This window comes from Oncorhynchus mykiss, chromosome 9 (genome assembly GCF_013265735.2).
Source record: "Oncorhynchus mykiss isolate Arlee chromosome 9, USDA_OmykA_1.1, whole genome shotgun sequence".
NCBI classification, from domain to species: domain Eukaryota; kingdom Metazoa; phylum Chordata; class Actinopteri; order Salmoniformes; family Salmonidae; genus Oncorhynchus; species Oncorhynchus mykiss.
Window position 1 is genome coordinate 8,307,564 of NC_048573.1, and position 144,179 is coordinate 8,451,742.

General features: G+C 42.8%; 8 protein-coding genes and 1 long non-coding RNA gene across 15 annotated transcripts in view; 1 reads left to right on the plus strand and 8 right to left on the minus strand.

The window, feature by feature from the left end:
* Positions 1-2,351, minus strand: part of LOC110531370 (zinc finger protein 37-like) — an 8,214-nt gene extending 5,863 nt beyond the window's left edge. The window contains exon 1 of the mRNA XM_021614560.2: positions 2,018-2,351. Coding sequence (XP_021470235.2) covers positions 2,018-2,057 — 40 coding nt within the window. The 5' untranslated portion in view covers positions 2,058-2,351. The remainder of the gene's footprint in view (positions 1-2,017) is intronic.
* Positions 2,352-11,435: 9,084 nt separating this feature from the next.
* LOC118965987 lies at positions 11,436-12,991 on the minus strand. The gene is made up of 2 exons (XR_005053161.1): positions 12,950-12,991; positions 11,436-12,840 (listed from the first exon to the last, which is right to left on the minus strand). It is a non-coding gene; the product is annotated as an uncharacterized LOC118965987 (long non-coding RNA).
* Positions 12,992-16,661: 3,670 nt separating this feature from the next.
* Positions 16,662-22,561, minus strand: LOC110531383 (zinc finger protein 287). The gene is made up of 2 exons (XM_021614573.2): positions 22,263-22,561; positions 16,662-17,897 (listed from the first exon to the last, which is right to left on the minus strand). The coding sequence occupies exons 1-2, from the start codon at positions 22,426-22,428 to the stop codon at positions 16,969-16,971; spliced, it is 1,095 nt and encodes a 364-aa protein (XP_021470248.2). The 5' UTR covers positions 22,429-22,561; the 3' UTR covers positions 16,662-16,968.
* Positions 22,562-33,215: 10,654 nt separating this feature from the next.
* LOC110531384 (zinc finger protein 37) lies at positions 33,216-35,500 on the minus strand. The gene is made up of 2 exons (XM_021614574.2): positions 35,197-35,500; positions 33,216-34,853 (listed from the first exon to the last, which is right to left on the minus strand). The coding sequence occupies exons 1-2, from the start codon at positions 35,360-35,362 to the stop codon at positions 33,754-33,756; spliced, it is 1,266 nt and encodes a 421-aa protein (XP_021470249.2). The 5' UTR covers positions 35,363-35,500; the 3' UTR covers positions 33,216-33,753.
* A 13,517-nt stretch (positions 35,501-49,017) lies between these two features.
* On the minus strand, positions 49,018-93,105 carry LOC110531390 (zinc finger protein 250). 4 transcript variants are annotated; one of them, XM_036987242.1, is made up of 3 exons: positions 92,815-93,099; positions 79,949-79,980; positions 60,119-61,637 (listed from the first exon to the last, which is right to left on the minus strand). In XM_036987242.1, the coding sequence occupies exons 1-3, from the start codon at positions 92,984-92,986 to the stop codon at positions 61,437-61,439; spliced, it is 405 nt and encodes a 134-aa protein (XP_036843137.1). In that variant the 5' UTR covers positions 92,987-93,099; the 3' UTR covers positions 60,119-61,436. The 4 variants fall into 4 exon arrangements, 2 of the variants coding, with proteins under 2 accessions (XP_036843137.1, XP_021470255.2); XR_005053159.1 differs by lacking the exons at positions 60,119-61,637; positions 79,949-79,980; positions 92,815-93,099 and adding exons at positions 49,018-49,126; positions 77,310-78,405; XR_005053160.1 differs by lacking the exons at positions 60,119-61,637; positions 79,949-79,980 and adding an exon at positions 49,085-49,126 and having other exon boundaries at positions 92,815-92,946.
* On the plus strand, positions 64,509-71,509 carry LOC110531386 (gastrula zinc finger protein XlCGF57.1-like). Its single transcript, XM_021614575.2, has 2 exons — positions 64,509-64,798; positions 69,045-71,509. Exons 1-2 carry the CDS (start codon positions 64,633-64,635, stop codon positions 70,496-70,498), a joined length of 1,620 nt encoding a protein of 539 aa, XP_021470250.2. The 5' UTR covers positions 64,509-64,632; the 3' UTR covers positions 70,499-71,509.
* Positions 93,106-110,601: 17,496 nt separating the features above from the next.
* On the minus strand, positions 110,602-114,688 carry LOC118936450 (zinc finger protein Gfi-1b-like). The gene is made up of 2 exons (XM_036987237.1): positions 114,419-114,688; positions 110,602-111,916 (listed from the first exon to the last, which is right to left on the minus strand). Exons 1-2 carry the CDS (start codon positions 114,582-114,584, stop codon positions 110,997-110,999), a joined length of 1,086 nt encoding a protein of 361 aa, XP_036843132.1. The 5' UTR covers positions 114,585-114,688; the 3' UTR covers positions 110,602-110,996.
* A 14,926-nt stretch (positions 114,689-129,614) lies between these two features.
* Positions 129,615-135,535, minus strand: LOC110531388 (zinc finger protein 358). The gene is made up of 2 exons (XM_036987228.1): positions 135,208-135,535; positions 129,615-132,897 (listed from the first exon to the last, which is right to left on the minus strand). Exons 1-2 carry the CDS (start codon positions 135,371-135,373, stop codon positions 131,174-131,176), a joined length of 1,890 nt encoding a protein of 629 aa, XP_036843123.1. The 5' UTR covers positions 135,374-135,535; the 3' UTR covers positions 129,615-131,173.
* Positions 135,536-142,523: 6,988 nt separating this feature from the next.
* Positions 142,524-144,179, minus strand: part of LOC110531389 (zinc finger protein 12) — a 7,495-nt gene continuing 5,839 nt past the window's right edge. For all 4 annotated transcript variants that reach the window (XM_036987239.1, XM_021614579.2, XM_036987240.1 and 1 more), the window contains one exon: positions 142,524-144,179. This exon is cut by the window's right edge and continues 301 nt beyond it. In XM_036987239.1, the coding sequence (XP_036843134.1) occupies positions 143,657-144,179 (523 nt within the window). In that variant the 3' untranslated portion in view covers positions 142,524-143,656.

Below are 144,179 nucleotides of genomic sequence, written 5' to 3' on the forward strand. Positions count from 1 at the left end.
TTTTTACATTCGTTTGTTGGTAAATATTTTCTTAACTCTTCTTGAACTGCACTGTTGGTTAAGGCCTTGTATGTAAGCCTTTCATGGTGAGGTCTACACTTGTATTTGGGGCATGTGACAAATAAAGTTTGATTTGACCTATATACAGCCTGAAACGTATGACATGTTGAATAAAATAAAATTAGAATTTACTTTACCGGTTGTCCATGGTTTTGAGCTTGTGCCAGGTGAAATTTCAACTTCAGTACCAGCGTTCTTATATAAAACATGTAATAATAATAAATTGGATGAACAATACTTTCCTATTGATATTTTGTCTCAAATTTCAACCATCTGAAAGACCAACAACATAGACAACCGGTAAAGTAAGTTCAAATGTAATTTATTCAACACTCTGGCTTGTAAGGAACCTTTACATGATTTTGCAGTCAATAGTTTCAGGCTGTATATGGAAATGAATAGTGTATTACAACGTGATTAATCAGACTAACCCCTAGGCTACCTGCCACCATAATGGTAATCACTGTTAGCCTAAACAGTTAGCCAGCAGATCCGACCGCTTGCTTACAGCTGCACTAGGGTCCGACAGCACTCATGTGTAGATTAAGACACCACGGAGCTGGCGCGAGATATGGATAGGAAACGTACAATCCAGGGATGAGAAATAATGTAATTAATTTAGTGTTAAATAACACTAATAGGTGAGAACAATATTTTTTGTGAACAAATGTTTAATTTTGACGTTATAATAAGTTGGTAGCAACATGGAAAATTGTGGTGGAAATCTGTTGCAGCTCAAGTCGACTACAAAATCCACAATGCAATGCTCTATGGGCTGGCTAGCTAGCAAACGTAGCTACACACAATAATACCAAAGACAATATCAGCATGTGAAGTAGCTAGTTAGCTGTAAAATCACCTAGAGTCTACAACCTCGCCGTTTTCAACCTGCAGATTGATGTGCCTCACTGAGTGAAGTCTAACATTCTCAACGGCAGAGATACTTTTTGACGAGATGGGAAACGTTGCCCATGCTACGTCAATCGACCGCGCTGTGCATTCTGGGTGATTCTGGGACAAGGAGCGCTCTCCTTCAAGGAGTGAATGGGAGTCTATAGGGCAGTGGTGGAAAAAGTACTTGATTGTCATACTAGTGTAAAAGTATAGATACCTTAATAGAAAGTTACTCAAGTAAAAGTGAAAGTCACCCAGTAAAATACTACTTGATTAAATGTAAAAGTATTTGGTTTTAAATATACTTAAGTATCAAAAGTAAATGTATTTGCTAAAATATACTTATAAAAGTATAAATTATTTCAAATTCCTCATATTAAGCAAATCAGACAGCACCATTTTCTTGTTTTTAAAATGTAGGTATGAATAGCCAGGGGCACACTCCAACACTCAGACATTATTTACAAAAGATGCATTGGTGTTTAGTGAGTCCGCCAGGCCAGAGGCAGTAGGGATGACCACATGTTCTGCTGGGTGGAGCGTTAATACTTTACTTAATTCATGGGATTCCTATCTCCTTTCTATAATATCTCTGGCAACGGCACCATGCAATGCACCCTGGACTAAAAAGGCAGACAAATAGTTAAAATGAGCTGTTCATTTACACAGTTCTATCTCAAAAAAATATGATCAATGGCTCATTCAAGAGAAGACATTGTCCTGAGTTATGACACCGGCCAGTATTGAAATATGACATGTATGAGAGACGTGTATTACTATTAACTTCCAGTGTAGTGAGCGCGACTTTAGCACGGTGCTACATAGTAACGGATGGATATCTGCCTGCTTGATAACTCAGATACACATGGAAACATTAAATGACCCAGGGAATCGATAGAACATCACCCAGAGATGTACAAAATCAATATAACTACCAAAATGGATGAACAGTTCCTTTAATATACACAGGAATGCGGTCTAACCCTAGTGCAGCTGAAAGCAAGCGGGGTCAGATCTGCTGGCTACCCAAAAAGTGTATAAAACAGTAGATATACATACTAACCTATTCTACATAGTTGTATCTCCGGTGTCCTCCGCAGCATTATTCGTAGCCGATCATTCTCCTCCTGGTACTCCACTACCGTTTTCCTCAACTGCCCCGAAAATCTCCAGAACAGCCGCCGTTAAACGCTCATTTAAAAACACACGAAACGCATCTAGTTTATACATTTTCAATCGACAGAGAGATAGCTGGACATTCAGTAGTGATGATACCGGAGCATGCGTTGGAATTGCTAAGTTTATTTCGAAGCACTGTGCGGACGCTTACATTTCTTATCGTGGTTTGGTAGAAGACAAAAAGGCTACACCACAGAGTCTATAAACCCAGAGGCGCAACATTGCTAGACTTCCGGAAATGCTTGCGAAGCAGACCAAGCAGGCCGGGTTAGATAAATCAATGAGAGTTGTTAATTAGTTGTTAATTATCTCGAAATCTAAAGGCACAACCTAGATTCGAGCCAATGTCTTAAGTAGTTGAACATGTTACTACTCATGAAAGTGACAAACTGACACGTTTTCATTTTTGTCAAAAAGTACTTTATACTTTATATATATTATAAATGATAATTATATCGAAGGAGTGCGTTTTACAGTGTGCACATGCGCAGTTCGGCACGAGAGCCCGTTAGACCCAATGACCTGTTTCTACGCATGACTTTAGCTAGCCAAGGTCGCCATGACATCGCCTACAAGCGTGAGCGGGGATTTCTATTAGAGAACAGTTTCTGCCTATCTTCATACTGTCCTGTCTTTGGCTTCACTACGTACGCGCTGTTCAATAATTTGGCTTTTCTAAATTATTTTGACCTGCAGGTGGCACTAGTGTACACTGTTGATCAAAGCCTTGAGTAATGCACCTATTTTCGACACAATTGGTTAGAAATGCTCAATATTTCAGGAAGCGCATGGCCTTCACAAAAAAAGTACGCTCAGTTTCAATCTGCATTGTCGTCTGCTTCTGTTCGTATCAGCGGGTGGTGAGTGCATAAACACTAATGGTGCGCGATTCAGCTGTTACTTCACCAGCATCCGCCCACAATTGCTAATAACCGATCCGCAACCACCGATTTATACGTGATAAAGTAATCTGAGGCCTGCACCCAACCCTAACCTAATATAGCGCTCCAAACCCAATTGGCTACAGTAAAAGTCAATAGAAAGATTTTTTGACAGGGGTGCAGGATTTTTTGTTGTTGCCTGATTTAGATATGTTTCTGCTTTATAATTTATTGTCTATAATTAGACACATATAGCCTCTTTTGTAATTATTATACGTTGCCCTAGAAGACTAAAATAAATTATTGCTCAACAAATAATGTACTAGATTCATAGAATGAATGCGTCAAGCTAAAGTTCTCTGTCATCTTTCGTCGAGCAAAGACTTTTAGGGACTGCGGAGAAATTACAATAACGCAACAATAAAAAAAAACAAACGGGAAAAGATTTTCTATGCAAAATGTCCAAATGACATCAGTTTTACCAGTTGTAAGGAAAAAGAAAGCTGTGAAAACGACCCAACGTGTTTCTGATAAGATTTCAGTTTAGTTTCGCTACATATTTGATGTGGTTGAAATACTGTCAGCTTTTATTATTATTTTATGAGGAAGACAGCACCCTTTTGCCTGCGGGGCTTGATATGAACTTTTTCTGTCCTTTCCCAAAAGCATTATTTGGTGATTGGCTGTGTAGGCTATTTGGCATGTGTACAGTTAAGCCCTAAAGTTTAGGTTTAAGCACTAAAATACTAGCACACAACTCAGACCCCACAAGACATGTCACCAGAGGTTTCTTCACAGTCCCCAAGTCCAGAACAGATGATGGAAGGTGCACAGTACTACATAGAGCCACGACTACATGGAACTCTATTCCACAGTACTACATAGAGCCGTGACTACATGGAACTCTATTCCACAGTACTACATAGAGCCGTGACTACATGGAACTCTATTCCACAGTACTACATAGAGCCACGACTACATGGAACTCTATTCCACAGTACTACATAGAGCCGTGACTACATGGAACTCTATTCCACAGTACTACATAGAGCCATGACTACATGGAACTCTATTCCACAGTACTACATAGAGCCATGACTACATGGAACTCTATTCCACAGTACTACATAGAGCCACGACTACATGGAACTCTATTCCACAGTACTACATAGAGCCACGACTACATGGAACTCTATTCCACAGTACTACATAGAGCCGTGACTACATGGAACTCTATTCCACAGTACTACATAGAGCCGTGACTACATGGAACTCTATTCCACAGTACTACATAGAGCCACGACTACATGGAACTCTATTCCACAGTACTACATAGAGCCGTGACTACATGGAACTCTATTCCACAGTACTACATAGAGCCAGGACTACATGGAACTCTATTCCACAGTACTACATAGAGCCACGACTACATGGAACTCTATTCCACAGTACTACATAGAGCCATGACTACATGGAACTCTATTCCACAGTACTACATAGAGCCACGACTACATGGAACTCTATTCCACAGTACTACATAGAGCCATGACTACATGGAACTCTATTCCACAGTACTACATAGAGCCACGACTACATGGAACTCTATTCCACAGTACTACATAGAGCCACGACTACATGGAACTCTATTCCACAGTACTACATAGAGCCATGACTACATGGAACTCTTCCACAGTACTACATAGAGCCATGACTACATGGAACTATATTCCACAGTACTACATAGAGCCATGACTACATGGAACTCTATTCCACAGTACTACATAGAGCCATGACTACATGGAACTCTATTCCACAGTACTACATAGAGCCATGACTACATGGAACTCTATTCCACAGTACTACATAGAGCCATGACTACATGGAACTCTATTCCACAGTACTACATAGAGCCATGACTACATGGAACTCTATTCCACAGTACTACATAGAGCCATGACTACATGGAACTCTATTCCACAGTACTACATAGAGCCATGACTACATGGAACTCTATTCCACAGTACTACATAGAGCCACGGCTACATGGAACTCTATTCCATAGTACTACATAGAGCCACGACTACATGGAACTCTATTCCACAGTACTACATAGAGCCACGACTACATGGAACTCTATTCCACAGTACTACATAGAGCCGTGACTACATGGAACTCTATTCCACAGTACTACATAGAGCCGTGACTACATGGAACTCTATTCCACAGTACTACATAGAGCCACGACTACATGGAACTCTATTCCACAGTACTACATAGAGCCGTGACTACATGGAACTCTATTCCACAGTACTACATAGAGCCAGGACTACATGGAACTCTATTCCACAGTACTACATAGAGCCATGACTACATGGAACTCTATTCCACAGTACTACATAGAGCCACGACTACATGGAACTCTATTCCACAGTACTACATAGAGCCATGACTACATGGAACTCTATTCCACAGTACTACATAGAGCCACGACTACATGGAACTCTATTCCACAGTACTACATAGAGCCATGACTACATGGAACTCTATTCCACAGTACTACATAGAGCCACGACTACATGGAACTCTATTCCACAGTACTACATAGAGCCACGACTACATGGAACTCTATTCCACAGTACTACATAGAGCCATGACTACATGGAACTCTTCCACAGTACTACATAGAGCCATGACTACATGGAACTATATTCCACAGTACTACATAGAGCCATGACTACATGGAACTCTATTCCACAGTACTACATAGAGCCATGACTACATGGAACTCTATTCCACAGTACTACATAGAGCCATGACTACATGGAACTCTATTCCACAGTACTACATAGAGCCATGACTACATGGAACTCTATTCCACAGTACTACATAGAGCCATGACTACATGGAACTCTATTCCACAGTACTACATAGAGCCATGACTACATGGAACTCTATTCCACAGTACTACATAGAGCCATGGCTACATGGAACTCTATTCCACAGTACTACATAGAGCCACGACTACATGGAACTCTATTCCACAGTACTACATAGAGCCACGACTACATGGAACTCTATTCCACAGTACTACATAGAGCCACGACTACATGGAACTCTATTCCACAGTACTACATAGAGCCACGACTACATGGAACTCTATTCCACAGTACTACATAGAGCCACGACTACATGGAACTCTATTCCACAGTACTACATAGAGCCACGACTACATGGAACTCTATTCCACAGTACTACATAGAGCCACGACTACATGGAACTCTATTCCACAGTACTACATAGAGCCACGACTACATGGAACTCTATTCCACAGTACTACATAGAGCCACGACTACATGGAACTCTATTCCACATCAAGTAACTGATGCAAGCAGTAGAATCAGATTTTTTTTTTTTTTTTAAAGATAAAAATACACCTTATGGAACAACAGGGACTGTGAAGAGACACACAAAGGTACAGACATATGCAGACACACACATTGTTGTATGGTGGTATTGAACATGTTGTGGAGATGTGGTGGTGTATGGACGTTATATGATGTACTGTTTTATCTTTAGCTCATTCAGTACAAACATAGTTCACTGTTTTATCTGTTGTTTTATATGTAATGTGGGTGCTTTGGTGTGTTTGGACCCCAGGAAGAGTAGCTGCTGCCTTGGCAGGAACTAATGGGGATCCCAAATAAATAAAAAATACCAGATAGCCTAAAAGAATGAAGGAAAAACCTCAATGTAGCCTATATAAATTTCACATGTAATATATTTATGGATTTAAAAAAAAACGTATTGTTTCTCTTCATTCAACCTTGAAGTGGCACTCCAGTCTCCTTTTCACCTCATTTAACATCTGATTTACTTAACAAAGGACACATCTCAATATGCTGTCCAGGTAAATCATGACATCACAAGTGGGGGGGGGGCTTTCCTCTTTTGTTCCTCAGGCAAGGGGGGAGGCCGATGACATTATGACTTCCCATCAACCCAACTCCTTGAATGCCTTACTCTTTAAAGTTTGCAGTTGTATCTAAAAAATACACTATTTTGCTCAAAACCTTTTTTTTTTTACCTTTTAGTATGTGTTCTTAATAAGAACCCGTGGATTATCGTGTCATAACTCCCGACCAATTGCTGTTCGCATCGGGCCGGGGACAGCCCTTAGGAAGGAATTATCACACTATTTATACCCGGGTTCGAGGGCCTTATTGCTTTAACAAAACGGTTGCGAACATAATTGTGAATATGAATTTTTTTACATGTTTTCATATTTTATTTTAATAAGTAAATTCGTTTTTATTTAATCCTTCCACCAATTGATATAGTCTGGGCAAAAGCCAGTGGCCACACTCCTACTACACTGTAAAACTATTCCCTGTGAATTTACAGCTTTATACTGGCACCACAGTTGCGAGCTTAGTAGTATAATTTTGCTTTACAGCAGATAGTACTGTAAACTACATTACAGCATATTTTCCTTACTGTAAAACATAGTAAAGCATTCCTGCTGTAATATGTAACACGGGTTCAAACCCTGGATGGGACAAATTACATTAAAAACATTTTACTAAACCAGTTTGTGATCAATTAGTATTTGGTAGCATTGCCTTTAAATTGTTTACCTTGGGTCAAATGTTTCGGGTAGCCTTCCATAAAAAGTTTTGGCTCATTTCATTTCTCCTGACAGAGCTGGTGTAACTGAGTCAGGTTTGTAAGCCTACTTGCTCGCACACGCTTTCTCTGTTCTGCCAGCAATTTTTCTATAGGATTGAGGTCAGGGCTTTGTGATGGCCACTCCAATACCTTGACTTTGTTGTCCTTAAGCCATTTTGCCACAACTTTGGAAGTATGCTTGGGGTCATTGTCCATTTGGAAGACCCATTTGCAACCAAGCTTTAACTTCCTTTTCCACCATAATTTGCAAATAAATTCATAAAAAATCCTACAATGTGATTTTCGGGATTTGTTTTTCTCATTTTGTCTGTCATAGTTGAAGTGTACCTATGATGAAAATTACAGGCCTCTCTCATCTTTTTAAGTGGGAGAACTTGCACAATTGGTGGCTGACTAAATACTTTTTTGCCCCACTGTAATTACTGTGACATTGGATTGAGCAGGATCAGGAGAACCAGTTAGAGTTGGTCCACAGGTGTATCTCAATACTCTCTTAGTCTCCTCTCTGTGTCTATGTGTCTAGGTGCACAGTGTTTCCTCCGACACATTGGTGCGGCTAGGTTGGGTTGTGTATCGGAGGACACATGACTTTCAACCTTCGTCTCTCCCGAGCCCGTACGGGAGTTGCAGCGATGAGACAAGATAGTAGCTACTACAACAATTGGACACCACGAAATTGGGGAGAAAAAGGGCTAAAAAAAAAAAAACGACAAAAAAACAACACATGGAATAAACAAAACATACAGTCAATAATACAGTAGAACAAAAGAAAACAAAAAGTCTATATATAGTGAGTGCAAATGAGGTAAGTTAAGGAAATAAATAGGCCATGGTGGCGAAGTAATTACAATATAGCAATTAAACACTGGAATGGTAGATCGGCAGAAGATAAATGTGCAGGTAGAGATACTGGGGTGCAAAGGTGTAAATTACATTTAAACAATATATGTTGACTTTCGGGCAAAGGTGTTTCTTAGGTTCGGTGGAACAGCATTTATCAGCTCTCTGTGCGCCGAAGTCTTATTTTCTGTGGATTTAGCGCTATCTGGAGGGCAAGGAGGACAAAATCAGTACTGCACCAGCGGACGTGAAAGGGGACCGGCTTTAAAAACAAATCCAAGATGGCTACTTGTGAGTGTTCAGCACAAATGTCCTTGTTTATTTTCCCCTCTCCTTGTTGGTAAGAGTTTCTGCTGCTTTACAAATGTGAAAGGGTTCAAAGCACACACTAAGCCTGAGTCCTCTCAGCTCTGAGTATATGTTTTTCCTAGATACAGAGTTCGGATCAGTTTAGTTTCTACTAGCCTAGCAAAGATTGTTGGGAGGTGGGGGAACGACACCAATCACAGCACCAGCACGGCCCTGCTACTCTACATAATCCCCAGCCTGCCCGGCGGCTCGGTAAAAGGCAATTGTTAAAGCTTTTAGATACTACCTCAGAGAGTGCTGTGTGTTTGAAGCACATTAGTCTTATCGGGGTACTTCCAGAGAATAACTCAATGAGACTGCTAACGAAGGTGCTTTATCTTTATGTTATGGCACTTTTTTTGTCTGCTTCTGTTGAGAAGAATATACATGTGAAATGACCGTTCCCCTAATCATATTCTGTTATTGTTGTTAGCATTAACAGGATACACTTTAAAGTGTTAAGGTAAGTGGTAAAATAGTTAAAACACCTTCTAGCTGGGCTTAGAAATCATTGTACAATTTCAAATTTTCATCCATTTTGCTTGCTGAGGAAAAAGCATTTTTTGTGAAATCATATGTATACTGTAGCTTGTCTTGTCTTGCAAACATTCCAACCTGTGTTTCAGTCTACATCACTTTGCTTGGCCTGTTTCTTGCTTGTAGATGTCTGCCCACTGTATATCTGTCGTTTGTAGATTTTTAAATGTAGATTGGCTAACCAAGATTCCTAACCTCTTCCAACACTGATCCAAACTCAAAGTGCATTCGCTGTCAACAGGATGATAACAGGTTTTGAAGCTTAAGATCTATTGTAATTTTTAATTATTTCATTTATTTCACTGAAAAATGTTGTGAGACTAACTCCTGTAACAATCTCTCCTCCCCCCCCCCCCCCCCCCCCCCCCCCCCCTGTTGTGCCAGCTCCGACTGCCCCTCAGACCCGGTCAACCTCCCAGACAACAGCTGGCCCAGTGCAGCATCTTGCTGGCGCTCAGGTAAATGTCTCATCTCACCTATGACTTGGCTATTTCATTTAGCTTTTGGTTGTGTGGTGATGGAAAATCAATGTATTGATTCTCTGGCCGTTCTGCCTCTGGATGCCCTACCGCCTGTGGTCCTCCCCTCCCCTGCCTCCTAACATCAGCCATCAGCCTCCAGCTTCTCCCTCCGCCTACTTCCTCTCTCTATACCATTTGTATTTCATACAGTGGGGAGAACAAGTATTTGATACACTGCCATTTTGCAGGTTTTCCTACTTACAAAGCATGTAGATGTCTGTCATTTTTATCATAGGTACACTTCAACTGTGAGAGACTGAGACAAAAATCCAGAAAATCTCATTGTATGATTTTTAAGTAATTAAAACCTTCCAGAGAGAGACAAGGCAGCAGTCTCCTACCCCGAGAGGTTCATACTGCACATTGTTCTCAACTCACTACAACGCATAAAGACATGAGTGTATTTCTCATTAACGTGATGTTTCCTTTTTTGTTAACTTAATCTGCCTTCAGCTCCCTGCTTGGCCAAGGCTCTGGACCTGCACAGTGGCCCAACACCAGCAGGACAGTAGAGGCCATTTTCGTTGAGCTGTGCCACAAATACCCTGCAGGCGAGACTGTGCTTGGGAACCGGGTCAACAGGTGGGCTGCTATCCTGGGGGATTACAAGAGAATCAGGACCATGGTGCTGGGCAGCCCAAACCTGATTACCCACACAAGGCTGCAACTGTTCCAGGTCAACAAGTTGACCATGACACAGTGGTAAGTTTTATATATTTTATGTGTAGTTCACTGGTTGACACAGTGTTAATGATAACAATTAACATATTTCACGTTTTTCACACAAGTACAACAAACCAATGGCCCCCATTGGAGAGAGTGACTCTGCACCAGACCCAGGACAGCATGACTGCAGAGAGGGAGGAGTCGGGCCTTCCACGCAGTCAGGAGCACCTATCAGCTTCCAAAGGACAGAGCGTGGCAGAGCAGCCACTAGTCAGTCACTACCACCTCTACCGCCACCTAGTCTGCCTACCACCTCCTTTCCTATTTCTCCAGTCTCCCAAGACCTGCACTCCTCTGCCCCCTCCTGCTGGTGGCCCCAAGGTATCCAGGACGACTGAATGGAGGAGGAGTCTGGGAATAAAGTCAGGGCTCACAAGCTGTATGAAGGACAGCTGCTCTAAATGTGGCAAGCCTAAAACTTGTGAATTTGGACACAGTATGTATGGAACTGTGAGATTCTGTGCCGCTACCTCTGGCAGCCAATCAGTGGAGGAGTGGCTGGCACTGATGAGGTCCCAGCATGGTGTTAGCCAGGGCCAGTAAACATCGACTAACTGACTGACTGACTGCTGTGTACATTTTTTTGTAAATATGTTCTCTTGTTCACTTTTTTTTTAACGTTCATTTTCAATCACTTTAACTTGTTAATCTCTTGTATATTTAGTTCATTTTTAATCACCTTAATTTGTACAGTAGGTGTAGGGGACATCATGCTGAGTTGGGCACACATGACATTCCCTGTGACAAATAATAATTGAATACATTTTTTTTTTTATAAAAGCACTTTCTCCTTTAATTTTATACACTCTTTATAAAAAGTTCAACAAATTTAAAAAAGTAAATCAGTCATTTTCTACTCAGTTAATAAAGACACTGTTTACAGAATTGTAACACACATAAGTCAGTTTCTACTCAGACTTGAGAGGACCAGCAGATACTTGAGGTGACAGCAGGGAGTCAACGCCCCCAGTGACGCCCACTAATCTCTGATTGGTTGCTGCACACCATTTGTTGGAAGTTTGGGACATCCTCAGGGAGCCTGTTTCCCAATATCTTATTACTCAAGATGGATAGAGCTTTCTACAGGGCAGGTTTTGGGACTGTGATCAATGTAGTCTATAACTCTACAGACTAAACAAAAACATATTTTTTTAAACTTATGAATCTGAATATTTGTTATCTACCTTTTTTTAGTGTATCGGCTAATTCTTTATTTTGGTTATCACCGCTACATAGGCTGGATAAGGCAGCTCAACACCTTGTCTGGGACAAGAATGCATGCTATAGGTGATTTCTCTCCCTGTTTCAGGTACTCCTGGCGTCAGAGGGAGAGGATGGTGCTGCAGCAGGGATTGGGGCTCGCTCCTGCCCCCCAGGGTCAACGCCCAGCCCCTCCCTGCAGCCAAGCCCCTTTACTACCAGCGGGAGGGGATACAGGCACCTTTCCCTACACCGCCACCCCCGGTCCCACGCCAGGCCACCCAGCAAGGACGGCCCGCCCATTCTGCCAGCTCACCTGGATCAACAACCCCCCCAGCACTTCCCGGCCCTATAGTGATGGCAAAACAATTTATTTTCAGGGTTGAACTGATGACACCTGCTCAACATCCTGGCTCATGGCAGACATTGAACAACTCCTTCAGATTGCTATCAAAGACTATGTATTTCGGATCTTGCACACACACTCTTCGATAGTATATCTTGGCTCGAACTGTGACGATTGTGATTCTGAGCTCTCAGGTTCTCACAGCGAGTTCTGGTCTTCACTGATCTCACTCTCCGTCAGCTCCATCTGTGGCGTATAGGGGCAGGACTCAGTAGTATACTGATGGTATTCGTCGTAATCTAGCTGGGCCCCGAGCTCTTTCGTGATGGTCCCGGTGGACCTCTTCACCACAGCACAGGAACACTCTGGCACCCAGGGGTCAGTTTGGCATGCTGTACTAACCGTTCTTTCCTGTTGGTAGAAAACAATTAAGGCATCTATTAGGCTATAGGTATATTCAAGAATCACTGTGTATTGTCCATTTTATGTCCAAAATGGCCTCAGGGATGACAGATTGTGTCTTGAAATAAACAATAGCCTTATAAATAACATGGATTTGCTTGTGCCTCCTCCTGCAGTCTCCTCCAGGATGAAAACCTTTTTCAGGGATGTAGATGTCACCCTGAAAACAAACACATGTTTTGTTAAGACAACTCAACCCAGATATAGATGTTGGCGTTAACAAGCTACCGGTCTTATGTCAACTTTTTTATTTAATTTTTTTATTTCACCTTTATTTAACCAGGTAGGCTAGTTGAGAACAAGTTCTCATTTGCAACTGCGACCTGGCCAAGATAAAGCATAGCAGTGTGAACAGACAACACAGAGTTACACATGGAGTAAACAATTAACAAGTCAATAACACAGTAAAAAGAAAAAAGTCTAGCTAAATAAAGTGGGGCTAACAAAACATTCAAAGAACAAATGTTACTGTAATACATTTAGTTGACGTTACTTGACTGAGGTGGCCAGCTACAGAGTAACTACCTAATACAGGGCTACACAGAGAAACTGTGTTGCAATTTTAGGTGCAGTCGAGTTACTTGATAACGCTGGCGGGGGGTTACACAAAACATTTCAGACGCAATAAACGTAAACTCACACACCATTCCGTAAAAATGTGCGCAACCGCAACATTGAAACGAGGCTGCAAAGAAAACTAATGGGACTGTAGCGACTGTGTTGACTTCAAAATCGGGGGCGTGAACTAGGTTTCTATTCAAGCGTTGATCGACATGGTAATAGCTCTGTAGTATTGGAGAAAAGTTGAAAAAAACGGACGCTCCGTTACATCGTGGCGTGTCATGTCGTAACGTACAGCACACATAAAGCTACTATTTCTGTCTTACAATCTCTCTCCACCAGGTTCAGCACTTCTATCACTTCTATGTCCCTTAAGGTCCTTGTGTAATGTGATATTGTACCCCCTAGCCCAATTTGTCCTTTGTAAACTATTCATATATACTCATGTTCCCACATGTACTTCCTGTATTGATTTGTTAAATAAAACATAAAATAAAAACCTCTCTCTTCGATTCACTCTCCACACGATAACAAAATACCAGACAACTTGCTGATTCCTGTCAGTCGTTACTATGGCAATTTAAAATGGCGCTGACCATAGCTCAAATAAACCAGGTCGACGATCAAAACACTAAATATAGAGACGTTTTTTTAATGTTAAATGCACATGTTTAGTATTAATGGATTGAATACATCTCTTTGCTTAGATGTACTTCCTAAAATGTTTCCCTTCCGTATTAAAGTTAAATTTAGCTTGAGACATGTCACTTTTGACATCTTGCCTTGAAATGCTGCCTTTTATCCTTGTCGATTGGGACACAGTATCTGACTTGATTTGCGTTTAGTTCAGCCGTCCTGTTGCACTTACCCAACACGACCTCTAGAGGTGCACTTACCCAACGTGACCACTAGAGGGGAGCGAACATCCACAGGAGTTTCGCAGTGCTTTCTCCACCACACAGTGAACACAGTAAACACAAGTTTTAGTTAAAAAAAAAAAAAACCTAGAACGATCCCCAGGGGATCCCCAGGGGAGCAAAATAAGGAACGCTTCACGAATTTGCGTGTCATCCTTGAGCTTTAGCAGGTGACTACATTTTTAACAGTTACCTTGTGATTGTAAACTGGATACAAATGTAACTCATTTTAAAAATCAAGAGTCTGTATACACAGCCCTAGCTTGAACCCCATGGCTGCTTGTTGCTTCATTGTTTAAATGTTTTTTCATTATGTCTCCTTGCAGCATGCCTAAGGCACGTTCACGCAGATGAGCAGGGATCCTGGGCATATTTCTTTTGCCGTTTTTCAGTCAGTAGAAAGGCCTCTTTAGTGTCCTAAGTTTTTATAACTGGGACCTTAATTGCCTACGGTCTGTAAGCTGTTAGTGTCTTAACGACCGTTCCACAGGTGCATGTTCATTAGTTGTTTATGGTTCATTGAACAATTATGGGAATCAGTGAAGTTATTTGGATTTTTACAAATTATCTTTGAAAGACAGGGTCCTGAAAAAGGGATGTTTCTTTTTTTTTGCTGTTTAGTGTATGAGGTCATACAATATATTTTGCAGTGATTCCTATGTTGTTGATGTAAAAAATATTTGTTGGTCTGCGGTGTGTAATGAGGAGCAACTAGATGCTGCACTTGACACATTTATGAAATTGCTTATTCCAGTTGCTAATAAGAATGCATCTATTAAGAAAATGACTGTAAAAAAAAGTTAAATCCCCTTCGATTGATGAGGAATTGAAAATTGAGAGGGATGAGGCAAAGGGAATGGCAAATAAGTTTGGCTTCACAACCGATTGGCAAACGTACTGCATATTGAGAAATCATGTGACCAAACTGAATAAAAATAATAAGAAACTACACTATGAAACAAAGATAAATTACATAAAGAATGATTTAAAGAATTATAGTAAAAAGCTTTGGAGCACCTTAAATTACATTTTGGGCAAAAAGGCAAACTCAGCTCCGTCCTTCATTGAATCAGATGGCTCATTCATCACAAAACCCAATGATATTGCCAACTACTTTAATTATATTTTAATTGGCAAGATAAGCAAATTTAGGCATGGCATGCCAGTGTGACAAAGTGAAAATGTAGAGTTTCCATCAACCTCACGCGCAATGTAGATATCAAAGAATGCCGCAGTTCGCGGGTAGAGTAGTGGGTGAAACCATTCACTTCAGGAAAAGCAGTGATATAAATAGTTTCCTTTCATTATGTGTTGTTGAATTCATACAAATATTTGCTGCCATTGTAGTAAGGTTGGCAATACGAAAGGTATTCAGACGATGTCCAGTGTCTGTGTTCTTTTGCCCATCTTAATCTTTTCTTTTTATTGGCCAGTCTGAGATATGACTTTTTCTTTGCAACTCTGCCTAGAAGGCCAGCATCCCGGAGTCGCCTCTTCACTGTTGACATTGAGACTGGTGTTTTGCGGGTACTATTTAATGAAGCTGCCAGTTGAGGTCTTGTGAGGCGTCTGTTTCTCAAACTAGACACTCTAATGTAACTGTCCTCTTGCTCAGTTGTGCACCGGGGCCTCCCACTCCTCTTTCTATTCTGGTTAGAGACAGTTTGCGCTGTTCTGTGGAGGGAGTAGTACATAGTGTTGTACGAGATCTTCAGTTCCTTGGCAATTTCTCGCATGAAATAGTCTATTCTTGTTCTGAGAAATGAAGGCTAACGAGTTTCAGAAGAAAGGTCTTTGTTTCTGGCCATTTTGAGCCTATAGTCGAGCCCGCAAATGCTGATGCTCCAGATACTCAACTAGTCTATAGAAGGCCAGTTTTATTGCTTCTTTAATTAGCACAAGTTTTCAGCTGTTCTAACATAATTGCAAAAGGGTTTTCTAATGATCAACTAGCCTTTTAAAATGATACACTTGGATTAGCTAACACAACGTGCCATTGGAACACAGGAATGATGGTTGCTGATAGTGGGCCTCTGTACGCCTATGTAGATACTCCATTAAAAATCTGCCGTTTCCATCTACAATAGTCATTTACAACATTAACAATGTCTACACTGTATTTCTGATCAATTTGATATTATTTTAACGGACAAAAAATGTGCCTTTCTTTCAAAAACAAGGACATTTCTAAGTGACCCCAAACTTTTGAACGGTAGTGTAGATGTTATTGAATTGGGACAGGAAAAACACTGCAGTGCACTTATGAGGAGTTGACTATCACTACTATCACTACTGTCACTACTTCCCAGAATGAGCAACATTGGGTCAGAATGGATGAGAAACACTCATCGACAGACGGAAGGAGATAACTTCTGGAATTAATGCATTTAAAAAAAAATAATCAATAACATCAGTCAGAACATTCTGTCATCACCAGATATCCCTGTCTCTAATTACGTGGAAACATCAACAGACTTTGAACAAAATACAGACACTACTGTTATTTAATTTCCTAAACTTTTAATTCAAATCAAACTTTATTTACACAAAACATTTTACTAAAGTAAATCCATCACGTATCTATTTATCTGAAACCCACAGAAGGAATGATCCAGAGTAGCTTTGCTTTCCTAAGAGTGTTGTTCACATCCTCCATTTTTATTCCCATCTCCTGACAGGAGATCTTTGTCCTAACTGTCTTTCTTTTTAGTGTTTTCATCCTATTTTCTTTCTTCGTGGATGTATCTCACATGCGTCAGCAGGTTTACCATCTGAATTAATCTTTTACCTCTGACTGAGCAGCCATATGATTACTCTCCAGTGTGAGTCCGTACATGTGCAGTTAGGTGCTCTTTGCGAATGAAGCCTTTCCCACAGTCACCACAGCTAAATGGTTTCTCTCCTGTGTGAGTCAGTATATGCCTCCTTAGGTCCCCCTTCTGAATAAAGCTCTTCCCACAGTCACCACAGGTAAATGGTTTCTCTCCTGTGTGAATATTCATGTGCCTGGACAGATGTCCTTTTTGTTTGAAGGCCTTGCCACAAAAGGGGCAGGTGCAGGGTTTACCACCATGACATAGTTGGACATGGGCCTTCAGTTTACAGGTGGAGTTATAGAGTTTTTTGCATAAGTGGCATTCGCTGACTCTCTTCTTGGCAAAAGTCACATGCCTCTGCAGGTCAGCTTTCAGAGGAAACGTTTCACCACAGTCACGGCAGTGGTGAGTTTTTATAGACGTGGTGCTGAGTTTGGAATAGTGTTCCCCCATTGGTGGGTTTGGATCCAATGATGGGCTAGGCTCAAATGGTGGGCTGCTGTCAAGTCCTCCTGTGTAGCTGCTTACAGCTGAACTGTGGCTGAAGGCATTGTTCTGATTATCTGGAGGGTCACAGGGAATGTTGAGACCCTTAATGCGGGTCACAGTGCCAAAACGTGTGAAATCCACTCGTTTACAGTCGCTCTCTCTGTTCTCCACAGTCTGGATTTGGGGAAGAGTCAAGGACCAAAGTGGGTCCTCCGGATCACATTCCCTTTTCACACAGGAAGGAGTGAATTTGAATTCTATGATATCAGGCTCCAGACCTCGAAGCTCCTCCTGACTGGTCCTGAGTTCCTCTTGCTTCTCTTTAATCTGTGTGGGCTCTGGGTCCTCCTGCCCCAGACTGGGGCTCCATTCCTGCTCACAGTGCTGCTGCTCAGGGGGAACCTCCTCTTCAGAGACACAGAGCTGCAGGGATTCTGGAGGGAAGGAGAGAGGAGGAGCAGAGGTCATCTATACAGACTTTAGACAAGCTGAGAAAACTCAATCCCACCATTTTTATATATATATATATATATATATATATATATATATATATATATATATATATATACACACTTCTCAATGGAGTTGTGATGAGTGCCGTTTCGGCGGAGTGTATCTCTGGTTGCATCGAGTCTATCTGTCCAACCTGTAAAAATGTCCATTCTTTAACCTCCTCTGGGATATGTGGGACGGTGGCGTCCCAATTGGCCAACATCCAGGGAAAATACAGAGCGCCAAATTCTAATAAATTACTATAAAAATTAAACTTGAAATCATGAAATCACACATGCAATACACCAAATTAAAGCTACACTTGTTGTGAATCCAGCCAGCGTGTCAGATTTCAAAAAGGCTTTACGGCGAAAGCAAATTATACTATTATCTGAGGACAGCACCCCAGCAAACAAACACAGACCATCATATTTCAACCCTCCAGGCGCGACACAAAACGCAGAAATAAAGATATAATTCATGCCTTACCTTTGACGAGCTTCTTCTGTTGGCACTCCAATATGTCCTATAAACATCACAAATTGTCCTTTTGTTTCGATTAATTCCCTTCGATATATATGCAAAATGTCAATTTATTTGGCGCGTTTGATCAAGAAAAACACTGCTTCCAACTCGCGCAACATGACTACAAAAGTTACCTGTAAGCGTTGTCCAAACATTTCAAACTACTTCCTAATACAACTTTAGGTATTTTTTAACGTAAATAATCAATCAAATTTAAGACGGGATATACTGTGTTCATTAACAGAGGAAAACAATGTGTAGCGAGCCTCAGTGTAACGCGCCACTAACAAAGATTACACTTCCCTCTAGCCTCATTCTGAACAGTGCTACTTCTTCATTTCTCAAAGGAAAAACCTCAACCAATTTCTAAAGACTGTTGACATCCAGTGGAAGCGATAGGAACTGCAAGAAAGTCGAATAGAAATCTGGAATCCCAATGAAATGCCATTGAAAAGAGAGTGACCTCAAATAACAAAAATTCTGAATGGTTGGTCCTCGGGGTTTCGCCTGCCAAATAAGTTCTGTTATACTCACAGACATGATTCAAACAGTTTTAGAAACTTCAGAGTGTTTTCTATCTAAATCTACTAATAATATGCATATCTTAGCTTCTGGGCCTAAGTAGCAGGCAGTTTAATTTGGGCACGCTTTTCATCCAAAATTCCAAATGCTGCCCTCAAAGAGAAGTTAATGCCTACCTTGTACCTGTGTTTTACCTGTGTAATTTTATTTGGGTGTTGCAATACGTCGTTTTTGATAAAATAAAATAAAACTTAATTCTATGTGAAGTCGGTCAAATTTGTCATTTAACAGACAATCTTATCCAGAGTGACTTACAGTAGTGAGTGCATACATTTTCTTACCGATCTACCAACATAACCACACGACTTTAAACATGCACTACACAACCAAATGTAGAAAAAGGGGTGTGAATACTTTATGAAGCTAGCTACAGTGTCTTCAGAAAAAGACAAGGGAGGTTTTCCAATGCCTCGCAAAGAAGTGCACCTATTGGTAGATGGGTAAAAATAAAAAAGCAGACATAGAATATCCCTTTGAGCATTGTGCAGTTATTAATTACACTCTGGATGGTGTATCAATACACCCAGTCACTACAAAGATACAGGCGTCCTTCTTAACTCAGTTGCCGGAGAGGAAGGAAACCACTCAGGGATTTCACCATGAGGCCAATAGTCCCACTTTAAAACAGCTACAGAGATTAATGACTGTGATAGGAGAAAACTGAGGATGGATCAACAACCTTGTAGTTACTCACAATACTAACCTAAATTACAGAGTGAAAAGAAAGAAGCCTGTACAGAATACAAATATTGCAAAAAAATGCATGCTCTTTACAATAAGGAACTAACTTAAAACTGCAACAAACAAAAAAATGTGTCAAAGAAATTAACTTCATGTCCTGAATACAAAGCGTTATGTTTGGGGCAAATCCAACACAGCACATCTCCGAGTACTACTCTTCATATGTTCAAGCATGGTTGTGGCTGCATCATGTTATGGGTATGCTTGTCATTGGCAAAGGACTAGGGAGTTTTTTTAGGATAAAAATAAATGCAATAGAGCTAAGCACAGGCAAAATCCTAGAGGAAAACCTGTTTCAGTCTGCTTTCCAACAGATATTGGGAGACAAATTCACCATTCAGTAGAACAATAACCTAAACCAGAAGGCCAAATATACACTGGAGTTGCTTACCAATAAGACATTGAATGTTCCTGAGTGGCCTAGTTACAGTTTTGACTTAAATCTAAGGATGCACGATATGTCGGTGAACATATCGGAATCGGCGAATATTAGCTAAAAATGCCAACATCGGTATCGGCCTGATGTCTAGTTTAACGCCGATGCATCGCAGTGCTAGCTGTGCCACCAGAGACTCTGGGTTCGCGCCCAGGCTCTGTCGCGACCAGGAGGTCCGTGGGGCGACGCACAATTAGCCTAGCATCGTCCGGGTTAGGGAGGGTTTGGCCGGTAGGGATATCCTTGTCTAATCACGCACTAGCAACTCCTGTGGCGGGCCGGGCGCAGTGCACGCTAACCAGGTCGCCAGGTGCACGGTGTTTCCTCCGACACATTGGTACGACTGGCTTCCAGGTTGGATGCGCGCTGTGTTAAGAAGCAGTGGGTTGTGTTTCGAAGGACGCATGGCTTTCGACCTTCGTCTCTCCCGAGCCCGCACGGGAGTTGTAGCGATGAGACAAGATAGTAACTAACAATTGGATACCACGAAATTGGGGAGAAAAGGGGGTAAAATAAAAAAAATAAAAACGATGTCAAGGCTTGCGTGCTAACGTAGGCACATGACATAATGACGGCTACACGTGCAACACAGCATTCCTAACCTAGCCCACAATGTGTGGATCGAGCAGTCATTTGAAAGAGTAAGAACATTTCAGCGACACAACTCAAAGGCGAAATCCATGAAAGCCAAAATAATGGAATTCATTGCCCTCGACAATCAACCAAACTCTGTCGTGGGTGATGTTGGCTTTCACCGTATGGTCGAGCACCAAGTGCGCAATTTTTCCGATGTTGCCCTACCAGAGTTACACAGTGATAGCATCACTGCTATTAGTTTCACGACATACATACTATGGAACGCCGTTTGGGTCTTTGCGTGTCAAAAAATATACAGTAGTACTGTCAAAACTGTACAACAAAGTCTGCTAACAAGCAAACACCGGCCACGAACGATGTGTTTACAATACCGCGTTGGTAATAAAGCATCATTTGTTGGACCACAACTTCTGGGCTAGCTAGCTGTAGCTTGGTACCTAGCTAACACCAATACAACCAGCCTGAAAACAATGACCAGTAGAAACTGCAGTCACTGTCATTATTCTTAGCAATGATTTGGGAATCCTAGTGAGTAAGTATTAGCTAGGTAGCCACTTGTTGTTCGCCTATTGAAATTGAACTTCAGTTCATTAAAATAAATAGCTAGGCAGCTACTTAAACCTGTTGCCCAAATTATAAGCAGCCAGCTAGCTTCATCTGGCCAGAAGAGGCTCGACCGCACCATGTGTTGTGAAGCTAGCTACAATAAAGATTAGACACAATAGTGGAATTTGAGGTTTGCCTTCAAAATAAAAGTATGTTATTGACAGTGATGCAAATGAATACAAATAGTAGAATTATGCCATACATTTATTTTGAAGGCTAACCGCAAAGTCCACTATTGTGGCTAATTCCTTATTGTAGCTAGTTACAGGAATAACCCGTCGTGCATGTCTAATGGTGTCTAATGACCCAGAGCACATATGTTGGCTAAAATGTTGGGCTAAAATGTTAAATATCGGGTATCGTTTTTTTTGGGCAAGGAAAATATTGGATATCGGTATCGGCCAAAAATGTAATCACTAATTAAATCGTCTTGGAAATCTATGGCAACACTTGAAAATGTCTGTTTAGTAATGATCAACAACCAACTTGACAGAGCTTGAAGAATTTTTAAAGGAATAATGTGCAAATATTGTACAATCCAGGTGTGCAAATCTCAGAGATTTATGCAGAAAGCCTTACAACTGTAATCGCTGCCAAAGGTGATTCTAACATTTATTGACTCAGGGGTGTGAATATTTACGAAAATGAGACTTGTATTTCGTTTTCAATAAATTTGGAAACACGTTTTCACTTTGTCATTATGGGGTATTGTGTGTTGATGGGAGCGACAAAAAATATATTTTGAATTCCGGCTGTAACAACAAAATGTAGAATTAGTCAAGGTGTATGAATACTTTCTGAAGGCACAGTAGCTAAGTACCTATTTTACGTTGTCGTATCTCCGGTGTGATCCCCAGCAGTCTCCGTAGCCGATCATTCTCCTCCTGGTACTCCACTACCGTTTTCTCAACTGCCCCGAAAATCTCCACAGCAGCCGCCGTTAAACGCTCATTTAAAAACACACTCAACAATTGTAGTTTAGACATTTTCAGTCGAATGTGAGTTGGGTAGTCTATTCAGTTTAGTCAGTATGTATTTCTTTACCCCACACAAGGAATGCAAAATCAAAACAGTCGTTTCCAATCCTACTTCCGTGTTCTAGTCAAGGAATTTTGGAAAACTCCTTGGTTTTAGTGGGTGGCAAACCCAGAAACGCACAGCAGCGCCGCCAGCTGGATGGGGGTTTAACTACTGTGCAAGAAAGTTTACAGACCAGTAGTAAAGGGAAACCATAAATACATGTAGACAAACAGTGGTTATCATAAGTATAGGATAATGTGGCATAATCAATTCTTCATCAGGAGTCGACTGTATATCAGTGTTAACTTTGGCAGCTATTTTAGATTTAGTTTTAGTCAGGGGTGAAAGCAAGGCGGTAGTGGGGGTAGTGGGGGTAGCCTGTACCGGTAAAACATCAGCCTATCACAATAATTAAAACAAAACGTCAAGAAAACTGTAGGCTATTACACACGTATTTATCATTACGCATGTCAGAGGAATTAACCATTTGCGAATGGACTTGTGGTATTGCCTACAGTTCAAAATGCGATGTGGTTTCTATGATAACGTTGACATTTTACCAAGGCAGAGATGAGTGGCCGACACCAAGATGCGCGCGGGGACAACTGTGAACGCATACATTCTGGCGTTAATGACAATCGGCCAATGTCATTACACTTTTTGGTGTTTTGTGTAAAATATGTCTCTTTCCATTCACTACTGTTTGGAGGCTGGAAATATGGTAAGGGAGAGCGAGGTATGTTGACACACTTTTCACACTGTGTAACATTTACTAGGCACAATACATCACAATGGTATACATGTCATACCAAATGAAATAAGGAAGTCTTGGGCACATATGTTGTATTCATTACATCTTCATATCTTATTTCAGCAGGGAGTTGTAGACCGTTAAATATAGAGTGTGCACTTGTGACAATTTGCCCCATCAGCGGGTAAATTGTCACACTGTCAGGTAAGTTATCACATTGGATTATCAACAAATATGAACAGCCTGTCTGAGCTCGTGCTAGGCAGGGCTGGAATGGTGCTGGAATGGTGCTGGGACCTGGCAGGGCTGGAATGGTGCTGGGGCCTGGCAGGGCTGGAATGGTGCTGGGACCTGGCAGGTTGGTGCTGGGGCCTGGCAGGGCTGGAATGGTGCTGGGGCCTGGCAGGTTGGTGCTGAGGCCTGGCAGGGCTGGAATGGTGCTGGGGCCTGGCAGGGCTGGAATGGTGCTGGGACCTGGCAGGGCTGGAATGGTGCTGGGGCTTGGCAGGGCTGGAATGGTGCTGGGACCTGGCAGGTTGGTGCTGGGGCCTGGCAGGGCTGGAATGGTGCTGGGGCCTGGCAGGTTGGTGCTGGGGCCTGGCAGGTTGGTGCTGGGGCCTGGCAGGTTGGTGCTGAGGCCTGGCAGGGCTGGAATGGTGCTGGGGCCTGGCAGGTTGGTGCTGGGCCCTGGCAGGGCTGGAATTGTGCTGGGGCCTGGCAGGTTGGTGCTGGGACCTGGCAGGGCTGGAATGGTGCTGGGGCCTGGCAGGTTGGTGCTGGGGCCTGGAAGGTTGGTGCTGGGGTCTGGCAAGTTGGTGCTGGGTCCTGGCAGGGCTGGAATGGTGCTGGGCCCTTTGATCAGGAAATGATCGCAGAAGTTGACACGGGGGGAATAAAAACCAGCCTCGTCGTGGACCCCGATGTCTTGCTCCCAGACAAACTAAACAACTTCTTCACTCGCTTTGAGGACAATACAGTGCCACCGACACGGCCCGCTACCAAAACCTGCGGACTCTCCTTCGCCCACAGCCAAGGTGAGTAAAACATTTATACGTGTTAACCCTCGCAAGGTTGCCGGCCCAGACGGCATCCCTAGCCGCGTCCTCAGAGCATGCACAGACCAGCTGGCTGGTGTGTTTATGGACATATTCAATCAATCCCTATCCCAGTCCGCTGTTCCCACATGCTTCAAGAGGGCCACCATTGTTCCTGTTCCCAAGAAAGCTAAGGTAACTGAGCTAAACGACTATCGCTCCGTAGGACTCACTTCCGTCATTATGAAGTGCTTTGAGAGACTAGTCAAGGATCATATCACCTCCACCCTACCTGACACCCTAGACCCACTCCAATTTGCTTACCTCCCCAATAGGTCCACAGACGACGCAATCACACTGCACACTGCCCTAACCCATCTGGACAAGTGGAATACCTATGTAAGAATGCTGTTCATCGACTACAGCTCTGCATTTAACATCATAGTGCCCTCCAAACTCGTCATTAAGCTCGAGACCCTGGGTCTCGACCCCGCCCTGTGCAACTGGCTCCTGGACATTCTGACGGGCCGCCCCCAGGTGGTGAGGGTAGGAAACAACATCTCCACCCCGCTGATCCTTAACACTGGGGCCCCACAAGGGTGCGTTCTCAGCCCTCTCCTGTACTCCCTGTTCACCCATGACTGCATGGCCATGCACGCCTCCAACTCAATCATCAAGTTTGCAGACAACACTACAGTGGTAGGCTTGATTACCAGCAACGACAAGACAGCCTACAGGGAGGAAGTGAGGGCCCTCGGAGTGTGGTGTCAGGAAAACAACCTCACACTCAACGTCAACAAAACAAAGGAGATGATCGTGGACTTCAGGAAACAGCAGAGGGAGCACCCCCCTTTCCACATCGACGCGACAGTAGTGGAGAAGGTGGAAAGTTTTAAGTTCCTCGGTGTACACATCACTTGACAAATTGAAATGGTCCACCCACACAGACAGCGTGGTGAAGAAGGCGCAAAAGCGCCTCTTCAACCTCAGGAGGTTGAAGAAATTTGGCTTGTCACCAAAAACACAAACTTTTACAGGTGCACAATCGAGAGCATCCTGTCGGGCTGTATCACCGCCTGGTACGGCAACTGCTCCGCCCACAACCGTAAGGCTCTCCAGAGGGTAGTGAGGTCTGCACAACGCATAACCGGGGGCTAACTACCTGCCCTCCAAGACACCTACACCACCCGATGTCACAGGAAGGCAAAAAAGATCAACAAGAACAACAACCACCCGAGCCACTGCCTGTTCACCCCGTTACTATCCAGAAGACGAGGTCAGTACAGGTGCATCAATGCTGGGACCGAGACACTGAAAAACAGTTTCTATCTCAAGGCCATCAGACTGTTAAACAGCCATCACTAGTCACACATTAAACAATGCCACTTTATATAATGTTTACATACCCTACATTACTCATCTCATATGTATGTACTGTACTCTATACCATCTACTGCATTCTGCCTATGCCGTTCGGTCATCGCTCATCCATATATTTATATGTACATATTCTTATTCATTCCTTTACACTTGTGTGTATAAGGTAGTTGTTGTGAAATTGGTAGATGACTTGTTAGATATTACCGCAGGGTCGGAACTAGAAGCACAAGCATTTCGCTACACTCGCATTAACATCTGCTAACCATGTGTATGTGACCAATAACATCTGCTAACCATGTGTATGTGACCAATAACATCTGCTAACCATGTGTATGTGACCAATAACATCTGCTAACCATGTGTATGTGACCAATAACATCTGCTAACCATGTGTATGTGACCAATAACATCTGCTAACCATGTGTATGTGACCAATAACATCTGCTAACCATGTGTATGTGACCAATAACATCTGCTAACCATGTGTATGTGACCAATAACATCTGCTAACCATGTGTATGTGACCAATAACATCTGCTAACCATGTGTATGTGACCAATAACATCTGCTAACCATGTGTATGTGACCAATAACATCTGCTAACCATGTGTATGTGACCAATAACATCTGCTAACCATGTGACCAATAACATCTGCTAACCATGTGTATGTGACCAATAACATCTGCTAACCATGTGTATGTGACCAATAACATCTGCTAACCATGTGTATGTGACCAATAACATCTGCTAACCATGTGTATGTGACCAATAACATCTGCTAACCATGTGTATGTGACCAATAACATCTGCTAACCATGTGTATGTGACCAATAACATCTGCTAACCATGTGTATGTGACCAATAACATCTGCTAACCATGTGTATGTGACCAATAACATCTGCTAACCATGTGTATGTGACCAATAACATCTGCTAACCATGTGTATGTGACCAATAACATCTGCTAACCATGTGTATGTGACCAATAACATCTGCTAACCATGTGTATGTGACCAATAACATCTGCTAACCATGTGTATGTGACCAATAACATCTGCTAACCATGTGTATGTGACCAATAACATCTGCTAACCATGTGTATGTGACCAATAACATCTGCTAACCATGTGTATGTGACCAATAACATCTGCTAACCATGTGTATGTGACCAATAAAATTGGATTTGAATATAAAATATGGAGGTATACTATTCCCTGTGGCTGAGACAGCACAGGCCAGTGTGACGACGGGTTCCCCTTTCAGCGGAGGTCAGTAAGGTCAGTGACCCTACTTGTTTGAATCCACATCTGCCCACCACTTTGTCAGGTGTATGTACATTCCATATGTCTCCTGGTCCAAATTGATATCTCTGTAGCACTTCTGCAACATTGTCGAAGAAAGCATTAACTCTTTGAGAACCCTGTAAACCCCTCCAAGCTGGCCTTTTTCTGCCCCCATTTGCACAAACTTCCGCTGGTGTGCCACAGAAAACTGGTAGGCAAGTCTTCTGACCTCACTTGGCAACAGACCAAAATAAATGTCAGCTGACCTAGTAATATACTGAACAAGCTGCATCTCCAAATCAGGTTGAAAAACCTGCCGTGGCTTTGTACAGCCAACCACTGTTGTTGGCGTGGCTGTCTGACTTTCAAACTTCTTCTCTGGTAACCTTATGACAATACCGAGTCAGAGTATGGTAATTTATGTCAACAAACATTGACTTGTTCTGCAACTTCACCTGCCTCACTGCCTTTAACATTATGCCAGGTGGTGTGGTCTGCCATTTTGTCTTTCTTTAATCATTTCTAACCATCGTTCTTTCTTTCTTTCCTTCCTTCCTTCCTTCCTTCCTTCCTTCCTTCCTTCCTTCCTTCCTTCCTTCCTTCCTTCCTTCCTTCCTTCCTTCCTTCCGTCCTTCCTTCCTTCCAAAACACATCTCCTCATTGCAATTACATATTCATTACAGGCTTATTATACCCACCTCCCTGTCTACTATCCTTGTTGCCACAATGCAATTAAGAACACCACATTAAATTCCACCTGGCTACCTCTACCCCGGGTTAACTGCCCTGCACCCTCTTCAAAGGGGGAGACACTCTAGACCCAAACTGCTACAGACCTATATCCATCCTGCCCTGCCTTTCTAAGGTCTTCGAAAGCCAAGTTAACAAACAGATCACCGACCATTTCGAATCTCACCATACCTTCTCTGCTATGCAATCTGGTTTCAGAGCTGGTCATGGGTGCACCTCAGCCACGCTCAAGGTCCTAAACAATATCATAACCGCCATCGATAAGAGACAATACTGTGCAGCCGTATTCATCAACCTGGCCAAGGCTTGACTCTGTCAATCACCACATTCTTATCGGCAGACTCAACAGCCTTGGTTTCTCAAATGACTGCCTTGCCTGGTTCACCAACGACTTCTCTGATAAAGTTCAGTGTGTCAAATCGGAGGGCCTGTTGTCCGGACCTCTGGCAGTCTCTATGGGGGTGCCGCAGGGTTCAATTCTCGGGCCGACTCTCTTCTCTCTATACATCAATTATGTTGCTCTTGTTGCTGGTGATTCTCTGATCCACCTCTATGCAGACGACACCATTCTGTGTACTTCTGGACCCTCCTTGGACACTGTGTTAACTAACCTCCAGACGAGCTTCAATACCATACAACACTCCTTCCGTGGCCTCCAACTGCTCTTAAATACAAGTAAAACTAAATGCATGCTCTTCAAACGATCACTGCCCACACCTGCCCGCCCGTCCAGCATCACTACTCTGGACGATTCTGAATATATGGACAAGCACAAATACCTACAGTGCCTTGCGAAAGTATTCGGCCCCCTTGAACTTTGCGACCTTTTGCCACATTTCAGGCTTCAAACATAAAGATATAAAATTGTATTTTTTTGTGAAGAATCAACAACAAGTGGGACACAATCATGAAGTGGATCGACATTTATTGGATATTTCAAACTTTTTTAACAAATCAAAAACTGAAAAATTGGGCGTGCAAAATTATTCAGCCCCTTTACTTTCAGTGCAGCAAACTCTCTCCAGAAGTTCAGTGAGGATCTCTGAATGATCCAATGTTGACCTAAATGACTAATGATGATAAATACAATCCACCTGTGTGTAATCAAGTCTCCGTATAAATGCACCTGCACTGTGATAGTCTCAGAGGTCCGTTAAAAGCGCAGAGAGCATCATGAAGAACAAGGAACACACCAGGCAGGCCCGAGATACTGTTGTGAAGAAGTTTAAAGCCGGATTTGGATACAAAAAGATTTCCCAAGCTTTAAACATCCCAAGGAGCACTGTGCAAGCGATAATATTGAAATGGAAGGAGTATCAGACCACTGCAAATCTACCAAGACCTGGCCGTCCCTCTAAACTTTCAGCTCATACAAGGAGAAGACTGATCAGAGATGCAGCCAAGAGGCCCATGATCACTCTGGATGAACTGCAGAGATCTACAGCTGAGGTGGGAGACTCTGTCCATAGGACAACAATCATTCGTATATTGCACAAATCTGGCCTTTATGGAAGAGTGGCAAGAAGAAAGCCATTTCTTAAAGATATCCATAAAAAGTGGCGTTTAAAGTTTGCCACAAGCCACCTGGGAGACACACTAAACATGTGGAAGAAGGTGCTCTGGTCAGATGAAACCAAAATTGAACTTTTTGGCAACAATGCAAAACGTTATGTTTGGCGTAAAAGCAACACAGCTCATCACACTGAACACACCATCCCCACTGTCAAACATGGTGGTGGCAGCATCATGGTTTGGGCCTGCTTTTCTTCAGCAGGGACAGGGAAGATGGTTAAAATTGATGGGAAGATGGATGGAGCCAAATACAGGACCATTCTGGAAGAAAACCTGATGGAGTCTGCAAAAGACCTGAGACTGGGACGGAGATTTGTCTTCCAACAAGACAATGATCCAAAACATAAAGCAAAATCTACAATGGAATGGTTCAATAATAAACATATCCAGGTGTTAGAATGGCCAAGTCAAAGTCCAGACCTGAATCCAATCGAGAATCTGTGGAAAGAACTGAAAACTGCTGTTCACAAATGCTCTCCATCCAACCTCACTGAGCTCGAGCTGTTTTGCAAGGAGGAATGGGAAAAAATGTCAGTCTCTCGATGTGCAAAACTGATAGAGACATACCCCAAGCGACTTACAGCTGTAATCGCAGCAAAAGGTGGCGCTAAGTATTAATTTAAGGGGGCTGAATAATTTTGCACGCCCAATTTTTCAGTTTTTGATTTGTTAAAAAAGTTTGAAATATCCAATAAATGTCGTTCCACTTCATGATTGTGTCCCACTTGTTGTTGATTCTTCACAAAAAAATACAGTTTTATATATTTATGTTTGAAGCCTGAAATGTGGCAAAAGGTCGCAAAGTTCAAGGGGGCCGAATACTTTCGCAAGGCACTGTAGGTGTCTGGTTAGACTGTAAACTCTCCTTCCAGACCCACATTAAGCATCTCCAATCCAAAATTAAATCTAGAATCGGCTTCCTATTTTGCAACAAAGCATCCTTCACTCATGCTGCCAAACATACCCTCGTAAAACTGACTATCCTACCGATCCTTGACTTTGGCAATGTCATTTACAAAATAGCCTACAACACTCTACTCAACCAATTGGATGCAGTCTATCACAGTGCCATCTGTTTTGTCACCTAAGCCCCATATACTACCCAACACTGCGACCTGTACGCTCTCGTTGGCTGGCCCTCGCTTCATACTCGTCGCCAAACCCACTGGCTCCAGGTCATCTACAAGTCTTTGCATCTACAAGTAAAGCCCTGCCTTATCTCAGTTCACTGGTCACCATAGCAACGCCCTCCCGCAGCACGCACTCCAGCAGGTATATTTCACTTGTCACCCCCAAAGCCAATTCCTCCTTTCCACCTTTCCTTCCAGTTCTCTGCTGCCAATGACTGGAACAAACTGCAAATATCACTGAAGCTGGAGACTCTCATCTCCATCACTAACTTCAAGCTCCAACTGTCAGAGCAGCTCACAGATCATTGCCGCTGTACATAGCCCATCTGTATATACCTCATCCCCATACTGTATTTATTTTGCTCTTTTGCACCCCAGTATCTCTACTTGCACGTTCATCTTCTGCACATCTATCACTCCAGTGTTTAATTGCTATGTCGTAATTACCTCGCCACCATGGCCTATTTTATTGCCTTATCTTACCTCATTTGCACACCCTGTATATAGACTTGTTTATACTGTATTATTGACTGTATGTTTGTTTATTCCATGTGCAACTCTGTGTTGTTGTATGTGTCGAACTGCTTTGCTTTATCTTGGCCAGGTCGCAGTTGCAAATGAGAACTTGTTCTCAACTAGCCTACCTGGTTAAATTATTTATTTATTTTTAAATTCATGACGCTGTATGAAGTAGTGTGTGTGGATATACTGTCTCATACAGTAGGCATGCAGTGTGTTAGTACACACACACACACACACACACACAGAGCCTGTCTTGTGTAGTCCAGGGATATGTCTGTTGCTCTAAACTATATGTATATATAATCAATTTACTGTAACCATGTAATACTATTATCAAAGCTGATTACACAATATCACAATGTTTTTTGAGCTATGTGTCTATGTATACTGGGGCAAGTTGTCACATGTGAAGACTTGCCCCAAGGTCACTGAGACAACTTGCCCCAAACTGACACGTGTGCTAATGTTGGCTAAATCTCAGGGTTAGCTCAACATAGAACTGCAGCTAAAGTATCAAAAAATACACGTTATTGTCTCCTCAGTGTAAAATTATATTTTTTGCTTTATACATTTATACCTTACATAGTATTGCATAACATTTATAGTGGTAAATCTTTTACTTTTGAAGGGGGGGGGGGAATTAACTTGTGCTCCCCTCAGATTAGAGTGACCTTTACCACGTGTGAACAGGAAGTTGACCATAGAACAGGAAGTTGACCATAGAACATGTAGTCACACAAAGTAGCTGTTTGAATTTTGGAGCTAGCGCCTCTAGTGTTGGAGGTATGAACAGTTTACCCGTGTGACAACTTACCTCGCTCTCCCCTACGTTGCGTGTGGATGAACTTGAAAGGGCAGCCTCGTAAAGCAGCTCTTTGATGTGTTTGACAATCAGATGAAAACATCATGACTGGTTGTGTTTATGCCGCAATAAAAAGGTAAAACATCAAAAAAGTTAAATGACAAATCTTTACGACTAGGCCCACAGAGATCCTATTGAATTAATAGGGGTTCTATACGGAATTCTATGACTAGGGTCATAAAAAATGAAATATATGAGCCTTTTTGTATGGGACCTCCTATGTGTGCAACCGTGTGCAACCGTGTAGGAGGTCCCATACCGGGAAGAAATTCAATCTGCTTTCATCCCTAGTTTTAGTCTTAAAATACATATAATATAATACATATTTTTTGGGGTTGCCTGTGCTGAAAACGTCTATATCAGTGCGCAAATACAGGACTAGTAAAGGCCCAGTGCACTACATTTGTGAGCAAAAAAATATACATAATTTTTTTTGTATATATATTTTTTTATTCAGATTTTTCAGGGGGTGCAACACCCTCAGCACAACTACTTCCCACAGCTATGCCTCCTTCTCAACACTCATTGGAGGAGAATGTCAGAGAGGCTGGATCTCTGGCTTGCTCCTGGCTTGCTCATCCAATAGGTTTTAAGAAGGAGGTGAAAAGAGACGTGAGAGGACGCAAGGAGTACGTAATTGAGATTCTCCCGGACAATGACATTTAAAAAAAATCATTTTTATACAATTAGATTTGCTAAACTCTTGTGTCCTCTCTCCTCAGTCTTCACTCGCCTCCTTTTGAAAAAGGTCCAAGTTAATCGAGGAGAGTCAGCGAGCAGAGTGAAAGTGGATGGAAATGCGCTCGTTTGAAATGAGACGGTCCTCCACTCTTGCATCATTAGGCAATTTACGTTTAGTAAATACTTTTCTAACACTTTTTTTTTCTTCTTAAAACTGCATTGTTGGTTAGTTAAAGGCTTGTATAAGTAAGCAGTTCACTTGTATGGTCGACACCCGCTGTATCCGTGCATGTGACAAATACATTTTGATTTGGGATCCCAACCTAAATGTGTAAAGTGCTCAAAACAAATGAAATTCGTTGTGGAAGCCATTCTATAGATAAAAACAATATGCTACTTATCGTTTTAGAAGTGTGTATGGTTTTCTACTCCGACAATACAACTGCTGATTTAAAAGGGGGGTGTGGAAGATAGGAAAACACTTCCGCGGTAGGCTTCACGTGTTCTTCCTCGCCAGAAAAATAGGCTACCTAGGAGTGGAGGACACTCGACTGTACATCAATACTCCATAAAGTATTAAATCAACATCATGAACGAGCAGCAGTAGGTCAACATTTCTGAGAAATACTCTTGGACGAATTGGGGGAGATATTTCCCAGAAAGTAAACATGTTTTAATGTATCAATGACATCAGTCAGACCATTCTCTCATCACCTGAGAGATGTAACAGTCGTACTCTCTTTGCGTTGTGTTTTGGGCCAAAATAAATCACCCCCCCAGCCAGTGGTCCCAGTTGAGCATTATTTATTATCTGTAGTTAAAAAGGAAACAGCAATGTTAGTTGTGCAGAGCTTAACGATGTTGATGGTTGATGATGGTAAAATCTGTAGTATGAAAACTGTGTCAGTAGTGAGCTTGTGTGACCATTACATCGGTGCGTGCTAGCGAACACACTTATATACAGTAATCATGTAGTAACCAAAAAAAAAGTGCTAAAACAAACCAAAATATATTTTAGATTCTTCAAAGTAGCCTCCCTTTGCCTTGATCACAGCTTTGCACACTCTTACAAGGTAGAAAATAAAGAAAAACCCTTGAATGAGTAGGTGTGTCCAAACTTGACTGATACTGTATATGTTGCCATCTTAGGGTCATGCACTACTCATGAAGCAAATGTAGAATTTTAACTATTCAAAAACATAAAATACCTTCAAATATCATCCATAAAATATATATATACCAGCCCTACTTAAAACGTGTTGTCCACATACTGCCCGTTTTTCTCATTCTTTTGACAGAACAGCTTTGTCCTCATTTTCTTTCTTTCAGTTTTTGTCCTGCTTTCCTCCTTTGTGGATGTTTTTCACATGCATCAGCAGGTTAGTCTTTTGAGTAAAACTTTTCCCACAGTCACCACAGCTAAATGGTTTCTCTCCTGTGTGGGTCAGTTTATGCCTGGTTAAGTTCATATTGAGACTGAAGCTTCTCCCACAGTCTCCACAGCTAAATGGTTTCTCTCCTGTGTGAGTCAGTTTATGCTTCCTTAGGTTTCCCTTCAAATTGAAGCTTTTCCCACAGTCACCACAGCTAAATGGTTTCTCTCCTGTGTGAGTCCGTTTATGATCTGTAAGGTGTCCCTTCTGATAGAAGCTTTTCCCACAGACAACACAGCTAAATGGTTTCTCTCCTGTGTGAATACCCATGTGCCTGGACAGATCTCCCTTGTGTTTGATGGTCATGCCACAAATAGGGCAAGTGCAGGATTTCTCCATGGGACAGAGTTGGACATGGGCTTCCGGTTTACAGGTGGAGTTGTACTGTTTATTGGATAAGTGACATTCGCTGAGTCTCTTCTTGGTAAGAGTCACGTGCCTCTGCAGGTCAGCTTTCAGAGGAAACATTTCACCATAGTCATGGCAGTGGTGAGTTTTTCTAGACGTGGTGCTGGGTTTGGAACCGCGTTCCCCCATTGACGTGTTTGGATCTAATGGTGGGGTGGGATCCAATGGTGGGCTGCTGTCAAGTCCTACTGGGTCGCTGCTTATGGCTGAGCTGTGGCTGGAGGCATTGTTCTGAGTATATGGCGATAAACAGGGAATGTAAAGACCATTAATGTGGGTCACAGTGCCAAAAGGTTTCAGATCCACTGGTTTAGAATCACTCTCTCTGTTCTCCACAGTCTTGGTTTGGGGAAGAGTCAAGGACTGAAGTGGTTGCTCCTGATCACATTCACTTTTCACACAGGAAGGAGTGAATATGAACTCTATGATATCAGGCTCCAGACCTTGAAGCTGTTCTTCCTCCTGTTTCCCTTTAATCAGTGTGGTATCTGGATCCTCCTGCCCCAAACTGGGGCTCCATTCCTGCTCACAGTGCTGCTGCTCAGGGGGAACCTCCTCAGCAGAGACAGAGAGCTGCAGGGAGTCTGGAGGGAAGGAGAGGAGGGGCAGAGTTTACCTAGACTTTAGACATCAGGGTTGGGGTCCATTTTAATTAGGTCAACTGTAATTCCAACTCAATAACTGGAAAACTAGAATCTATTTTAGACTATTTCTCAATAAATAAAGAGAATAATATTTATTTCTAAAGTTTTCAAATTTATTATACATCCAAATCACTTCCTGTTTTTTTCCCCACAATGTTTTTATCCATGCGCGGTAAATACATAAAAGTCTTAAAATTAATGTAATGATGAACACTGTTAGCCCAAACAGTTTATCAATATGGTAGAAAGAACTATAGCTAGCTATCAGTATCTACATACGAACCTATTTTACATAGTTGCATCTCTGGTGTCCTCCGCAGCAGTCTCCGTAGCCGATCATTCTCCTCCTGGTACTCCACTACCGTTTTCTCAACTGCCCCGAAAATCTCCACAGCAGCCGCCGTTAAACGATCATTTAAAAACACACGCAACAACTGTAGTTTAGACATTTTCAGTCGAATTAGATTCGGGTATCTTATTCAGTTCAGTTAGTGGATATTTTGTTACTCCACGCAATGAATGCAAAATCAAAACAGAATCGTTTCCAATCCTACTTCCGTGTTCTAGTCAAGGAAATTTCAGAAAAGACCTCGGTTCTAACTGTGGCGAACCCGGAAACTGTGGCGAACCCGGAAACCCACAACAGCGCCGCCAGCTGGATGGGAGTTTACTACTGTGCAAGGTAGCCTACATGCCAGTAGGAAAGTGAAACAATAACTACATGTAGACAAACAGTGGTTATCTTAAGTAAAGGATGATCTGGGATGAACAATTATTAAACAGGAGTCGACTGTATATCATTTCTTTATACAGGATTCATTCAATATCATGAATGAGGAGCATTAGGTCAACATTTGTATTTAACCTTTATTTTAACACAGAGTCATACTGAGACTAAACCCTGTAATTACAAAAAATATATACATTAATACAATATGAAAAGCAAAGCAGAGATACAAAACAGTCACAGAAAACAAACACACACTACAAAATGTCCTCAATCAGCGTCCGAAATGCCCTAGAGGTACCAAATCATCACCTTTGAGAGTTTGAGATTATTCCACAAGTAAGTTGTAAAAAAACCCTCAACAGCTGATTTACCTAACTGTAGAGAACCAAGGAATTTACAAAGTTAGCCATCCTTGGTAACTTGTACTTCTAAAAAGTTATTAATGACGTTAGGTATTGTGGGAGGTTTTGTAAAAAAAAAAGCAATGCATCGATCTACGAGACTGCAAGAAGGGCCAACCTACTTTCTGATACAGAATGCAGTGATGTGAACTGAACCTGTCGCCCGTAATAAAGTGTAGTGCTCTGTGATAAACTGCATCTCATGGTTTCAGTGTGTTTGGCAGCTGCATTAACGTAGATATTGTCTCCGTAGTCTATGACCGGTAGGAGCGGTGATGATAAATACTCATGGACAAATGCAAGGAGATGTTTTCTTGAAAGCATATTTGAAATGTATCAATAACTTGGTGTTTTATTACAGAACAGGGATAATGGAAATGGATAAATACATGTGGGGAAACAGTTACAATAAAAACAACTCTAAATTTAAGGACACAAAATTGTTGCGTTTCCCTGATTTGTTATCCTGACTCCCCCTGTGGCTAAATATGGAAGTCAGGTTCACAACAAAGTCCTCTCTTCCAGCTATGCTTTTCTCCAAAGCAGATTGCCCAAAAAATCATTCAGAATTCTAAACCAGATTAAACATGTTTATGAGGTGACCGATACCTCTGTATACACTCCAATATGTTTCAATCGTCCTTTTGTTCCACCTCGGTCTGATAAAGTGCTTGTTGAATGGAGTGAGAATGGGCTGGCCACAACTGAAAACCTAGACATAGAGAAGCAATTTGCATCTTTTAACCAGTAAAAGAACACATTTGAACTCTCTAATTCCAAATGGTTCTGCTATTTACAAGTCAGACACTATATCAAAGGGAAAACATTTAAAACTTTGAAATCCTCCCTGTGCAACATTCATTTAATGACCTGTTACAGCGCCCTCCCAACTCAACACACCTAGTCTCCCAGTTACTCAACACACCTAGTCTCCCAGTTACTCAACACACCTAGTCTCCCAGTTACGCAACACACCTAGTCTCCCAGTTACTCAACACACCTAGTCTCCCAGTTTGTATCCTTTAATGACCTGTTACAGCACCCTGCCAACTCAACACACCTAGTCTCCCAGTTACTCAACACACATAGTCTCCCAGTTACTCAACACACCTAGTCTCCCAGTTTGTATCCTTTAATGACCTGTTACAGCACCCTCCCAACTCAACACACCTAGTCTCCCAGTTACTCAACACACCTAGTCTCCCAGTTACGCAACACACCTAGTCTCCCAGTTACTCAACACACCTAGTCTCCCAGTTTGTATCCTTTAATGACCTGTTACAGCACCCTGCCAACTCAACACACCTAGTCTCCCAGTTACTCAACACACCTAGTCTCCCAGTTACTCAACACACCTAGTCTCCCAGTTTGTATCCTTTAATGACCTGTTACAGCACCCTCCCAACTCAACACACCTAGTCTCCCAGTTACTCAACACACCTAGTCTCCCAGTTACGCAACACACCTAGTCTCCCAGTTACTCAACACACCTAGTCTCCCAGTTTGTATCCTTTAATGACCTGTTACAGCACCCTCCCAACTCAACACACCTAGTCTCCCAGTTACTCAACACACCTAGTCTCCCAGTTACTCAACACACCTAGTCTCCCAGTTACTCAACACACCTAGTCTCCCAGTTTGTATCCTTTAATGACCTGTTACAGCACCCTCCCAACTCAACACACCTAGTCTCCCAGTTACTCAACACACCTAGTCTCCCAGTTACTCAACACACATAGTCTCCCAGTTACTCAACACACCTAGTCTCCCAGTTTGTATCCTTTAATGACCTGTTACAGCACCCTCCCAACTCAACACACCTAGTCTCCCAGTTACTCAACACACCTAGTCTCCCAGTTTGTATCCTTTAATGACCTGTTACAGCACCCTCCCAACTCAACACACCTAGTCTCCCAGTTACTCAACACACCTAGTCTCCCAGTTTGTATCCTTTAATGACCTGTTACAGCACCCTCCCAACTCAACACACCTAGTCTCCCAGTTACTCAACACACCTAGTCTCCCAGTTTGTATCCTTTAATGACCTGTTACAGCACCCTCCCAACTCAACACACCTAGTCTCCCAGTTACTCAACACACCTAGTCTCCCAGTTTGTATCCTTTAATGACCTGTTACAGCTCCCTCACAACAGCTCTATTCAATCAGATCCGACATCCGCATCGGTGTTGGAAGTGCAACTGCTTTTAGCTTAATGTGTTCATATACGAGGTTCGGTTTGCTCCTAGCAGAACTCGACTAGGAGAAAGCGAACATCTGTGCCCTTAACACCTTCTTCGGTTGAAAAACGAAAAGTCCAGCAGCATTATTACAATTTGCCCCCCTTGAGATGCCGTAGCAACAAAGAGCCAATAAACACTTCCTCAAAATAGATAAATCAAGAAATTTGTAATAAATTGACATTTTTGCCAAGGAGATCTTAGTCGCGCATTTTTAACGTCTTACTGAGATGTTTGGTGCAGTGTTTCTCAAGTGAAAGATTGGCACGAAAACAAGTATTTTCTTGTTGAATGACAAACACTTCGTTCAAGAATCCCTACTGTTGACCAATTACTGACAAAGGGGCATAGACTTCAGCTACCAAACTATCGACTAACCTCAAGAAAATAATGTTGTTTCCTCAAATAGCCGAACACTAAAATGTCACAAAAAACACAATATACTGTTTCGAATGGGAAGCATGACCTGTAAGCTTTAACGGATAGGGTTTCGTGACAATGATCAAGAGAAGAGGATCACTGCTTTGACAGCCCCAACACGGTCACACCTTCGACACCGCCAAAACTTCAGCGCTGCAGGTTTTGCCTATCGCTGGTTAAAGCTCGATCTGATTGAATCTAGGCCTTAGTCTTTCAGTGTGTATCCTTTTTCTTTGTCCATACTAGTCTTCTCAAGGAGACCTGGGGTGAAGAGTTGAATACTGCAATCTTGGATGATATCTGGGGAGAAGCCCTGTCTAGAATTCACTTTTGTTCCATACAGTGCCTTGCGAAAGTATTCGGGCCCCTTGAACTTTGCGACCTTTTGCCACATTTCAGGCTTCAAACATAAAGATATAAAACTGTATTTTTTTGTGAAGAATCAACAACAATTGGGACACAATCATGAAGTGGAACAACATTTATTGGATATTTCAAACTTTTTTAACAAATCAAAAACTGAAAAACTGCGGCCACAGAGTCCACCGCTTCTCATTCGCCAACTGGGTGGTCGAATACTCGTCGCAGTGAAGGCTAAAATGGAGCTGCAGGATGGTGGCTGCTGGTCCCACACCGCCGTTGCCCAAGCCAGGGCCTTGCCCGAGAGTTGAAAGATACTGTAGGTGATCATGGCCTGATCGGTGTGGAACGAGGAGCACTGAGTGAGGAACCCGTTGCATCCTCTCGGGTGGCAGTCATACCGCTCGGGGGCTGGGATCTTGGGTTCCTGGTGCAGGTTCCCTGGAGGAACTACGGCGAAGCCTATAGCACTGGGTGATGAGACTTGGGTATTGGCTCCTCCTGGGTTGAGGTTGGACTGTGATTGGACTGTGGTGGAGGGAGTCAGTAAGTGCCCGGAGTGTTACAACATTCTTGATCTGGGTGCATGCTTGAGGCAGAAGCTTGCTGTGACGTGGTGAGGTTGGACCCAGGTACAGAGAAAAGACCAGACGAGGAATCAGTGGTTAAGGATAAATATAATAGTTTGCTGAGAACGGTAGGATTACAGTAACACAGGAAAAACAACAAACACTAAGTCTCGAAAACTCACTCAGGAAACAATTACACCCGGTAAACAATTCAAGCTTCTGCAAAGGAAACCAGAAACACACCTCTTTTAACAGGGAAATCATAATGAATAGTAGGACATACCCGAGTGTCACTCATGTCTCTAGGATGGTCTCTGCCGCCCTCTGGTGACAGGTGTACCACCTGTCACCAGGCACTGTATCTGCGAGCTGTTGGCTAGAGCGCTTGTGCCAAGAACATGGCTTTCTGAAATGAAACGTAACGAACCCCAAGTTAAAAGTGATTTCTTTTGTATTGAAACCGCAGCCCGGGCGTTCTTTCACGTGGAAAAGTGCTTTAAAATAAAAAAAAAACGTATTCTGTGGGTTTTATGGCAGACTACAACCCAACAAGGTGTATTGCTGCCACCAACTGGGCAGGTTGAATTGTTTGTTGTTGTTAAATATCTAATCCATACATGATATGGAAACAAATTTATAATCCAACAAAATAAAAAGAGTACAAAAAACCTCCCACTTCATCCTTCTTTCAATTCTTCCTATCTCCCTTCTCTAGGGTCTGAGAGGGTGGTACAGCTTGTGACGACATCCACAATAATAATATCTATTTTCCTGGACCTTCTCTCCACCTTTGCAGTTCCATTAATTACCACAGCTATAAAGGCTACAAAGTCCACCTTCTCTCCAACTTGGCAGTTCCATTAATTACCGCAGCTATAAAAGGCTACAAAGTCCACCTTCTTAACCTTTCAAATATCAGGGTCCTGCTGGTGAAAGGCAACCTCTGCAGCCTGCGGTGATGGCCATATCCACCTCCATGGACTCTTCAGGAGCACCATTTAAACCCTCAACTCTTTTTAAAAAGTTGGACAACCATGACTTTGGGTCACCTCGTTATCTTTTTTTTTCAACACTTCAACGTTTTCATCACTTACACAACACGGGATAGGATCTTTTCCACACCTTGGACATCTCGGTTTCTCCCTTCTGCAAACACCACCAAAAGCTTTTAGAGTGATAACACTGCATTGATCTTGGGATATATGCTCCGACTCTGTAGTGTACAGTGCCTTCGGAAAGTATTCAGACTCGTTGACTTTATCCACATTTTGTTACGTTTCAGCCTTTGTTCTAAAATTGATTAAATTGCCCCCCCCCCCCGCATCAATCTACACATAATGACAAATAAATGACAAATATAAATATACTTTTTTATTAAAAATACAAAACTGAAATATCACACTTACATAAGTATTCAGACCCTTTATTCAGTACTTTGTTGAAGCACCTTTGGCAGCGATTACAGCCTCGGGTCTTCCTGGGTATGACGTTACAAGCTCGGCACACCTGTATTTGGGGAGTTTCTCCCATTCTTCTTTGCAGATCCTCTCAAGCTCTGTCCGGTTGGATGGGGAGTGTCGCTGCACAGCTATGTTCAGGCCTCTCCAGATATGTTAGATTGGGTTCAAGTCTGGGCCACACAAGGACAACTCCTGCATTGTCTTGACTGTGTGCTTATGATATTGTCCTGTTGGAAGGTGAAACTTCGCCCCGATTCCAGGCGTTTTTTATCAAAAACGTATTGCAATAAGGAAGCTGGTTGTAATCACAAACAGAGTGAACGGAGTGAGAGCCCCCTCGCAAAAAGAGTACAAGCACCTGCAAAACACGTGACCTTATGTATGTGTATGTGGAGAGACACGAAACTAGGTTACAGGGTACAGACTATAATAGAGAGGTTGTCTCAGTCCGTCACAACTGATTGAGGACAATAGGCGCCCAAAGTGACAGGAAGTCACTCCAGACATACTTCCTCTAACAGTAGCTCAACGGTTCCCCAAAGTTGGGCAAGCAAGCGCCTTTGACCGTGAACCCAGATGATGTATGGTCCTATTGGTGTCACACACACACACACACCTTTTGCCCGGAAACAGACTCCAAACAGAACAGAACAGAACAACAGCTTTATCACTAGTGAGTAAGATATAACCTTTACTCTGTCTCCAGTTAAGCTAAGAGGAACCAGTCAGTTTCCCCAGACATCATGAGGTCATTCTACACACCCACAGAACAGTTAGAACAGACCTCTACTTATGCACACACACTTTACTACCTTATATGAGTTTGTTAAAGGAACTATCTCAAGCACAATGCCTAGTCTTAAATAACGATATTTTAGTACACAAGCATTAGTAAGGTTAAACAGAAAATGCCCTCACAGCCTACGCAATAAATAACGTATAATATTGGTACTGGGAGCAATACTGGCATTTATCGCACGTCATGTTGTATTCTAACATCTATAAGTGACTTTTTGTTGAGCTTCAAAATCCATTTTAGATACTTTCAGATGATTTGGACATGATGTGCGAAAAATGCCAATATCGGTCCCATGAAATTAATTGGTATTTGTGCCAAAAATGCTAAAACATTAGCATGTGGAAACGGTCCCAGGGAAAATAAACCAAAGCATGGTTTGTTGTCATACCCTTGTCCATAGACAAGTTACAAGGAAACCAATTTGTTATTTGTAATTTGGGTGAACTATCCCTTTAACCACACTGCTAACCTTATGCCTAACCCTAACCGTAAATTAAGACCAAAAAACTCCTTTTGACTTTGTGGCTGTGGAATCTGACTTTATGCCTAGAGAAGCTAGTAGAGCCATCATCGACTCAGTGGGTTTTGTCCAACATGTCTCTGGACCCACTCACTGTCACAGTCATACGCTGGACCTAGTTTTGTCCCATGGAATAAATGTTGTGGATCTTAATGTTTTTCCTCATAATCCTGGACTATCGGACCACCATTTTATTATGTTTGCAATTGCAACAAATAATCTGCTCAGACCCCAACCAAGGAACATCAAAAGTCGTGCTATAAATTCACAGACAACACAAAGATTCCTTGATGTCCTTCCAGATTCCCTCTGTCTACCCAAGGACGCCAGAGGACAAAAATGAGTTAACCACCTAACTGAGGAACTCAATTTAACCTTGCGCAATACCCTAGATGCAGTTGCACCCCTAAAAACTAAAAACATTTCTCATAAGAAACTAGCTCCCTGGTACACAGAAAATAACCGAGCTCTGAAGCAAGCTTCCAGAAAATTGGAACGGAAATGGCGCCACACCAAACTGGAAGTCTTCCGACTAGCTTGGAAAGACAGTACTGTGCAGTACCGAAGAGCCCTTACTGCTGCTCGATCATCCTATTTTTCTAACTTAATTGAGGAAAATAAGAACAATCCGAAATTCCTTTTTGATACTGTCGCAAAGCTAACTAAAAAGCAGCATTCCCCAAGAGAGGATGACTTTCACTTTAGCAGTGATAAATTCATGAACTTCTTTGAGGAAAAGATTATGATTATTAGAAAGCAAATTACGGACTCCTCTTTAAATCTGCGTATTCCTTCAAAGCTCAGTTGTCCTGAGTCTGCACAACTCTGTCAGGACCTAGGATCAAGAGAGACGCTCAAGTGTTTTAGTACTATATCTCTTGACACAATGATGAAAATAATCATGGCCTCTAAACCTTCAAGCTGCATACTGGACCCTATTCCAACTAAACTACTGAAAGAGCTGCTTCCTGTGCTTGGCCCTCCTATGTTGAACATAATAAATGGCTCTCTATCCACCGGATGTGTACCAAACTCACTAAAAGTGGCAGTAATAAAGCCTCTCTTGAAAAAGTGAAACCTTGACCCAGAAAATATAAAAAAACTATCGGCCTATATCGAATCTTCCATTCCTCTCAAAAATGTTAGAAAAGGCTGTTGCGCAGCAACTCACTGCCTTCCTGAAGACAATGTATACGAAATGCTTCAGTCTGGTTTTAGACCCCATCATAGCACTGAGACAGCACTTGTGAAGGTGGTAAATGACATTTTAATGGCATCGGACCGAGGCTCTGCATCTGTCCTCGTGCTCCTAGACCTTAGTGCTGCTTTTGATACCATCGATCACCACATTCTTTTGGAGAGATTGGAAACCCAAATTGGTCTACACGGACAAGTTCTGGCCTGGTTTAGATCTTATCTGTCGGAAAGATATCAGTTTGTCTCTGTGAATGGTTTGTCCTCTGATAAATCAACTGTAAATTTCGGTGTTCCTCAAGGTTCCGTTTTAGGACCACTATTGTTTTCACTATATATTTTACCTCTTGGGGATGTTATTCGAAAACATAATGTTAACTTTCACTGCTATGCGGATGACACACAGCTGTACATTTCAATGAAACATGGTGAAGCCCCAAAATTGCCCTTGCTAGAAGCATATGTTTCAGACATAAGGAAGTGGATGGCTGCAAATGTCCTACTTTTAAACTCGGACAAAACAGAGATGCTTGTTCTAGGTCCCCAGAAACAAAGAGATCTTATGTTGAATCTGACAATTAATCTTAATGGTTGTACAGTCGTCTCAAATAAAACTGTGAAGGACCTCGGCGTTACTCTGGACCATGATCTCTCTTTTGAAGAACATATCAAGACCATTTCAAGGACAGCTTTTTTCCATCTACGTTAACATTGCAAAAATCAGAAACTTTCAGTCCAAAAATGATGCAGAAAAATTAATCCATGCTTTTGTCACTTCTAGGTTAGACTACTGCAATGCTCTACTTTCCGGCTACCCGGATAAAGCACTAAATAAACTTCAGTTAGTGCTAAATACGGCTGCTAGAATCCTGACTAGAACCCAAAAAAATTATCATATTACTCCAGTGCTAGCCTCTCTACACTGGCTTCCTGTCAAAGCTAGGGCTGATTTCAAGGTTTTACTGCTAACCTACAAAGCATTACATGGGCTTGCTCCTACCTATCTCTCTGATTTGGTCCTGCCGTATATACCTACACGTACGCTACGGTCACAAGACGCAGGCCTCCTAATTGTCCCTAGAATTTCTAAGCAAACAGCTGGAGGCAGGGCTTTCTCCTATAGAGCTCCATTTTTATGGAACGGTCTGCCTACCCATGTCAGAGACGCAGACTCGGTCTCAACCTTTAAGTCTTTACTGAAGACTCATCTCTTCAGTGGGTCATATGATTGAGTGTAGTCTGGCCCAGGAGTGGGAAGGTGAACGGAAAGGCTCTGGAGCAACGAACCGCCCTTGCTGTCTCTGCCTGGCCGGTTCCCCTCTTTCTCAGCCTTGTCTCAGGATGGTAAGTTGGTGGTTGAAGATATCCCTCTAGTGGTGTGGGGGCTGTGCTTTGGCAAAGTGGGTGGGGTTATATCCTTCCTGTTTGGCCCTGTCTGGGGCTGTCCTCGGATGGGGCCACAGTGTCTCCTGACCCCTCCTGTCTCAGCCTCCAGTATTTATGCTGCAGTAGTTTATGTGTCGGGGGGCTAGGGTCAGTTTGTTATATCTGGAGTACTTCTCCTGTCCTATTCGGTGTCCTGTGTGAATCTAAGTGTGCGTTCTCTAATTCTCTCCTTCTCTCTTTCTTTCTCTCTCTCGGAGGACCTGAGCCCTAGGACCATGCCCCAGGAATACCTGACATGATGACTCTTTGCTGTCCCCAGTCCACCTGACCGTGCTGCTGCTCCAGTTTCAACTGTTCTGCCTTATTATTATTCGACCATGCTGGTCATTTATGAACATCTTGGTCATGATCTGTTATAATCTCCACCCGGCACAGCCAGAAGAGGACTGGCCACCCCACATAGCCTGGTTCCTCTCTATGTTTCTTCCTAGGTTTTGGCCTTTCTAGGGAGTTTTTCCTAGCCACCGTGCTTCTACACCTGCATTGCTTGCTGTTTGGAGTTTTAGGCTGGGTTTCTGTACAGCACTTTGAGATATCAGCTGATGTACGAAGGGCTATATAAAATAAATTTGATTTGATTTAGAAAGAAAAACAAAGGTTGTCACTCATTAGTTACCACAGCCACACAGTTAACCACACCTGTTTCTACTTCTTAAACTCAAATTTTTAAACATAACCCTAACCCCACCGTTAACCTATTACCTAATCCTAATTTTAAATTAAGACCAAAAAAGCCATTTTGGTTCTCGTTTATTTTTACGATATAGCCAATTTTGACTTTGTTATTGTTGTAACTAGTGACAACGCAAAACAAAACTGCATTTTCTTCTTCCGTTTGTGTCATGTTAATCTATATTTAAAAAAACACAGTGCCCCCTGGTGGACGGAGTTCTACTACACGCTACAGACCAGTGGTAATATTTTTATTTTATTTAACTAGGCAAGTCATTTAAGAACAAATTCTTATGAAAGCCTAGGAACAGTGGGTTAACTGCCTTGTTCAGGGGCAGAACGGCAGATTTGTACCTTGTCAGCCCGGGGATTTGAACTAGCATTGAACTAGCAACCTTTCAGTTACTATGAAATGACTCATATGGAATCATGTCGTAACCTAAGAAGTGTTAAATACATCTAAATATGTTTTATATTTGAGATTCTTCAAAGTAGCCACCCTTTTCCTTTGATGACAGCATTGCACACTCACTCAGGCATTCGCCTGTCATCACCCTGGGAGACATTCCAAAACAAACGATCAAGAATTCCTCTTATACAGTGCCTTGCGAAAGTATTCGGCCCCCTTGAACTTTGCAACCTTTTGCCACATTTCAGGCTTCAAACATAAAGATATAAAACTGTATTTTTTTGTGAAGAATCAACAACAAGTGGGACACAATCATGAAGTGGAACGACATTTATTGGATATTTCAAACTTTTTTAACAAATCAAAAACTGAAAAATTGGGCGTGCAAAATTATTCAGCCCCCTTAAGTTAATACTTTGTAGCGCCACCTTTTGCTGCGATTACAGCCGTAAGTCGCTTGGGGTATGTCTCTATCAGTTTTGCACATCGAGAGACTGAAAATTTTTCCCATTCCTCCTTGCAAAACAGCTCGAGCTCAGTGAGGTTGGATGGAGAGCATTTGTGAACAGCAGTTTTCAGTTCTTTCCACAGATTCTCGATTGGATTCAGGTCTGGACTTTGACTTGGCCATTCTAACACCTGGATATGTTTATTTTTTAACCATTCCATTGTAGATTTTGCTTTATGTTTTGGATCATTGTCTTGTTGGAAGACAAATCTCCGTCCCAGTCTCAGGTCTTTTGCAGACTCCATCAGGTTTTCTTCCAGAATGGTCCTTTATTTGGCTCCATCCATCTTCCCATCAATTTTAACCATCTTCCCTGTCCCTGCTGAAGAAAAGCAGGCCCAAACAATGATGCTGCCACCACCATGTTTGACAGTGGGGATGGTGTGTTCAGCTGTGTTGCTTTTACGCCAAACATAACGTTTTGCATTGTTGCCAAAAAGTTCCATTTTGGTTTCATCTGACCAGAGCACCTTCTTCCACATGTTTGGTGTGTCTCCCAGGTGGCTTGTGGCAAACTTTAAACGCCACTTTTTATGGATATCTTTAAGAAATGGCTTTCTTCTTGCCACTCTTCCATAAAGGCCAGATTAGTGCAATATACAACTGATTGTTGTCCTATGGACAGAGTCTCCCACCTCAGCTGTAGATCTCTGCAGTTCATCCAGAGTGATCATGGGCCTCTTGGCTGCATCTCTGATCAGTCTTCTCCTTGTATGAGCTGAAAGTTTAGAGGGACGGCCAGGTCTTGGTAGATTTGCAGTGGTCTGATACTCCTTCCATTTCAATATTATTGCTTGCACAGTGCTCCTTGGGATGTTTAAAGCTTGGGAAATCTTTTTGTATCCAAATCCGGCTTTAAACTTCTTCACAACAGTATCTCGGACCTGCCTGGTGTGTTCCTTGTTCTTCATGATGCTCTCTGCGCTTTTAACGGACCTCTGAGACTATCACAGTGCAGGTGCATTTATACAGAGACTTGATTACACACAGGTGGATTGTATTTATCATCATTAGTCATTTAGGTCAACATTGGATCATTCAGAGATCCTCACTGAACTTCTGGAGAGAGTTTGCTGCACTGAAAGTAAAGGGGCTGAATAATTTTGCACTCCCAATTTTTCTGTTTTTGATTTGTTAAAAAAAGTTTGAAATATCCAATAAATGTCGTTCCACTTCATGATTGTGTCCCACTTGTTGTTGATTCTTCACAAAAAAATACAGTTTTATATCTTTATGTTTGAAGCCTGAAATGTGGCAAAAGTTTGCAAAGTTCAAGGGGGCCGAATACTTTCGCAAGGCACTGTAATGATGTGAAAATATCGACACTGAACCGCAGAGCTGCGATTTTCCTACAGTAGTGTTTGATCATTACCTCATCATTCAAATCAAACTTAATTTCAGAAAAATGTTTACATAACTTTCTCACATCCAATTATCTGAGAGCAACAGGAAGTTGCTCTGCTCACATCCTGCTTTTTTATTCCCATCTTCTGACAGAAGATCTTAGTTCAAATGTAATTTTCTTCCCTTTCAGTTTTCATCCTGTTTTCTTCCTTTGTGGATGTTTTTGACATGAGTCAGCAGGTTAATCTTCTGAGTGAAGCTCTTCCCACAGTCATCACAGATAAAAGGTTTATCTCGTGTGAGTCCGCTTATGCATGGTTAGATGTTCCTTGCGATTGAAGCTCTTCCCACAGTCACCACAGCTAAATGGTTTCTCTCCTGTGTGAGTCAGTTTATGCGCGGTTAGATGCTCCTTGCGATTGAAGCTCTTCCCACAGTGCCCACATGTAAAGGGTTTCTCTCCTGTGTGAGTACTCATGTGATTGGACAGATCTCCTTTGTATCTGAAGGTCTTTCCACAAACAGGGCAGGTGCAGGGTTTACCACCGTGACAGAGTCGGACATGGGCCTTCAGTTTACAGGTGGAGTTGTAGCGTTTCTTGCAGAAGCAGCTTTCACTTAGTCTCTTCTTGGGGAGAGTCACATGCCTCTGCAGGTCAGATTTCAGAGAAAAAGTTTCTCCACAGTCACGGCAGTGGTGAGTTCTTCTAGACGTGTTGCTGGGTTTGGAACAGTGTTTCACCAATGGTGAGTTGAGATCCATTGGTGGGCTGCTGTCAAGTTCTACTGGGTCACTGCTTATGGCTGAACCGTGGCTGGAGGCATTGTTTTGATTATCTGGAGGGTAACAGGGAATGTCCAGACCCTTTAGATGGGTCACAGTGCCAAAATGTTTCAGATCCCGAAGTGGGTCCTCCAGATCACGTTCACGTTTCACACAGGAAAGAGTGAATATAAACTTTATGATATCAGGCTCAACCCCTTGAAGCTGCTCTTCCCCCTGATTGGTCCTAAATTCCTCCTGTTCCTCTTCAATCTGTGTGGTCTCTGGGTCCTTCTGCCCCAGACTGGGGCTCCACTCCTGCTCACAGTGCTGCTGCTCAGGGGGAACCTCCTCTTCAGGGACAGAGAGCTGCAGGGAGTCTGGAGGGAAGGAGAGGAGGAGCAGAGGTTATCTATATAGAGACTTTAGATATCAGGGTTGTGGTCAACTTGAATTTATAAACCAGTAAATTCAAGACTAGGTAAACTATAATACCAAAAAGCTATAATCTATGTTCAATTACTTCTCAATAAATTGTAGAGAAGAAGCTATTTATTAGTAATGTTTTTCCATTTTCTTATTAAAACATAACATTAATTTAAAACATTTTATTAAACAAATATCAACAAACAAAAGAGGATTAGTCACATGCAAACAAACTATTTACATTGCCAGGAATCCTAAACAAACAAAAGAGGATTAGTCACATGCAAACAAACTATTTACATTGCCAGGAATCCTAAACAAACAAAAGAGGATTAGTCACATGCAAACATAAACTATTTACATTGCCAGGAATCCTAAACAAACAAATCGTATTCATTAATAATACAAGTTTTAATTGCCTTTTCGTTTTTCATTTTAGTTAAAGTAGTGCCATAATGTTTAAATTAATTTATAAAGTGAAAAAAAGTTAGGTTTTGAATTAGACCATTTGCAAACATGAAATTTACCTAGTATCATTAGCAGTTGAATTAAATATACTACATCTTTATCTATGTCAGAATTTCTGAAATAAATCATATCAAAACCATTAAATAGTACAACCGGCCCTATTTTTTTTGTAACAAAATTCTGTATGTCAATCCAAAAACATTCTACTATAAATACAGGCAAAAAATAAATGCAAAATGGTCTCCTCCATTTCACAGAAATCACATTTATAGTCAATATTCAGCTTGAATCATTCCAAAACATGTTTAACAGGATAAATTCTATGTAACATGTTAAATTAAACTTCCTTTACCTTGTTACTGATACAATATTTGTTAGCAATTTTCCATGCTTTCGCCCATTGTATATCACCATAGATATTTGACCAAAATAATCTTGCTGAGGGAATTGTAGTATCAAACATTATTCCTAATCTGTTAATTTCTACATTTATATTTGATGGTAATATTGCCAATGAATATATTTTCATGTAAATCTATGTTACTTACATCAACCACAGAGGAATTTAAAAGAGGTACAACCCCCCTTGGAATCGCATCAAAAACAATTGCATATTCTTTCAAAGCAGTTACGAAAAAAGGCTTATTTAAAAAAAATCGTATATATCTTTGTTGTTCCATATAAAGTATCTGTGAGGGGAAAAATTGTGTTTATATGCTAACATCCAAGCTAAAATGTCCTGTTTATGGAATTTGGCCAACTTTACTGGGATTTTATCAACATCAAAATTACATCGAAGCAACAAAAAAACAACAACAGTCAAATAAATACTTAGGGAAGACATTCCAAATACTGTTCTGGTTCTTAATATACTTTTAAAATAAATTGGATTCTGAAGTATTATTTAGAGTATTGAAATCTAAAACCTCAAGACCTCCTTGTTCTTGGGTATTAGTGAGGCTTGTTCCTCCAAATAAAATTATACAGAATCTTATCTAAGTCCTTTACAATTTTAGGGCATAATTCAAGTGATAACGAGACATAAACCGATCTTGTTATGGTGCGTGAATGAGGACCCAAAAGCGAATTAACAAACAGAGTACTTTAATGACGAACATACGTGGGCTCAGATGGACAGGTAGATTCCGACAGGACAGGACAAGGTTGCAGCACACACGATGATAGTCTGGTTCAGGCATGAGACACACAAACAAACAAACAAGAATCCGACAAGGACAGGAGCAGAAACAGAGACAGATATAGGGACCTAATCAGAGGGAAAAAGGGAACAGGTGGGGAACGGGGTGACGAGGTAGTTAGGAGGAGACAGGGCACAGCTGGGGAAAAGAGGGGGAGAAAAGGTAACATAACAACGACCAGCAGAGGGAGACAGGGTGAAGGGAAAGGACAGAGACAAGACAACATGACAGTACATGACAGTACCCCCCCACTCACCGAGCGCCTCCTGGCGCACTCGAGGAGGAAACCTGGCGGCAACGGAGGAAATCATCAATCAGCGCACGGTCCAGCACGTCCCGAGAGGGAACCCAACTCCTCTCCTCAGGACCGTACCCCTCCCAGTCAACTAGGTACTGATGACCACGGCCCCGAGGACGCATGTCCAAGATTTTACGGACCCTGTAGATAGGTGCGCCCTCGACAAGGATGGGGGGGGGGGGGGGGAAGACGAGCGGGGGCGCGAAGAGCGGGCTTAACACAGGAGACATGGAAGACCGGGTGGACGCGACGAAGATATCGCGGAAGAAGAAGTCGCACTGCGACAGGATTAATGACCTGAGAGATACGGAATGGACCAATGAACCGCGGGGTCAACTTGCGAGAAGCCGTCTTAAGGGGAAGGTTCTGAGTGGAGAGCCAAACTCTCTGACCGCGACAATATCTAGGGCTCTTCGTTCTACGCTTATTAGCAGCTCTCACAGTCTGCGCCCTATAACGGCAAAGTGCAGACCTGACCCTCTTCCAGGTGCGCTCGCAACGTTGGACAAAAGCCTGAGCGGAGGGGACGCTGGACTCGGCGAACTGAGATGAGAACAACGGAGGCTGGTACCCGAGGCTACTCTGAAAAGGAGATAGCCCGGTCGCAGACGAAGGAAGCGAGTTGTGGGCGTATTCTGCCCAGGGGAGCTGTTCTGACCAAGACGCAGGGTTGCGAAAAGAAAGACTGCGTAAGATGCGACCAATAGTCTGATTGGCCCGTTCTGCTTGACCGTTAGACTGGGGGTGAAAGCCGGAAGAGAGACTGACGGAAGCCCCAATCAAACGGCAAAACTCCCTCCAAAATTGAGACGTGAATTGCGGACCTCTGTCCGAAACGACGTCTGACGGAAGGCCATGAATTCTGAAAACATTCTAAATCAAATCAAATCAAATTTTATTTTATTTGTCACATACACATGGTTAGCAGATGTTAATGCGAGTGTAGCGAAATGCTTGTGCTTCTAGTTCCGACAATGCAGTAATAACAAGTAATCTAACTAACAATTCCAAAACTACTGTCTTGTACACAGTGTAAGGGGATAAAGAATATGTACATAAGGATATATGAATGAGTGATGGTACAGAGCAGCATAGGCAAGATACAGTAGATGGTATCGGGTACAGTATGTACAAATGAGATGAGTATGTAAACAAAGTGGCATAGTATAGTATAAAGTGGCTAGTGATACATGTATTACATAAGGATACCGTCGATGCTATAGAGTACAGTATATCCGTATGCGTATGAGATGAATAATGTAGGGTAAGTAACATTTATATAAGGTAGCATTGTTTAAAGTGGCTAGTGATATATTTACATCATTTCCCATCAATTCCCATTATTAAAGTGGCTGGAGTTGAGTCAGTGTCAGTGTGTTGGCAGCAGCCACTCAGTGTTAGTGGTGGCTGTTTAACAGTCTGATGGCCTTGAGATAGAAGCTGTTTTTCAGTCTCTCGGTCCCAGCTTTGATGCACCTGTACTGACCTCGCCTTCTGGATGATAGCGGGGTGAACAGGCAGTGGCTCGGGTGGTTGATGTCCTTGATGATCTTTATGGCCTTCCTGTGACATCGGGTGGTGTAGGTGTCCTGGAGGGCAGGTAGTTTGCCCCCGGTGATGCGTTGTGCAGACCTCACTACCCTCTGGAGAGCCTTACGGTTGAGGGCGGTGCAGTTGCCATACCAGGCGGTGATACAGCCCGCCAGGATGCTCTCGATTGTGCATCTGTAGAAGTTTGTGAGTGCTTTTGGTGACAAGCCGAATTTCTTCAGCCTCCTGAGGTTGAAGAGGCGCTGCTGCGCCTTCTTCACGATGCTGTCTGTGTGAGTGGACCAATTCAGTTTGTCTGTGATGTGTATGCCGAGGAACTTAAAACTTGCTACCCTCTCCACTACTGTTCCATCGATGTGGATAGGGGGGTGTTCCCTCTGCTGTTTCCTGAAGTCCACAATCATCTCCTTAGTTTTGTTGACGTTGAGTGTGAGGTTGTTTTCCTGACACCACACTCCGAGGGCCCTCACCTCCTCCCTGTAGGCCGTCTCATCGTTGTTGGTAATCAAGCCTACCACTGTTGTGTCGTCCGCAAACTTGATGATTGAGTTGGAGGCGTGCGTGGCCACGCAGTCGTGGGTGAACAGGGAGTACAGGAGAGGGCTCAGAACGCAACCTTGTGGGGCCCCAGTGTTGAGGATCAGCGGGGAGGAGATGTTGTTGCCTACCCTCACCACCTGGGGGCGGCCCGTCAGGAAGTCCAGTACCCAGTTGCACAGGGCGGGGTCGAGACCCAGGGTCTCGAGCTTGATGACGAGCTTGGAGGGTACTATGGTGTTGAATGCCGAGCTGTAGTCGATGAACAGCATTCTCACATAGGTATTCCTCTTGTCCAGATGGGTTAGGGCAGTGTGCAGTGTGGTTGAGATTGCATCGTCTGTGGACCTATTTGGGCGGTAAGCAAATTGGAGTGGGTCTAGGGTGTCAGGTAGGGTGGAGGTGATATGGTCCTTGACTAGTCTCTCAAAGCACTTCATGATGACGGATGTGAGTGCTACGGGGCGGTAGTCATTTAGCTCAGTTACCTTAGCTTTCTTGGGAACAGGAACAATGGTGGCCCTCTTGAAGCATGTGGGAACAGCAGACTGGTATAGGGATTGATTGAATATGTCCGTAAACACACCGGCCAGCTGGTCTGCGCATGCTCTGAGGGCGCGGCTGGGGATGCCATCTGGGCCTGCAGCCTTGCGAGGGTTAACACGTTTAAATGTCTTACTCACCTCGGCTGCAGTGAAGGAGAGACCGCATGTTTTCGTTGCAGGCCGTGTCAGTGGCACTGTCTTGTCCTCAAAGCGGGCAAAAAAGTTATTTAGTCTGCCTGGGAGCAAGACATCCTGGTCCGTGACTGGGCTGGGTTTCTTCCTGTAGTCCGTGATTGACTGTAGACCCTGCCACATGCCTCTTGTGTCTGAGCCGTTGAATTGAGATTCTACTTTGTCTCTGTACTGGCGCTTAGCTTGTTTGATAGCCTTGCGGAGGGAATAGCTGCACTGTTTGTATTCGGTCATGTTACCAGACACCTTGCCCTGATTAAAAGCAGTGGTTCGCGCTTTCAGTTTCACACGAATGCTGCCATCAATCCACGGTTTCTGGTTAGGGAATGTTTTAATCGTTGCTATGGGAACGACATCTTCAACGCACGTTCTAATGAACTCGCACACCGAATCAGCGTATTCGTCAATGTTGTTATCTGACGCAATACGAAACATCTCCCAGTCCACGTGATGGAAGCAGTCTTGGAGTGTGGAGTCAGCTTGGTCGGACCAGCGTTGGACAGACCTCAGCGTGGGAGCCTCTTGTTTTAGTTTCTGTCTGTAGGCAGGGATCAACAAAATGGAGTCGTGGTCAGCTTTTCCGAAAGGGGGGCGGGGCAGGGCCTTATATGCGTCGCGGAAGTTAGAGTAACAATGGTCCAAGGTCTTTCCTCCCCTGGTTGCGCAATCGATATGCTGATAAAATTTGGGGAGTCTTGTTTTCTCGATGATGATTTGTGCCGTCTCTTTAGCAGAAGGAAGCTTAGCAAGGGGAATGAAATGAGCCGCCTTAGAGAACCTATCGACAACCGTAAGAATAACAGTCTTCCCCGCTGACGAAGGCAGTCCGGTGACAAAATCTAAGGCGATGTGAGACCACGGTCGAGAGGGAATAGGAAGCGGCCTGAGACGGCCGGCAGGAGGAGAGTTACCGGACTTAGTCTGCGCGCAGACCGAACAAGCAGCCACGAAACGACGCGTGTCATGCTCCCGGGTGGGCCACCAGAAACGCTGGCGAATGGAAGCAAGCGTACCCCGAACGCCAGGGTGGCCGGCTAACTTGGCAGAGTGAGCCCACTGAAGAACGGCCAGACGAGTAGGAACGGGAACGAAAAGAAGGTTCCTAGGACAAGCGCGCGGCGACGGAGTTTGAGTGAGTGCTTGCTTTACCTGCCTCTCAATTCCCCAGACAGTCAACCCGACAACACGCCCCTCAGGGAGAATCCCCTCGGGATCAGTGGAGGCTACTGAAGAACTGAAGAGACGAGACAAAGCATCAGGCTTGGTGTTCTTAGAGCCCGGACGATAAGAAATCACGAACTCGAAACGAGCGAAAAACAGCGCCCAACGCGCCTGACGCGCATTAAGTCGTTTGGCAGAACGGATGTACTCAAGGTTCCTATGGTCAGTCCAAACGACAAAAGGAACGGTCGCCCCCTCCAACCACTGTCGCCATTCGCCTAGGGCTAACCGGATGGCGAGCAGTTCGCGGTTACCCACATCATAGTTACGTTCCGACGGCGACAGGCGATGAGAAAAATACGCGCATGGGTGGACCTTGTCGTCAGAGAGGGAGCGCTGAGAAAGGATGGCTCCCACTCCCACCTCTGACGCGTCAACCTCGACAACGAACTGTCTAGAGACGTCAGGTGTAACAAGGATAGGAGCGGATGTAAAACGATTCTTGAGGAGATCAAAAGCTCCCTGGGCGGAAACGGACCACTTAAAGCACGTCTTGACAGAAGTAAGGGCTGTGAGAGGAGCTGCCACCTGACCGAAATTACGGATGAAACGACGATAGAAGTTCGCGAAGCCGAGAAAGCGCTGCAGCTCGACGCGTGACTTAGGGACGGGCCAATCAATGACAGCTTGGACCTTAGCGGGATCCATCTTAATGCCTTCAGCGGAAATAACAGAACCGAGAAATGTGACGGAGGAGGCATGAAAAGTGCACTTCTCAGCCTTCACGAAAAGACAATTCTCTAAAAGGCGCTGGAGGACACGTCGAACGTGCTGAACATGAACCTGGAGTGACGGTGAAAAAATCAGGATATCGTCAAGGTAAACGAAAACAAAGATGTTCAGCATGTCTCTCAGGACATCATTGACTAATGCCTGAAAGACAGCTGGAGCGTTAGCGAGGCCGAAAGGAAGAACCCGGTATTCAAAGTGCCCTAACGGAGTGTTAAACGCCGTCTTCCACTCGTCCCCCTCCCTGATGCGCACGAGATGGTAAGCGTTACGAAGGTCCAACTTAGTGAAAAACCTGGCTCCCTGCAGGATCTCGAAGGCTGAAGACATAAGAGGAAGCGGATAACGATTCTTCACTGTTATGTCATTCAGCCCTCGATAATCTATGCAGGGGCGCAGAGACCCGTCCTTCTTCTTGACAAAAAAAAACCCCGCTCCGGCGGGAGAGGAGGAGGGGACTATGGTACCGGCGTCAAGAGCTACAGACAAAATAATCTTCGAGAGCCTTACGTTCGGGAGCCGACAGAGAGTATAGTCTACCCCGGGGGGGGGTGGTTCCCGGAAGGAGATCAATACTACAATCATACGACCGGTGTGGAGGAAGAGAGGTGGCCCTGGACCGACTGAACACCGTGCGCAGATCGTGATATTCCTCCGGCACCCCTGTCAAATCACCAGGCTCCTCCTGTGAAGAAGAGACAGAGGAAACAGGAGGGATAGCAGACATTAAACATTTCACATGACAAGAGACGTTCCAGGAGAGGATAGAATTACTAGACCAATTAATGGAAGGATTATGACAAACTAGCCAGGGATGGCCCAAAACAACAGGTGTAAAAGGTGAACGAAAAATTAAAAAAGAAATGGTTTCACTATGATTACCAGAAACAGTGAGGGTTAAAGGTAGCGTCTCACGCTGAATCCTGGGGAGAGGACTACCATCCAGGGCGAACAAGGCCGTGGGCTCCTTTAACTGTCTGAGAGGAATGTCATGTTCCCGAGCCCAGGTCTCGTCCATAAAACAGCCCTCCGCCCCAGAGTCTATTAAGGCACTGCAGGAAGCTGACGAACCGGTCCAGCGTAGATGGACCGACAAGGTAGTGCAGGATCTTGAAGGAGAGACAGGAGTAGTAGCGCTCACCAGTAGCCCTCCGCTTACTGACGAGCTCTGGCCTTTTACTGGACATGAAGTGGCAAAATGACCAGCGGAACCGCAATAGAGACAGAGGCGGTTGGTGATTCTCCGTTCCCTCTCCTTAGTCGAGATGCGGATACCTCCCAGCCGCATGGGCTCAGCACCCGAGCCGGCAGAGGAAGATGGTAGTGATGCGGAGAGGGAGGCGACGGAGAGCGCGAGCTCCTTTCCACGAGCTCGGTGACGAAGATCAACCCGTCGCTCAATGCGAATAGCGAGTTCAATCAAGGAATCCACGCTGGAAGGAACCTCCCGGGAGAGAATCTCATCCTTTACCTCTGCGCGGAAACCCTCCAGAAGACGAGCGAGCAAGGCCGGCTCGTTCCAGCCACTGGAGACAGCAAGAGTGCGAAACTCAATAGAGTAGTCTGTTATGGATCGATTGCCTTGACATAGGGAAGACAGGGCCCTGGAAGCCTCCTCCCCAAAAACAGATCGATCAAAAACCCGTATCATCTCCTCCTTAAAGTCTTGATACTGGTTAATACACTCAGCCCTTGCCTCCCAGATTGCCGTGCCCCACTCACGAGCCCGTCCAATAAGGAGAGATATGACGTAGGCGACACGAGCAGTGCTCCTGGAGTAAGTGTTGGGCTGGAGAGAAAACACAATATCACACTGGGTGAGGAACGAGCGGCATTCAGTGGGCTCCCCAGAGTAACACGGCGGGTTATTGATTCTGGGCTCCGGAGATTCGAAAGCCCTGGAAGTGGCCGGTGGATCGAGGCGGAGATGGTGAACCTGTTCTGTGAGGTTGGAGACTTGGGTGGCCAGGGTCTCAACGGCATGTCGAGCAGCAGACAATTCCTGCTTGTGTCTGCCTAGCATCGCTCCCTGGATCTCGACGGCTGAGTGGAGAGGATCCGAAGTCGCTGGGTCCATTCTTGGTCGGATTCTTCTGTTATGGTGCGTGAATGAGGACCCAAAAGCGAATTAACAAACAGAGTACTTTAATGACGAACATACGTGGGCTCAGATGGACAGGTAGATTCCGACAGGACAGGACAAGGTTGCAGCACACACGATGATAGTCTGGTTCAGGCATGAGACACACAAACAAACAAACAAGAATCCGACAAGGACAGGAGCAGAAACAGAGACAGATATAGGGACCTAATCAGAGGGAAAAAGGGAACAGGTGGGGAACGGGGTGACGAGGTAGTTAGGAGGAGACAGGGCACAGCTGGGGAAAAGAGGGGGAGAAAAGGTAACATAACAACGACCAGCAGAGGGAGACAGGGTGAAGGGAAAGGACAGAGACAAGACAACATGACAGTACATGACAGATCTGGATAACTCTTCAGCTTCGGACAATAAAACCCGACCGTATAACGAAATATCTCTCAGCAACTAGAGGTTGAATTTCTTCTTTGTTTTCTCAATAATGGGGTTAAAGTTTAATTCACTCCTTTGTTTTGAATCCTTGCATATAACTATTCCAAGATAAGTTACCTTTTCTTTAACTGGGATACCATATACTTCCTGTAAAACACAATCCTTGAGTGGAAATAAGACTTGACTTATTAATTTCATTCATTGATTCATTTTCAAACCCAAAACAAAGGAAAAGTCTTCAATACAGGAAACTGCTTTAGAAACCTCATTCCTGTCTCTTAAAAATATGGTGGTATCATCAGCCAGTTGACGTAGTTTAAATGCATTGCCAAGGGCTGAAACACATTGAAAATTCCCTTTCTTGATATGAAGAGACATAATTTGAGTAACCAATAAAAATGGACTAATTGGGCAGCCCTGCCTAATGCCACGGCCAATATTAAATCTTTGGGGTGTCCCGTGAGCTAACCAAACCCCCCAAAAACGTATTGCTTTGAACATAAAGCTTTTGACACTGTAGAACATGAGTTTATAAAAACCAACAAACATAAGAAAACTATCAAGGATAAGGTCATTATAGTCAATCATATCTAAGATCAACCTGATGTTACTACTAATGTGTTGAATGTGCATAAAACCAGATTGCTCTTCGTCAAAGATATGATGCAAGCCTCGTTTCAACCTCTTAGCAAACACAAGGGCAAATCATTTCCCATCATCATTCAACAGGCTAATGGGTCTCCAGTTGTCTACACAAAGAGTATCCTTATTAGGTTTGGGAATCAAAGTAATTACACCTTGTTTTAAGGAAGCCAGTAAATACAATTTTTCTATTGATTCTTGAAACATAGCAAGAATGAAAGGAATCAATTCATCGTTGAATGCTTTATTGTTATCAAACCATCATTTCCAGGGGACCCATTGCCCTTAAGGCTTTTAATACAGTCTTTTATCTCAATTTCAGTTAATTCATCACAAAAATTCTCATTTACAACTGCGACCTGACCAAGATAAAGCAAAGCAGTTTGACACATATAACAACACATGGAGTAAAACAAACATACAGTCAATAATACAGTAGAAAAATAAGTATATATACAATGTGAGCAAATGAGGTGAGATAAGGGAGTTAAGGCAATAAATAGGCCATGGTGATGAAGTAAATACAATATAGCAATTAAACACTGGAATGGTAGATTTGACAGTAGATGAGTGTGCAAAGTAGAAATACTGGGGTGCAAAGGAGCAAAATAAATAAATACAGTAGGGGAAGAGGGAGTTGTTTGGGCTATTTATAGATGGGCTATGTACAGGTGCAGTGATCTGTGAGCTGCTCTGACAGCTGGTGCTTAAAGCTAGTGAGGGAGATAATTGTTTCCAGGTTCAGAGATTTTTGTAGTTTGTTCCAGTCATTGGCAGCAGAGAACTGGAAGGAGAGGCGGCCAAAGGAGGAATTGGCTTGGGGGTTACAAGTGAGATATACCTGCTGGAACGCGTGCTACGGGTGGGTGCAGACATAGTGACCAGTGAGCAGAGATAAGGCGGGACTTTACCTAGAAGGGTCTTGTAGATGACCTGTAGATGGCCAGTGGGTTTGGCTCCAGGTATGAAGCGAGGGCCAGCCAACGAGAGCGTACAGGTCGCAGTGATGGTTAGGATATGGGGCTTTGGTGAGAAAACGGATGGCACTGTGATAGACTGCATCCAATTTGTTGAGTAGGGTGTTGGAGGCTATTCTGTAAATGTCATTGCCAAATTCGAGGATCGGCAAGATGGTCAGTTTTACAAGGGTATGTTTGTCAGCATGGGTGTTTTAGTTTTAGTTTTATTTGAGAGCTGCTGGAGGCCACGGAAGGAGAGTTGTATGGCATTGAAGCTCGTCTGGAGGGTTGTTAACACAGTGTCCAAAGAAGGGCCAGAAGTATACAGAATGGTGTCGTCTGCGTAGAGGTGGATCAGAGACTCACCAGCAGCAAAAGCGACATCATTGATATATACAGAGAAGAGAGTCGGTCGAATGAGCAGCATCAGGTCAGAATTGATGAGAAATACTCTTGAACAAATGCAAGGAGTCTTTTTCTGGAATTGTATTTAATATAATGTATTGTAATGACCTGACTAGATCATAAAGGAACAATTGTCCAGACGGAGGATTGAGTTTACGAATTGACGGTTTATTAAACCAACTTTACACAGGCTACTGTTTGGCCGTAGCCCACGCCAAATAAATGAAAGATAACCCACAAGCCAATCGTGACCTTCTCCTGTGAAGCCCAGACGTAAGAGAGAACAAAGACTAAACCTGGTCTTAACTTCCAATGCTCCATCCCCCTGCCCAACCCCCCTCCACGCCACTCCGCCAACCGCCAGGATACCCGGCATCAGAACATTCCAGACATTCCTGTGATTGGCAGATAGCAGGTTGATTGGCCTGTCGGACCCTGCGAATACTGGGTACTGGTAAGTACAACACAACCACCTACTAGCCTAACACATAACACACAGCTGTCTGTGCGGGTCGCTACACAGCCCCCCCACCACAAAGTCCCTCATCCCCGAGGGAACAAAGTCTCTGAAGCGACCCGGAGGTCTCCTTTGCCTGCGTGGCCGTGATGGTCGCAGAGTGCCCCTCTGGGACCCAGGGGTTGAAGGCAGGGATATGGGGGACAAGGAAGGGGGAACGGGGAATACAGTCCGTGGCTCTGGGGAACCACACGGTGACACAGGGGGGGAGACAGGGGGAGTGGGCTCTCTGGAGCCTTGTCTGCGGCACCTGGGGGTGGGTGCCTGGAGAATGTTATTGCCAGAGAGGGGAATTGTGGGGGTTCCTGGGGTTTGGGGAGAAGAGGCCCCTCTGCATGGGGCTAACCTGTCCTGGTGCAGTGTCACCTTTCTCCCCCTGGGAGGAAGCTGCACCCAGTAAACAACCTCCCCTACCCTCTCCAGGACACTGCAGGGTCCCACCCAGTGACTGTCCAACTTGGGGCATCTGCCTTATTTCCTTAGGGGGCTGTAGACCCAGACCAGCTTCCCAGCCACAAAGTGCCTTCCCCGAGGCTCCACCCCTTGAAGCTGCTCTTCCTCCTGACTGGTCTTGAGTTCCGCCTCTTCCTCTTTAATCAGTGTGGGCTCTGAGTCCTCCTGCCCCAGACTGGGGCTCCACTCCTGCTCACAGTGCTGCTGCTCAGGGGGAACCTCCTCTTCAGAGACGGCGAGGGGGAGCTGCAAGGAGAGTCTGGAGAGAAGGAGAGGAGTGTAGGGGTTATACAGCCTTTAGAGTCGCTGAGAAAACTCAACTCCACCGTCTATACAGTAGCAGTTAAAAGTTTGGACACACCAACTCATTCAAGGGTTTTTGTTTATTTTTACTATTTTCTACATTGTAGAATAATAGTGAAGACATCAAAACTATGAAATAACACATGGAATAACTACATGGAATCATGTAGTCACCAAAAAAGTGTTAAACAAATCAAGATTTCGATTCTTCAAAGTAGCCACCCTTTGCCTTGATGACAGCTTTGCACAGTCTTGGCATTCTCTAAACCAGCTTCAAGAGGGATGCTTTTCCAACAGTCTTGAAGGAATTCCCACATATGCTGAGCACTTGTTGGCTGCTTTTCCTTCACTCTGCGGTCCAACTTATCCCAAACCTTCTCAATTGGATTGAGGTCGGGTGATTGTGGAGGCCAGGTCATCTGAAGCAGCACTCCATCACTCTCCTTCTTGGTCAAATAGCCCTTACACAGCCTGGAGGTGTGTTGTGTCATTGTCCTGTTGAAAAAGATAAGATAATCCCACTAGGTGCAAACCAGATGAGATGGCGTAAGTTAATGGCTGGTTAAGTGTGCCTTGACATGCTGGTTAAGTGTGCCTTGAATTCTAAATAAATCACTGACAGTGTCACCACCTACACCATCACACCTCCTCATCCATGCTTCACGTTGGGAACCACACATGTGGAGATCATCCGTTCACCTACTCTGCATCTCACAAAGACACGGTGGTTGGAACCAAATCTCAAATTTGGACTCATCAGACCAAAGGACAGATTCTTACCAGTCTAATGCCCATTGCTCGTGTTTCTTGGCCCAAGCAAGTATCTTCTTCTTATTGGTGTCCTTTAGTAGTGGTTTCTTTGCAGCAATTCGACCATGAAGGCCTGATTCACGCAGTCTCCTCTGAACAGTTGATGTTGAGATGTGTCTGCTACTTGAACTCTGTGAAGCATTTATTTGGGCTAGACTTTCTGAGGCTGGTAACTCTAATTAATTTATACTCTGCAGCAGAGGTGACTCTGGGTCTTCCTTTCCTGTGGTGGTCCTCATGGGAGCCAGTTTCATCATAGCGCTGTTTTTACGACTGTACTTGAAGAAACGTTCACATTTCTTGACATTTTCTGGATTGCCTGACCTTGGGGTGGCAGGTTAGCCTAGTGGTTAGAGCGTTGGACTAGGAACTGCAAGGTTCCCAAGTATCACCACATAAAGGTTGGTTAATAGTTGTTGTACCATATTGTCAATAGATCCTTTGTCAATGGACCCTCTGCCTGACCGCAGGCACAAGCTTTATCTATGGTGCTGGAGATTCAAGCCAACTTGGCTCTGTAGATCATAGAGATCTATCATTTACATGTATAATTGAAGTGTTCTATTTAATTATGTGGTAAATAGGTAAGCTCTGCTCCTCCTCTCCCCTCCAGACTCCCTGCAGCTCTCTGTCCCTGAAGAGGAGGTTCCCCCTGAGCAGCAGCACTGTGAGCAGGAGTGGAGCCCCAGTCTGGGGCAGCAGGACCCAGAGCCCACACAGATTAAAGAGGAAGAGGAGGAAGTCAGGACCAGTCAGGAGGAAGAGCAGCTTCCAGGACTGGAGGCTGATATCAGAGAGCTTATATTCACTCCTTCCTGTGTGAAAAGTGAATGTGATCTGGAGGACCCACTTTAGTCCTTGACTATTCCCCCAAAACAAGACTGTGGAGAACAGAGAGAGATAGACTCTAAACCAGCAGATCTCAAACCTTTTGTCACTGTGACCCACAATAAGGGGTTTTGAAATTCCCTCTGACCCTCCAGACAATCAAAACAATGCCTACAGACACAGCTCAGCCATATAAGTAGTAACACAGTTGGACTTGACAGCTGCCCACCATTGGTATCAAACACACCAATGGGGAACCCTGCACTTGCCCCTCTTGTGACAAACAAAAAGGAAATCTGTCCATGCACATGAGGATTCACACAGGAGGGAACATATTTAAATGTGGTGAATGTGAGAAAAGCTTCAAGCTCAAGGAGCAACTAACCAGACATACTGCACATGCATTCACAGAGGACAGAAAACATTCAGCTGTAATTTTTGCTTTTAAAAGCTTCAATCAGAACGGGGACTTAAGGAGGTACATACTGACTCGTACATGAGAGAAACCATTTAGCTGTGGTGACTGCGCTAAAAACTTAATTTGCAAGGAGCACCTAATTGCACATTAAAAGACTGGCACAGGATAAGTTTCAGTCTCAAGCAGAATCTTACCATGCATAAACTGGTAAATAGATCCATGATGGATTTACTGTCGTAAAACATTGTATGTAAATAAAGTTTGATTTGATTTGAATGATGAGGTAATGATTAAGCAGCATATAGTATTGTGGGAAATTCAATGGTCTGCTGTACAAAGTCTGTAGAATTTTTCCCTTCATTAGAAACAGGAATATCTGGTTGTTGGATTTGGAATGTATTTAAGGTGATGACATAATGGTCAGGATGTAGTAATTTATACTTTATATTAAATACAATTCCAGAAAAGGACTCCTTTCATTTGTCAAAGAGTATTTCTCATCAATTCTGACCTAATGCTGCTCATTCATGATTATATATTGTATAGAGTAATGATATACTGTCGACTCCTGATTAATAATTTATGATAACCTCTGTCTACATGTAGTTATTGTTTCCCTTTCCTACTGGTCTGTAGGCTGCCTTGCACAGTAGTAAACTCCCATCCAGCTGGCGGCGCTGTTGTGAGTTTCTGGGCTCGTCACCAACTTGAACAAAGGACTTTATCAAATTCCTTGACTAGAACATGGAAGTTGGATTAGATATGAGTTTGTTTTGATTTTGCATTCCTTGTGTGGAGTTAACAAATACATACTGACTGATCTAAATAGGCTACCAAACTCTAATTCGACTGAAAATGTCTAAACTACAGTTGTTGCGTGTGTTTTTAAATGATCGTTTAACGGCGGCTGCTGTGGAGATTTTCGGGGCAGTTGAGAAAACGGTAGTGGAGTACCAGGAGGAGAATGATCGGCTACGGAGACTGCTGCGGAGGACACCGGAGATACAACTATGTGGAATAGGTTCGTATGTAGATCTACTGATAGCTAGCTATAGCTATGTTTTATCAGTTGTGGAAAAAGTAGCCAATTGTCATACTTGAGTAAAAGTAAAGATACCTTAATAGAAAATTACTCAAGTAAAAGTCACCCAGTAAAATACTACTTGAGTTAAAGTCTAAAAGTATTTGGTTTTAAATACACTTGTCTTAAGTATCACAAGGAAATGTAATTGCTAAAATATACTTAAGTATCAAAAGTTTACAAAGCATGTGTGTTTAGTGAGTCCGCCAGATCAGATGTTGTTGGGATGACCAGGGATTTTATCTTCATGAGCTTTGGACCATTTTCCTGTTCTGCTAAACATTCAAAATGTAACGAGTCATTTTGGGTGTCGGGGAAAATGTTTGCAGTAGAAATAACATTATTTTCTTTAGGGATGTAAAAAGTAAAAGTTGTCAAACATATAAATACTTACCCCCAAAAATTACTTCAGTAGTATTTTACAGAATTTTGCTTAAGTACTTTACACTAGAGGTCGACGACCGATTATGATTTTTCAATGCCGATACCGATTATTGGAGGACCAAAAAACGCCGATACCGATTAATTGGACGATTATTCATTTTTAAATGTATTTATTTATTTGTAATAATGACAATTAAAACAATACTGAATTAATATTTTTATTTTAACTTAATATAATACATCAATAAAATCAATTTAGCCTCAAATAAATAATGAAACATGTTCAATTTGGTTTAAATAATGAAAAAAACAAAGTGTTGGAGAAGAAAGAACAAGTGCAATATGTGCCATGTAAGAAAGCTAACGTTTCAGTTCCTTGCTCAGAACATGAGAACATATGAAAGCTGGTGGTTCCTTTTAACATGAGTCTTCAATATTCCCAGGTAAGAGGTTTTAGGTTGAGGTTATTATAGGAATTATAGGACTATTTCTCTCTATAGCATTTGCATTTCATATACATTTGACTATTGGATGTTCTTATAGGCACTTTAGTATTGCCAGGGTAACAGTATAGCTTCCGTCCCTCTCCTCGCCCCTACCTGGGCTCGAACCAGGAACACATCGACAACAGCCACACTCGGGGGAACAACTACTCCAAACAACTACTCCAAATCTCAGACAAGAGGAATACCTATGTGAGAATACTGTTCATCGACTACAGCTCAGCATTTAACACCATAGTACCCTCCAAACTCGTCATCAAGCTCGAGACCCTGGGTCCCGACCCGTCCTGTGCAACTGGGTACTATACTTCCTGACGGGCCGCCCCCAGGTGGTGAGGGTAGGTAACAACATCTCCACCCTGCTGATCAACAACGCTGGGGCCCCACAACTCAATCATCAAGTTTGCGGACGACACTACAGTGGTAGGCTTGATTACCAACAACGAAGAGACGGCCTACAGGTGAGGGCCCTCGGAGTGTAGTGTCAGGAAAATAACCTCACACTCAACGTTAACAAAACTAAGGAGATGATTGTGGACTTCAGGAAACAGCAGAGGGAGCACCCCCCTATCCACATCAATGGGACAGTAGTGGAGAGGGTAGAAAGTTTTAAGTTCCTCGGCGTACACATCACAGACAAACTGAATTGGTCCACCCACACAGACAGCGTTGTGAAGAAGCGCAGCAGCGCCTCTTCAACCTCAGGAGGCTGAAGAAATTTGGCTTGTCACCAAAAGCACTCACAAACTTTTACAGATGCACAATCGAGAGCATCCTGTCGGGCTGTATCACCGCCTGGTACGGCAGCTGCTCCGCCCACAACCGTAAGGCTCTCCAGAGGGTCGTGAGGTCTGCACAACGCATCACCGGGGACAAACTACCTGCCCTCCAGGACACCTACACCACCCGATGTCACAGGAAGGCCATAAAGATCATCAAGGACAACAACCACCCGAGCCACTGCCTGTTCACCCCGCTATCATCCAGAAGGCGAGGTCAGTACAGGTGCATCAAAGCAGGGACCGAGAGACTGAAAAACAGCTTCTATCTCAAGGCCATCAGACTGTTACACAGCCACCACTAACATTGAGTGGATGCTGCCAACATAATGACTCAACTCCAGCCACTTTAATAATGGAAATTGATGTAAAAATGTATCACTAGCCACTTTAAACAATGGCACTTAATATAATGTTTACATACCCTACATTACTACTCTCATATGTATATACTGTACTCTATACCATCTACTGCATCTTGCCATCTTTATGTAAAACAATGTATCACTAGCCACTTTAAACTATGCCACTTAATATAATGTTTACATACCCTACATTACTCATCTCATATGTATATACTGTACTCTATACCATCTACTGCATCTTGCCTATGCCGTTCTGTACCATCACTCATTCATATATCTTTATGTACATATTCTTTATCCCTTTACACTTGTGTGTATAAGGTAGTAGTTGTGGAATTGTTAGGTTAGATTACTCATTGGTTATTACTGCATTGTCGGAACTAGAAGCACAAGCATTTCGCTACACTCGCATTAACATCTGCTAACCATGTGTATGTGACAAATACAATTTGATTTGATGGGAATGAATGCTTACAAGCCTGCTGCTGCCTACCATAGCTCAGTCAGACTACTCTATCAAATATCAAATCATAGACTTAATTATAGCGTAATAACACACAGATATACGACCCTTTGGTCATTGATATGGTCGAATCTGGAAACTATAATTTCGAAAACAAAACCTTTATTCTTTCAGTGAAATACTGAACCGTTCCGTATTTTATCAAACGGGTGGCATCCCTAAGTCTAAATATTGCTGTTACATTGTACAACCTTCAATATTATGTACAATTCTGGCAAATTAATTACGGCCTTTGTTAGGAATAAATGGACTTCACACAGTTTTCAACGAGCCAGGCGGCCCAAACTGCTGCATATACCCTGACTGCTTGCACGGAACGCAAGAGAAGTGACACAATTTCCCTATTTATAAGAAATTCATGTTAGCAGGCAATATTAACTAAATATGCAGGTTTAAAAATATATACTTGTGTATTGATTTTAAAGAAAGGCATTGATGTTTATGGTTAGGTACATTGGTGCAACGACAGTGTTTTTTTCCGCAAATGCGCTTGTTAAATCATCACCCCGTTTGTCGAAGTAGGCTGTGATTCAATGAGAAATTAACAGGCACCGCATCGATTATATGCAACGCAGGACACAATAGATAAACTAGTAATATCATCAACCATGTGTAGTTAACTAGTGATTTATGTTAAGATTGATTGTTTTTTTATAAGATAAGTTTAATGCTAGCTAGCAACTTACCCTGGCTTCTTGCTGCCGTCGCGTAACAGGTAATTAGCCTGCCATGCAGGCTCCTTGTGGAGTGCAATGAGAGGCAGGTGGTTAGAGCGTTGGACTAGTAACCGGAAGGTTGCAAAAACGAATCCCCGAGCTGACAAGGTAAAAATCTGTCGTTCTGCCCCTGAAAAGGCAGTTAACCCACCGTTCCAAGGCCGTCATTGAAAATAAGAATGTGTTTTTAACTGACTTGCCTAGTTAAATAAAGGTGTACTTTTTTAAAATAACAATACTTTTTTAATTCTGCAAATCGGTGTCCAAAAATACCGATTACCGATTGTCATGAAAACTTGAAATCGTCCCTAATTAATCAGCCATTCCGATTAATCGGTCGACCTCAACTTTACACCACTGTATTTTATTGATAAACTGTTAACTAACTGATCATCATTTCATTAATTAAGTTGTTTTTAATCTTTAGGAGAAAAACATTGTCATGAAAACCAAGAAGTGATTTGAATTTAATTCAAAAAAAGGATTATAAAAGAATAAGTAGCTTATTCTCTTCAATTTTATTGAGAAATTTAAAAATAGATTCTAGTTTTCAAATATTGATTTAGAATTATAGTTCACGTAGTCCTGATTTAACTGGCTTAAAGGTTCAAATTGACTCTAAAGTTTGTACAGGCAGAGATACTGAGAATGGTGCAATTTGGCGCATTGTTGCATGTGGGCATTATATTTTGGTAAATTTAAAATGTTTAAGCTAAGACCGGCGGGGCCGCTCCAGTACAGTAGGAGGCGATGATGCTGGAAAAGATCTGGAAAGATCTGGAAAAGATCCTGCAGCCACTCAGTAATAATTAATGATCTGCTTAACGTGGAAAGATTTTGTGCGGAGTAAACCCTCTCGCTTCTCTTCTTCCTCTCTGGTATAGGTAACCTCTGCTCCTTCTCTCCTTCCCTCCAGACTCCCTGCAGCTCTCTGTCTCTGAAGAGGAGGTTCCCCCTGAGCAGCAGCACTGTGAGCAGGAGTGGAGCCCCAGTCTGGAGCAGGAGGACCCAGAGACCAAACAGATTAAAGAGGAACAGGAGGAAGTCAGGACCAGTCAGGAGGAAGAGCAGCTTCAAGGGGTGGAGCCTGATATCATAGATTTAGATTTCACTCCTCCCTGTGTGAAAGGTGAATGTGATCTGGAGGACCCACTTTGGTCCTTGACTCTTCCTCAAACCAAGAATGAGGAAAACAGAGAGAGTGACTCTAAACCAGTGGATCTCAAACCTTTTGTCACTGTGACCCACATTAAGGGTCTCAACATTCCCTGTGACCCTCCAGATAATCAAAACAATGCCTTCAGACACAGTTCAGCTGTAAGCAGAGACACAGTAGGACTTGACAGCAGCTCACCATTGGGTCCCAGTCCACCATTGGGTCCCAGTCCACCATTGGGTCCCAGCCCACCATTGGATCCCAGTCCACCATTGGATCCCAGTCCACTATTGGATCTCAACTCACCATTGGAGGAAAACTGTTCCAAACTCAGCACCACATCTAGAAGAACTCACCACTGCCGTGAAAAAACGTTTGCTCTGAAAGCTGACCTGCAGAGGCATATGACTCTCACCAATAAGAGACTCAGTGAATGCCGCTTCTGCAAGAAACGCTACAACTCCACCTGTAAACTGAAGGCCCATGTCCGACTCTGTCATGGTGGTAAACCCTGCACCTGCCCTGTTTGTGGCAAGATCTTCAAATACAAAGGAGTTCTGCCCAAGCACATGAGGATTCACACAGGAGAGAAATCTTTAAGCCGTGGTGACTGTGAGAAAAGCTTCAGTCACAAGGGTGCCCTAAACTTATATGAACTGTCTCACACTGGGGTGAAACCATTTAGCTGTGGTGACTGTGAGAAAAGCTTCAATCTCAAGAATAATCTAACCAGGCATAAACTGATTCACACAGGAGAGAAACCATTTAGCTGTGGTGACTGTGGGAAAAGCTTTAGTCTCAAGAATAACCTAACCAGGCATAAACTGATTCACACAAGAGAGAAACCATTTAGCTGTGGTGTCTGTGGAAAAAGCTTTAGTCAGAAAGGGGACCTAGGGAGGCACAAACTGACTCACACAGATGATAAACCATTTAGCTGTGGTGACTGCGGGAAAAACTTCAGACAGAAAGGGGACCTAAGGAGACACATACTGACTCACACAGGAGAGAAACCATTTAGCTGTGGTGACTGTGGGAAAAGCTTCAATCAGAAGGGGGACCTAAGTAGGCACAGACAGACTCACACAGGAGAGAAACAACATGGCTGCTCAGTCTGTGGTAAAAGATTCATTCGTAAGGCTCATCTGCTGAAGCATGTGAATAATGTCCACAAAGAAAGAAAACGGGATGAAAACAAGAACAACGAAAATTAGGATTAAAATCTAGTTAGGACAAAGAGGATCTGCGCGTTAGCAGATGGGAATTTAAAAGGCAGGATGTGGACACTTAGAAAAACAAAGCAACTCTGGATTATTGACGCTGTGGTTTTTCAAATAAATGAATGTGTGATGGATTTACTTTTTGTGAAACGTTTTATACGAATAAAGTTTCATTTGAACGATGAGGTTCTAAGAGTAGCATCCCAGTATTATGGGAATCTCACAGATCTGAGGGATGTACTACAAAGCAGGAGTTCGCCAGCTAACATGCTTAAATATTCTATCATTTAAAAATAATTGTTTTTTTTAGACAGATCTTGAAATGGGCATGGTCTAATTGATTCAAAAAAAAAAAAAAAACACATTTAGATTTTTTCTAAAATGAACCAGAATTTCTGTGAACCATGAACCAGTTATTTCTGGTTGCTTATCAAAGATCAATAGCTAAATCCTTGATTCTGCTTTGTAGTAGACCCCTCTGCTATTACCTGTTAGTCATTTAGCAGACGCTCTTATGCAGAACGACTTACAGGAGCAATTAGGGTTAAGTGCCTTGCTCAAAGGGCATTTCAACAGATTTTTCACCTTGTTGGCTCCGGGATTTGAACCAGCGACCTTTCGGTTACTGGTCCAACCCCCTTAACAGCTAGGCTACCTGCCGATCTTGTCTAAAGTCTGTTGATGTTTTCATTAAAAAAATATATATATATTTTATCTGTTTGTTTTGGAATGTCTCTCAGGGTGGAGAGAATTATCTGACTGGTGTTATTGATACATTTAAAAAAATGTATGTCTGAAAAAAATCTTCGCCCATTTGTCCTAGTGTATTTATAATAAATGTTGACCTAATGCATCTTATTAATGGTATTGATTTGATCTTGTATTGAATAATGATATACAGTCGACTCCTGATGAAGAATTTATTATCCCAGATCATCCTGTATTTATGATAACCATTGTTCAGGGTTGGGTAGTAACGGATTACATGTAACGGGGAATAGTTAATCCAAATTACAACAATAAAGTGACTAATCAACCCGGATTACTTAAATTAAATTTAAAAAAAAGTGTAATCGGGTTTACAGTTACATTCTTAAAAACAGCTGATTATATTTTTGGATTGACTTGTCTTCATCTAATATCAATAGGCAGTGGTGACTCAATGTGCCTTTTTAAAGGAAATTCTGATGCTTTGTGCTACCTGTTCCAGAATGTCCCTATTCATCTGCCATGGCCTTCAACAGTCCAATCAACAGATCGGGCAGGCAAGGTTCTCCCTTACTGCTTTTGTCTCCCATTGTGAAACTCCACTATAAACACATTCACACTCAGACACACAAAATAACATTGTTTAATTAGGAACGTCTTCATTTCTTATAATTCAAAATATATATATTTTTTTTATAAAGAGAAAAGGGGAAAAAAATAACAAATATATTCTTAATTATTATATGTCATTTACCCACATGGTAGTTTCTCCTACAGTGCCTTGCGAAAGTATTCGGCCCCCTTGAACTTTGCGACCTTTTGCCACATTTCAGGCTTCAAACATAAAGATATAAAACTGTATTTTTTTGTGAAGAATCAACAACAAGTGGGACACAATCATGAAGTGGAACGACATTTATTGGATATTTCAAACTTTTTTAACAAATCAAAAACTGAAAAATTGGGCGTGCAAAATTATTCAGCCCCCTTAAGTTAATACTTTGTAGCGCCACCTTTTGCTGCGATTACAGCTGTAAGTCGCTTGGGGTATGTCTCTATCAGTTTTGCACATCGAGAGACTGACATTTTTTCCCATTCCTCCTTGCAAAACAGCTCGAGCTCAGTGAGGTTGGATAGAGAGCATTTGTGAACAGCAGTTTTCAGTTCTTTCCACAGATTCTCGATTGGATTCAGGTCTGGACTTTGACTTGGCCATTCTAACAACTGGATATGTTTATTTTTGAACCATTCCATTGTAGATTTTGCTTTATGTTTTGGATCATTGTCTTGTTGGAAGACAAATCTCCGTCCCAGTCTCAGGTCTTTTGCAGACTCCATCAGGTTTTCTTCCAGAATGGTCCTGTATTTGGCTCCATCCATCTTCCCATCAATTTTAACCATCTTCCCTGTCCCTGCTGAAGAAAAGCAGGCCCAAACCATGATGCTGCCACCACCATGTTTGACAGTGGGGATGGTGTGTTCAGGGTGATGAGCTGTGTTGCTTTTACGCCAAACATAACGTTTTGCATTGTTGCCAAAAAGTTCAATTTTGGTTTCATCTGACCAGAGCACCTTCTTCCACATGTTTGGTGTGTCTCCCAGGTGGCTTGTGGCAAACTTTAAACAACACTTTTTATGGATATCTTTATGAAATGGCTTTCTTCTTGCCACTCTTCCATAAAGGCCAGATTTGTGCAATATACGACTGATTGTTGTCCTATGGACAGAGTCTCCCACCTCAGCTGTAGATCTCTGCAGTTCATCCAGAGTGATCATGGGCCTCTTGGCTGCATCTCTGATCAGTCTTCTCCTTGTATGAGCTGAAAGTTTAGAGGGACGGCCAGGTCTTGGTAGATTTGCAGTGGTCTGATACTCCTTCCATTTCAATATTATCGCTTGCACAGTGCTCCTTGGGATGTTTAAAGCTTGGGAAATCTTTTTGTATCCAAATCCGGCTTTAAACTTCTTCACAACAGTATCTCGGACCTGCCTGGTGTGTTCCTTGTTCTTCATGATGCTCTCTGCGCTTTTAACGGACCTCTGAGACTATCACAGTGCAGGTGCATTTATACGGAGACTTGATTACACACAGGTGGATTGTATTTATCATCATTTGTCATTTAGGTCAACATTGGATCATTCAGAGATCCTCACTGAACTTCTGGAGAGAGTTTGCTGCACTGAAAATAAAGGGGCTGAATAATTTTGCACGCCCAATTTTTCAGTTTTTGATTTGTTAAAAAGTTTGAAATATCCAATAAATGTCGTTCCACTTCATGATTGTGTCCCACTTGTTGTTGATTCTTCACAAAAAAATACAGTTTTATATCTTTATGTTTGAAGCCTGAAATGTGTCAAAAGGTCGCAAAGTTCAAGGGGGCCGAATACTTTCGCAAGGCACTGTATGTAAATTTCCGTGTAGGGTTTACATTTATAGCTTAATAATAATAATAATAATTAATTAATAATTGATTAATTCGTTTTCTTTTACAATGTTTTTTTTTCCCCATCTCAGGATTGTGCCCTGGGATCACATAACTCGTAACCAACCGTATCATATCATCCAATGTCCGCTTCTCTGCTTCAACAGAGAAACACAACCGACCGGATACTTTAACAAAAATATTTTCTATGATGTTTATAAGAAAATCAGTCTCACCCTTAATTTATCTTGTCTGTTCGGAATAGCGTATCCACTCACTGGCATTCCCTGCCAGTTCCGAGGTGAGTCCCCTTCTGCTCCTTTTTAGTCAGAGTGTGGGGCTCCCTGCCACATCTAACACAGCCCGTGCGCGCAGTTAACCTCGGTCTCCCCGGGAACAATCAGCAAACGCAGTTAACCTCGGTCTCCCCGGGAACAATCAGCAAGCGCAGTTAACCTCGGTCTCCCCGGGAACAATCAGCAAGCGCAGTTAACCTCGGTCTCCCCGGGAACAATCAGCAAACGCAGTTAACCTCGGTCTCCCCGGGAACAATCAGCAAGCGCAGTTAACCTCGGTCTCCCCGGGAACAATCAGCAAGCGCAGTTAACCTCGGTGTCCCCGGGAACAATCAGCAAGCGCAGTTAACCTCGGTCTCCCCGGGAACAATCAGCAAGCGCAGTTAACCTCGGTGTCCCCGGGAACAATCAGCAAGCCGAGTTAGCGCGCCACCCCCCCCCCCCCCCCCCCCCCCCCCGCTGTCACCAAATTGTCCGAGAAATTCTATAGCAAGTGACGACAGATTTTTTTTTCAAACAACATAAGATTTGCACGAATGAAGCAACCAACCATCACTTAGAATAGTCAAGAGTTGAAAGCTCTCTGAACAGAGCTGTCTCTCTCCTTTTCATAGAAAGTACATCATTTTATCTTTGTGACAGATGTGCAGAAACATGCCCCAAGGGAACAGAGTTGTAAAAAGTATTTTAGATCATCTGTGCAGATCAAGATAGTTGATATCGCCACAACTCTGTTCCTCCCTGAACTTCCCATAAAGCTAAATTCCTGCCGATCGTAAATACAGGAGGTCACATACTGAGGTCGCATGCAAGCGGCTCATAAATCTGTACGCTCAGATTTATCACTAAGGAACACAAGATAAGTTTGTATCAGTAAAAATATTAACATATAACAATAGACAAGTAGCTGGCATAGGCTTCTGCCACCAACTGAAAACGTTAGGAAGTAGCCTGTGTATGCTATCACACGCAGAATATGGAACATGTAAACTATAGGATCTGTATGCTTTAACGCCAGTCCCTAAATAGGAAATAGTCATGTTACTAAATGAAATAATTAGTGTCTTTTAATGCCTCGGTGTTAGAAGTGAAAGTATTCCATAAGTAATTGGATTACGTTACTCATTTTGAGGAAGCCAAAGGATTGTTACTGATTACTTTATTTTTCATACAACTGTAATCAACAACAGATTCAATTGTTAAAGTATTCCGCTCAACCCTGCCACTGTTTTCTCTACACACAGTCATCGTTTCCCTTTACGACTGGTCTGTAGGCTGCCTTATTGCAATAGAAACCCTCAACACGCTGGTGGCGCTGTTGTGCGTTTCCAGGTTCATCACCCATTAGAACCAGTTTTGAAAAATGATTTGACCAGAACATGGAAGTAGGATTGGAGAGGATTTTGATAGATTTTTACAGAAGAGTTTTAGGGCCAAGAAAAAACTGCACGGGGTGGTGGTACTTGGATTATTATTTTTTGCATGCTAGTACTTTTAAAAAAAGTGGCAATATTTGGAGAATAAAGGGGCAATATTTGGAGAATAAAGGGGCAATATTTGGAGAATAAAGGGGCAATATTTCAAGAAAAGTTGCAGTTCAATTTTAAGAAGGGATTTGGTTAAATGCATGTCTGCCTGGCTCCCTATTGCTGGGCATGCCACCGTTGAAATGCCTGAGTACATGACTTGGTGAAACTATACTTTAGAATTGGCTTCAGTAACAAGGAAATCCTTGCTCTTTTAGCACCTAATAACCATAGTATTATAAGTATTAGGACCTGGAAAATGTGCCACCGATTATTTTGAGGAGGAACCGGGGTTACACACATAGGTAGAGACGGGCGCTTTGGGTTTGTATGCGTGCAGGTGTGTGTGTGTGTGTGTGTGCACTCGCGTGTATCAATCTAATGATCTGTTCAGTTGTAAATAAAGAGTAAAAACTCACAGACGATTATTTAAACTCAAACCAAGTTTATTCACCCACTGGGTCGCACAGCTGCATAAGACCCAAGACATATTCACACAAGTACTGGTATTTAACCCTTTCTCCTCCTTACACGTATGACGCTAGACAGAACTTTAGTGATATCTGTTCTTCCTCACTTCATCTGACCTGACCTCAGGCCCCAAATTCCTCACCCCTTCCCAACTCACGGCTGTCCTGCTGACTTGTACCAGACTGTGGCCCTTCTCATAGGATCCCTGATGTCTAACAATAACATTTTCTGACAGAATGTAACATGAATAAGGATATTTCATATTTTCAAGTTTCAGAAGTCAGAACCCATCAGATGTAATAACTTGTAATTTCACACTCTTCTAACGGCCATGGTGCGTTATGAGCAGAAAACAAAACAACATGTATTGGCACTGTCACTGAACACAAAGAGAAATGGGGTTGAGTCCCATATACCTATGGTATATGGTCTGATATACCAAGGCTGTCAGCCAATCAGCATTCAGGGCTCGAACCACCCGTTTTATGTTAGACCATATATTGACAAAAAAAATAACTTTTTACTGTTCTAATTACGTTGGTAACCAGTTTATAATAGCAATAAGGCACCCCGGGGTTTGTGGTATATGGACAATATACCACGGCTTAGTGGTGTATCCAGGCACTCCGTGTTACGTCATGCATAAGAACAGCCCTTAGCCGTGGTATATTGACCATATACCACACCTCCTAGGGCCTTATTGCTTCATCAGAACAGTCAGAACAAGTTAAGTCGACATCCATTGGTGGAAAATGATCTGACGAGTTTAATAAGGACGATTTATCCTTTCTCTTGCCACATTCAAATTCCTTTATTACGTCATGACATAGCTCCCAATAATTATTTTGAGGAAAACCGAATTTTGCATTTACTACGATATTCCTTCTTACTTGGCTCGACAATGTTATGTGAAAAAAATTGAGGCTAGTTTGCAGGCCTTTTGGGCGGGTTTTCAGTCGTCATTGGCCTATAAATGTTTACTTGACCTGGCAACCCTGTCCTGAACTATGTCACTTTCTGAGCTAATGGAAAAAAGAGAGGGAATTAAAACGTTGGCTCGAATCTTTTGTATTTATAAAGTTATTTTGGGATGATAATTAAGTCGAGTGTTGAGGTTTCCAAAACCGTACAGCCATCAAGGATAATTTGTTTTTAGATAGACCGTTTTATACTTAGACAAAATTTCCTCAACTAAACAAAAATAAGATTCAATGTCTCCAATGAAATGTATTGAAGTCAGAAAGACAAAGGTTTTTGTGACAGACAACTTTTTAAACATGTATGGTGAATTTACTCTTCTTTAAAAAATGGTGATCACTGTTTGCCTAAACAGTTTATTGAGTAGAACTGAAGCTAGCTATCAGTAGATCTACATACGTACCTATTCTACATAGTTGTATCTCCGGTGTGATCCCCAGCAGTCTCCGTAGCCGATCATTCTCCTCCTGGTACTCCACTACCGTTTTCTCAACTGCCCCGAAAATCTCCACAGCAGCCGCCGATAAACGCTAATTTAAAAACACACGCAACAATTGTAGGCTTAGCCATTTTTCGTCGAATGAGCGTTGGGTTGCCTACTAGTTGGTCAGTGGGTCTTTATTTACGCCACACAAGCCAATATTAGCTAAAAAGGCCAACATCGGCCCGATGTCTAGTTTATCGCCGATGTGTAAAACCGATGTCAACGCTGACGTGAATACCTAATATTACATAGGTAGCTGATATGACACCACGAAAAAATACAGCGCTACACAGAACAAACGCAGAACAATACTAAGCGCACACTTCCAACAACTAAACAAGTTCAAGTCCAGCAGTCATTTGAAAGAGTAAGAACATTTCAGCGAGACGACTCAAAAGGTGAAATCCGTTAACGCCAAGATAATGGTATTCATTGCCCTTGACAATGAATCGTTTTCTGTCGTGGATGATGTTGGCTTTTCCCCGACTGGTTGAGCCCCGGTACTCGCCATCTTTCAGATGTTGCCCTACCGGAGTTACACAGTTTTGTGAAACGTACATCTATGAGCTACTTGCTATGGGCGTCACTACTATTAGCTTCACGACTGACATTTGGACCAGCGATCTCAGTCCCATGAGCATGCCGAGTCTGACAGCACAGTGAGTCGATGAGGATTTCGTACTGAGGAAAGTCGTATTGCATGCTTAAAGAATGTGCTGGTTGTCATACCGCTGCTGCCATTTCAATGGCATTTGAGAACATGTTTGAAACAGGAACACACTTCTAGCTCCATTCGAAACAACTGACTGGAGAAATAAGCTCATCAACTGCCTCTGCAGCAGACGTGATACCCTCGGTCATGGTATTGAAATGCCCGCTCAACAAAACTGCCAACACAGACCGTGGGGTTAAAATTTGGAAAAATACTCTACTAGAGGCTGTGAACAATGGATTCGGTGGCATTCTCTCTGAGCCTCTTTACTGTGTTGCCACCATGCTGGATGTGTAGGTACAAGGACCGCTACCTCGGTGCAGACAAGAAACAGGGTTTATGTGAAATGTAACATACACAGCTGGACAAGATGGAAACAGACACAGTGACATTGCGCACCGAGGAAGAGAGGCCACGGACAGACAGCTGAAACTACACTTCAGTCGTTTCATTCTCATAATCATGTATACATGATAATACATAATACACATATGATGAAATTCTGGTTTAGAATGAAACTACTGAACAAATTAACAAATCAGCACAGCAAGTAAGTGAAAGAAATAGGTTTTGATGATGTTTTACTGGTAATGGGGACATACGTAAATGCCAAATAACTTTTTGGTCAGTGTCACCTTTATTTAACTAGGCAAGTCAGTTAAGAACAAATTGTTATTCACAATGACGGCCCGACCCCGGCCAAACCCGGACGACGCTGGGCCAACTGTGCACCTCTCTATGGGACTCCCAATCACGGCCGGATGTGATACAACCTGGATTCGAACCGGGGACTGTAGTGACGCCTCTTGCACAGAGATGCAGTGCCTTAGACCACTGAGTCCGTGTGTGTGTGTGTGTGTGAACTCTTTAACTGTACTAGAATGCTTAAAAGTCCGCAAAAAAATGGTAATATTGGTTATCGGTATCGGCCAAAAAATTTCATATCGGTGCACCCCTAGTGTGATCATTACCTCATCATTCAAATCAAACTTTATTTACATACAATGTTTTTACGACAGTAAATCCATCAGAGATCTATTTGCCAGTTTCTGCATGGTTAGGCTCTGCTTGACACCGACACTTCTCCTGTGTGAGTCCGTACATGTGCAATTAGATGCTCCTTGCGAATGAAGCCTTTCCCACAGTCACCACAGCTGAATGGTTTCTCTCCTGTGTGAGTCAGGATGTGTCTCCTTAGATCCCCCTTCTGATTGAAGCTTTTACAGCAAAAATGACAGCTGAATGGTTTCTCTCCTCTGTGAATGCGTATATGTCTGGTTAAGTGCTCCTTGCGATTGAAGCGTTTCCCGCAGTCACCACAGCTAAAAGGTTTCTCTCCTGTGTGAATCTTCATGTGCATGGACAGATTTCCTTTTTGTTTGAAGGTCTTGCCACAAAAGGGGCAGATGCAGGGTTCCCCCATTGGTGCGTTGGGATCAAATGGTGGGCTGATGTCAAGCCCTACTAGGTCGCTGCTTACGGCTGAGCTGTGGCTGGAGGCATTGTTACGATTATATGGAAGGTCACAGGGAATGTCAAGACCCTTTAAGTGGGTCACAGTGCCAAAAGGTTTGAGATCCACTGGTTTAGAATTACTCTCTCTGTTCTCTCCAGTCTGGGTTTGGGGAAGAGTCAAGGACCAAAGTGGGTCCTCCTGATCACATTCACTTTTCACACAGGAAGGAGTGAATATGAACTCTATATCAGGCTCCAGCCCTTGAAACTGCTCTTCCTCCTGACTGGTCCTGACTTCCTCCTCTTCGTCTATAATCAGTGTGGGCTCTGGGTCCTCCTGCCCCAGGCTGGGGCTCCACTCCTGCTCACAGTGCTGTTGCTCAGGGGGAACCTCCTCTTCAGAGACAGAGAGCTGCAGGGAGTCTGGAGGGAAGGAGAGAGGAGGGTCAGAGGTCATCTGAAGTGGCTTCAGAAAGTATTCACATCCCTTCTTTTCCCCCCAAATGTTGTTGTGTTACAGACGGAATTTAAAATTGATTTAATTGAGATTTTGTGTGGCCTACACACAATACCTACCCCATAATGTCAAAGTGGATATTTTTAATAAACAAATTAATTAGAATTGAAAAGCTGAAATATCTTGAGTCGATAAGTATTCAACCCCTTTGTTACGGCAAAACTAAATATGTTCAGGAGTAAAGATGTGCTTCACAAGTCACATAATAAGTTGCATGGACTCCCTTTGTTCAGTAATAATGGTGTTTAATATGATTCTTTAATGTCTACCACATCTCTGTACCCCACACATACATCTGTAAGATCCCTCAGTAGAGCAGTGAATTTCAAACACAGATTCAACCACAAAGACCAGGGAGGTTTTCCAAAGCTTAGCAAAGAAGGGCTCCTATTGGTAGATGAGTAAAACAGTTTAAAAAGCAGATGTTGGATATCCCTTTCCCTTTTTTGAAGTTATTAATTACACTTTGGATGGTGCATCAATACACCCAGTCACTACAAAGATACAGGCGTCCTTCCTAACTCAGTTGCCGGAGAGGAAGGAAACCACTTAGTTATTTAACCATGAGGCCAATGGTGACTTTAAAACAGCTACAGATTTTAATGGCTGTGATAAAAAAAAAAAACTGAGGATGGATCAACAGCACTGTAGCTTCTCCACAATACTAACCTAATTGACAGAGTGAAAAGAAGAATGCCCGTACAGAATACAAATGTTCAGAAACATGCATCCTGCTTGCAATAAGGCACTAAAGTAATACTGCAAAAAACGAGGCATAGAAATGAACTTTATGTCCTGAACACAAAGCGTTATGTTTGGAGCAAAACCAACGCAACACCTCACACTTCATATTTTCAAGCACGGTGGTGCATCATGCTATGGGTATGCTTGTCATCAGCAAGGAATGGGGAGTTTTTTAGGATAAAAATAAACGGAATAGAGTTAAGCACTGGCAAAATCCTAGTGGAAAACGTGGTTCAGTCTGCTTTCCACCAGACACAGGGAGACGAATGCACCTTTCAGCAGGACAATAACCTGAAACACTTGCAAATCTGTGGCAAGAATTGAAAATGGCTGTCTAGCAACTATCAACAATCACATTTATAGAGTTTGAATACTTAAAAAAAAGAAAGAATAATGTGCAAATATTGTACAATCCAGGTGTGCAAATCTCTTAGAGACTTACCCAGAAAGCCTCTCAGCTGTAATCGCCTCCAAAGGTGGTCCTAACATGTATTGACTCAGGGGTGTGAATACTTATGTAAATGAGATCTGTTTTCATTTTCTAAAAAATTACAAACATTTCAAACAACATGTTTTCATTGTGTGTAGATGGGTGAAGGCACTGTATATACCACATAATTAAATAGAACACTTGAATCATTCATTTGAACTATACATTTATAAGAGCTATACAGCCTAGCACATAGATAGGGCCACCTTCTAGACAGACTGTATTCTATACAGCCTAGCACATAGATAGGGCCACCTTCTAGACAGACTGTATTCTATACAGCCTAGCACATAGATAGGGCCACCTTCTAGACAGACTGTATTCTATACAGCCTAGCACATAGATAGGGCCACCTTCTAGACAGACTGTATTCTATACAGCCTAGCACATAGATAGGGCCACCTTCTAGACAGACTGTATTCTATACAGCCTAGCACATAGATAGGGCCACCTTCTAGACAGACTGTATTCTATACAGCCTAGCACATAGATAGGGCCACCTTCTAGACAGACTGTATTCTATACAGCCTAGCACATAGATAGGGCCACCTTCTAGACAGACTGTATTCTATACAGCCTAGCACATAGATAGGGCCACCTTCTAGACAGACTGTATTCTATACAGCCTAGCACATAGATAGGGCCACCTTCTAGACAGACTGTATTCTATACAGCCTAGCACATAGATAGGGCCACCTTCTAGACAGACTGTATTCTATACAGCCTAGCACATAGATAGGGCCACCTTCTAGACAGACTGTATTCTATACAGCCTAGCACATAGATAGGGCCACCTTCTAGACAGACTGTATTCTATACAGCCTAGCACATAGATAGGGCCACCTTCTAGACAGACTGTATTCTATACAGCCTAGCACATAGATAGGGCCACCTTCTAGACAGACTGTATTCTATACAGCCTAGCACATAGATAGGGCCACCTTCTAGACAGACTGTATTCTATACAGCCTAGCACATAGATAGGGCCACCTTCTAGACAGACTGTATTCTATACAGCCTAGCACATAGATAGGGCCACCTTCTAGACAGACTGTATTCTATACAGCCTAGCACATAGATAGGGCCACCTTCTAGACAGACTGTATTCTATACAGCCTAGCACATAGATAGGGCCACCTTCTAGACAGACTGTATTCTATACAGCCTAGCAGATAGATAGGGCCACCTTCTAGACAGACTGTATTCTATACAGCCTAGCACATAGATAGGGCCACCTTCTAGACAGACTGTATTCTATACAGCCTAGCACATAGATAGGGCCACCTTCTAGACAGACTGTATTCTATACAGCCTAGCAGATAGATAGGGCCACCTTCTAGACAGACTGTATTCTATACAGCCTAGCAGATAGATAGGGCCACCTTCTAGACAGACTGTATTCTATACAGCCTAGCACATAGATAGGGCCACCTTCTAGACAGACTGTATTCTATACAGCCTAGCACATAGATAGGGCCACCTTCTAGACAGACTGTATTCTATACAGCCTAGCAGATAGATAGGGCCACCTTCTAGACAGACTGTATTCTATACAGCCTAACAGATAGCTAGGGCCACCTTCTAGACAGACTGTATTCTATACAGCCTAGCAGATAGATAGGGCCACCTTCTAGACAGACTGTATTCTATACAGCCTAGCACATAGATAGGGCCACATTCTAGACAGACTGTATTCTATACAGCCTAGCAGATAGATAGGGCCACCTTCTAGACAGACTGTATTCTATACAGCCTAGCAGATAGATAGGGCCACATTCTAGACAGACTGTATTCTATACAGCCTAGCAGATAGCTAGGGCCACCTTCTAGACAGACTGTATTCTATACAGCCTAGCAGATAGCCAGGGACAGCTTCTAGACAGACTGTATTCTATACAGCCTAGCAGATAGCTAGGGCCAGCTTCTAGACAGACTGTATTCTATACAGCCTAGCAGATAGATAGGGCCACATTCTAGACAGACTGTATTCTATACAGCCTAGCAGATAGATAGGGCCACATTCTAGACAGACTGTATTCTATACAGCCTAGCAGATAGATAGGGCCACATTCTAGACAGACTGTATTCTATACAGCCTAGCAGATAGATAGGGCCACATTCTAGACAGACTGTATTCTATACAGCCTAGCAGATAGCTAGGGCCACCTTCTAGACAGACTGTATTCTATACAGCCTAGCAGATAGCTAGGGCCACCTTCTAGACAGACTGTATTCTATACAGCCTAGCAGATAGATAGGGCCACATTCTAGACATACTGTATTCTATACAGCCTAGCAGATAGCCAGGGACAGCTTCTAGACAGACTGTATTCTATACAGCCTAACAGATAGATAGGGCCACCTTCTAGACAGAGACTGTATTCTATACAGCCTACCATTTAGCTAGGGCCACCTTCTAGACAGACTGTACTCTATACAGCCTAGCAGATAGCTAGGGCCAGCTTCTAGACAGACTGTATTCTATACAGCCTAGCAGATAGATAGGGCCACATTCTAGACAGACTGTATTCTATACAGCCTAGCAGATAGCTAGGGCCACCTTCTAGACAGACTGTATTCTATACAGCCTAGCAGATAGATAGGGCCACCTTCTAGACAGACTGTATTCTATACAGCCTAGCAGATAGATAGGGCCACCTTCTAGACAGACTGTATTCTATACAGCCTAGCAGATAGCTAGGGCCACCTTCTAGACAGACTGTATTCTATACAGCCTAGCAGATAGATAGGGCCACCTTCTAGACAGACTGTATTCTATACAGCCTAGCAGATAGATAGGACCATCTTCTAGACAGACTGTATTCTATACAGCCTAGCAGATAGCTAGGGCCACCTTCTAGACAGACTGCATTCTATACAGCCTAGCAGATAGCTAGGGCCACCTTCTAGACAGACTCTATTCTATACAGCCTAGCAGATAGCTAGGGCCAGCTTCTAGACAGACTGTATTCTATACAGCCTGGCAGATAGCTAGGGCCATCTTCTAGACAGACTGTATTCTATACAGCCTAGCAGATAGCTAGGGCCAGCTTCTAGACATACTGTATTCTATACAGCCTAGCAGATAGCTAGGGCCACCTTCTAGACAGACTGTATTCTATATAGCCTAACAGATAGCTAGGGCCATCTTCTAGACTGAGACTGTATCTCTTGAGAAATGCCTGAGTGCAGATAGCTAGGGCCACCTTCTAGACAGACTGTATTCTATACAGCCTAGCAGGTAGCTAGGGCCAGGTTCTAGACAGACTGTATCTCAGTCTAGCAGGTAGCAAGGGCCACCTTCTAGACAGACTGTATTCTATACAGCCTAGCAGATAGCTAGGGCCACCTTCTAGACTGACTGTATTCTATACAGCCTAGCAGGTAGCTAGGGCCAGGTTCTAGACAGACTGTATCTCAGTCTAGCAGGTAGCAAGGGCCACCTTCTAGACAGACTGTATTCTATACAGCCTAGCAGATAGCTAGGGCCAGGTTCTAGACAGACTGTATTCTATACAGCCTAGCAGATAGATAGGGCCACCTTCTAGACAGACTGTATTCTATACAGCCTAGCAGATAGATAGGGCCACCTTCTAGACAGACTGTATTCTATACAGCCTAGCAGATAGCTAGGGCCACCTTCTAGACAGACTGTATTCTATACAGCCTAGCAGATAGATAGGGCCACCTTCTAGACAGACTGTATTCTATACAGCCTAGCAGATAGATAGGACCATCTTCTAGACAGACTGTATTCTATACAGCCTAGCAGATAGCTAGGGCCACCTTCTAGACAGACTGCATTCTATACAGCCTAGCAGATAGCTAGGGCCACCTTCTAGACAGACTCTATTCTATACAGCCTAGCAGATAGCTAGGGCCAGCTTCTAGACAGACTGTATTCTATACAGCCTGGCAGATAGCTAGGGCCATCTTCTAGACAGACTGTATTCTATACAGCCTAGCAGATAGCTAGGGCCAGCTTCTAGACAGACTGTATTCTATACAGCCTAGCAGATAGCTAGGGCCACCTTCTAGACAGACTGTATTCTATATAGCCTAACAGATAGCTAGGGCCATCTTCTAGACTGAGACTGTATCTCTTGAGAAATGCCTGAGTGCAGATAGCTAGGGCCACCTTCTAGACAGACTGTATTCTATACAGCCTAACAGATAGCTAGGGCCATCTTCTAGACATACTGTATTCTATACAGCCTAGCAGATAGATAGGGCCACCTTCTAGACAGACTGTATTCTATACAGCCTAGCAGATAGCTAGGGCCACCTTCTAGACTGACTGTATTCTATACAGCCTAGCAGGTAGCTAGGGCCAGGTTCTAGACAGACTGTATCTCAGTCTAGCAGGTAGCAAGGGCCACCTTCTAGACAGACTGTATTCTATACAGCCTAGCAGATAGCTAGGGCCAGGTTCTAGACAGACTGTATCTCAGTCTAGCAGGTAGCTAGGGCCACCTTCTAGACAGACTGTATCTCGGTCTAGCACTATAACACTAGCCCACTGTGGGACGTATTTACCATCTGTTTGGCCCTTTTCCCCCGTCGGAGGGTATATCTGTGGTTGATGGACGTTTTTGATAAGGAAAGTGTAGTTTTAATTGCAGAGTGGTGCCCAGGAAATAATAAATTATTAGATGCTAACACACCCCTCTCCCCCTCCTCCAAACCAAAACCAAACATGGATGTTAACGTTTACACTAGGGTTGCAAAGGGTCGGAAACTTCCCGGAAATTTTCCATGGGGAGTTAAGTCCTGGGAATTCTGGGAATTTTGCTTAAATTCCTTTAAAAAAGTTAGCTTATAACAGTGAACCTTTTTTTGTGGAATACACAAGGCAATTCTAGATCTTGTGGCATATTTTGGTTAAACTATCCCCAATTCAATGGAATTGCAACCCTCTGCATGCACAGTGCACTCTTCCATCACATGTACAGCTGATTCTCAAGATCTTGCACACTAATGAGATGCTATTGAACCCACACTACTACACTGTCTGAGCCAAGAACCACGTGCTTTCTGGTAAGTTTTGATCACAATACTGGGTGGGGTGAATATATTTTATATGACATGGCATACATTATTTTTTGTTAACTAGTAAATAGTAGCCTACAGCAAAGTGTGTGTAAGTCATTTCTAACTTGTTAACAATGTGGGTTTTAGCTTGCTTGAGCCTGCTAACTGATGAGTGTTAATTCACCTGTTTCCATACATGTTTCATTTTAAAACATTTATCTGTATTTATCTATACATGGATAAAAATGTACTCCTTTTTTCCTAATCTTTACAGGAAAATGGGACCGGCACTATCTAATGTGTGGAGACATTTCACTGCAGCTAATGTAGAAGGAAAAGCTGTGTATAATTGCAAATACTGTGCCAAATCATATGTGAAGAATGCAACAAAGATGCAGAATCATCTGGCCAAGTGCATAAAGTTCTCTCAGCGCTCACATCAAGCAACCTCTGACAAAAGTCCCTATACTTCTATTCGAGGTGAAAATGATGAATCAGACACCTTATCGATAGCAACAGCTCATGGTCCTCCTGGAATCAGAAGTTTTTTTGACTCAATGGAGGAATGTAGTCAGAGAAATGCTGATGAATGTCCTGCTTGAGCTGTGTATGCAACTGGTTCACCTCTGATGCTCACAGGCAATGTGTATTGAAAGAGATTTCTGAATGTTCTTCACCCAGCATACACCCCTCCAACCAGACATGCTTTATCTACTCATTTGCTGGATGCAAAGTTCAGAGTTCAAGTGAAGGTCAAGCAAATCATAGGGAAAGCAGACTGTATTGCAATCATCTCTGATGGGTGGTCGAATGTTCGTGGGCAAGGAATAATTAACTACATCATCTCCACCCCTCAACCAGTATTCTACAAGAGCACAGACACAAGGGACATAAGACACACCCGTCTCTACATTGCAGATGAGCTGAAGGCAGTCATCAATTACCTTGGACCACCGAAGGTATTTGCGCTGGTGACAGACAATGCTGCGAAGATGAAGGCTGCTTGGTCTAAAGTGGAGGAGTCCTACCCTCACATCCAATCGTTGGCTGTGCTACTCAAGCATTGAAGAGAGCCAAGGAAATGGTTTGGTATGTGACGGGTCATGAGGTTATAGCAGCAATCTACCTCACCAAGCAAAGTGAGAAGAATAAGAGCACCACATTGATGCTGCCCAGCAACACCCGTTGGGATGGTGTTGTCATCATGCTTGACAGTCTCCTGGAGGGGAAGGAGTCTCTCCAAGAAATGGCCATATCACAGTCTGCCGATATGGACAGCCCTATCAAGAGGATCCTCATGGATTATGTATTTTGGGAGAGAGTGGTAAGCAGCCTGAAACTCCTGCAACCTATAGCAGTAGCCATTGCATGGATTGAGGGCGACAATGCCATCCTGTCTGTTCAGACTCTGCTTGCAGATGTAAGAGAAGAAACTGCCCTGCCCATTTCACTGTTGCTCCAAACAGAGGAAACTGCAGTTCTGAAATATATCAAAAAGTGTCCAGACTTCTGCCTGAAGCCCATCCACGTCGCAGCGTACATGTTGGACCCCAAATATGCTGGCAAGAGCATCCTGTCTGGTGCAGAGATCAACAAGTCCTATGGTGTCATCACTACCGTGTCTCGCCACCTTGGCCTGGATGAGGGCAAGGTTCTTGACAGTCTGGTGAAGTACACTTTCAAGCAAGGGCTTTGGGATGGAGATGCAATATGGCAGTCTTGCCAACATATCTCATCAGCCACCTGGTGGAAGGGACTTTGTGGATCTGAGGCTCTTCCCCCTGTTGCCAACATCATCCTCCAAATCCCACCAACATCAGAGCGCAATTGGTCCTTGTGTAGACACACACACACACACACACACACCAAAGCATGCAACAGGCTGACCAATACAAGGGTTGAAATTGGTGGCCATTCAGGCAAATTTGAGGCTTTTTGAGCCTGACAACGAGCCTTCCTCAACAAGGTTGGAAAGTGACAGTGAAGATGGGGCCTCATAGTCTGATGTTCAAGAGGTGGACATTGAGGAGGTCCAGGGAGAAGACATAGAAGACTGGGAGGAAGACAACCAAAGCTTTAGTTTCTAGACTATCATTTTACAACAAATGTATGTTGAAAATGTTTTTGGGAGACGTGATGTATCATTGGGGATCATTCAATATTCCCTTTCTTTTGTTGTTCTGTGAAATCGTCCCATGTGAAGAGTCAACTCATTTAATTGAAGTTCAAATAGTATTTTTTAAATTTCTACTGGAAGGATTTAATCATTTGTAATTATGTCTATTTATGACAAGATAAAAGGTTTATTTTTCTGTCTCCATATGATATGATAAATATATCGAATGCAAAAAACATCTACATTTAAGTGGTAATAATATTAATTCCCATATATTCCCATTAATTCACATGGAAAGTTTTCTGTATATTCCCCAAAATGTGCAATCCTAGTTTGCGCCCACTCTCTTCGTTCTACTTCCTGTCTGAAGCAAATACAATGTCTGTCGAGAAGCTGGACTAAGTTATGCCCCTGCCTATATCCCATTTCAATCAGCTTTTTGTGACAAAGACAACTATTTAATGCAGTTAAAGTGGTAGTAGTGGCTATTTTTTTTTTACCTTGAGGAATATTTTTTATCATAGTCCAAAGGTTTATTTAATTCTTCAAATGTTTCATGACTTTGTCAATCAACTTGTTCTTAATGAATCTTAATCATTGTTTAATGTTTCTGTATCAATATGGACTTTGTAAAAATAGGTCCGTTGGGGTCATTTTGACCCCAGGCAAAACATCTAATTCCGCCTATAGTAATTTGATAAATAGGACCTTCATTTGACTCCAGGTTTCTTTGGAGACATCATTACAAGGTTATCCATACCACCAGAGGGAGGAGGGGACCTGTATTAGTGATTTTTTTACCAGATAGACAAATCATCAGCAGATAAATAAACAGAGTATTCAAAACATTAGGAACACCTTCCTAATATTGAGGAGAGGAGCCAGGTTAAATTAGGATTTTTAAGCCTTGAGGCAATTGAGACATGGATTGTGTATGTGTGCCATTCAGAGGGTGAATGGGCAAGACAAAATATTGAAGTGCCTTTGAACAGGGTATGGTAGTAGGGTGCCAAGACCACTGGTTTGAGTCAAGAACTGCAATACTGCTATTTTTTTCACACTCAACAGTTTCCCGTGTGTATCAAGAATAGTCCACCATCCAAAGGACATCCAGCCAGTTTGACACAACTGTGGGAAGCATTGGAGTCAACATGGGCCAGCATCCCTGTGGAACAATTTAGACACTTTGTAGAGCCCATGTCCCGACAAATTGAGGCTGTTCTGAAGGCAACTCAATATTGCAAGGTGTTCCTAATGTTTTGTGCACTCAGTGTAACTATATACAGTATGCATATGGTGGTGTGTAGAGACAGTATGGACATTCTTTTGAAGAGATTTGAAACCCAAATTGGTCTACACGGACAAGTTCTGGCCTGATTTAGATCTTATCTGTCGGAAAGATATCAGTTTGTCTCTGTGAATGGTTTGTCCTCTGACAAATCAACTGTAAATTTCGGTGTTCCTCAAGATTCCGTTTTTAGGACCACTATTGTTTTCACTATATATTTTACCTCTTGGTGATGTCATTCAGAAACATAATGTTAACTTTCATTGCTATGCGGATGACACACAGCTGTACATTTCGATGAAACATGGTGAAGCCCCAAAATTGCCCTCCCTGGAAAACTGTGTTTCAGACATAAGGAAGTGGATGGCTGCAAATGTTCAACTTTTAAACTCTGACAAAACAGAGATGCTTGTTCTAGGTCCCAAGAAACAAAGAGATCTTCTGTTGAATCTGACAATTAATCTTGATGGTTGTACAGTTGTCTCAAATAAAATTGTGAAAGACCTCTGCGTTACTCTGGACCATGATCTCTCTTTTGAAAAACATATCAAGACTGGTTCAAGGACAGCTTTTTTCCATCTACGTAACATTGCAAAAATCAGAAACTTTCTGTCCAAAAATTATGCAGAAAAATTAATCCATGCTTGTGTCACTTCTAGGTTAGACTACTGCAATGCTCTACTTTCCGGCTACCCGGATAAAGCACTAAATAAACTTCAGTTAGTGCTAAATACGGCTGCTAGAATCCTGACTAGAACCAAAAAATGTGATCATATTACTCCAGTGTTTGCCTCTTTACACTGGCTTCCTGTTAAGGCAAGGGCTGATTTAAAGGTTTTACTGCTAACCTACAAAGCATTACATGGGCTTGCTCCTACCTATCTTTCCGATTTGGACCTGCCGTACATACCCACACGTACGCTACGGTCACAAGACCCAGGCCTCCTAATTGTCCCTAGAACTTTTAAGCAAACAGCTGGAGGCAGGGCTTTCTCCTATAGAGCTCCATTTTCATGGAATGGTCTGCCAACCCATGTGAGAGACGCAGACTCGGTCTCAACCTTTAAGGATTGAAGACTCTTCTCTTCTTCAGTAGGTCCTATGATTGTGTGTAGTCTGGCCCATGAGTGTGAAGGTGAACGGAAAGGCACTGGAGCAACGAACCGCCCTTGAAAAGCAGACTGAACCAGATTGTAAATAAAACGAGGCTGCATTACACACGGCAATGGATATTCCCACCCTGAGTCCCGGCCTGCTCTGCTCTTGCTGATAAAAACAGTTTTATCGTGTGCTGCTTAACCAATGGCTGTGCTGTGTAAGCCTACAGTGGAAGGTCGAGAATAGAGTCTAAGGCTTCTTCCACGTTTTTGTTGTTGATTGATTAGGCCTAGTTCCAAAAAAAATCCTCTGTGTAATCACAGCATTTGGAGATGTTTTAACAAAACAATTGTGTGGTAAATTGACCTAGTTTTTTGACATTTTGAAAAAGTTGTAGACATATTCCTATGAAGTTTGATCTATAATTTTGTAGGAAACCCTTAAGATAAATAATCCACTTGTTTATTTGTGTGTAAAGTAGTAATATGTTGGACGAGCAACTTCACAAGCAGTAAATGCTAGCCAGATAGTTAGCTAGCAACCTTACTACCAGATCATCTGAGGTAAAAATACATTAAAAAGATAATGTAACTTAATTGCAGTTGCAAATGTTTCCACTAGCTAGCTATGTTTTTAAGAGAGAGCTTTTAAATTGGCATCGCTCCCTGTTTTCAGTCACAGGTGGGGACTGGAGTGTGGGTAGTGCAGGAGATGGGCTCATGATTTGCTCCAATTTGACTGGGAATTGCTTTATTTGTGACCATGTAAATGTGATATTTCAGTCTCTTATTTTTGAAGGGGGGGCAACTAAAAAGTGTAAACTGTAACTATCTCCATTAATAGTTTATTCACCCTTTTTTTCACCTTTATTTAACAGTTAAGAACAAATTCTTATTTTCAATGACGTTAACTGCCTGTTCAGGGGCAGAACGACAGATTTGTACTTTGTCAGCTCAGGGATTTGAACTTGCAACCTTTCGGTTATTAGTCCAACACTCTGACCACTAGACTACCCTGCCCCCCCACACCTAAGTGTGAGCTTCCTCCACATACTATCCCCCCCAAACATTGCTTTTTTTGTGTCAGCAATTAGACATTGTTCTTATGGGGTCTAGTTACACCTTAGTACCCTACCATGCTGCCTCGTTGACAACATCTCAGAATGGTGCAGATTACTGTTCGAATTTAAGGTCACTCTTCCCTCCCCGCTTTCGCACGATGACGACAGGCCATAGCCCGGTGTACCCCGGGCCAGATTAATCAAACCCCCTCTATATTAGCCCACACAGCTACAAGGGTCCACTTTCAAGCCAGGTTTAAGACCTCATATTGAAACTCAGAAAACCCAACCGATTAAATATACAATCTTCCAATTATCAACTTCGGTTTAGAGACAAGCTTCAAGAAACCTCTAAACAAGGGCGGCTTAATTTAACCCACTCTGCCCTAGGTGGTAATATCTCTCTAGAAGCTGACCCGTCGTCCGTATTGTGAAACAATTTTAATATTAAAGTAAGATATGAATAGAGAAAGCTGATCTGAGAGCAGGGCTGACTTTCTTTCGATCCTATATGTAGTCCTATCGACAACCACTCCAACGACACACTAGTGAATGTTCTCTCTGCTTGGTGTTTTTGGAAACGTTTGTTATAGGAAGGTTGTCACAAGTTACCACATCCACAAAGTACTAAACCCCGCCCATTTCTTAAATTTACCTTCTTAAAAACGTTATTTTAAACCTAACATTAACCACAGTGTTAACCTTATGCCTAACCTTAAATGAAGACCAAAAATAAAATGTTGATTTTCATGAATTTTTACGATATAGCCAATTTTTACTTTGTGGCTGTGGTAACTAGTATAAACCTTATTGGAACGATGCATCTTAAAAACACTCGTAAGCTAAAATTCCATCGCTTTTGCAAAACCGGGCCTTCAACTACAACTAGCTATCAGTAGATCTGCATACTAACCTATTCTACATAGTTTAATCTCCGGTGTGATTCGATTCCGCAGCAGTCTCCGTAGCCGATCATTCTCCTCCTGGTACTCCACCACCGTTTTCTCAACTGCACCGAAAATCTCCACAGCAGCCGCCGTTAAACGCTCATTTAAAAACAAACGCAACAACTGTAGTTTAGACATTTTCAGTCGAATGAGAGTTGGGTGGCCTATTTAGTTCAGTCAGTATGTCTTATTTTTACTCCACTAAATGATTGCCAAAACAAACTCGTTTCTAATTCTACTTCCGTGTTCTAGTCAAGAAATCTTACAAAATCGTTTGTTCTAATGGCTGGCGAGCCCAGAAAAACACAACAGCGCCGCCAGCTAGGTGGGAGTTGAATCCAGTGCAAAGCAGTTTACAGACCAGTTGAAAAGGAAAACGATAACTACACAGTAGCGGTGCGTGGGTAAAATCACATGGGAAGCCAATCCAGGGGGGAAAAAGCCATATTACAACCGGTGTGTGGTGCTAATTAAGTTGTTTGCTCTATAACCTTATAGTTCATTTGCCTTGCGACAGTGATATATAGGTCTAAAGGCCCAGACAATAAGAAGATACAGTGGCAGAATAAATTCAACCACAACTATGATTCATTAAAAAAAACAGAGCAACCTCTGTCTGGTAAAGTCCTCAAAGAATATTGAATGTTACAAACAGTTACCTGACCTTCAGCATGGTCAAGCAAGTTAATGTTTCCGACATTTTCGGACCACTAAACAACTATTGATTTCAAACTACACAGCATTACTGCAAGTTGCAACGAACACAGGAGCTGCCTGCACAATTCCAGCACCATTTCAACTACAGACCAATCACATCACATCTGTTAATTATTGATGTCCCCTTTAAGGATGGAGCACCCTTGGTCATGCGCAGTGTTGTTCTGTGTTATTCCAGTACTAACTCGTTTGAGTAAATGTGAAGCTCCAGTTCAATTGCTTGTATTCAGAGTCTTTCTTATTACATAAATAAGTACTAAGTGTTAAGACACTACACAGTGACAACTAAAATAAAACAAAAACAATTTAGTCCAATCAGCTTAAGCTAAATATGATGTGGCTGTCTATGATATTGATTTCTGTGTGTGCCTAGTGCGTGCAAGTAGAAAAAAAACATGTTGACTCACCCTACTTGCAGAGAAACGCCAATATCATCCTCCCCTTTCATGTTGCCCAATGCTCTAACGCTCTGTCATGCAGTCAGGTTTTGTTGTCTTAGGCTACCTTACTAAAATACTAGCCTAACTTCCTTTCATGGGCAACAATGCACCAAGGCCAGCTAGTTAACATTAGCACACTACATCTAGCTCCATGCTGAACTTCCATCCTCTCTGCCCAAGGGCACAATGTATACATTTATGGTTGGATCAGAAACGCTGTTATAATCATTGGCCAGAACAAATAATTAAAGTTAAACAACAAGTCCAAATCCATACCTCCATCAATGGCAAATTTAGGAAAGGGACAAATTTAGCTAGCCAATAGAGGACAACAACACGAGGAGATGCAACAATTCAATTTTTTTTCTGTCAATAATGACGTTTAGCTTGTGATGTGATTGGTCTGAAGCCAAATCCAAACTGGCTTCCCTTTACACTTTTTTTTGGTGCGCCAGGACCAATCAGAGCTGAGCTCACTCAGTTTAGCTCATCGCTGATGAGCTATTATTTTTAAGAAGGGAGGTCAAATGCTCGCTGGCTTCCCTTGCATTCATTGCTACGGGCTGCAACAATGTCATACACTTTCTGACCAAACAGCATCAGATAGATACGCTTCACATACTGAGACAGAGGGGCGCTGTTTTGTTAGCTCAGATGCTTTCTCCGGTGAGACACATTAAGCCACTTGCAAATCGAAGGAAATGTATTGTTTATTTATTTTTTATTTCACCTTTATTTAACCAGGCTAGTTGAGAACAAGTTCTCATTTGCAACTGCGACCTGGCCAAGATAAAGCGTAGCAATTCGACACATACAACAACACAGAGTTGCACATGGAATAAACAAAACATACAGTCAATAATACAGTAGAACAAAAGAAAACAAAAAGTCTATGTACAGTGAGTGCAAATGAGGTAAGTTAAGGCAATAAATAGGCCATGGTGGCAAAGTAATTACAATATAGCAATTAAACACTGGAATGGTAGCTCGGCAGAAGATTAATGTGCAGGTAGAGATACTGGGGTGCAAAGGAGCAAAATAAATAAATACCAGTATGGGGATGAGGTAGGTAGATGGGCTGTTTACAGATGGGCTATGTACAGGTGCAGTGATCTGTAATCTGCTCTGACAGCTGGTGCTTAAAGCTAGTGAGGGAGATGTGAGTCTCCAGCTTCAGAGATTTTTGCAATTCGTTCAAATTCGTAAGATGCACTAATTGTAAGTCGCTCTGGATATGAGTGTCTGCTAAATTATTACAATTATAAAAAAATTATTAAACACAGAGAGACGAAATAAAAAAATATTTTGTATGTATTTTTTTCTTGGTCAATTTTTGGGGGGGAAGCCTGGCTACCCTTGGCATCCATGAATACACATCACTGTAACTACATGTACACACACAGTGGTTATCATAAGCATGGAATGATCTGAGATAATCAATTCTTCATCGGGGGTCAACTGTACAGCATTACTCTATACAAGATCCAAGGTAAGATGTCATGAATGAGCAGAATTAGGTCAGAATTGATGGCAAACACTCTTGGACAAATGCTTGTTGTGTTATTTATTGCCTGTATGATTGTTTATCATGCTGATTCTTGATACCATGTGATATGCTGATTCTTCATACCATTTGATATGCTGATTCTTGATACCATGTGATATGCTGATTCTTCATACCATTTGATATGCTGATTCTTCATACCATTTGATATGCTGATTCTTCATACCATTTGATATGCTGATTCTTCATACCATTTGATATGCTGATTCTTCATAACATTTGATATGCTGATTCTTGATACCATTTGATATGCTGATTCTTCATACCATTTGATATGCTGATTCTTGATACCATGTGATATGCTGATTCTTCATACCATTTGAAAGGAAACACAGCAGGGGCTCAAACTTCAGATCCCAGTTCCTACATTTGAATATAAAATTGATTTTATCAAACAAAACTATGCTACATTTTATCTCTGGGTCCTTCAGGATGGCAAATCAGAGCAAGATTACTGAATGTAAGTACATTATTTACCTTCAGAGGTGAATGTATCAAACCAGGTGCCGTGATAAGTTCTCTGTCGTTGTGCACTCTCCTCAAACAATAGCATGTTATTTTAACAAGAATTTAAACGTTCAGCCCATATAAGACGTGTCTATGTCCTGGAAAGTTTGCTGTTACTTACAACGTCATGCTAATCACATTAGCGCATGTTAGCTCAACTGTCCCGGTATAGGGACACTGATCCTGCAGAGGTTCATAAAAAAGGAAAGACACTCGGCCCTCCATGGAATGAGTTTGACACCCCTGTACTACAGGTTATACAGACAGTATTATGAAATGGACACAGTCAAGGAAATGGAGGCACGTAGCTACAGCAGGGTTGGGGTCAATCCCATTTCAACGCCAGTCAATTCAGGAAGTACACAGGAATTAAAATTCTCTTCAACAAAGAACATTTTGAGTTGGAATTTGGTTTCCTTTCTGAAATGACTGGATTTGAAATGGAATCGACCCCAACCCTGCTGTACATATACACAGTACCGTTGAAGACAATAACAAGCTAGATAATTACACAAACACCAACATTTAACTACAGCACAACTGTCCAGCTGACAGCTCACTTAAACCCTCAAATCCGCATATATACATTATCACTTGTGAATGATGCCCAACATAAGAAACAAGGACTTTTTTTTATGTGACTTGTTCAATCATAGTCGCACAGCTCATTTAGCCTAGACCATAAGGCATGTAATAACAGGTGCTCCCGAGTGGCGCGAGCGGTCTAAGGTACTGCATTTCAGTGCAAGAGACACTACCCGGTTCGAATCCAGGCTGAGTCGTCCGGGTAGGGCCTTCATTGTAAATAAGAATTTGTTCTTAACTGACTTGACTCGTTAAATAAATACAAATTAAATCACAACTGAAGTGACCACATAATTCGGCGTTACAACGGGTGTTGAGCCTAACTGGCCTATATAAGCAGTGTGTGAGTTTCAAGTTTGGGGAAAATACATGTCACCATAGAAATGCACCTTTATAATAAGAGCATTACTTGCATTTGCGGCCCCTTTTGATAATGGTGTTTTCCGCTAATGGAACATTTGCGCTTATAGCCTACTACCATGTGCGCATTGCAGCACTTACAATGTGAAGAAATATCCTAATAGTTTATTAAACATTTTAAGCTAAACGTTCTGATCTGTTGTGTCAGCCACATTGCATTAAAAAAAACATATTTGATGCTAGTCGTTGTATTAATTTGGGATCTATCATCCCACAACTGTCCCAGACTATGTTTGGAATGTTTATTTATCGCACAGAATGGAATAGGTCGACTTTTGTACTGTAGGGGATAGGAGATTGACATAGACTAGTGCTTTTGTTGTAGACTAGTGTTTAGGATGCGCGCAGTTGCGTCCCGGATGTGTCTGTCTTCACATGTAGCCTGTGAGAAAGACCCGATCACATGACAGAGAGCAGTGCCTCGATCGCAGTGAGTAAGGAGGGCACAACACAGCACTCAGGGCTACTACGAAAGGCATGGATTTTTTTTTAGGGTGCATTACGGCTGTGAAATTTGAAGTGCTTGTCAAATTGTGAATGAGAGACTTTTGGAGTGTGTACAGCCTGCGCAAAGAACCAGGCAGAGCTCATGCCTTTTCAAGCAACTTTTTTCAAATCATCATTAGTCGCATCATGTAGCCTTAAAATATATTAAACACGACATATAGCCCAAAGTTTGTAGAACAACTATAAATGAAGCATATAGGAATACCTATTTCGTTGTTAACCGTTCAACATATAATGGCTAGCTGCATGTGCGCACTCAAATCGTTTGGAGAAAATATTTATTCAGCTTTGTTTAGTATGAAGTATTCTTCCTACTATAAAATAATGCCTCGGAATGATTAGCAAATCTTGTCTGCTAAATGAACTAGTTGTAGCCCACAGCCATTTGGCACAGTCAGATCAGGACCTAACATAAGACAACACAGAGTATGCTATTCTGTTCTTCTGAAATAGACTACATTTTCTTCATATCATGTTTCTTTAAACCTGTCTAAAATAAATCATGGATATATTGTGAAGGTGTAGGCTATATTACATGGATTTATTAGACTTTTTTAAATGGTTTGTAGGCTTTGATTTGCACTTTTATGTTTATTAACGGTCAATTACCGGCTGACGAAATTTCGTGACCGTCACAGCCCTAGTGGTGGCAGCATCATGTTGTGGGGATGTTTTTCAGCGGAAGAGACTGAGACTAGTCAGGATCAAGGCAAAATTTACCAGAGCAAAGTACAGAGAGATCCTTCATGAAAACCTGCTCCAGAGGCTCAGGACCTCAGACTGGGGCGAAGGTTCACCTTCCAACAGAACAACAACCCTAAGCACACAAGCCAAGGACTGGCTTCAGGACAAGACTCAATGTCCTTGAGTGGCCATCCAGAGCCCAGACTTGAACCCGATCGAACATCTTGTCAGTATGGGGTATTTTGTGTAGATTGATGATGGGGGAAAAAAACTTTAATCGATTTTAGAATAAGGCTGTAACGTAACAAAATGTGGAAAAAGTCAAGCGGTCTGAATAATTTCCAAAGGCACTGTACATGTTGAATGCCCTTCCTTATGAGCCTGCTGAGAATCTGTTGATAATTTGTTTACTGTGAAAAAGCATTGTATCTGGTCAAACTTTCCCCAACAGTTTACTAAGGGTTGGTAACAAGCTGATTGGCTGATTGGTTGGCTGTTTGAGCCAGTAAAGGGTACGTGCTATTCTTGGGTAGCGGAATAACGTTTTCTTCCCTCCAGGCCTGAGGGAACACACTTTCCAGTAGGCTTAGATAGAAGAGATGGCCAATAGGAGTGGCAATATAGTTCACTATCATCCATCCAAGTTGTCAAATCCAGGTGGCTTGTCATTGTTGATAGACAACTATCATTTTTTCACCTGTTCCACACTCACTTTACAAAATTCTAAATTGCAATGCTTGTCTTTCATGGATGTATAGGTTCAGAATTTGTTGTTGGCATGTCAAGCCTAAATTTGCTAAAAAACATTCAAGTAATTGCAGGTGAGCTGCACACAGTGGACTTCCTATTAGGGCAAACCACATCAGTGCTAACAGTATTAACTCAGGTTCATGATTACTGCATACAATAGCTATAGGATAGCTATATGATTGGCATAGGTATTTAGGGGAGATGGAGGGACATAAATTAGGTTTCTTACGTTATGACTGCCAATGCCCCTGGGACAATGTACATTTGCAGCAGCACTACGACAGCTCAGCAACACAATGGTAGGGATTATCTGAGCAGGACTTGGGTCACTGATAAGTCATTGTCTCGACGCAGCCTTGGAATGCGCGTACAGAGTCCAGGAGCCAAGGTTTGGATCATTCCCGGCGTAGAGCATCTTCGGTTTCCAAAAGGTATCAAAATTGTCTATAAAAGTTATGCCAACAGAGCTACAGTAGTCTTCTAGCCAGGTGCGTAATGCCAGTAGCCTGCAGAATATTTCAGAGCGATGGTACCGGACCTAAAATAATTGGCCTCTTTTTGGAATCTTTCAGAGCTGTCATAGAATGGTAGGCAATAGAAGAAAAAATATATAAACAGTTATTGAGACGGTAGGATTCAATAAATATGTTGTTTCATTTAACATGTCCAAACAGGAATGGAAGGTAACGATATTTTGGTGTCACATAAACCAGTGTTAGGAATTAATGTTGGGTGCAATTAGGCTATTGTCAAAATAGGGCTCCAGAATAGCATATTTATTTAGTTCAATAGAATGAATTTGCTTACATATTTTTTGGGGTACACATATTACACAGGCTCAACCACTTGAGGCTAATCACCAAGTGGAAACTCAAAACCCATGAGCCAGATTGCTTTGTACTGCTAGTTAGCAGTGTAATGATTTAATCTAACAGTAAATGTAATGTCTTTAAAACCTTTGCAGCATACTACCCAATGATGTTTCCTCTATATACCCAATGACGTTGCCTCTATATACCCAATGATGTTGCCTCTATATACCCAATGATGTTGCCTCTATATACCCAATGATGTTGCCTCTATATACCCAGTGACGTTGCCTCTATATACCCAATGACGTTGCCTCTATATACCCAATGATGTTTCCTCTATATACCCAATGACGTTGCCTCTATATACCCAATGACGTTGCCTCTATATACCCAATGATGTTTCCTCTATATACCCAATGACGTTGCCTCTATATACCCAGTGACGTTGCCTCTATATACCCAATGACGTTGCCTCTATATACCCAATGATGTTTCCTCTATATACCCAATGACGTTGCCTCTATATACCCAATGACGTTGCCTCTATATACCCAATGATGTTTCCTCTATATACCCAATGACGTTGCCTCTATATACCCAGTGACGTTGCCTCTATATACCCAATGACGTTGCCTCTATATACCCAATGATGTTTCCTCTATATACCCAATGACGTTGCCTCTATATACCCAATGACGTTGCCTCTATATAGCCAATGATGTATCCTCTATATACCCAATGACGTTGCCTCTATATACCCAATGACGTTGCCTCTATATACCCAATGACGTTGCCTCTATATAGCCAATGATGTTGCCTCTATATACCCAATGACTTTGCCTCTATATAGCCAATAACTTTGCCTCTATATACCCAATGATGTTGCCTCTATATACCCAATGATGTTGCCTCTATATACCCAATGACGTTGCCTCTATATACCCAATGACGTTGCCTCTATATACCCAATGATGTTGCCTCTATATAGCCAATGATGTTGCCTCTATATAGCCAATGATGTTGCCTCTATATACCCAATGATGTTGCCTCTATATAGCCAATGATGTTGCCTCTATATACCCAATGATGTTGCCTCTATATAGTGGTTAGTGGTTAGCGTGTTGGACTAGTAACTGAAAGGTTGCAAGATCAAATCCCTGAACTGACAAGGTACAAATCTGTCATTCTGCCCCTGAACAAGGCAGTTAACCCACTGTTCCTAGGCTGTCATTGAAAATAAGAATTTGTTCTTAACTGACTTGCCTAGTTAAATAAATAAATAGTCCATTTGGAAGACCCATTTGCAACCAAGCTTTAACTTCCTGATGTCTTGAGATGATGCTTCAATATATCCACATCATTTTCCCACCTCATGATGCCATCTATTTTGTGAAGTGCACCAGTCCCTCCTGCAGCAAAGCACCCCCACAACATGATGCTGCCACCCCTGTGCTTCAAGGTTGGGATGGTGTTCTTCGGCTTGCAAGCCTCCCCCTTCTTCCTCCAAACATAACGATAGTCATTATGGCCAAACAGTTCTATTTTTGTTTCATCAGACCAGAGGACATTTCTCCAAATGTACGATCTTTGTCCCCATGTGCAGTTGCAAACCGTAGTCTGGCTTTTTTTAATGGCGGTTTTGGAGCAGTGGCTTCTTCCTTGCTGAGCAGCCTTTCAGGTTATGTCGATATAGGACTCGTTTTACTGTGGACATAGATACTTTTGTACCTGTTTACTCCAGCATCTTCACAAGGTCCTTTGCTGTTGTTCTGGGATTGATATACCGGTACACTTTTCACACCAAAGTACGTTCAACTCTAGGAGACAGAACGCGTCTCCTTCCTGAGCGGTATGATGGCTGCGTGGTCCCATGGTGTTTATACTTGCGTACTATTATTTGTACAGATGAACGTGGTACTTTCAGGCATTTGGAAATTGCTCCCAAGGATGAACCAGACTTGTGGAGGTCTACAATTATTTTCAGAGGTCTTTGCTGATTTCTTTTGATTTTCCCATGATGTCAACCAAAGAGGCACTGACTTTGAAGGCAGGCCTTGAAATATATCCATAGGTACACCTTCAATTGCCTGAAATTATGTCAATTAGCCTATCAGAAGCTGCTAAAGGCATGACATAATTTTCTGAAATTTTCCAAGCTGTTTAAAGGCAGTCAACTTTGTGTATGTAAACTTCTGACCATCTGGAATTGTGATACAGTGAATAATAAGTGAAATAATCTGTCTGCAAACAATTGTTGGCAAAAATACTTGTGTCATGCACAAAGTAAATGTCCTAACCGACTTGCCAAAACTGTAGTTTCTTAACAAGAAATTTGTGGAGTGGTTGAAAAACTAGTTTTAATGACTCCAACCTAAGTGTATGTAAACTTCCAACTTCAACTGTATGTGCTTACTTTAGAGTTATTTATGTAACTTTAGTTGTTCTACAAACATTGGGCTATATGTTTAATGCATTTTAAGGCTACATGATGCGACTGATGATGATTTGAAAAAATTTGCTTGAAAAGGCATGGGCTCTCTTAGTTTTTTTTGCGCATACTGCAAACACTACATCAGTCTCTCATTCACAATTGGACAAGCGTTTGATAATGCCTCGAATTCCACAACGGCATCCCCTTTGTGTGGCCGTAACACACCCTAAAAACAATCCATGCCTTTTGTGGCTAGTGGCCGTTGTGCCCTTCTCCCTGAGTGCTACTCGCTCTGAATCACAGCTCACATGGCTCTCCATCACGTGATCGGGTCTTTCTCACAGGCTACAAGTGAAGACAGACACATCGGGGACGCAACTGCGCGAGTCCTTTTCCAATTCCGAGGCGCATATTGAAGATATTGGAAGAACTGTCCACATTTACTTTAAGTCAACCAACAAGATGAGTAGGCCTAAAGAACAGCAAAAGCACTAGTCTATGTCAATCTACTATCCCCCATAGTACAAAAGTCGACCTATTCTTGTCAGGTGCGTGAATGAGGACCCAAAAGCGAATTAACAAACAGAGTTTCTTTAATGATGAACACACGTGGGCTCAGATGGACAGGTAGATTCCGACAGGACAGGACAAGGTTGCAGCAAACACGATGATAGTCTGGTTCAGGCATGAGACACACAAACAAGAATCCGACAAAGACAGGAGCAGAAACAGAGAGAGATATAGGGACCTAATCAGAGGGAAAAAGGGAACAGGTGGGAAAAGGGGTGAATGAGGTAGTCAGAGAAGACAAGGAACAGCTGGGGGAAAGAGGGACAGAAACGGTAACCTAGTACGACCAGCAGAGGGAGACAGGGTGAAAGGAAAGGACAGAAAGACACAACATGACAATACATGACAGTACCCCCCCACTCACCGAGCGCCTCCTGGCGCACTCGAGGAGGAAACCTGGCGGCAACGGAGGAAATCCTCGATCAGCGCACGGTCCAGCACGTCCCGAGAGGGAACCCAACTCCTCTCCTCAGGACCGTACCCCTCCCAATCTACGAGGTACTGGTGACCACGGCCCCGAGGACGCATGTCCAAAATCCTACGGACCCTGTAGATGGGTGCGCCCTCGACAAGGATGGGGGGGGGGGGGGGGAAGACGAGCGGGGGCGCGAAGAACGGGCTTGATACAGGAGACATGGAAGACCGGGTGGACGCGACGAAGGTATCGCGGAAGAAGAAGTCGAACTGCGACAGGATTAATGACCCGAGAAATACGGAACGGACCAATGAACCGCGGGGTCAACTTGCGAGAAGCCGTCTTAAGGGGAAGGTTCTGAGTGGAGAGCCAAACTCTCTGACCGCGACAATATCTAGGACTCTTAGTTCTACGCTTATTAGCAGCCCTCACAGTCTGCGTCCTATAACGGCAAAGTGCAGACCTGACCCTCTTCCAGGTGCGCTCGCAACGTTGGACAAAAGCCTGAGCGGAGGGGACGCTGGACTCGGCGAACTGAGATGAGAACAGCGGAGGCTGGTACCCGAGGCTACTCTGAAAAGGAGATAGCCCGGTCGCAGACGAAGGAAGCGAGTTGTGGGCGTATTCTGCCCAGGGGAGCTGTTCTGACCAAGACGCAGGGTTGCGAAAAGAAAGACTGCGTAAGATGCGACCAATAGTCTGATTGGCCCGTTCTGCTTGACCGTTAGACTGGGGGTGAAAGCCGGAAGAGAGACTGACGGAAGCCCCAATCAAACGGCAAAACTCCCTCCAAAATTGAGACGTGAATTGCGGACCTCTGTCCGAAACGACGTCTGACGGAAGGCCATGAATTCTGAAAACATTCTCGATGATGATTTGTGCCGTCTCTTTAGCAGAAGGAAGCTTAGCAAGGGGAATGAAATGAGCCGCCTTAGAGAACCTACCGACAACCGTAAGAATAACAGTCTTCCCCGCTGACGAAGGCAGTCCGGTGACAAAATCTAAGGCGATGTGAGACCACGGTCGAGAGGGAATGGGAAGCGGCCTGAGACGGCCGGCAGGAGGGGAGTTACCGGACTTAGTCTGCGCGCAGACCGAACAAGCAGCCACGAAACGACGCGTGTCATGCTCCCGGGTGGGCCACCAAAAACGCTGGCGAATGGAAGCAAGCGTACCCCGAACGCCAGGGTGGCCGGCTAACTTGGCAGAGTGAGCCCACTGAAGAACGGCCAGACGAGTAGGAACGGGAACGAAAAGAAGGTTCCTAGGACAAGCGCGCGGCGACGGAGTGTGAGTGAGCGCTTGCTTTACCTGCCTCTCAATTCCCCAGACAGTCAACCCGACAACACGCCCCTCAGGGAGAATCCCCTCGGGGTCAGTGGAGGCTACTGAAGAACTGAAGAGACGAGATAAAGCATCAGGCTTGGTGTTCTTAGAGCCCGGACGATAAGAAATCACGAACTCGAAACGAGCGAAAAACAGCGCCCAACGCGCCTGACGCGCATTAAGTCGTTTGGCAGAACGGATGTACTCAAGGTTCCTATGGTCAGTCCAAACGACAAAAGGAACGGTCGCCCCCTCCAACCACTGTCGCCATTCGCCCAGGGCTAACCGGATGGCGAGCAGTTCGCGGTTTCCCACATCATAGTTACGTTCCGACGGCGACAGGCGATGAAAAAAATACGCGCATGGGTGGACCTTGTCGTCAGAGAGGGAGCGCTGAGAAAGAATGGCTCCCACGCCCACCTCTGACGCGTCAACCTCGACAACGAACTGTCTAGAGACGTCAGGTGTAACAAGGATAGGAGCGGATGTAAAACGATTCTTGAGGAGATCAAAAGCTCCCTGGGCGGAAACGGACCACTTAAAGCACGTCTTGACAGAAGTAAGGGCTGTGAGAGGAGCTGCCACCTGACCGAAATTACGGATGAAACGACGATAGAAGTTCGCGAAGCCGAGAAAGCGCTGCAGCTCGACGCGTGACTTAGGGGCGGGCCAATCAATGACAGCTTGGACCTTAGCGGGATCCATCTTAATGCCTTCAGCGGAAATAACAGAACCGAGAAATGTGACGGAGGAGGCATGAAAAGTGCACTTCTCAGCCTTCACAAAAAGACAATTCTCTAAAAGGCGCTGGAGGACACGTCGAACGTGCTGAACATGAATCTGGAGTGACGGTGAAAAAATCAGGATATCGTCAAGGTAAACGAAAACAAAGATGTTCAGCATGTCTCTCAGGACATCATTGACTAATGCCTGAAAGACAGCTGGAGCGTTAGCGAGGCCGAAAGGAAGAACCCGGTATTCAAAGTGCCCTAACGGAGTGTTAAACGCCGTCTTCCACTCGTCCCCCTCCCTGATGCGCACGAGATGGTAAGCGTTACGAAGGTCCAACTTAGTGAAAAACCTGGCTCCCTGCAGGATCTCGAAGGCTGAAGACATAAGAGGAAGCGGATAACGATTCTTCACTGTTATGTCATTCAGCCCTCGATAATCTATGCAGGGGCGCAGAGACCCGTCCTTCTTCTTGACAAAACAAAAACCCCGCTCCGGCGGGAGAGGAGGAGGGGACTATGGTACCGGCGTCAAGAGCTACAGACAAATAATCCTCGAGAGCCTTACGTTCGGGAGCCGACAGAGAGTATAGTCTACCCCGGGGGGGAGTGGTTCCCGGAAGGAGATCAATACTACAATCATACGACCGGTGTGGAGGAAGAGAGGTGGCCCTGGACCGACTGAACACCGTGCGCAGATCGTGATATTCCTCCGGCACCCCTGTCAAATCACCAGGCTCCTCCTGTGAAGAAGAGACAGAGGAAACAGGAGGGATAGCAGACATTAAACATTTCACATGACAAGAGACGTTCCAGGAGAGGATAGAATTACTAGACCAATTAATGGAAGGATTATGACAAACTAGCCAGGGATGGCCCAAAACAACAGGTGTAAAAGGTGAACGAAAAATTAAAAAAGAAATGGTTTCGCTATGATTACCAGAAACAGTGAGGGTTAAAGGTAGCGTCTCACGCTGAATCCTGGGGAGAGGACTACCATCCAGGGCGAACAAGGCCGTGGACTCCCTTAACTGTCTGAGAGGAATGTCATGTTCCCGAGCCCAGGTCTCGTCCATAAAACAGCCCTCCGCCCCAGAGTCTATTAAGGCACTGCAGGAAGCTGACGAACCGGTCCAGCGTAGATGGACCGACAAGGTAGTGCAGGATCTTGAAGGAGAGACAGGAGTAGTAGCGCTCACCAGTAGCCCTCCGCTTACTGATGAGCTTTGGCTTTTACTGGACATGAAGTGACAAAATGACCAGCAGAACCGCAATAGAGACAGAGGCGGTTGGTGATTCTCCGTTCCCTCTCCTTAGTCGAGATGCGGATACCTCCCAGCTGCATAGGCTCAGCTCCCGAGCCGGCAGAGGAAGATGGTAGTGATGCGGAGAGGGGGGCAACGGAGAACGCGAGCTCCTTTCCACGAGCTCGGTGACGAAGATCAACCCGTCGCTCAATGCGAATAGCGAGTTCAATCAAGGAATCCACGCTGGAAGGAACCTCCCGGGAGAGAATCTCATCCTTTACCTCTGCGCGGAGACCCTCCAGAAGACGAGCGAGCAAAGCCGGCTCGTTCCAGCCACTGGAGGCAGCAAGAGTGCGAAACTCAATAGAGTAGTCTGTTATGGATCGATTGCCTTGACATAGGGAAGACAGGGCCCTGGAAGCCTCCTCCCCAAAAACAGATCGATCAAAAACCCGTATCATCTCCTCCTTAAAGTCCTGATACTGGTTAGTACACTCAGCCCTTGCCTCCCAGATTGCCGTGCCCCACTCACGAGCCCGTCCAGTAAGGAGAGATATGACGTAGGCGACACGAGCAGTGCTCCTGGCGTAAGTGTTGGGCTGGAGAGAAAACACAATATCACACTGGGTGAGGAACGAGCGGCATTCAGTGGGCTCCCCAGAGTAACACGGCGGGTTATTGATTCTGGGCTCCGGAGATTCGAAAGCCCTGGAAGTGGCCGGTGGATCGAGGCGGAGATGGTGAACCTGTTCTGTGAGGTTGGAGACTTGGGTGGCCAGGGTCTCAACGGCATGTCGAGCAGCAGACAATTCCTGCTCGTGTCTGCCTAGCATCGCTCCCTGGATCTCGACGGCTGAGTGGAGAGGATCCGAAGTCGCTGGGTCCATTCTTGGTCGGATTCTTCTGTCAGGTGCGTGAATGAGGACCCAAAAGCGAATTAACAAACAGAGTTTCTTTAATGATGAACACACGTGGGCTCAGATGGACAGGTAGATTCCGACAGGACAGGACAAGGTTGCAGCAAACACGATGATAGTCTGGTTCAGGCATGAGACACACAAACAAGAATCCGACAAAGACAGGAGCAGAAACAGAGAGAGATATAGGGACCTAATCAGAGGGAAAAAGGGAACAGGTGGGAAAAGGGGTGAATGAGGTAGTCAGAGAAGACAAGGAACAGCTGGGGGAAAGAGGGACAGAAACGGTAACCTAGTACGACCAGCAGAGGGAGACAGGGTGAAAGGAAAGGACAGAAAGACACAACATGACAATACATGACAATTCTATTCTGTGCGAGACATAAATATTCCAAACATAGTCTGGAACAGTTGTGGGATGATAGATCCCAAATTAATACAACGACTAGCATCAAATATGTTTTTTTTATGCAATATGGCTGACACAACAGATCAGAACGTTGAGCTTAAACTGTTTAATAAACTATGAGGCTGTTTCTTCACATTGTAAGTGCTGCAATGCGCACATGGTAGTAGGCTATAAGCACAAATGTTCCATTAGCAGAAAACACCATTATCAAAAGGGACCGCAAAAATGCAATTATGCATGTAATACTTTTATTATAAAGGTGCATTTTTTAATGGTGAAAATGATCTTCTGCAAACTTGAAACTCACGCGCGCTGCTTATGTATGCCAGTTAGGCTTTATTTTTATTAGTTATTTGACCACTTTAGTTGCGATACAAACCTTATTAAAACATATAGGCCTATGGGCTAGGCTACATGAGGTTGTGTGACTATGATTGAGCAAGTCACAAAAGAAAGGCATTGTTTCTTATGCTGGGCATCATTCACAAGTGATATACACTGCTCAAAAAAATAAAGGGAACACCAAAATAACACATCCTAGATCTGAATGAATGAAATATTTTTATTAAATACTGTTTTCTTTTCATAGTTGAATGTGCTGACAACAAAATCACACAAAAATTATCAATGGAAATCAAATTTATCAACCCATGGAGGTCTGGATTTGAAGTCACACTCAAAATTAAAGTGGAAAACCACACTACAGGCTGATCCAACTTTGATGTAATGTCCTTAAAACAAGTCAAAATGAGGCTCAGTAGTGTGTGTGGCCTCCACGTGCCTGTATGACCTCCCTACAACGCCTGGGCATGCTCCTGATGAGGTGGCGGATGGTCTCCTGAGGGATCTCCTCCCAGACCTGGACTAAAGCATCCGCCAACTCCTGGACAGTCTGTGGTGCAATGTGGCGTTGGTGGATGGAGCGAGACATGATGTCCCAGATGTGCTCAATTGGATTCAGGTCTGGGGAATGGGCGGGCCAGTCCATAGCATCAATGCCTTCCTCTTGCAGGAACTGCTGACACACTCCAGCCACATGAGGTCTAGCATTGCATTAGGAGGAACCCAGGGCCAACCGCACCAGCATATGGTCTCACAAGGGGTCTGAGGATCTCATCTCGGTACCTAATGGCAGTCAGGCTACCTCTGGTGAGCACATGGAGGAAAGAAATGCCTCCAAAGAAATGCCACCCCACACCATGACTGACCCACCGCCAAATCGGTCATGCTGGAGGATGTTGCAGGCAGCAGAATGTTCTCCACGGCGTCTCCAGACTGTCACGTCTGTCACATGTGCTCAGTGTGAACCTGCTTTCATCTGTGAAGAGCACAGGGCGCCAGTGGCGAATTTGCCACTCTTGGTGTTCTCTGGCAAATGCCAAACGTCCTGCATAGTGTTGGGCTGTAAGCACAACCCCCACCTGTGGACGTCGGGCCCTCATGGAGTCTGTGTCTGACCGTTTGAGCACACACGCACATTTGTGGCCTGCTCGAGGTCATTTTGCAGGGCTCTGGCAGTGCTCCTCCTGCTCCTCCTTGCACAAAGGCGGAGGTAGCGGTCCTGCTGCTGGGTTGTTGCCCTCCTACGGCCTCCTCCACGTCTCCTGATGTACTGGCCTGTCTCTTAGCGCCTCCATGCTCTGGACTCTACGCTGACAGACACAGCAAACCTTCTTGCCACAGCTCGCATTGATGTGCCATCCTGGATGAGCTGCACTACCTGAGCCACTTGTGTGGGTTGTAGACTCCGTCTCATGGTACCACTAGAGTGAAAGCACCACCAGCATTCCAAAGTGACCAAAACATCAGCCAGGAAGCATAGGAACTGAGAAGTGGTCTGTAGTCACCACCTGCAGAACCACTCCTTTATTGGGGGTGTCTTGCTAATTGCCTATAATTTCCACCTGTTGTCTATTTCATTTGCATAACAGCATGTGAAATTTATTGTCAATCAGTGTTGCTTCCTAAGTGGACAGTTTGATTTCACAGAAGTGTGATTGACTTGGAGTTACATTGTGTTGTTTAAGTGTTTCCCTTTATTTTTTTGAGCTGTGAAATCAAGTGTTGGGCTAATTTTGTCACCCATCAGACTATTCTTGATTTGATCTTGTCTTTGCATATACTAAGTAATATGTGTGACATTTGTTTTGATTTAGAATGGACCATTAACATGCACCTGTATCGAAACAGGGGCAGATGGAAAAATGACATATCATCTATGCCCTTAAATAGCGAGGGGTTTATTTTCATGGCAGCCAGGTAGGCTATACTCCCGTTATAAATATAAGCAATGTGGTTAATATTAGGAAAGTTTAAAAAATAAATATAGTAGGCCTATCCTATGGAAAGCTGATGGGATCCTCCTCTTTTTAGTAGAGGCAATCACTCCGTTTTCTCCCGCAATTGCTTAGCTTATTGACATATTGCGCAACACGGGCTCTCATGAAGTGTTTGATTCGATTTTCAAATACATTTGCATTGGTGTCATGGTGATTAGAGGGACAATAGAGTGCTTGAGTACCCGGCAGTTAGCAAGTTTGGTAGGCTACTAATAACTATCAGCAGCATCAGAGCTTGGAGAAGCCTAATTACCGTGACTAAGCGGTCAGGTGGAATTTGACTGCCTTCGTGACTCGTGACTGCTGGTGTGGCGGTAATATGGTCACCATAACAACCCTACTACACATAACACATAAGACATCTGAACAGCAGATCTGTGAGATTCCCATAATACAGGCACTACGGTTTGTTCATTATCAAATGTTTTAATTGACATCAAACTTTATTTACACAAAACATTTTACTAAAGTAAATCCATCACGTATCTATTTATCTGAAACCCACAGCAGGAATGATCCAGAGTAGCTTTGCTTTTCTAAGAGTGTTGTTCACATCCTCCATTTTTATTCCTCATCTTCTGATAGGAGATCTTTGTCCTGTCTTTCTTTGCTTTCCTAAGAGTGTTGTTCACATCCTCCATTTTAATCCCCATCTTCTGATAGGAGATCTTTGTCCTAATTTTCTTTCTCCTTTGCGTTTTCATTGTTTTTCACATGCGTCAGCAGGTTTACCTTCTGAATTAATATTTTCTACCACAGACCATGTAAGTAGCCATATGATTACTCTCCAGTGTGAGTCCGTACATGTGCAGTTAGGTGCTCTTTGCGAATGAAGCCTTTACCACAGTAACCACAGCTAAATGGTTTCTTTCCTGTGTGAGTCAGTATATGCCTCCTTAGGTCCCCCTTCTGAATAAAGCTCTTCCCACAGTAACCACAGGTAAATGGTTTCTCTCCTGTGTGGATTCTCATGTGAGTGGACAGATGTCCTTTTTGTTTGAAGATCTTGCCACAAAAGGGGCATGTGCAGAGTTTACCACCATGACAGAGTCGGACATGGGCCTTCAGTTTACAGGTGGAGTTGTAGCGTTTTTTGCAGAAGCTGCATTCGCAGGGTCTCTTCTTGGGGAGAGTCACATGTCTCTGCAGGTCAGCTTTCAGAGCAAACATTTCACCACAGTCACGGCAGTGGTGAGTTATTCTAGATGTGGTGCTGAGTTTGGAAGAGAGTTCCCCGAATGGTGGGTTGAGATCAAATGGTAGACTACTGTCAAGTTCTACTGGGTCGCTGCTTATGGCTGTACTGTGGCTGGAGGCATTGTTCTGATTATCTGGAGGGTAACAGGGAATGTCCAGACCCCTTAGGTGGGTCACAGTGCCAAAAGGTTTAGGATCCACTGGTTCAGATTCACGCTCTCTGTTATCCACAGTCTGGTTTTGGGGAAGAGTCAAGGACGGAAGTGGGTCCTTCTGATCACATTCATTTTTCAAACAGGAAGTAGTGAATATGGAGTAATTCGTATCAAAGAGTCCTTGAAGCTGTTCTTCCTCCTCACTGGTCCTGAGTTCGTCCTGTTCTTCTTTAATCAGTGTGATCTCTGGGTCCTTCTGTCCCAGACTGGGGCTCCATTCCTGCTCACAATGCTGCTGCTCAGGGGGAACGTCCTCTTCAGAGACAGAGACAGACAGCTGCAGTGAGTCTGGAGGGAAGGAGAGGAGGAGCAGAGGTCATCTATACAGTAGCAAAAAGTAGTTAAAATTGATAAAAGGTCAACAATTACACGTAAACAATTGTATAATAAGACAATCCATGGAATTCAGACATTTTGGTGGGACTTCATGCATTTAATTGAATGTCAAATCTAAAAATGCTTCTTCTTTGAAATGATTACATTCCAAGATTTTTAAACCACATAATGGTGGTCTTAACTATATTTATTATACATTTATTAACGTTTGAACTACGGATTAAAGCACACAAAGAAAAATAACACAGTTACACAGGTCAAACACAGGTACGAGGTAGGCATTAAAGAATGGCCAATTTTTACAGTTTGGACTGATACAGTAAGTGACGACGTAATCGGAGGTAGACTCCGCCAGCACTCAACACAACTGATGTATATATGGTGGAGTCGAGTTCTCTCAGCTAGCCATTTCAAATTGCATGACACAGACCACACAATTTAATCATACATATGAATTCTTTATTGTTCATTTTATCTTAAAGGCTACACAGCTTAAAGCCGAATTGCCGTATATATTATTTATAAAGATAAATAAATGGAGAGAGAGCAATTAGTTGTTTAGCTAGCTAGGTAGATAAATGAGCGTTAGAAACATTAAAAAACAAATTATTACATTTTTTTTGTTGTTAAATGGTGATCTCTATTTGCAGTTTACTAATTGAGCAGAATTATATACGTACCAGTAGATTTACATACTTTATTGTATTCAACCTTAATTTAACTAGGCAAGTCCGTTTAGAACAAATTCTTATTTTACAAGGACTGCCTACCCCGGCCAAACCTGGACAATGCTGGGCCAATTGTGCGCCGCCCTATGGGATTCCCAATCACGGCCGGGTTGTGATACAGCCTAGAATCGAACCAGGGCCTGTAGTGATGCTTCTAGCACTGAGATGCAGTGCCTTAGACCGCTGCGCCACTCGGGAGCCCATACTAACCTATTATAAGGCCGTCCTCCTCAGTGAATTTCATTAAAATAAAAATGGTGAAACATTTAAAAAGTTATCCTTTTTATATAAAACTATACTAAATATATTCAGGTCACCAAATAATTGATATAAACACACTGTTTTGCAATGAAGGTCTACAGTAGCCTCAGCATGGTGTAGCCGGAGGACAGCTGGCTTCCGTCCTCCCCTGGGTACATTGACTTCAATACAAAACCTAGGAGGCTCATGGTCTCTCACCCTATTCCATATAATTACACAGTAATTGTGACAACTTCCGGAGGACGTCCTCTGACCTATCAGAGTTCTGCAGCATGAATTGACATGTCCACCCAGTCTAAGGATAAGAGAATGAATCTAGTACTAAAAGCATAAGCTACAGCTAGCTAGCACTGCAGTGCATAAAATGTGGTGAATAGTTGGCTCAAAGAGAGAGAGACAGTAGTTTAACAGTTTTTAACAAATTATTTTCTTAAATGGAGAAGCAAGAGAGAGAGAGCTAGCTATATTTCATTATTTATTTATTTAACTTCAGTTACATAGCTTGCTAATGTTGCTAGCTAGTTTAGCCTACTCAAACACCTGGCTCAAACAGAGGGATGCTATGTTAGCTAGCTGGCTATGGCTATCCAACAGAGAAGGATGCTATGTTAGCTAGCTGGCTATGGCTTTCCAATACAGGAACTCTTCCAAGTGAAGGTAAGCTTTTGGTTTTACGAATGTATTGCCACCGGGGCCCGCCGGAGTAACTGCTAAAATGCTTAATGACTGTACACTATATTGTATGATGGTAGCAGGTTTACTAACGTGTTAGTTATATTAGTAAAGTTGACAATGACGTTATAATAAGGTGACAACGATGAAGGCTGTGTGTAGAGGCTATGATATGATGGTTTGGCTTGGTAAGGTTTTTTCACCTGGTCACAGAAAGCTGGTGTTGTGCATTGAAGTCCACAAGCGAAGGGAAAAGGTGAGAGGAGGAGAGCTCATAGTTGCGAGAAGGAATACCACGAGCTGTTTGTATGTGGCTGTTATGAAAGTAAACAGTGTTTGTGTGTGATCAAGAGTTTATTCATTCCGCCGACTCGGTTGAAAAACGTTTCTTAAATGGAACAAGGATAAACTTAACTGAATTTGCCCAATAGAAACTCTCGTTTTCAACTGTTGGACTAATGATTACAACCTAGATAAGGTAGATGCAGGCAAGGTCGTATTTTATGTGTCACTGTCTGTCCACGTGTCGCCTCAATTTTTTTCTCTAGATCTGTGTGCACCTATTTTGTCAACTTCCATTCATTCATAGGCTAGGTTGTAGCAACCTCATGATGGGTATAGGTGACATTTGAGTATTATGTAGTAGCTAAAACATATCGATGTTACATTGAGCTGGGTGAATGGAATATGAATGAGTCATCCAATATGCTGTAACAGAAATAAGCCAATGCGCATAAATCCCAATAATAGTCCTCCCTCATCTTAAATGGCACCGACAGCCACTGAGTCTTACCTATTTTACATAGTTGTATCTCCGGTGTGATCCGCAGCATTCTCCGTAGCCGATCATTCTCCTCCTGGTACTCCACTACCGTTTTCTCAACTGCCCCGAAAATCTCCACAGCAGCCGCCGTTAAACGATCATTCAAAAACACACGCAACAATTGTAGTTCAGACATTTTCAGACAAATTAGCTTTGTGTAGCCTATTCAGTTCAGTCAGTATGTGTTTGTAATGTAAACTCGTTTCCAATCCTACTTCCGTGTTTAAGTCAAGGATTTTTTTAAAACTCCTTCGCTCTAGTGGGTGGCACACTTGGGAACGCACAACAGCGCCGCCAGCTGAATGGGAGTTTAATACTGTGCAAAACAGCCTACAGACTAGTGGTAAAGAGAAACGATAACTACATGTTGACAGACAGTGGTGTTCATAAGTATAGGGTTATCTCAATTCATCATGAGGAGTCGTCTGTATATCATTACTCTATACAGCATTACATGAATAATAATGAATGAGCACCATTATAGGTCAGAATTTATGATAAATAATCCTGGACAAAAATGCAAGGAGATGTTTTCTTGAAAGTATATTTGAAATGTATCAATATTATTTATGTATACAACCACGGGTTTTACTTCGAGGTACAGACAAGTGATAATGGAAATAGATAACTACATGGGGGGGGGGGGGGGGGGTGTTTAGAATACGTAATAGGGTGATCTAAGATGTTAATTTCTTGTATGAACTGAATGGAAAGACAACACATTGTAACACTCCTGACAACAGTACTTGCTTGGGACTGATGTGACAGCATGCGCAAAACCAGAGAATGCAGTTATCAAGAGGATATTATGAAGAATGATATTGAATTGGGACTGGAAAAACACTGTTGCTCACTTAAACAGAGTTTGCATTTATATATATATTTTTAAATGCACTCATCGGGATTCAAATGTATATCGTTATTTCCCCAAATATTCAAACAATATTATGAACGAACAGCATTAGGTGAAAATGGATGAGAAGACGGGTGGAAAGAAAGATTTCTTTAAATGCATGTAACATCAGTCAGAACATTCTGTCATCACCCCTGAGAGACTTCAAAAACAACCGGCACATTCCTGCTCCTAATGACGTGAAAACATCCACAGACTTTGAACAACAGACCTGTGAGCTTCCTACAATATTGTGCCACAGTGATGTTGTCATAAGCGGTCAAATCATACTCATACTCATACTCAAAATTAACTTTTTGTTATTGTTGAATGTTGTTGACGTTTGTATTCCGATACCCATCTTCTTTTTTTTTTTACTCATCTTATTTTATTCTATTGATTGAAAGTGGTCAAACACAGAAATGGTTCCAATCGTTTGTTCACTATTCATTTATTTCCATTGGGGAGTTTCAAGTGATTTAAACATGAAGTGAGTTCGGAAAATCCGGAAGTGCGCATCTTAGAAATAGTTTTGAACATATAAAGTCCCATTTAATGCAACTGTCCCTCTACCGCCTCGATTTAGAGCCGCACCTCATAGTCGTGTGATTCGCTCAGAATCGGAATTGATTAGCATGTCACTCAGTAGATCCACACCCCCTAAATTCCAAACTGTCCCACAGTGTCACAAGGCTCTATACGCCAGCAATTCAAGGCTGGGGACGAGGTTATACATAACATATAAACATCTGACTTAAAGTAAAAATTATATTATTTATTCATCAATGCCACAGACCTTGGACATGGAAGAGCACCATATCAACTATAATTACGATCTAAGAACACAAAGATTCTTCTTCTTTTTCGTTATAGAAATTACAGGTAACTGCAAAAATAAAGGAAACACCAACATAAAATGTCTTAATAGGGCGTTGAGCAAGAACAGCTTCAATGCACCTTGGCAGAGATTCTACAAGTGTTTGGAACCCTCTTGGCAGAGATTCTACAAGTGTTTGGAACCCTCTTGGCAGAGATTCTACAAGTGTTTGGAACCCTCTTGGCAGAGATTCTACAAGTGTTTGGAACCCTCTTGGCAGAGATTCTACAAGTGTTTGGAACCCTCTTGGCAGAGATTCTACAAGTGTTTGGAACCCTCTTGGCAGAGATTCTACAAGTGTTTGGAACCCTCTTGGCAGAGATTCTACAAGTGTTTGGAACCCTCTTGGCAGAGATTCTACAAGTGTTTGGAACCCTCTTGGCAGAGATTCTACAAGTGTTTGGAACCCTCTTGGCAGAGATTCTACAAGTGTTTGGAACCCTCTTGGCAGAGATTCTACAAGTGTTTGGAACCCTCTTGGCAGAGATTCTACAAGTGTTTGGAACCCTCTTGGCAGAGATTCTACAAGTGTTTGGAACCCTCTTGGCAGGATTGTGGGGCATCAAGTAGCCTAGAGGTTAGAGCGTTAGAGCGTTAGGCCAGTAACTGAAAGGTTGGTGGATCAAATCCCCAAGCTGACAAGGTAAAAACCTGTCCTTCTGCCCCTGTGCCGGTAGGCCGTAATTGTAAATAAGAATTTGTTCTTAACTGACTTGCCCAGTTATATATTAAATAATTATTCCATTATTTTGTGTTGGAAATCGCTGTCTCATGCGCTGCTCCAGAATCTCCCAGAAGTGTTCAATTGGTTTGAGATCTGGTGACTGAGACAGCCATGGCATATGATTAACATCAGCAGAGGCTTCTCAGAGGAGAAAGGGGAGAACCATCCTCCTAGGTGAATTTCAGAAAAATGAAAATTGTGAAACATTAAAAAAGTTATCCTTTTTAGATAAAACTATACAAAAAATATTAACGTCACCAAATAATTGATTAAAACACACTGTTTTTCAATGAAGGTCTACAGTAGCCTCAACAGCACTCTGTAGGGTAGCACCATGGTGTAGCCATACACTGGACTCTACCCACACACTGGACTCTACCCACACACTGGACTCTACCCACACACTGGACTCTACCCACACTGGACTCTACCCACACTGGACTCTACCCACACACTGGACTCTACCCACACACTGGATTCTACCCACACACTGGACTCTACCCACACACTGGACTCTACCCACACTGGACTCTACCCACACTGGACTCTACCCACACACTGGACTCTACCCACACACTGGATTCTACCCACACACTGGACTCTACCCACACACTGGACTCTACCCACACACTGGACTCTACCCACACACTGGACTCTACCCACACTGGACTCTACCCACACACTGGACTCTACCCACACACTGGATTCTACCCACACACTGGACTCTACCCACACACTGGACTCTACCCACACACTGGACTCTACCCACACACTGGATTCTACCCACACAATGGACTCTACCCACACACTGGACTCTACCCACACACTGGACTCTACCCACACACTGGACTCTACCCACACACTGGATTCTACCCACACACTGGACTCTACCCACACACTGGACTCTACACACACTGGACTCTACACACACTGACTCTACCCACACACTGGACTCTACACACACTGACTCTACCCACACACTGACTCTACCCACACTGGACTCTACCCACACACTGACTCTACCCACACTGGACTCTACCCACACTGGACTCTACCCACCTACTGGACTCTACCCACATACTGGACTCTACCCAGACACTGGACTCTACCCACACTGGATTCTACCCACACTGGATTCTACCCACACACTGGACTCTACCCACACACTGACTCTACCCACACACTGGATTCTACCCACACACTGGACTCTACCCACACACTGGACTCTACCCACACACTGGACTCTACCCACACACTGGACTCTACCCACACTGGACTCTACCCACACACTGGACTCTACCCACACACTGGATTCTACCCACACACTGGACTCTACCCACACACTGGACTCTACCCACACACTGGACTCTACCCACACACTGGACTCTACCCACACTGGACTCTACCCACACACTGGACTCTACCCACACACTGGATTCTACCCACACACTGGACTCTACCCACACACTGGACTCTACCCACACACTGGACTCTACCCACACACTGGATTCTACCCACACAATGGACTCTACCCACACACTGGACTCTACCCACACACTGGACTCTACCCACACACTGGACTCTACCCACACACTGGACTCTACCCACACACTGGACTCTACACACACTGGACTCTACACACACTGACTCTACCCACACACTGACTCTACCCACACTGGACTCTACCCACACACTGACTCTACCCACACTGGACTCTACCCACACTGGACTCTACCCACACACTGGACTCTACCCACCTACTGGACTCTACCCACATACTGGACTCTACCCAGACACTGGACTCTACCCACACTGGATTCTACCCACACTGGATTCTACCCACACACTGGACTCTACCCACACACTGACTCTACCCACACACTGGACTCTACCCACACACTGGACTCTACCCACACACTGACTCTCTACCCACACACTGGACTCTACCCACACACTGGACTCTACCCACATACTGGACTCTACCCACACTGGATTCTACCCACACACTTACTCTACCCACACACTGGACTCTACCCACACACTGGACTCTACCCACACACTGGACTCTACTCAGACGCCCCAACACACGCACTTTCACACTCGCTACACACCCACATACGTTGCTGCTACTGTCTATTATCTATCTTGTTGCCTAGTCACTTTAACCCTCCCTATACTGTCTATTACCTATCCTGTGCCTAGTCACTTTAACCCTTCCTATACTGTCTATTACCTATCCTGTGCCTAGTCACTTTAATAGAGGGGTATATAGAGGGCTATATGAATGTGTATATAGAGGGTGATATGAATGGGTATATAGAGGGCTATAGGGAGGGGTATATGGAGGGGTATACAGAGGGGTATTTGAATGGATATATAGGTTAATGCCACATGGTCAAGGTTAGGCTTGCACAGATCGGGAGGACCTCAGGAATGTTCCTGCAGTCAAATTGTGCTTCTAACCCTAAATGTTCTCCCTCTGTCACCCAAAAGCACCTGAAATTTAGGGCCAGACTTCATTATGGGCCTACTTTTTTCATGGTCGCTGAGCTCAGACCGAGCAAGCTACGGTCAAGCGGGGCATCTCGTTGAACTCGGCACAGCCTAGAGATTATGGTAATGCCATTGCAGGTTCTGTGTGTCTTTACACCTCGCACTGTGTCACTCCATCCTTGCTCTCTCTGTGTGTGTGTGTGTGTGTGTGTGTGTGTGTGTGTGTGTGTGTGTGTGTGTGTGTGTGTGTGTGTGTGTGTGTGTGTGTGTGTGTGTGTGTGTGTGAGAGAGAGCTTTTCTTTTACATCTGTTGGGGGAAATGACTGATTTACAGTTCATGAGGGTTGCCTAATCACACATATAAAGTTTTGAAAAGATCTGACCTTTTTAACCCTTCAAAACAGCCACTAAGACACCATTTTAAGGTACTTCCCATTGACACAGGAAGCTGAAAGGGAACACATATCCTCCTTGGGGTAGGCTCTTATAGAATATTGAGTTTTAAGTCTTTATGTTAAGAACGGACTTATTTACAGAGCGTTGAATTATTGTGTGTTATTTCAGAAAATCACAGAAATCTCGCAGACCTCCGAAACCCACTTAAAAAATATTTGTCTGAACACGCTGCAAGTGGATCTGTAACTTTTTTGGGTGAAAAAAACATTTTTTTTTGAACATCACCAATTGTACATTGTACGATTTCTCTTAAATTACGATAGATACATGGCTGGTTCTTTTTTTCTACTTTGACGTGAAGCGGTCAAATTCAAATTCACAAACATTCACATGTCCGTTCATCAGCCTTAATAAGGATTGTCACTGCAGAGGGGATACATTTTTTGGGGGGGACCGTTCTTCTTTGTGAGTTCCACCTGTCGTCTCCGACCTGACGGCAGCGTTTGGAAGGATGCTTGCAGTTTTCCTTGTGATGCTTTGTGTGTACAGTTCTTGGAGTTGTGGCCGTTTGCTGCGGACAGTTTTGCTGGCCTGGGACAACTTGTGCCAGTTAACTCCTGTTTCTCACTGAGAGGTTCCCATACCCGAAGGGGATGTTGTAATTGAGAACACTCGATCGGGGATTTGTACACCATGATCAGTGTGTTTGCTTGCATTAAAACTGAATTGTTTCTTAAGTAGGAAAATAAGCTGCCTTGCCTTTTTGTAGATGAGGGAATGTTTTACTGGAAGCTAAGTTTGTGGTCGGAAATTGTCCCCAAGTATTTAAAATGTGTGACTTGCTCCACATCCTTACATGGTGACAAGCTCCAGAGAAGGGCTTCCATTTCCCAGCTTTCTTTCCTCCAAGGCACAGTTTTTTATTCCTGGTGACGTTGAGGTCAAGAAAACTACTGTCAAACCACATCAAGAGGCAATGAACTGGGAGTAGCTGGAGATGGACTTGACCTCCAGGCAAGCAACCAACCAGAGCCATGTCGTCTGCATATTTGATGAGGGCCATATCGCTGTTGATTCCTAAGAGATTTGTCCACATCCTGCCTTTTTATTCACTAACCTGACAGACAATCTCTTTGTCCTAATGTTCTTCCCTCTTTCAGTTTCTGTCCTGTTTTCTTCCTTTGTGGACTTTATCCACATACCTCAGCAGATTAGTCTTCTGAATGAATCTTTTCCCACAGACTGGGCAGCCATGTTGTTTATCTCCAGTGTGAATTAGTTTGTGCCTCCTTAGGTCCCCTTTCTGATTGAAGCGTTTGTCACAGTCACCACAGCTAAATGCTTTCTCTCCTGTGTGAATCAGTTTATGCTTCATTTGGTTCCCCTTGAGACTGAAACTTTTCCCACAGTCACCACAGCTAAATGGTTTCTCTCCTGTATGAGTCAGTTTGTGCCTGGTTAGGTTCTCCTTCTGATTGAAGCTTTTCCCACAGTCACCACAGATAAAAGGTTTCTCTCCTGTGTGAGTCAGCTTATGCCTGGTTAGGTTACCCCTGAGACTGAAGCTTTTCCCACAGTCGCCACATCTAAAAGGTTTCTCTCCTGTGTGAGTCAGCTTATGCCTGGTTAGGTTACCCCTGAGACTGAAGCTTTTCCCACAGTCACCACAGTAAAATGATTTCTCTCCTGTGTGAATACTCATGTGCCTGGACAGATGTCCTTTTTGTTTGAAGGTCTTTCCACAAACAGGGCAGGGTTCAGGGTTTACCACCATGACAGAGTCGGACATGAGGCCTTCAGTTTACAGGTGATTGTAGAGTTCGCCGAGTTTCTTCTTCTGTGTGAGAGCTACATGTCTCTGATAGTGAGCACTCAGAGGAAACGTTTCACCACAGACACTGCAGCGGTGAGATTGTCTAGATGTGATGCTGGATTCGGGAACAGTGTTCCCCCATTGATGGGTTGGAATCTGATGTGGGGTTGGGATCTAATGGTGGTCTGCTGTCAAGTCCAACTGGGTTGCTGCTTACGGCTGAGCTGTGGCTGTATGAATTATATGGAGGGTCACAGGGAATGTCAAAACCCTGGCACTTTTGGCACTGTGGATCACAATGCCAAAAGGTTTGAGATCCAATGGTTTAGAGTCACTCTCTCTGTTCTCCACAGTCTGGGTTTGGGGAAGAGTCAAGGACTGAAATGGTTCCTCCTGATCACATTCACATTCACACACACAGGAAGGAGTGAATATGAACTCTATGATATCAGCCTCCACCCCTTGAAGCTGCTCTTCCTCCTAACTCGTCCTGACTTCCTCCTGTTCCTCTTTAATCTGTTTGGTCTCTGGGTCCTCCTGCCCCAGACTGGTGCTCCACTCCTGCTCACAGTGCTGCTGCTCAGGGGGAACCTCCTCTTCAGAGACAGAGAGCTGCAGGGAGTCTGGAGGGAAGGAGAGGAGGAGCAGAGGTTATTTTTACCGCCTTGAAAAGCCTCAGGGTTGGGGTTGATTTTAGTTCAGTAAAAAAAAAATGTTTATTAACCCAGGGTTTCCCAAACTCAGTCCTGGGTCACACAAAACACCCCATAATGTCAAAGTGGAATTATGTTTTTAGAAATGTTTACAAATGAATCCAAATTAAAAGATGAAATGTCTTGAGTGGATAAATACTCAAACCTTTTGTTATGGCAAGCCTTTATAAGTTCAGGAGTAACAATGTGCTTAAAAAGTCACATAATAAGTTGCATGGACTCACTCTGTGTGCAATAATAGTGTTTAACATATATTTTTTAATGACTACATAATCTCTGTATCCCACACATACAATTATCTGTAAGGTCCCGCAGTCGAGCACTGAATTTCAAGCACAGATATAACCACAAAGACGTAGGTTTGTCAATGCCTTACAAAAAGGGAACCTGTTGGTAGATGGGTAAAAATTAAAAAAGCAGACATTGGATATCTCTTTGAGCATGGTGAAGTACTTCATTAGACTTTGGATGGTGTGTCAATACAAAGATACAGGCGTCCTTTCTAACTCAGTTGCCGGAGAGGAAGGAAACCACTCAGGTATTTCACCATGAGGCCAATGGTGACTTTAAAACAGCTACAATGGTTTACTGGCTATGATAGAAGAAAACTGAGGATGGACCAACAAAATGGTAGTTACTCACAAAACTAACCTAAATGATAAGAGTGAAAAGAAGGAAGCCTGTAGAGAATAACATTTTTACAAAAAAAAAACATCCCTTTTACAATAAAGCACTAAAGTAATACTGCAAAAAACGAGGCATAGAAATTAACTTTATGTCCTGAATTCAAAGTGTTATGTTTGGGGCAAATCCAACACAATACATCACTGAGTACCAGTCTTAATAAGCATGTTTGTGGCTGCATCATGTTATGGGTATGTTTGCCATTGGCAAGGACTGGGGAGATTTTTTAAATACAAATAAATGGAATAGAGCTAAGTCCCATGTTTCATGAGCAGAAATAAAAGATCCCAGAAATGTTCCATATGCACAAAAAGTTTATTTCTCTCAAATTGTGCGCACAAATTTGTTTATATCCCTGTTAGTGAGCATTTCTCCTTTGCCAAGATAATCCATCCACTTGACAGGTTTGGCATATCAATAAACTGATTAAACAGCATCATCATTACACAGGTGCATCTTGTGCTGGGTACAATAAAAGGCCACTCTAAAATGTGCAGTTTTGTCAACAACAAAAAACAATGACACAGATGTGTCAAGTTTTGAGGGATTGGCATGCTGCCTGCAGGAATGTCCACCAGAGCTGTTGCCGGAGAATGTAATGTTCATTGTTCTACCATAATGTTGTGTACATCCAACCGACCTCACAACCGCAGACCACGTGTAACCACGCCAACACAGGACCTCCACATCCGGGTTCTTCACCTGTGGGATCTTTAAGAGTATTTCTGTCTGTAATAAAGCCCTTTTGTTGGGGAAAATCTCATTCTGATTGGCTGGGCCTGGCTCCCCAGTGGGTCAGCCTGGTTCCCAAGTGCCCCTGCCCAGTAATGAGAAATGTCCTCCTATAGTTACTCCCACCAGCCTCCTCTGCTATACAGACTTTAGACCTCGGGGTTAGAGTACATTTTTAAGCCCGTATAAATTCAAGGCTGGGTAAACTATAATTCCAATTCAATAATTGCAAAGAAGAATATTTTCAATTACTTCTCAACGTAGTCAATTTTAAATTTTAATTTCAAATCACTTCCTGGTTTTTATGTTTTTTTTTAATCCATTCACGTTAAATTGAAAAACAACTTAACTGATAACCATTTGATACATTTTAACAATCAATTAAGTATAACTATAGCTAGCTATCAGTAGATCTACATACAAACCTATTCTTCATAGTTGTATATCCGGTGTGATCCCCAGCAGTCTCCGTAGCCGATCATTCTCCTCCTGGTACTCCACTACCGTTTTCTCAACTGCCCCGAAAAATCTCCACAGCAGCCGCCGTTAAACGATCATTTAAAAACACACGTAACAACTGTAGTTTAGACATTTTCAGTCGAATGAGATTTGCCAAATGCAAAATCAAAACAAACTAGTTTCTAATCCTACTTCCGTATACAGTTAAGCAAACGTAGGAAATATGTTGTTCTTGTGGGTGACGAACCCAGAAACATATGACATATGCCTGCTGGATGGGAGTTTAGTACTGCGCAAGGCAGACTACAGGCCAGTAGGTAAGGGAAACGATTAATAAAAACAATGGTTATCATATGCTATCCGGGATCCTTGGGCTGTCCCTAATCAAAACCCCAAATCTAAGCTTAACCACAACCATAAACCTAACCATTTTAGATGTCAACTTCAATGGGGTAGGGCCCTCCCAATGATCCAGAATTGCATGGACCTTATCATAAGTATAGGATGATCTGTGATAATCTCTTCCTCCTCAGGAGTCGACAGTATATCCTTACTTTATACAATATTAAATAAATATCATGAATGAGCAGCATTAAGTCAGAATTTATGAGAAATACTCTTGGACAATAGCAAGGAGACCTTTTCTGGAATGTTATTTATTTTCATGGATCAATTACATCAGCCCAACCGTTGTCATCACCTTGGAGACATTCCAAATCAAACAACCAGATATTCCTGTTTCTAATGAAGGGAAAAATTTAACAGACTTTGTACAGCAGAACTGTGAATGTCCTACAATAACCTAAACTGCTTGGTCATTACCTCATCATTCAAACTAAACTTTATTTATATACAATGTTTTACGACATTAACTCACAAGCTCTCACTCGCCCTCCTTTTTGGCAAATCTGACCATAACTCTATCCTCCTGATTCCTGCTTACAAGCAAAAACTAAAGCAGGAAGTACCAGTGACTCACTCAATACGGAAGTGGTCAGATGACGCGATGCTACCCTACAGGACTGTTTTGCTAGCACAGCCTGGAATATGTTCTGGGATTGTTCTGACTTCTATATATGTTTAGCTGTATTCAACACAGCTCATGAAAGTGTGTCAGCGGTGCGAGTACTTGGTAGAACTGTAATCCAGAAATCAGCTACCCTCTGAATTTACCCATAATGCTGTATTGGTGTGCATTCTCAGAAAAATTGTTATTATACTAAAAAATAATTGTTATGTAAATACTAGAATTGCCATAATGCCCTCCAATGCTCTATACTGCATGTCTCAGTTCTTATGAATGGACAAAGCCATTGATTTCGTGACACCATTCGTTCCTATGTAAAAACTCAATAGTGCATTCATTGAAGCCGGTTAAGATGGCGTCTAATGGGCTATACCAGAGTTTCCCAAACTCGGTCCTGGTGAATCCCAAGAGGTTCAACTTCTTTTTCACAGAAAACGCAGATATCACTAAACTAATGTTAGAGTTTATGTGATGGCCCTTCATAAAACCTGTTTGAGTCTCATTTATAATGGGATCTCTTCCTTTCTTTAATCTTTTGGCATAAACCAGAGGAATCCATTTGTAATCAACATTTAATAAAGTAATTGGTCTCCAATTGTCAATGAGAGAAGGGTCTTTATCTGGCTTCAGAATCAATGAAATAAGGCCCTGTTTCATAGTGGAGAACATTTCACCTTTTTCGATGCAATCTTGAAACATTAAAAATAGTGTGTTCTAGTAACTTCCAAAACTGTCTATAGAATTCAACTGACAGGCCATCAGTTCCAGGAGATTTCCCATTCTTCATTAAATTCAGAGCCTCTCTAATTTCTTCAATTGACAGAGGTGAATCGCAAACTGAGTGGAAATCATCCATCATCCTGAGTGGAAATCATTCTGAATGTGGCAATCATCTTCCTGAAATGGAGAGTTGTAAAGGTTTTCATAAAAGGAATTGACAAATATACATATTGTAATGGGATCTTTGCATAACACAACATTAATTTTGAGTTATAGATTTTCTTTTTATAGGTTCTCTTTTCAAGTGCAAAAAATTTAACTAGTGTTTCCTTCCCCCTCTTCAATCCATTTTGCTGTAAAGCTGTTCTAAAGATAAACAATTAGCAGAGGATGGTTTCGATCCATCGACCTCTGGGTTATGGGCCCAGCACGCTTCCGCTGCGCCACTCTGCTATACAGACGAACACGACATGTGCAGTTTGAACTACTCCAGGAAATGACGTTGCAGACTAGCTCTATGCTGCCCCCTTTCATTGAGTAACTCCAGTTGAAGGCCGACCGGGGTACTGCAGGCTGTCATTAGCACTACACAGAACAAAAATATAAAACGCAACATGCAACAATTTCTAAGATTATACTGAGATACAGTTTATATAAAGAAATCAATCAATTGAAATAATTAATTAGGTCCTAATCTATGGATTTCACATGACTGGGAATACATCTGTTGATCACAGCTATCTTAAAAATATATAATATAATATGTAACCTTTATTTAAATAGGCAAGTCAGTTAAGAACAAATTCTTATTTACAATGACGGCCTCCCCCAACCAAACCCGGATGATGTTGGGCCAATTGTGCGACCGCCCTATGGGTTGCAGGCTGGATTTGAACCAGGTACTTGCACTGAGATGCAGTGCGTTACACCACCGCGTCCCTCAGAAGGCCCAAAGGGGTGTGGATCAGAGAACCATTCAATACCTGGTGTGACCACCATTTGATACCATATGTGTTATTTCATAGGTTTGACGTCTTCACTATTATTCTACAATGTAGAAAATAGTAAAAAAAATAAAGAAAAACCCTGGAATGTGTAGGTGTGTCCAAGCTTTTGACTGGTACTGATACCTGTATGCACTTGTGATAAAACTTAATCCACAGGTCTTTTTTATAAACTATTGATCCTCTGTGGCTAAATTATGCTCTCCGGTATATTTTGAACATTGACAGTGGGCTCCTGTGGTTGGATAAAAAACTATAATAATACATTAAATAAAAATCATTTTTTGCATCTTGGTCCTCTGACTCAAACAAATGACCAGTCACATGTATTTAATACGCAGTTATCATATTATTTTAACGGACCTCTGAGACTATCACAGTGCAGGTGCATTTATACGGAGACTTGATTACACACAAGTGGATTGTATTTATCATCATTAGTCATTTAGGTCAACATTGGATCATTCAGAGATCCTCACTGAACTTCTGGAGAGAGTTTGCTGCACTGAAAGTAAAGGGGCTGAATAATTTTGCACTCCCAACTTTTCAGTTTTTGAATTGTTAAAAAAGTTTGAAATATCCAATAAATGTCGTTCCACTTCATGATTGTGTCCCACTTGTTGTTGATTCTTCACAAAAAAAATACAGTTTTATATCTTTATGTTTGAAGCCTGAAATGTGGCAAAAGGTCGCAAAGTTCAAGGGGGCCGAATACTTTCGCAAGGCACTGTAGATACAGTACAGGCTACACATGCCAATATATTTCATGTTCATTCAATTGAGTTATATTTAGCTAATTGTAGGCTACTGTCTGTTATTTCTTGACTGAATATGTTTAATGATCTAATCAAATTTCATTGGTCACAAACACATGGTTAACAGATGTTAATGGAGTGTAGTGAAATGTTTGTGCTTCTAGTTCCGACAGTGAAGTAATATCTAACAAGTAATCTAACAATTCCACAACAACATGGTGATAAATCTTGATGCAGTGCATTATATAATAGGGTACACATTAATAAGCTGCCTCAATATTTGCAGCCATAGGTGATCATATCTATATGGGAGCTGATCCGTGGTCAGTACTGTGGAATAATTCTAATGCTAGGGTAATATTTCAATGGAGAAAGCTGAGCAGCGCTGCCTTTCGATTCTATCAGTATCGACAGGTGCTTCAACAACGCACTTAAAAGGCTCTAGAAATACATGGTCAATCTGCATCTGCATTAGCCGTGCGGCATTTATGGTGATATGGCCTCTGCAGAAGTCACGGCATTCATATTTCTTGCGCTTCGCTGAGCTTTTGTGAAGGAAGTTGTCAGGGAAGTTTGTTTGTGTTTATACACGACCTCCCGCCCCCATCTACCATCAACCAATCACGTCAACACGGAGCTCTATGGAGCGCTCCACATTGTTACAAAAGTTGAGAGGCGCACAGCGATGCAGTACAAGAGCTCAATTTTGCCTGTGGAGGCACGCATTGCGTCACGGCATCGATATGGCGCCTCAAACCACATTTCCAGATCGAGCATAAATTGTTTCCTAGTTAACGTTCTTTCTGTGTGGTATTTAGGCTGGTACAGCACTTTGTGACATCGGCTGACGTAAAAAGGGCGTTATGAATACATTTGATTGATTGACCTACTACCATAACCCGTTCAAAGGCACTTAAATATTTTGTCTTGCTCATTCATCCTCTGAATGGCACACACACGCAATCCATGTCTCAATTGTCCCAAGGCTTAAAAAATCCTTCTTCAAACCTGTCTTCTCCCCTTCCATCTACGCTGATTAAAGTTGATTTACCAAGGCGCGTCAATAAGGGGCGGCGGGTAGCCTAGTGGTTAAATCGTTGGGCCAGTAACTGAAGGGTTGTTAGATCGAATCCCCGAGCTGACAAGGCAAAATCTGTCCTTCTACTCCCACCTAGGCCGTCATTGAAAATAAGATTTTGTTCTTAACTGACTTGCCTAGTTAAATTAAGGCAATAAAAAGGTGTAATGGAAAGAGCAGGTGTTCTTAATGTGTTGTTTACTCTATTGAAGATTAAACATCAAGGATCGGACACTTTCTTTCCCCATTTTCGCCTAAAATGGAGAAGAAAAAAAAACTGCCTGTAGCACAGGACCTGAAGAAAGGATGTGCTGATTCTTGATACCGTTTGAAAGGAAACACTTTTAAGTTTGAGAAAATGTGAAATGAATGTAGGAGAATATAACACATTAGATCTGGTAAAAGATAAGACAAAGAAAAAAACATGCGTTTTCTATTTAATTTTTTTCTCCATCATCTTTGAAATGTAAAAGAAAGGCCATTATCTCACTTAGGAGTCTAGGCGCAATTTAGATTTTACCCACTAGATGGCAGCAGTGTATGTGCAACGTTTAACTGATCCAATGAACCATTGCATTACTGTTCAAAAGTCTCACCACAATGTGCCGAATTGGTCAATTGATACATTTTCATGTACATAACATAGAAAAATTAAATGGTAATAAAAGATGTAAGTTTACACACTCCCAGGAATGTCATAAATGATGGATCATTAGCTGGACACCGATCCCATAGAGGTTAATGAGCAGCATTAGGTAAAAATGGTTGATAAATACTCTTGGACAAATTGAAGGAGATATTTTCTGTTAAAAGTATAAACATGTTTTAATGTATCAATAACACCAATCTCACCATCCTCATCACCTGAGAGACTTTACAAAACAAACAACCAGGAAGTCCTGTTTACATTTGAGTCATTTAGCAGATGCTCTTATGCAGAATGTCTCCTACTGCTCCCCCGTCGGTTTCAAACCCACAACCCTGGCGTTGCAAGCACCATGCTCTACCAACCGAGTTACATATAATATAACCTGAACACAACAACAGACTTTGGCAGTGTTTATTTACATGGGCAGCCCAATTCTTATCCATTCCGAGATCAAAATTGGGCCTTCATGTGCTGTTGGCTTTATTGGAGTTGGGAGTTCAGACTGTGAAGATTCACTTGAACGACCCTCCCTCCAAGTCGTAATTACACGTGGGAAACTGAGAAGACGTTGTTATCCCGTTGCCGAGTTTGTGACGCTTCACCACTGACTTCTCAACTTTTCAATCAAAAGATGACGCCAAATCTGTTTCTTGACACCTTGGTTATCTTTAGATCCTCGTGGTGCTGTTCTTTTGTCCATTCCACTTCCTAGCCTTTGGTAACTGTTCCTCTGTGATGCAGAATCTCTTTGATGTCTTAACCCTTGTCAAGGTGGATAATGTAGCTACATAATGTAGCTAACTTGACCATATTCGCAATGTTAAAGTGATGCTCCAGAGCTTTTGTATTTTTTCAGAAAGTCGTTTTAAAAGTAGTGCTCATGAACCAAAAAGGGGTCCCCGAAAAGTGTGCACAATTGTGTATTACGTCATCCATTTCGTTTGATATGAAACAAATTGTTTGCAATTTCTAGGATGTTACAAAGAATTTGTACAATCTGATTTTTTTTTAAAACATGTAAATGCTTAAAGGGATACTTAAGGATTTTGGCAATGAAGCCCTTTATCTACTTCCCCTGAATCAGATTAACTCATAGATGCCATTTTCATGTCTAGGCATGCAGTTTAAAGGAAGTTGCTAACTAGTGTTACCGCAATGACTAAGTTTATGGCAACTGCTAGCATGCTAGTAGATACTATAGACTTCCAGTTATTGTGCTAACACTATTTAGCATTGGCTCGCAAAACTACCTCCAACTTCCTTCATACTGGATGCAGAGACATACAATTTGTAAAATAAAACCCTGAAGGCCTAAATCCTAAAAGCCTAAATCCCGAAGTATCCCTTCAAGACCCCAGACTGCACCTTCAAGCTAGCTAGCTAAATGTATTGTTAGCAACATTGGCTAGCTTATCTAACTTGCTAAAATCTTAATGGTCGAAGAATTGTTCCGACTTCAAAAAGCACTAGAACACAATCATGTCACACTTGCGACTTCCTTCCTTGTTTTTTTTCTTACACACAATACAGAACATCACACAAACATCCACAACATCACCCCTGCCCAGACCCACCTGCGCACACTCCCATCTCCAGGGCCCGCATCACTCTCCGTCACATGGCCTCAAACTGCACCATTTTGTTTCTCTCCATTGCCCCACACACACCGTCAACATTTAGATCATAAAAGCATTTGAATTGCAACTTCCTTATTGGGAAGTTTTCCACTTCGGATGTGCACGTGAATGCCCCAATAGTTTTCTTGCTTTGTGGATGTTTTTAACATGCATAAACAGATTACTCTTCACACTGAAACTTTTCCCACAGTCGCCACAACTAAATGGTTTCTCTCCTGTGTGAGTCAGTGTATGATTGTTTAGGGTCTTCTTGTGTCTGAATCTTTTCCCACAGTCTCCACAACTAAATGGTTTCTCTCCTGTGTGAGTCCGTATATGTTCGGTTAGAGTGTGCTTGCGACTGAAGCTTTTCCCACAGTCGCCACAGCTAAAAGGTTTCTCTCCTGTGTGAGTCCGTATATGTTCAATTAGGTTCCCCTTCTGACTGAAGCTTTTCCCACAGTCGCCACAGCTAAATTGTTTCTCTCCTGTGTGAATCAGTTTATGTCTGTTTAGGGTCTTCTTGAGACTGAAGCCTTTCCCACAATCACCACAGCTAAAATATTTCTCTCCAGCGTGAGTCCTCATGTGCCTGGAAAGATCTTTTTTGAGTTTAAAGAACTTGCTACAAATGGAACAGGTGCAGAGTTTCTCTACGTGGCAGAGTCGGACATGGGCCTTCAGTTTACAGGTGGAGTTGTAGCGTTTCTTGCAGAAGCGGCATTCACTGAGTCTCTTCCTGGTGAGAGTCATATGTCTCTGCAGGTCAGCTTTCAGAGCAAACGTTTTACCACAGTCACGGCAGTGGTGAGTTTTTATAGACGTGGTGCTGAGTTTGGAACAGTGTTTCTCCAATGGTGGACTGGGAACCAATGGTGGACTGGGATCCAATGGTGGGCTGGGATCCAATGGTGGGCTGGGATCCAATGGTGGACTGGGATCCAATGGTGGACTGGGATCCAATGGTGGACTGGGATCCAATGGTGGACTGGGATCCAATGGTGGGCTGGGATCCAATGGTGGGCTGGGATCCAATGGTGGGCTGGGATCCAATGGTGGACTGGGATCCAATGGTGGACTGGGATCCAATGGTGGACTGGGATCCAATGGTGGACTGGGATCCAATGGTGGACTGGGATCCAATGGTGGACTGGGATCCAATGGTGGACTGGGATCCAATGGTGGGCTGGGATCCAATGGTGGGCTGGGATCCAATGGTGGACTGGGATCCAATGGTGCACTGGGATCCAATGGTGGACTGGGATCCAATGGTGGGCTGGGATCCAATGATGGGCTGGGATCTAATGGTGGGCTGGGATCCAAAGGTGGGCTGGGATCCAATGGTGGACTGGGATCCAATGGTGGACTGGGATCCAATGGTGGACTGCAGTCAAGTCCTACTGTGTCGCTGCTTACAGCTGAACTGTGTCTGGAGGCATTGTTTTGATTATCTGGAGGGTCACAGGGAATGTTGAGACCCTTAATGTGGGTCACAGTGACAAAAGGTTTGAGATCCACTGGTTTAGAGTCACTCTCTCTGTTCTCCACAGTCTGGGTTTGGGGAAGAGTTAAGGACCAAAGTGGGTCCTCTGGATCACATTCACTTTTCACGCAGGAAGGAGTAAATTGGAACTCTATGATATTAGGCTCCACCCCTTGAAGCTGCTCTTCCTCCTGACTGGTCCTGACTTCCTCCTGTTCCTCTTTAATCTGTTTGGTCTCTGGGTCCTTCTGTCCCAGACTGGGGCTCCACTCCTGCTCACAGTGCTGCTGCTCAGGGGGAACCTCCTCTTCAGAGACAGAGAGCTGCAGGAAGTCTGGAGGGAATAAGAGGAGGAGCAGACATTATTTATGTACCACGTAATTAAATTTAACACTAATCATACAGGTGAATTTTAGATCTCTATGATTTTAAATATCAAATGGCTTTATTGGCATGGATGTCTATGATCTACACAGCCTGGAGACATGCTTGAGTCCAGCTAGGTATATGCTCTTCTTAACACAACCCATGTAAGACTTGGGTTCTCATTCCTACTATGGAACTCACTGTGGCTAATGTGTACAAAAGTCCTGACACTCTGTCTAACCCTTAATAACCGTTGTGTTCAATACGGTTTTGGAAACCTTAGGAACTCAACTGTCATAGCAACCCAAAATAATATACACCGATGCTGTTTTACCACAGATTCCCTTAGAGGTGTTTAAGTGTTGCACATTGCCCTGAACTATAACACTCCCTGAGCGAATGGAAACAAAGAGTGGGATCAAAAACAAGCATTGGCTCGAATCATTTGTTTGGTTATTTTTGGACGATTCTGAAGTTCAGTTTTTAGGTTTCCAAAAAAAAACGTATCACAATCAAGAATCAATAGTTTTTTTAAGATAGAGCTGAGACGCAGAGTTTTATTTTTTTTTAAATGTATGCCAAACAAAAAACGATTAATTCCAAAGTTAAACAAACTCTTTGCACAAGGACTACTTTTAAAAATGTCCACTGAACATTTTACAAAAACATATTTTACTGGAAGAACAGTGCAGAATGACGGTCAAATCTCTGTGTTTTTTTATGTGACCCAAGTTTTCTAAAAACTGAGTCAAGATTCAAAGATGTCTGCAGAAAGAATGGGATGTCAGCTATGATATTACACCTCGAGTAAAAAAAAAAAAAAACTACACTGAAGAGGAGTGGGACAACATTCCACAGGCCACAATCAACAGCCTGATCAACGCTATACAAAGTAGATGTGTCACGCTGCATGAGGCAAATTGGTGGCCACACCAGATACTGACTGGTTTTCTGATCCACACCCCTACCATTTTTAAAAAGGTATCTGTGACCAACAGATGCACATCTCTGAAAATCCATAGATTAGGGCCTAATGAGTTTATTTCAGTTGACTGATTTCCTTATATGAATTGTTACTCTGTAAAATCTTTGAAATTGTTGCAGTTTGCGAATTTATGTTTTTGTTCAGTGTATATTTAAGTTGACCCTGAAGTGGATTAACACCTGATAACAGAATGACAGTCACTGAATGACATCATGGGTCCCTGATCTTGTACTACACAGAAATGCATGGAAATATTATGGATTCCGTAACAGAATGACACTTTTAAGCACTTCATAAATCATAAACAAACACAATAGTGAATTGGTAGGTCCAAATATAGTTCTTACTTCTGTAAACGTTCATTAACCTTCCTCATGAGGGAGAGAAATTAGAAAACTATCTTAAAGATCCACCGAGTTCCAAAAGTATTGGGACAGTGACAATGTTTTTGTTTGTTTTGGCTCTGTACTCCAGCACTTGAAATGATACCATGAGGTTAAAGTGCAGACTGTCAACATTAATTTATATCGGGTGAACCGTTTAGAAATTACAACACGTTTCGTACAAAATCCCCACATTTTAGGGGAACAAAAGTATTGGGACAAATTCACTTCGATGTGTATTAATCAAATTCACTTACATGTGGTATTAATGTGGTCAAAACTGAGCCAAAACAACAACGAAAATGGGTTACTGTCCCAATACTATTGGAGCTAACTGTATGTGGGGTTTTTGTAACAATAACAAGGCACTAGGTTATGCTCTTCAAAACTCACATTAGGCAAATCATTTCAGCAAAATGAAAAATAAATGTTGAAATGAGTTGGCCTTCTTTAGTGGTCTTAACTTCAGTATTATTGTGTTTTGAGGTATTTCTTATATATTTGCCTGGTAGATGTTTAAGACCACTTTTCCATTTATTTATTTTTAACCAGAAATCAAAGCCTTTGCTTATTCCTAAAAATTGTTAAAACATGTGTCTAAGCCTTTATTAATATATACATTTGACATGCTCCTATGAGTTTCACATGTTGGTGCTCATGGGTCCTTTAACTTGGAAATGGCCTTTGACCATTAACCCTCAGCTGATCAAAAGAAAGATTTAATATCTCCAGTGAAATTGCGTCGGCGTCAGAATGACGAAGCCAACACTTTTAAATGATGCACGGGTGGATCTTACATTAAATAGCTTTGCTAACTGTTCTTTCAAATTGATTCACAGTGACTCACTTTAGCCAAACAGTTTATAAATAAAGTAGAACTATAACTAGCTATCAGTATCTAAATACGAACCTATTCGACATAGTTGTATCTCTGGTGTGATCCGCAGCATTCTCCGTAGCCGATCATTCTCCTCCTGGTACTCCACCACCGTTTTCTCAACTGCACCGAAAATCTCCACAGCAGCCGCCGTTAAACGCTCATTTAAAAACACACGAAACAACTGTAGTTTAGACATTTTCAGTGAAATGGGAATTGGGTAACGTTACCCAACTTAGTTCAGTCAGTATGTCTTTCTTTACTTCACACAAGGAATGCAAAATCAAAACAAAGTCTTCTCCAATCCTATTTCCGTGTTCTAGTCAAACAAAAGAACAATAGCGCCGCCAGCTGGATTGGGGCAGCCTACAAACCAGTAGAAACTGGTTTAGGATCATCAGGAGTCGACTTTATAACATTATACAATATTAAATAAATATCATGAATGAGCAGCATTAGGTGAAATCTGATGAAACATACTCTAGGACAAGAGCAAGGAGACCTTTTCTGAAATTTTATTTGATGTATCAATCACATCAGTCCAAACATTTTCTCATCAGCATGACAGAAATGACAAAACAGAGGAATTTATTTTCTAATGATGTGAGAACATCAACGGACTTTGAACAGCAGACCAGTGCGTTTCCTCCAATACTCTGTACTGTTTAATCATTACATCAGCCTTTCCTTCTAGTTCTCTGCTGCCAATGACTGAAACAAACTGCAAAAATCACTGAAGCTGGAGACTCATATCTCCCTCACTAGCTTTAAGCATCAGCTGTCAGAGCAGCTCACAGATCACTGCACCTGTACATAGCCCATCTAACTACCTCATCCCCATACTGTATTTATTTATTTATCTTGCTCCTTTGCACCCAAGTATCTCAACTTGCACATTCATCTTTTGCACATCTATCACTCCAGTGTTTTAATTGCTATATTGTAATTACTTTTCCACTATGGCCTATTTATTGTCTTTACCTCCCTTAATCTTACCTCATCTGCACACACTGTATATAGACTTTTCTATTGTGTTATTGACTGTACGTTTGTTTATTCCATGTGTAACTCTGTGTTTTTGTATGTGTCGAACTGCGTTGCTTTATCTTAGCCAGGTCGCAGTTGTAAATGAGAACTTGTTCTCAACTAGCCTACCTGGTTAAATAAAGGTGTTCTCAACTGGCCTACCTGGTTAAATAAAGGTGTTCTCAACTGGCCTACCTGGTTAAATAAAGGTGTTCTCAACTGGCCTACCTGATTAAATACAGGTGAAATAAAATCAATAATATTTTAAAAATCTTTATTTATTTACATTGACCTTTTAGTCATTTGGCAGACAGTTTTATCCAAAGCGACTTACAGTAAGTTCATTCATCTAAAGATAGCTAGGTGAGACAACCACATATCAAATAAAATACAATTGTATTTCTCACATGCGCTGAATACAACAGGTGTAGTAGACCTCACAGTGAAATGCTGAATACAACAGGTGTAGTAGACCTCACAGTGAAATGCTGAATACAACAGGTGTAGTAGATCTCACAGTGAAATGCTGAATACAACAGGTGTAGTAGATCTCACAGTGAAATGCTGAATACAACAGGTGTAGTAGACCTTACAGTGAAATGCTGAATACAACAGGTGTAGTAGACCTCACAGTGAAATGCTGAATACAACAGGTGTAGTAGATCTCACAGTGAAATGCTGAATACAACAGGTGTAGTAGACCTTACAGTGAAATGCTGAATACAACAGGTGTAGTAGACCTCACAGTGAAATGCTGAATACAACAGGTGTAGTAGACCTTACAGTGAAATGCTGAATACAACAGGTGTAGTAGACCTCACAGTGAAATGCTGAATACAACAGGTGTAGTAGATCTCACAGTGAAATGCTGAATACAACAGGTGTAGTAGACCTTACAGTGAAATGCTGAATACAACAGGTGTAGTAGACCTTACAGTGAAATGCTGAATACAACAGGTGTAGTAGATCTCACAGTGAAATGCTGAATACAACAGGTGTAGTAGACCTCACAGTGAAATGCTGAATACAACAGGTGTAGTAGACCTTACAGTGAAATGCTGAATACAACAGGTGTAGTAGACCTTACAGTGAAATGCTGAATACAACAGGTGTAGTAGACCTCACAGTGAAATGCTGAATACAACAGGTGTAGTAGACCTCACAGTGAAATGCTGAATACAACAGGTGTAGTAGACCTCACAGTGAAATGCTGAATACAACAGGTGTAGTAGACCTTACAGTGAAATGCTGAATACAACAGGTGTAGTAGACCTCACAGTGAAATGCTGAATACAACAGGTGTAGTAGACCTTACAGTGAAATGCTGAATACAACAGGTGTAGTAGACCTCACAGTGAAATGCTGAATACAACAGGTGTAGTAGACCTTACAGTGAAATGCTGAATACAACAGGTGTAGTAGACCTCACAGTGAAATGCTGAATACAACAGGTGTAGTAGACCTTACAGTGAAATGCTGAATACAACAGGTGTAGTAGACCTCACAGTGAAATGCTGAATACAACAGGTGTAGTAGACCTCACAGTGAAATGCTGAATACAACAGGTGTAGTAGACCTCACAGTGAAATGCTGAATACAACAGGTGTAGTAGACCTCACAGTGAAATGCTGAATACAACAGGTGTAGTAGACCTCACAGTGAAATGCTGAATACAACAGGTGTAGTAGACCTTACAGTGAAATGCTGAATACAACAGGTGTAGTAGACCTCACAGTGAAATGCTGAATACAACAGGTGTAGTAGACCTCACAGTGAAATGCCGAATACAACAGGTGTAGTAGACATCACAGTGAAATGCTGAATACAACAGGTGTAGTAGACCTCACAGTGAAATGCCGAATACAACAGGTGTAGTAGACCTCACAGTGAAATGCTGAATACAACAGGTGTAGTAGACCTCACAGTGAAATGCTGAATACAACAGGTGTAGTAGACCTTACAGTGAAATTATGAATACAACAGGTGTAGTAGACCTCACAGTGAAATGCTGAATACAACAGGTGTAGTAGACCTTACAGTGAAATGCTGAATACAACAGGTGTAGTAGACCTTACAGTGAAATGCTGAATACAACAGGTGTAGTGGACCTTACAGTGAAATGCTGAATACAACAGGTGTAGTAGACCTTACAGTGAAATTCTGACTTACAAGCCCTTAACCAACAATGCAGTTGAATAAATAGAGTTTATAAAGAGAAAATATTTACTAAATAAAATAAACTAAAGTAAAAAATAAAAAGTAAGGATCTGGGAATCTTTTCAGTCTCCTGAGGGGGAAAAGGTGTTCTTGTGCCCTCTTCACAACTGTCTTGGTGTGTGACGTGGACACCAAGGAACTTGAAACTCTCGACCCGCTCCACTACAGCCCCGTCGATGTTAATGATGCCTGTTCGGCCCTCCTTTCCTGTAGTCCACGATCATCTCCTATTTCTTGCTCACATTGAGGGAGGTCAGAGACTGTTGTTTCATCAGAAAACTTAATGATGGTGTTGGAGTCGTGCTTGGCCATGCAGTCATGGGTGAACAGGGAGTACAGGAGGGGACTGAGCACGCACCCCTGAGGGGCCCCAGTGTTGAGGATCAGCGTGGCAGATGTGTTGTTCACTACCCTTACCACGTGGGGGCGGCCCGTCAGGAAGTCCAGGATCCAGTTGCAGAGGTAGGTGTTTAGTCCCAAGGTCCTTAGCTTAGTGATGAGCTTTGTGGGCACTATGGTGTTGAACTCTGAGCTGTAGTCAATGAACAGCATTCTCACATAGGTGTTCCTTTTGTCCAGGTGGGAAAGGGCAGTGTGGAGTGTGATTGAGATTGCGTCATCTGTGGATCTGTTGGGGCAGTATGTGAAATGGAGTGGGTCAAGGGTTTCCACGATGATGGTTTTGATGTGAGCCACGACCAGCCTCTCAAAGCACTGTCATGGCTACCGACGTGAGTGCTACGGTGTGGTAGTCATTTAGTCAAGTTACATTTGCATTCTTGGGCACAGGGACTATGCTGGTCTGCTTGAAACATGTAGTTATTACAGACTCGGTCAGGGAGAGGTTGAAAATGTCAGTGAAGACACTTGCCAGTTGCTCTGAGTACACGTCCTGGTAATCTGTCTGGCCCAGCAGCCTTGTGAATGTTGACCTGTTTAAAGGTCTTGCTCACATCGGCTGCGGAGAGCGTGATCACACAGTTTTCCAGAACAGCTGGTGCTCTCATGCATGTTTCAGTGTTATTTCCTCAAGACAGAAGTTATCAGCAAAGTCAGTGCTACTAGAAAAAGACAAGCGCAATATATGTATATATATATATATACATACAGTGGGGCAAAAAAGTATTTAGTCAGCCACCAATTGTGCAAGTTCTCCCACTTAAAAAGATGAGAGAGGCCTGTAATTTTCATCATAGGTACACTTCAACTATGACAGACAAAATTAGGAAAAAAAGTAAATCACATTGTAGGATTTTTAATGAATTTATTTGCAAATTATGGTGGAAAATAAGTATTTGGTCAATAACAAAAGTTTATCTCAATACTTTGTTATATACCCTTTGTTGGCAATGACAGAGGTCAAACGTTTTCTGTAAGTCTTCACAAGGTTTTCACACACTGTTGCTGGTATTTTGGCCCATTCCTCCATGCAGATCTCCTCTAGAGCAGTGATGTTTTGGGGCTCTTGCTGGGCAACACGGACTTTCAACTCCCTCCAAAGATTTTCTATGGGGTTGAGATCTGGAGACTGGCTAAGTCACTCCAGGACCTTGAAATGCTTCTTACGAAGCCACTCCTTCGTTGCCCGGGCGGTGTGTTTGGGATCATTGTCATGCTGAAAGACCCAGCCACGTTTCATCTTCAATGCCCTTGCATTGTAGGCTTTGTTACTTTGGTCCCAGCTCTCTGCAGGTCATTCACTAGGTCCCCCCGTGTGGTTCTGGGATTTTTGCTCACCGTTTTTGCTTGTGATCATTTTGACCCCACGGGGTGAGATCTTGCGTGGAGCCCCAGATTGAGGGAGATTATCAGTGGTCTTGTATGTCTTCCATTTCCTAATAATTGCTCCCACAGTTGATTTCTTCAAACCAAGCTGCTTACCTATTGCAGATCCAGTCTTCCCAGCCTGATGCAGCTCTACAATTTTGTTTCTGGTGTCCTTTGACAGCTCTTTGGTCTTGGCCATAGTGGAGTTTGGAGTGTGACTGTTTGAGGTTGTGGACATGTGTCTTTTATACTGATAACAAGTTCAAACAGGTGCCATTAATACAGGTAACGAGTGGAGGACAGAGGAGCCTCTTAAAGAAGAAGTTACAGGTCTGTGAGAGCCAGAAATCTTGCTTGTTTGTAGGTGACCAAATACTTATTTTCCACCATAATTTGCAAATAAATTCATTAAAAATCCTACAATGTGATTTTCTGGATTTTTTTTTTCTCATTTTGTCTGTCGTTCCCATAGCAACGATTAAAACATTCCCAAACCAGAAACCGTGGATTGATGGCAGCATTCGCGTGAAACTGAATGCGCAAACCACTGCTTTTAACCAGGGAAAGGTGACCGGAAACATGACCGAATACAAACAGTGTAGCTATTCCCTCCGCAAGGCAATCAAACAAGCTAAGCATCAGTATAGAGACAAAGTAGAGTCGCAATTCAACGGCTCAGACACAAGAGGTATGTGGTAGGGTCTACAGTCAATCACGGATTACAAAAAGAAAACCAGCCCCGTCACGGACCAGGATGTCTTGCTCCCAGACAGACTAAACAACTTTTTTGCCCGCTTTGAGGACAATACAGTGCCACTGACACGGCCCGCAACCAAAACATGCGGACTCTCCTTCACTGCAGCCGATGTGAGTAAAACATTTAAACGTGTTAACCCTCGCAAGGCTGCAGGCCCAGACGGCATCCCCAGCCACGCCCTCAGAGCATGCGCAGACCAGCTGGCTGGTGTGTTTACGGACATATTCAATCAATCCTTATCCCAGTCTGCTGTTCCCACATGCTTCAAGAGGGCCACCATTGTTCCTGTTCCCAAGAAAGCTAAGGTAACTTAGCCAAACGGCTACCGCCCTGTACTTCCGTCATCATGAAGTGCTTTGAGAGACTAGTCAAGGACCATATCACCTCCACCCTACCTGACACCCTAGACCCACTCCAATTTGCTTACCGCCCCAAATAGGTCCACAGACAATGCAATCTCAACCACACTGCACACTGCCCTAACCCCGCTGGACAAGAGGAATACCTATGTGAGAATGCTGTTCAACGACTACAGCTCGGCATTTAACACCATTAGTACCCTCCTGTACTCCCTGTTTACCCACGACTACGTGGCCATGCACGCCTCCAACTCAATCATCAAGTTTGCGGACGACACTACAGTGGTAGGCTTGATTACCAACAACGACGAGACGGCCTACAGGGAGAAGGTGAGGGCCCTCGGAGTGTGGTGTCAGGAAAATAACCTCACACTCAACGTCAACAAAACTAAGGAGATGATTGTGGACTTCAGGAAACAGCAGAGGGAGCACCCCCCTATCCACATCAATGGGACAGTAGTGGAGAGGGTAGTAAGTTTTAAGTTCCTCGGCGTACACATCACAGACAAACTGAATTGGTCCACCCACACAGACAGCATCGTGAAGAAGGCGCAGCAGCGCCTCTTCAACCTCAGGAAATTTGGCTTGTCACCAAAAGCACTCACAAACTTCTACAGATGCACAATCGAGAGCATCCTGTCGGGCTGTATCACCGCCTGGTATGGCAACTGCTCCGCCCACAATCGTAAGGCTCTCCAGAGGGTAGTGAGGTCTACACAACGCATCACCGGGGGCAAACTACCTGCCCTCCAGGACACCTACACCACCCGATGTCACAGGAATGCCATAAAGATCATCAAGGACAACAACCACCCGAGCCACTGCCTGTTCACCCCGCTATCATCCAGAAGGCGAGGTCAGTACAGGTGCATCAAAGCAGGGACCGAGAGACTGAAAAACAGCTTCTATCTCAAGGCCATCAGACTGTTAAACAGCCACCACTAACATTGAGTGGCTGCTGCCAACACACTGACTCAACTCCAGCCACTTTAATAATGGGAATTGATGGAAATTGATGTAAAATATATCACTAGCCACTTTAAACAATGCTACTTAATATAATGTTTACATACCCTACATTATTCATCTTATATGTACAGTGCCTTGCGAAAGTATTCGGCCCCCTTGAACTTTGCGACCTTTTGCCACATTTCAGGCTTCAAACATAAAGATATAAAACTGTATTTTTTTGTGAAGAATCAACAACAAGTGGGACACAATCATGAAGTGGAACGACATTTATTGGATATTTCAAACTTTTTTAACAAATCAAAAACTGAAAAATTGGGCGCTAAACTAAAGAATGCAGTAATAAGGAGATTTTACAAATAATTTTATTGAGTTGGGACTGAAAAACACTGTAGTATACTTAAAACCGAGTTTGCACTTCTACAAAGTGTACTTACGAGGTGTCGATTATAAATCATTACTTCCCAAAAGATTCAAAACAATATCATGAATAAGCAGCATTAGGTCAAAATGGATGAGAAATACTTTTGGACCGATGGAAGGAAGATATATTCTGGAAAGTAAATATTTTTTCCATGTATCAATAACCACTCTCTCATCAGCTGGGAGACATTCTAAATCGAAAGGCCCAGGAATTCCTGTTTTTAATAACGTGAAAACATCAGACAGAACAGCAGACCTGTGAGCTTCCTACATTCCTACCATTCACTGTTTAATCATTACATCATCAATTGAATCAAATCAAACTTTATTCACATAAAATGTTGAAAAACACAACGTGCTTTTATATATACCTTTATCTGAAACCCTCAGTGTGAATGATCCTCCTTTCCTACGAGGTGTCCACATCCTTGCATATTCCTCATCAGCTGACAGAACATGTCTTGTCAACGGAATTTTCCAAAGGTGGACTCCAATCAAGTTGCAGAAACATCAAGGATGATCATTGGAAAAAGGATGCACCCAAACTCAATTTTATAATCATATAGCAAAGGGTCTGAATACTTTATGTAAATAAGTTATTTAAAAATATTTAAAAAATATGTGAAAAAAATTGATAAACTGTTTTCACTGTCAATATGAGTTATTGTGTGTAGATTGCTGAGGGCATTTTTTTATTTAATCAAATCTAGAATAAGGTTGTAATGTAAGAAAATGTGGAAAAAGTCAAGGGGTCTGAATACTTTCCAAATTCACTGTAAGTCAGTTTATGCCTCCTTAGGTCCATCTTATGATTGAAGCCTTTCCCACAGTCACCACAAATAGAAGTGTATCATCCTGTGTCTCTATGTCAACAGTTAGGTTCCCCTTGACACCGAAGCTTTTCCCACAGTCACCACAGCTAAACGGTTTAGACAGTTTCAGATCTATATCAGTTTCTGCATGGTTAGGTTCTGCTTGAGACCGACACTTCTCCTGTGTGAGTCTGTAAATGTGCAGTTAGGTGCTCCTTGCGAATGAAGCCTTTACCGCAGTCACCACAGCTAAATGGTTTCTCTCCCGTGTGAGTCAGTATGTGTCTCATTAGGTCCCCTTTCTGGCTGAAGCTTTTACTGCAAAAAAAACATCTAAACGGTTTCTCTCCTGTGTGAGTCAGTTTATGCATGGTTAGGGTCCCCTTCTGACTGAAGCTTTTTCCACAGTCACCACAGCTAAAAGGTTTCTCTCCTGTGTGAACCCTCATGTGCCTGGACAGATGTCCTTTTTGTTTGAAGGTCTTGCCACAAAAGGGCCATGTGCAGGTTTCCCCCATTATTGTGTTCAGATCCAATGGTGGGCTGCTGTCAAGTCCTACTGGGTTTCTGCTTACAGCAGAGCTGTGGCTGCAGGCAATGTTCTGATTATCTGGAGGATCACAGGGAATGTCAAGACACTTTAGGTGGTTCACGGTGACAAAAGGTTTGCGATCT

What these genes read in the sequence shown, in the direction of transcription:
- LOC110531383 (XM_021614573.2), bottom strand. Translation starts at nt 22,428, where the DNA reads ATGTCTAAACTACAATTGTTGAGTGTGTTTTTAAATGAGCGTTTAACG. An exon ending in GATACGACAACGTAAAATAG is followed by an intron (nt 17,898 to 22,262) that starts GTACTTAGCTAC and finishes CCTTCCCTCCAG; the next exon opens with AATCCCTGCAGCTCTGTGTC.
- LOC110531384 (XM_021614574.2), bottom strand. Translation starts at nt 35,362, where the DNA reads ATGTCTAAACTACAGTTGTTGCGTGTGTTTTTAAATGATCGTTTAACG. An exon ending in GATGCAACTATGTAAAATAG is followed by an intron (nt 34,854 to 35,196) that starts GTTCGTATGTAG and finishes CCTTCCCTCCAG; the next exon opens with ACTCCCTGCAGCTCTCTGTC.
- LOC110531386 (XM_021614575.2), top strand. Translation starts at nt 64,633, where the DNA reads ATGTCTAAACTACAGTTGTTGCGTGTGTTTTTAAATGATCGTTTAACG. An exon ending in GATACAACTATGTGGAATAG is followed by an intron (nt 64,799 to 69,044) that starts GTTCGTATGTAG and finishes CCTTCCCTCCAG; the next exon opens with ACTCCCTGCAGCTCTCTGTC.
- LOC110531390 (XM_021614580.2), bottom strand. Translation starts at nt 92,986, where the DNA reads ATGTCTAAACTACAGTTGTTGCGTTTGTTTTTAAATGAGCGTTTAACG. An exon ending in GATTAAACTATGTAGAATAG is followed by an intron (nt 79,981 to 92,814) that starts GTTAGTATGCAG and finishes CCTTCCCTCCAG; the next exon opens with ACTCCCTGCAGCTCTCTGTC.
- LOC118936450 (XM_036987237.1), bottom strand. Translation starts at nt 114,584, where the DNA reads ATGTCTGAACTACAATTGTTGCGTGTGTTTTTGAATGATCGTTTAACG. An exon ending in GATACAACTATGTAAAATAG is followed by an intron (nt 111,917 to 114,418) that starts GTAAGACTCAGT and finishes CCTTCCCTCCAG; the next exon opens with ACTCACTGCAGCTGTCTGTC.
- LOC110531388 (XM_036987228.1), bottom strand. Translation starts at nt 135,373, where the DNA reads ATGTCTAAACTACAGTTGTTTCGTGTGTTTTTAAATGAGCGTTTAACG. An exon ending in GATACAACTATGTCGAATAG is followed by an intron (nt 132,898 to 135,207) that starts GTTCGTATTTAG and finishes TATTCCCTCCAG; the next exon opens with ACTTCCTGCAGCTCTCTGTC.